The 133448-nt window shown below is 47.1% G+C and overlaps 1 pseudogene; it reads right to left on the bottom strand.

The window, feature by feature from the left end:
* Positions 1 to 31682: 31682 nt before the first annotated feature.
* LOC129470166 (ADP-ribosylation factor 2-like) lies at positions 31683 to 128219 on the bottom strand (annotated as a pseudogene).
* Between the last annotated feature and the right edge of the window lie 5229 nt (positions 128220 to 133448).

The raw sequence follows: 133448 nt of genomic DNA, 5'->3' as shown, positions 1-133448 counted from the left end.
GGCTTTAACATCAGGTGATACTCTCCCTGTCAATGATCCCGGTGGAGCTAGGAGATGAAGAGGACAGCCCTGCAGCCTCGGCTCCCTTAGAGAGCAGACCGCAAGCCCTGGCTGTCCCACTCCACCATCCCATGACTGGGCCAGCTGCTCTCAGGAGTCCCCTGGGAGTTCCCAAGCGAGCACCCGGGCCTCTTGCTTTGAGATTAGGCATTCCACTGTTTGCATTTGCTCTTAAGAAGGAAGTCACATCCAGAGACCCGTCTCTGGTGCTGAGTAACTCCCAGACTTGATGAGAGTCATTCGTTGCTCTCATTAACAGGGAGAGGCTGCCCAGTCTTATGCAGCTGCATGTGATGAACAGGGCTGGGCACAACCACCCCAAACCATGGACCGGGAGCTTCCCACAGGGCTGGAGGAGAAGCTCCAGGAGAAGTCTTGGGGTTTGAAGAGGCAAGACTTTCAGCCGGACAAGTCCCATCCAGTCCTGCTCTTAGCTAGCACCTGCTCTTAGAGGATACGTAGGGAGCCAGTGTAACTGAGGGGTTAACACTGAGCTTTGGTATCAAGTGACTTTGGGTTCAAATCCTGGCTCTGCTACTTCCTATAGGTAACCTGACTTTTCTGAGCTGCTTCATCCTTATCGGTATGGAGGTGGGAGTAAGAGCAGTTTCACAGTTTCCATGCAGATCAAGTGAGGTCAAGCTGTAAAGCCCCTGGTGCACAGGCCATCAGTGCACAAAACTGGGCATTTATTACTGAGATGTTGCACAGGGCAGAGCACAGTGTGTGGTTTTTTTTTTGTTGTTTTTTTTTTTGTTTTTTTTTTTTTTGCCTCATAAGGGTGAGAAAATTCTGGGCTGAGGCTTCTCAACAACCAGGGCAGCTTCTCCCTCCTTCATCGTCCTGGGGAAGACCCCCAGGGCATATTTGGAATTCAGAGATGCCTCATCTCCCAGCAGATAAAACACAGGACTTGCACTTGGGAACTTAGGCCCCCGACAGTAGCAGAGGCAGGCCCCTCACATGCCCAGGGCAGGACCCAGAGACACGGACAGACACTCCTTGGAGGAGCTGGAAAGTGCCGGGTTCCTCTCACACAGACTCTGCGATGACGTCTGGAGCAGATGGCAGGGGCGGGTGTTCCTGGCTTGGTTGACAGAGCCTCAATTGCCTGGAAATTCCCCCAGTTCCGGGGGATCCCTTCCAGATGTTCCCACCCACAGCCTGGCTGAGGAGGAACAGGGGGGAGCTAAGAAGCCAGGGCTGGAAAGCTGAGCCAGCCTTCTCCATAGACAGGCAGGCAGCCACCCAGGAGACCAGTCCAGAGTCCCCAGTGTCCTCAATACCCACCCACCTCCACCAACACCTCCCTAGGGTTCCATATTAGAGAGCCATTCCTTCGAACATGTCATTGCTATCTCAGCAGGGATAACACATAAAACCCCTTGCCACTCAAACTATGGCCTGGCAACATTAGGCATCATTTGTTGGAATCTCAGGCCCATCCCTGATCTCCTGAATGAGAATGTGCATTTTAACAAGATGCCCAAGTGATCCCATATGCACCTCTAGGTTGGAGAAGTGCTGCACTAAGCCGCTATCGTCCACTCACTTTCTGAAATGCAAGCTCCACAAGGATTTGGATTCTTTGTTTTGTTTACTATATCACACCCAAAGACTCCCTTAAACAGAACTCATTAAATGCTTTTTGAGGCCAGGTATGGTGGCTCATGCCTGTAATCCCAGCACTTTGGAAAACCAAGGTGGGAGGAGTGGTTGAGGCCAAAAGTTTGAGACCAGCCTGGTCAACAGTTCCTACAAAAAGTTTTTTTAAATTAGCTGGGCATGGCAACACTTGTCTGTAGTTTCAGCTACTTGGGAGGCCGAGGCAAGAGGATTGGTTGAGCTTAGGAGTTGGAGGCTGCAGTGACCTATGATGATGCCACTTCACTCCAGCCTGAGTGACTGAGACCCTGTCTCTAAGGAAAAAAAAAAAAAAAGCTTTTTGAATAAAATGAATTATTTAGATTATTTAGGGCTTAGTTTCCCATAGCACAGGCAGGTACACAGCATAGGTAAGTTTTGTTTTTTTTGTTTGTTTTGGTTTTGGATTTTTTTGGAGATGGAGTCTCACTCTGTCACCCAGGCTGGAGTGCAGTGGCACAATCTTGGCTCAGCGCAACCTCCACCTCCTGGGTTCAAGCAATTCTCCTGCCTCAGCCTCCCAAGTAGCTGGGATTACAGGTGCCTGCCACCACGCCAGGCTAATTTTTGTGTTTTTAGTAGAGACAGGGTTTTGCCATGTTGGCCAGGTTGGTCTTGAACTCCTGACCTCAGGTGATCTGCCCACCTCAGCCTCCCAAAGTGCTGGGATTACAGGTGTGAGCCACCACACCCGGCCAGCATAGGTAAGTTTTAATATGAGAGGAAGGAGAAGAAATTAGAAGGGGTCATCCCAGGGTCCAAGGCACTCCCAGGGTGAGGGGTAGGAAAGGAGGAGAAGGGCAAGGAAAGAAGAAGTGTGGTGGCCCCAAATCAGCTGTATAATGAATGACTCCCAGCACTAGAAGTGCAAGTGGCACTTGGGAAGAAATAGGACAAACCCCTTCTCTTAGATATCCTCTTCCTCTGTCTCCACCTTCATCAGGCCTCTCTGGAGCCCTGTCCCTAGTGGCCCCTCTTACAATCCCTCAGAACCCCGATGCCTGCCAAGACCCTGAGTACACTTCACGCTTCTCCTGGGAAGGCACGTTCAGCGGCTGCACCCTCTGCCTCCCCATGAGGAGCTCTGGTGGATGTGGGAGGGTCCTTGGAGGTGGCAGGCCCCAGCACTGACCCTGGCCCATTTCCGAGCACATGGGCTTCTTCCCACCCCACTCCCAGCAGAGCCTTCGGGCCAGGCAGGCCAGCTTTCTCTGAGGCTCAGGTCACCTGGAGCTACAGATTCTCCCTCCACAGCTGTGCCCCAGCCTCAGCCCAGGAGCTCAGCAGGAGAATCACCTGGTGATTGGCAAGCTGAGCCCTCCATTTGCAGTGGGGAAAGCTGAGACCCAGGGCGATGAAACCACATGGCCAAGTTCACACAGCTGGAATGGCAGGAATGCAGGCCCAGGGCCCTAAATCTTGGATGGGTGCACTCTCTGGCTCACCTTTGGATAGCTTAGGTGTTCCTCCTCTGGGTACCCTAGCATCTAGAGCCTGACAGTGAGTAGGTGCTCAGTTATTGTGGAATGAATAAGAGAGAAGCAAAGAACCCCACTGGGAGCCAAGAGAATGACAATGGCAGTAAAGGCCACTGTTTATCTGTGCTCAGCACTTTACACAGGCTGTTTCTTTGAAGACTTATAATAACCCTCTGGGAGAGCACTGTCATCATTCCCGACTACATATAAAGAAACCAAAGCTCACAGCGATTAAGACATGAACCTCGATCGTGCCTGAGCTGGGATTTCAACACGTTTCTGCCTAGAACTCTAAAACCCCGGTCCTCATCAGGATGCCACGCCGCTTTCTTGTTGGCGAACTCTTTTCTTTGAAAGAGGCCACTGCAGCCCAGATGGCTCTGGCACAGGCTCTGAGCTGGATGAGTTTGTAATTCACTTTGATGGCAAGCAGAGTGTGTCCCCACTGGCTCACCAAGGAGCCTGGGATGTCAAGGAATTCTTTCTGAATCCCACTCCTCACCTGGGATGCCCCAAATCCCCCCTATTCATTCTCAGCGGCGGCTTCCATTTAAATCGAAGCTCTTGCGTAGGATCTCACTGACCCTTCAATCTGAAATAGCACCCCACCCACCCCACTCTCTCCATCCCCCGCTCCCCCCCGCCTGCTTCATCCTTCTCAGCACAAAGCATCACAAGCATCACCTGATAATATCGTGCAGCTATGTTTGCATTTTAACTGTCTCCTCATTTGGAGGGGACCTCCATGCAGGCAGGGACATCGGCTCTTTTACTGCTCTGTCCTCAGGGCCTGGCATATAGCGAGTGCTCATTACACACCGCCCGCATGAATGAACCCTCAGAGCATAACACATAAAATAGCACCTTTCTAAATCAGCACCCCTGTGTAGTAATCCTGTGAAAGATGGGCCTCTAGGAATTTGCTAATAAAGGGCCAGTATCTGCCAGATGCTAACTTTCTTCTTCTTCTTTCTTCTTTCTTCTCTTCTTCTTCTTCTTCTCCTTCTCCTTCTTCTTTTTTTTTTTTTTTTTTTTTTTGAGACAGAGTCTCACTCTGTTGCCCAGGCAGGAGTGCAGTGATGCAATCTCAGCTCACTGCAAACTCTGCCTCCCAGGCTCAAGTGATTCTCCGGCCTCAGCCTCCCTAGTAGCTTAGATTCCAGGTGTGCACCACCACACCCGGCGAATTTTTGTATTTTTTATGGTGACAGGGTTTCACCATGTTGGCCAGGCTGGTTTCAAACTCCTGACCTCAGGTGATCCACCCACCTCGGCCTCCCAAAGTGCTAGGATTACAGTCATGAGTCACCACGCCTAGGCCAGAGGTTGACTTTCAATAAATCACAGTGGGGCCAAGCATGGTGGCTCACACCTGTAATCCCAACACTTTGGGAGGCCAAGGCAGAAGGAGCACTTGAACCCAAGAGTTCAAGACCAGCCTAGGATCCGTCTCTACAAAAAGTCAAAAATTAGCTGGGCGTGGTGGCACACACCTGTGGTCTCAGCTACCTGGGAGGCTGAGGTGGGAGGATCTCTTGAGCCCAGGAGGCTGAGGCTGCAGTGAGCCATGATTGTGCCACTGCACTTCAGCCTGGGTGGCAGAGTGAGACCCTGTCTCAAAACATAAACCAATAAATAAATTTTAAAAAATAAATAAATCACAGCAGATCCATGTGCTCACACATTGAATGTGTACTGAGCACCTCCTTGTGCCAGGAAGTGTGTTAGGCTCTGGGCATATTTCCGTGAACAAGTCATGCCCCCCCACCACCACCCAAAGAGTTTATTTTAGTGGAGGAGATGGACATTCAATAATTCCCCCAAATAGATATTGATTCTGCATTGTGCTAGTGCTGGAGCTGATCAGGGGCCTGGTAGGAAAGGGACAGGTTTGAGGCTTGCCCCCTGACAAGGACACTGGCACTGAATGGCACTCACATGTGTCTTCCTGAGTGGCAGTAAAGGGGCCAGGGCAGCAGCTGGCATGCCCAGAGCTGTGTTCACCCCAGAGTATGGGTTTGGCAGAGGAGCAACATCCCTCATGCCAGCTGCAAGGAGAGAGGCTTGGTAAGTGCTGGGGGAAAGCTTTTCTCCAGGAAAGGCTGACCCCCACAGGGTTGCAGGGTCTGAGGCTCTGCCTCATAGCATTAGGGGGTCTCACAGGTTATCTACAGGAACCTCACTCCACCCTCAGTCCGGGCTCCAAGAGCCTGCTTCTCTAGCTGGAAAACAAGATATGTAACAAGATCTGCTTCCCTACAGGCACTGAGAGTATTAGACAGATCTGAGCGGCTGAGCTGTGTGCCTGGCTGGCAGGAGTGACCTGTGTGGGTCTCTAAATGCGGGAGAGGTGGAGATTCCTGGGACAGGCAGTGGGCAGGGGTCACAGTGCAGTGAAGGGCCAATGCAAGGGCATATTAAAGGGACTGGGGTTGTTCCACCTGGAGAGCAGATGGTTCTCAATGTGCCTCAGTTTCTGAGTCTATAAAATGGGTCACCGACCTGTTGTTTTCACACAAAGGGCAGAAAAAGAAGTGGACTTTAACTAATGAGAAAGATTTGCAGTCAGATAAGAGGAGAAATTTCTTAAACCTCAGAGAAAATAAATGCCGGGTGATATGGTTTGGCTGTGTCCCCACCCAAATCTCATCTTGAATTGTAACTCCCACAATTCCCATGTGTCATGGGAGGAACCTGGTGGGAGGTGATTGAATTATGGGGGGGGGGGGGTCTTTCCTGTGCTGTTCTCATGATAGTGAATGACTCTCACGAGATCTGATGGTTTTAAAACACGGGAGTTTGCCTGCACAAGCTCACTCTGTTTGTCTGCCACCATCCACGTAAGATGTGATTTGCTCCTCCTTGCCTTCCACCATGATTGTGAGGCCTCCCCAGCCACACAGAACTGTAAGTCCAATGAAACCTTTCTTTTGTAAATTGCCCAGTCTCGGGTATTTCTTCATCAGCAGCATGAAAGCAGACTAATACACTGGGATAAGCCAATGAGAGGAACAGGTGGAATTCCTTGGAAACAGAATTATAAAGCTGGAAGGAAAGTCATACTTACCGCCTCCCTTGAATTTCAGAAGTGAGACTCTTAAGGGGACAGTGACCTGCCTTGGTAAGCAGGTGGTTAGTAGCAGAGAACCCAGGACTCCTGACTCTAGATCCATATTTACCCTCTACCTTTCCCCATTATATTATCCTAGGAAAGAAACCAAAGCTCACAGAAAGGATATCTAACATCAGCCAAGATTCTCGAACATTATGTGCCAGGAAATGTCCTCAGCTTCTCCATAGTTTTAGGGTTAATCATCCAAGCAATCCTGTGAAGAGGGCACCTTATCTCAATAAGGAAACTGAGGCACAGAGAAGCTAAGCAACAAACTCATGGTCATTCAGCTCCTCAGGGACAGAGGGAGGATTTGCACCCTGGCCTTCTGAGTTATCTGCTGGCTCTGCAGCCTCTCCAGTCCTTAGCTCCCACCCTAGAGGGGACAAATCAGAGCTTTTCAACCTGCCTGGAACTGTAAGTCATCATGACCTCCATGGTTCAGCTTGACTGCACTAAAAGATCCTGATGGCTTCCAAAATGACAGCTATTTCCCTTTGCAGAGCTTTGCACACTTTCTCCCACACCTTAACAGGACTCCCCTGGAGGATAGTTTCAGGCAGGACCAGCTTCATGGGAATGCCACCTGTGCAGTCAGGCAGAGCCACATGCTTAGAAGGAGTCTGCCTTTGGCCTAATGCATTCTTAATATTTCTTGAACAAGTGCCCTGCATTTTTATTTGCACTGGGCTCTGCAAATTATGTAGCCCATCCCGATTTCAAAGTTAGCAACCTTCACCTGAAGGCGAGTGGCGGTGGTGGTGCTACTGCACTAGAAGGATGGACAGCCAAGATCTTCTTGGCAGCAGGGCACCTTGGGATGATGGGAATGCCACCCACTTCTACCCATTCCACTTTCCCCAGACAGAGGTGCGAGGTGAGCTTGGAGCAGGGCAGCATTCTCATATTCACATTCTCTCTCTCTTTCTCTCCCTCCCTCCCTCCCTCTGTCTCCCTGTCTCCCCGTCTCCCTGTCTCCCCATCTCCCCGTCTCTCCTTCCTGCAGGCTGTAGATGAACCAAACAAAGCCAGGTGGAGGTGATGCTCCTTCTGGGCCCAGAGTTGAAGACCCACCCTTAGGTTTCCCTGACAGCCTGTTTCTTTCTGACTCTGCTGGGCTTGCAACCAAAGGCAGCCCATCTGGCTGTGCCTGGGGTAAGAAAAGACATGATTTAGCGCTATAACAATTTTAACATCAGGCAAAACAGATGACATGTGAGAGAGACTCAAGGTAGAACAGTACATGGCAGACAAAAGAAACGACCTAATTAGATCTCAAACATACAACCTTGAGTTTAAAAAAGGCGTTTTGCTGTGTGATATGTAACTGCGCCACCCTCTGTGTAAAACAAGCCACACATACACACACACATGCTGACACACAATATATATTTCCCATGAGCCCACGCATATATGTGAAAAAAAAATTTTAAGTGTGAAAGGATCACACCAAATTCATATAGTACCTGTTGCCTCTGAAACTGAGGTGGGTTGTCAGAGGGAAGATTATCTGTGACCGCCTAACAATTTATAAAAGATAATCACTCGAGTGGTTTTCTTTTAAGCACAGATGCTCCAACTGTGCGACAAGGGAGGGTTGTCCATCCATCCCTTCCTCCCTGGGGTTCTGGTAGTGTCTAGCCCCAATGGATTGCACAGCATGCTGCAGGTGATGGAGCACCGTCGCCTCCCTTGTCTTAGGTGATGCCCAGAGCAATGCCTTGTGGGGGTTGGGCAGGTATAATTATTATTCCCATCTTACAGAGGAGGCAACAGAGTCAGAAAGGTTGAGTGACGCTCACACACGCAAAGCCAGTAAGCAGCAGACGGGGACTCTTTTGTCCTCCAAGCTGAGTCAGACACAGAGGGGGTGGAATGGCCGGGGCCCAAGTGCTATTTATTCTCCATGGCTATTTAGGGTTTGCAGGATATGTTTTCCCTCTAGGCAGACATAGTTTCTCCTAGACCCACTTTGAGCCTCCAAACAGACAAGGGATGTGCTAACCCTTCTCCTGAACCACAAAGGTGATGCCCTCTCTACCTGCCTTATGGTGCTGGGAGACACACTCAAACAGCAGCAGCCAAAGTAGAGACTTCTTTTCCCCTGATACCAGTCCAGCTCACTGCCTGCCCAGACTAAAGCTTCAGTTTCCCTTGCAAGAAGAATCCCAGCCTGCCGTATCCTCTTTTCCTGATTGGTTCTCCCTCTCTGGCTCCTCTTCCTCCTTTCAGGCCACCGAGTGGCTCCTCCTCTCACCTTCCTGGCCACTGATTGGCTCCCTTTCTCAGGTTCCTCCCCCCACCTTTCTGACCACTGATTGGCTCCCCTTCTCTGGCTCCTCCCACCTTGCTGGACCTGCCTTTCTGTCTTCCACCAGAGGTTGCCCTAGGCTGCTGGACTTAGTGAACTTTTAGGTAAGTGGGTCTGGAGATGTCAGTGACACGCTAGCCATATAAAAACCGGCTGGAGCCCGTTACACAGCCAGAAGCCAGGATCCCAGGCCCACAGATGCTGATTCAATAGGTTTGTGGTGGCCCAGGGATCTGTAGTTTATAAAAACAAGTCCCAGGTAATGCTGACATTCAATGCAATTGAGAAATCACCCATCTAGTCCAAACCTTTAAGTCAAAAACAGGCAAACCCTGGCCTAAAAAGGCTAAATTACTTGTCCAAGGCCACACAGCTAATCAACTGAAACTGAATATTGGGCAGCTCCTGGTCCCCACATGACACCTCTCCCCACCCCGCAGATACACACACACACCTCATGCACCTCCTCCTGATTTGCTCGGCTTCTGTCCTGAGGCCTGACTAAAATCTGGTCCCTTTACTTCTAGGCCACAGGACCCAAAGTCCAGGCCAGAGCAGTCCCTGTGGAACAGGAGCGGGACAGCAATTTCTTGGTGAAAGGTGTTACACCGCAGGGGCTAAGGCCTGGCATTATTCTGCTGCCTGAGTGGAGCCCAGGTCACACACCAAGCAGTGATGAAACCCGAGCTGCCCCTCCCTGTTCCCAGCTGTCCCAGGAGGCCCCAGGGGCCTGGTCCCACAGCCACTCTCCCCAAGATTCAGGTGTCACATAACTGGGCCCCAAGCCAGGCCTCTGGTTCTCAGGCCACTCTCCCCCTCCCTGGGGCCCGCAGGAATCTCAGGAGGTTGCAGTTTGCTCTGTTAGAAATGGCTGGAAACCTTAGGAGGGCAGAGGGAGGGTGCTGAGGTAGCAGGACCCCCTCCTGGGCCCCAAGTGATCCTTTCCCACTACCAACAAGCCCTGAGCAGATGAAGTCTTCCAGGTCCTGCCACTGTGGACTGCTGCCACTTGGACCCTTCACTGCCAACCCTGTGCCCCCAACTACTCCTTCTGTCTTGGCCCTTGTGCTGATTCTGCTCAACACACTTGTCACACCTTCCTAAAAACTGCAGTTCTGAAGTTCATAGTGTGCAGGGGAATTACGAGAGCCAGCCCTTCTGCTTCTGGAAAATTGCTATTGTGACTATACCCACTCTTCTCTGGCACTCAGGAAGGGGAGACAGCAGAGATAGAAAGAAGGGCTCTGAAAGTCTGAGGTACAATATCAAGTACCAGCTGAACAAAGCTGGAACTCACACACATTGCTTGGTAATGCAAAATGACACACGGTTTTGAAAACAATTTGGCAGTTTCTTACAAAGTTAAACATGTACTCACCATACAATCTAGCAATGCTATTCACAGGTATTTGAGTAGCATTTTGTTTCCCAAGGGAAACGAAAACCATGTACATACAAAGACCTGTTTGTGAATGTTTATACAGACTTCATTTATAATCACCAAAATCAGGGAACTCCCCAAATGTCCTTCAGCTGGTAAATGGATAAATAAACTGGTACATCCATACAATGTATAAATGGCTGCTCAGTTTGTTTATCCATTTACCAGTTGTCCACCACATTAACATGATTATATCAATTGATGCTGAAAAGTCAACACCCATTAAACAACAATTCAATACTCATCCATTATAAAATTCAAAGAAAAATTGGAATAGAACCTCAACTTGACAAAAAGCATCAACAAGAACCTTACAGCTAACTTTATACTTAATGGTGAAAGACTGAATGCTTTCCCCTTAGATGAAAACAAGGCAAAAATGTCTGCTGTCACCACTTTTATATGACATGGTGCTGTGAAAGTTTTAGCCAGTGCAATAAGGCAAGAAATTAAAAGGTATACAGATTAAAAAGGAAGAAATAAAAACTGTTCCTATTTGAAAATAACATGATTGTTTTTGTAGAAGTTCCCAAGGGATATACAAAATATTAGTACTAATAAGTGAATTCAGCAAGGTCACAGAATACGAGATAAACATACAAAAATCTGTTGTATTCCTAGGTACTAGAAATGAACACCTGGATACCAAAATTAAAAATACAATACCATGTGCAACTACAAAAAGAAAAAGAAGAGATACTTAAGTGTAAATCTACAGGATTTGTATGCTGAAAACTACAAAAAGAAGATGAAACAAGTCAAAGAGCAGCTAAATAAATGGAGATATGTACTATGTTCATGGATTGGAAGATTCAACATAGTAAAGATGTCAATTCTCCCCAAAAGGATATATGAGTTTAATGCAATTCCTTTTAAAATCTTTCAAAAATTTTTGTAGCTATAGACAATATTACTCTACCATTTATGTGGAAAGACAAAGGAACTAAAATAGCTATCTTAGTCTGTTTTGTGTTGCTATAAGGAAATACTAGAGGCTGGGTAATTTTTAAAGAAAAATGGCTTATTTGGCTCATGATTCTCATGGCTAGAAGTTCAAGATTAGGCATCTGCATCTGATGAGGGCCTCAGGCTACTTCTGCTCATAGCAGAAGGCAAAAGGGAGCCAGAGTGTGCAGAGATGGCGTTGTGAGAGAGAGGAGGAAAAGGAGGGTGTGGCTAGGCTCTTTTAACAACCAGCTCTCACAGGAATTAATTAATAGAGTGAGAACTCACTCACTCCAGAGAAGGCCATTAATCTATTCATGAGAGATCCACCCCTATGACCCAAACACCCATTAGATCCCACCTCCAACACTGAGAATTAAATTTCAACATGAGGTTTAGATGAGACAAACATCCAAACCATAGGAATAGCGATTTTGAAAAAAAAAAAAAAAGAATAAATTGGGAGGAATCAGCCCATCTCATATCAAGCTACAGTAATCACTGTATAGCTACAATAAGACTGTATGTTATTGGCATACAAGATACAAGATAACATACAAGACTGTATGTTATTGGCAGAGAGACATACATCAATGGAACAGAATGGAGAAACCAGAAATAGACCCACACAAATATGCCCAACTAATTTTTGACAAAGGTACAAAACTAATTCAATGGAGGAAAATAGCCTTTTCAACAAATGGTGCTAAAAAAAAAAAAAGCCTCTAAGTCTTACGCCTTATACTAAAATTAACTCAAAATGGATCATTAACTTAAATGTAGAACATAAAACTATAAAAGTTCTGAAAAACCAGGAGGAAGTCTTCAGGATGTAGGTCTATGCAAAGAGTTCTTAGGTTCAACACCCAAAGCATCACCCATAAAAGGAAAAACGAATAAATTGGACTTCATCACAATATAAAGCTTCTGTTTTGTGAAGCGCCCATTAAAAAGCATTAAAAAGATGAAAAAAAGCTACATACTGGGAAAAAAATACTTGCAAACCATATATCCAACAAAGAACTAGTATGGAGAATACATAAAGAACGCTCAAAACTCAGCAGTCAGAAAACAAACAATCCAATTAGAAAATAGGTAAGAGACATAAAGAGATATTTCACCAAAGAAGACATCATATGGCAAATAGCACATAAAAAGATGCTCATTGTTCATCATTAAGGGAATGCAAGTTACAATCACAATGAGAATCACTACATACCTATCAGGATGGCTAAAATAAAACAGTGATAATACTAAATGCTGACAAGGATTCAGAGAAACTGAGTCACTCATACATTGCTGGTGGGAATGTAAAATGGTACAGGCACCATGGAAAACAGTTTGGCAGTTTCTTTCAAAAACTAAACATACAACTACTGTACAACCCAGCAATTGTACTTCTGGGCGTTTATCCCAGAGAAATAAAGACTTGTATAAAAATGTTTATAGATGCTTTATTTATTTGTATTAGCCCCAGACTGAAAATGATCCACTTGTCCTTCAACAGGGAAATGATTAAATAAACTGGGGTATATCCTACCATGATCTATTACTCAGTGATACTGTTAGGCTTTGTGTCCCCATCCAAATCTCATCTTAAATTGTAATCCCGAGGTATTGAGGAAGATAACTGGTAGGAGGTGACTGGATCACGGGGACAGTTTCCCCTATGCTTCTCTCATGATAGTGAGTGAGTTCTCACAAGATCTAATGGTTTTATAAGACAGTTTTCCCTGCACTTGCTCACTGTCTCTCACCTGCTGCCATGTAAGATGTGCCTGCTTCCCCTTCTGCCAAGATTGTAAGTTTCCTGAGGCCTCCCCAGCCATGTGGAACTGTGAGTCAATTAAACCTCATTTGTTTATAAATTACCCAGTCTCGGGTAGTAGCTTTATAGCAGTGTGAGAATGGATTAATACACTCAGAAAGAACTATTGACACACAAAACAACCTGGATGAATCTCCAGAGAATTATGCTGAGTGAGAAAAGCCAGTCCCCCAAAGTTACATATGATTCCATTTATATAACATTCTGGAAATGACAATATTATGGAAATGGATAACAGATTAGTGGTTGTCATCAGTTAAGGAGAAGATAGGGATGGGAAGGAAGTAGATATGGCTATAAAAGGGCAACATGAAGATCCTCATGGTGACAGAAACATTCTGTATCCTGACTGTGTTAACATCAATATCTTGGTTGTAATATTATAGTTTTGCAAGATGCTACCATGGGAAGCTGAATAGAGGATTCCTCAATTATCTCAAAATTTAAAATTTTAGGTAAGAAAATTTAAACTTTGAAGAGAGAAAAAAGATAAAACAGCTGCTGCTTCTTCAAGATAAAATAAGAATGGCCATGGCTTCCAGAAAATCACCTGGACTTACCTGAAACAGTCTTATTGAATCAGGAGAATTGGCTTCCACGTTCTACAGCCTCTCTTCCTCCCTCCAACACGAGTAAGCCCTCTGTAGTCTCTCCTCCTTTCCCCTACCAAAATGTAAAAAAGCTGATAAGACACTAATACTCATCATAAATAATTGTTCAGACAGTGAGTGCAGACTCACAAAGGGATGTGCATTTTAATGGGAACAAGTCCTAGTAAGCTAAACAATGAATCACCAATAGTGAAATTGCTGATACAGCAGGCAGAGGTAGGAAAACATTTAAGATGGTCGGAAAAGGAAGAACTTCCTTGAACTCTGAAAACCCATCAGGCCTGCAAGCTGGGTTGATTCATCAGGCCAGCTGTGCCCAATAGGTAGAGAGGAGAGATTTAAGCACCAGGGTAGGGGACAGGAAATGGCAGAATGAAGATATCAGTAGTGTAGTGCTCCAGGATTGGATGGGAATGATTAGAAAGAAAGAGAATTGAGATTTGAAAGGTAAAAGATATTTATTCATTTGCCTAGGACGTTTCACCACTTTAAAAATTAATTACATTTGTTAGAGATGACATCTCACTATGTTGCTGTATTAGTCTGTTTTCATACTGCTATAAAGAACTGCCCAAGACTGGGTAATTTATAAAGGAAAGAGGTTTAATTGACTCACAGTTCTGCACAGCTGGGGAAGCCTTGGCAAACTTACAATCACGGTGGAAGGTGAAGGGGAAGCAAGGCACCTTCTTCACAAGGCAGCAGGAAGGAGAAGTGCCAAGCGAAGTGGGAAGAGGCCCTTATAAAACCATCAGATCTTGTGAGAGCTCACTCACTATCACAAGAACAGCACGGGGGAACTGCCCCCATGATTCAATTATCTCCACCTGGTCTCTCCCTCGACATGTGGAGATTATGGAGATTATAATTCAAGATGAGATTTGGATAGGGACACAAAGCCTAACCATATCAGTTGCCCAGGCCGGTCATGAACTTTCACCATTGTTTTCTGCAAAGCACTGTGCATTCCCATTGTAGTTAGGTGATCTGAATGTAAAGTGGCCATTTTGGAACAATTAGTGGCCTAGGTGTGATCACCTGATCCAGCCCTGACCAATCATAGTACTTTTCTACCTCTGAGTTTCAATAATTGGTTGAGAAGGTGATGGCTAATTCAAGCCTAGCCAATTGGAGTCTTCTCCTATTGGTTGGTTGGTTGGTTGGTTGTAACTGGAATTGGAGTTTTGTCTACCGTGATGAAACTGAGAGTATTAGGCCTTGGACCAGCAGCATGGAAGAAGCTATCTAAGCAGAGCGCTGACACCCAGAGAACCAGACAGCAGGAGGGCAGCCTGGTGGCCCCAGAGTCCCTGGTTTGAGTCATTCCTGAGGCTGGCTGCATTCTTGTCCAGCCAGTGCTTTGGATGCTGGAGTCAATAAGTAATCCGCATACTCCCCTTTCCCAGAAGCCCAAGCAAAGCTGGCTCTGTACCAGGATGAGGGGAGGCTTGTGTGTGTGTGTGCACTGTGGGTTCCTGATCAGAAAGTTCTACCCCATCTGATGAGCTCTGGCAAAAAAGTCATCAGAGATGGTACTAAGGCTCTGAAAGCCTACGTGCTGGGGAAGAAGATCCTAAGGAAGCAATAAGGTTGGAACCACCTTTTCATTTATGGAGCACCTGAGCTGCACTGGATAGCACACTCCAGTGTAAATGTTATTAGTCCATTTTTCAGAGGAGAAAATTGAGGCTCCCACAAGTAAAGTCAGTTGTTCGAGGTAACATGGTAGTAAGAGGCAGGCTTGGTATGGGACCCAGTCATTTCTTACTTCCAAGCTAGTTTCTTTCTAGTTGGCCACCCTATTCTCCAGGAGCCTCCCATTCTCTTAGCAAGGCTCAGCTGCTTATTTAAAGATTACCCAAAGCTTTTGACCAGCTCAGACATCTCAGGACTCTGAATCTCATAACCACAGGGGTCCTGGGAGGCAAGTGCCAATCCAATGAGCCTTAGAGGCTACTATTTAGAGTCAGATATGAGACAGTGTCCAGGATGAATATGAGACCCTGGGAAATTACTTAACCTCCCTGAACCTCAGTTTCCCTATTTCCATCTGAGTTAGTAATAGTAACTGCCTCCTATGGTTGTTGGTGAGACAATGAATGAAAGGTGCTTAGCATATATGAGCAGCCTCTGGTCCTTATGAAAGAGAAACCCAGAGTCCCCTGTCTCCAAGTCAGCCCTCAGATGTCCCTAAACCCCCAGCCTCTGACCTTCTCCCTCTTCCCAATTTCAGCCCCGGCCAAGCCATTCCTGTCTAATCTTTTCCAAATGTCACTCTTTTTTTTTCTTTTTTATGCTTTGTGTCTTTATCTAGGTGACATTTTTCTTTCCTTCCACAGGGATTGTTATAAGAACAGGAGTGAAAATAACAACAGAGTCTCTGGCCAGGCCCCTCCTAAACAGTGGGAGGATATTTTGGCCTAGAGACAGCCATAGAGAGTCCCAAGGGGGTGGGGATCAGGGGAGGGATTGAGCTAAGGGAATGCTGGGGCAATTCTACAGCTAGGTCAAAGGGCAGGCCTCCCTCTCCAGAAAGAACTCCACTGACATAATCTCAAGTATGAAGAGTCAATAAAATCCAGCTCTGGAATTCTTGGCAAAGCTGAAGCCTTCCCTGTGCACATGAGACTGTGTTGGGCTCACTTTGGTCAGTCCTGATCATCTCCCATCTGGGTGGAGAGACCAAGAGGCAGAGCTGGCAGTGACAGACCCCCCACAGCCAGGCTTTCCCAGGGCTCCAGGCCCCTCAGCCTTGCGTGGCTGTGCTTGGTGAACTCACTCGTCTTCACAGGGGTGTGAGGACTGTCTTCATCTCAGAATCCTCCATGGAGGCCGGTACCTGTGAGACATCAATTAGAGCCTCAGTGAGGGTTGAATCAAGTGACAGAAAACCCTGCTGTCTGGAAAAAAGGAAGAGGAGGACCTTCTGAGAGGAGATATGAGTCACTGGCAGAAGACTCCATTCACAAACATGACTCCCCATTGTCTGCCCCACACACAGTGCCCTCTCCCATTCTCCAGGAACTGGCCATCCTCAACCATGGGTCCCAGCTAAAACCCCGGGGCTTAGCTCACTGGACCAAACAGCATCTGACTGAAGCTTGCCAGTCAGATTCTTTTCTCCTAAGAATGTGAACTTTTAACCTGAGAGACATAGCAGGTGAGAGGCATAAATGGTGACCCTTGGAAGGAAGGTCCATGGGCACAGGGCAAAACCACCTTTACAAAAAGTGCATCAGCGAGAGAAATCTAACCTGTCTCCAACCTCACAAGCTAACTGCCTTTGTTAACTTTAAAACAGAGATGATAACAATCCCTTCCCAAAACTAACCCCCTCCTTGCTTGATGACCAAAACTGCCTTTGTAAGGCTGGGTATGGCGGCTCACGCCTGTAATCCCAGCACTTTGGGAGGCCGAGGCAGGTGGATTACTTGAGGTCAGGAGTTCCAGACTAGCCTGGCCGACATGGTGAAACCCTGTCTCTGCTAAAAATACAAAAATTAGCTGGACATGGTGGTGCATGCCTGTAATTCTAGCTACTCCAGAGGCTGAGGCAGAAGAATCACTTGAACCCAGGAGGCAGAAGTTGCAGTGAGCCAAGATAGTGCCACTGCACTCTAGCCTGGGCAACAGAGCAAAACGTCATCTCAAAAAACAAAACAAAACAAAACTGCCTTTCTTTTTTTTTTTTTTTTTTTTTTTTTTTTTTTTTTTTTTGAGACGGAGTCTGGCTCTGTCCCCCAGGCTGGAGTGCAGTGGCGCGATCTCGGCTCACTGCAACCTCCGCCTCCCGGGTTCACGCCATTCTCTTGCCTCAGCCTCCCGAGTAGCTGGGACTACAGGCACCCGCCAACACGCCCGGCTAATTTTTTGTATTTTTAGTAGAGACGGGGTTTCACCGTGTTAGCCAGGATGGTCTCGATCTCCTGACCTCGTGATCCGCCCGCCTCGGCCTCCCAAAGTGCTGGGATTACAGGCTTGAGCCACCGCGCCCGGCCCACAAAACTGCCTTTCTAAGACTAATGAAAGTCCACAAGATTACGATCATAGGATAGGCCTGAATTCTGCTAAGATGCAGGTGTAGTTAAATGATAACCAGCCATTGTTCCCTAGCTTGAATTTCTGTAATCATTTACTGCTCCAGAGATCACAATATTTGTAAATTCCCCAATTGCTCTGATAGATGACATCACTATTGTAAAAATGAAAGATTGGTCTTTGAGATATTTTCCAGACCTTTGCATTCTGGTAACAGACTGACTTCACCTGGACCCACAACTCATACCAAGGAACTAATTCAACTGCTTCTGTGACCTCCACCCAGGAACTGACTCAACACAAGAAGACAGCTTCAACCCTCTGTAATTTCATCTCTGGCCCAACCAATCAGCATCCCCCATTCCCTAGCCCCTTGACTGCCAAACTATCTTTGAAAAACCCTAACTTTTGAGCTTTTGAGTAATAAAAGATTTGAGTAATCTTATTTGAGTAATAAACTCCCATCCTTCCACTTAACTAGCCCTGTGATTATTAAACTCTTTCTGTACTGTGGTACTGCTGTCTCAGTGGATTGGTTTAATCTGTACAGTGGGCAAAGAAGGACCCATCAGGCGATTACAAGAGCACCATGGTTTCCAGAGCTGCTTCTGTTGCTCTTCCTCCCAAGGCCTATGTTGTTAGCTAAAAGCCATAGTCTCTCCCTGATACAGTTTGAATATATGTCCCTGCCAAATCTCATGTTGAACTGTAATTCCCAGTGTTGAAGGTGGGGTCTGGTAAGAGCTATTTGGGTCATGGGGGCAGATTGCTGATGGCCTGGTATTGTCCTTGTGACAGTGAGTGAGTTCTCATTATATCTGGTTGTTTAAATGTGTGGCACACCCTACAATCCACTCTCTCTCTTGCTCCTGCTTTTGCCCTATGACGTGCCTACTTCTGCTTTGCTTTCTGCCATGAAGGAAAGCTCCCTGAGGCCTCCCCAGAAGCTGAACAGATGCTGGGGCTATGCTTGTACAGCCAGAAGAACCACAAGTCAACCAAACCTCTCTTCTTTATAAATTACTCAGCCTCAGGTATTTATGTATAGCAACACAAAGAATGGCCTAATACACTCTCCAGTTCATCCCCTCTTGTGGCTTGAGCTGGCTAAAGTTTATCTGTGTTGCTTTCAAGCAAAAGAGCCTTAACTTTCATTCCCATATACCCTTCAGGGGCCAGCCTGTAGCCCAGTGTGATACAGATGTGCCCGTCATCCAGATGTGAAAACAGGGTGGTAGCTAGAGGTAATTAGGGTCCCATGAACCACGGGCTGTGTGCTTCTTTCTACAATCTCAGGGAGCTTGAAAGAAGGGACATTCCAGCCATGGGCCTTCTGGAGGAAGTGAGCTCAGAGGAAAGAGCCCTGGATTGGAAGTTGGGAAGCCCAAGTCCTAGTCTTAATTCAACCCCTGACTTGCTGTGCGACCTGGATTCTTCTCACTGCATATCTGGGCCTCTTGTTCTTTTATCCTTTCTAACTATCCTCTCCAGTTGGTTCTTTTGCACCTCTTTTCCTGCCCCAGTCTTCCCTTCAAACTTGTCCCCCTCTTCCCTTCCATTCTGCCCCAGTGTGCACACACATATGCACACACACGTGCCCACTCACAAATTCTGAGTTGGAAAAACCAGCCTTCACTGAGAATTTGGAATCATAGAATCATAGGCTCTTCTCTGAGGGTTGGGGTTTTAAAGTACACTGCATATGTGATTTGGAAAACTCCAAACTGAGAAACTTACTTAAAGTGGGATCAGGTTGATAGCACTCAGGAGTGTTAACGTTAATCCTCTTTGGAGGTGACACTTTTTTTTTTTTTTTTTTTTTTAGACAGAGTGGCTCTGTAGCCCAGGCTGGAGTGCACTGGCATGATCTCAGCTCACTGCAACCTCCTTCTCCCAGGCTCAAGCAATCCTTCTGCCTCAGCCTCCCAAGTAGCTGGGACTACAGGCATGTGCCACCACTCCTGGCTAATTTTTTTTGTATTTCTGGTAGAGATGGGGTTTCACCATATTACCCAGGCTGGTCTCAAAGTCCTGACCTCAAGTGATCCACCCACCTCGGCCTCCTAAAGTGCTGGGATTATAGGCATGAGACACCATGCCCAGCCCTGAAGCTGACACTTTTAAGTCATACTTCACAGGATTCTCACAGAGAGGAAAGCCTGGGTGAATACGAGCTCACAACCTACAATTACAAGGTACATGATAAAATAAACCACCTTGAGTGAAAAATCAGCAGATAAAACAAACAGCAGAATTATACCTTCAGAAGACCTCAGCTATTGAAATTATAAAATTCAGACTATAGAACAAATATGGTTAAATTAAAGAAAAATACTTGAAAATATAAAAAGCTCTTGCCAAACACTATCCTGCTTCAGCCTCATAAAAACTCTTTGGGGTTTGCAGGTGAAATTGCATTTGCTCCATTTTCTCAATGAGGAGATACTAAGAGCAGAAGTGAGGAGACCTACTCAGGACCACACAATTAGTAACTGGCAGGACATGAAATCTAGGTCTCCCACCTGCAAAACCAATGCATGCTTCTTGTTTTATCTTCCACCTGTTTTTCAAATGCATGCTCAAGGGCCATTTGGGCCGAAGACGGCTTAGCACGGGTAAAGTGGTCATGGGCTAGTGCAGGCAAAGAAGGCAGGAATGTACACCGTTGTCTTTATCTATAACCCAGTCTGGTGTGTCCTGACCCATGGAACTTGGAAACTCCATCCTGTTTATCCTAGGGATTCTGTACTCAGTGAGGGAAGAGGTAAAACAGTGAGAGTGAGGGGTGTGTTGAGGGAAAGAAAGGAGGAGGGGAAAGAAGAGTGAGGGAGAGATGGTAAATAGTGGAGAAATGCTCCTAAAAAGGCAGTATCACAACAAGGGACTGGCAGGGGGAAAATACAAACTTTCGGGTTGACATAGTTTTCAAAGCTACAGAGACTGCTGGTAATCCATCAAATTATATATTCTCTTTCTTCCTCAGTAATAAAGTTGGATTTGAGCACATGCGAACCTGGCTAAGAACCACATTAGCCAGCCTCCGTGGCAGTTAGATGTGATCACAGCCCTAAGTTCTCATCAATAGAATGTGAGCAAAGAGGGTGCTCACTTCCAGTCTGGAACCCTGGCCTGAATGTTCATGTTTCCCCAGAATTGTGTTGACACCTGATCCCCAATACAATAGTATTAAGAGTTGGGGACTTTGGAAGACGATTAGGTGATGAGGGCTCCACCTTTTATAAGGAATTAGTGCCCTTATAAAAGAGGCCCAAGGGAGCTTGTTCCCTTCTTCCACCATTCCACTATGCAAAGCCAGCGAGAAGGTGCCATCTATGAGGCGGAGAGTGAGACCTTACCAGGCACCAAATCTGCTGCCACCTTGATCTTGAACTTCCCAGCTTCCAGAACTGTGAGCAATAAATTTCTGTTGTTTATAAGCTACCCAGTCTAAGGTATTTTTGTACAGCAGCATGAATGGACTAAGATAAGCCCTAAGACAGTGGGTATGCCTCCATGGACACCTAAACTAGGGGTCAACAGAGCCACACCACAGAAGGAATCTGGCTCCCTGTACTTCTGAGTGAGCGAAGTCACCCACTGACTTGAAATATCCACCTAGTTAGAGGAAAGAGAATTCAACTTCTGTCTTCTGAGTTTTTGTTAGGGGGTTTGTGACAACAGCCTGGCTTACACTAATACGCCAAGGAAAATCCCCAGCTGATTACTGACAGGGAGTCAGATGCGAAACTCTACTACACGCTGGCATGAACCAAAATCCATGCAGGATAAGGGATCTGTCACAGGTGATGTAATAGAAGTGTCATTGTCACCTGTGTTACGCTGCTGCAGGAGTCACAGTTTTTCCTAATTTGGTTTTTTCCTTTTTATTTTTTCATGAGACAGTTTTCACTCTGTCACCCAGGCTGGAGTGCAGTGGCACAATCATGGCTTACTGCAGCCTGGAACTCCCAGGCTCAAGCAATTCTCCCACTTCAACCTCCTGAGCAGCTGGGACCACAGGTGCACGCCACCACATCTGGCTAATTTTTAAATTTTGTTGTAGAGACGGGGTCTCACTATACTGCCCAGGCTGGTCTTGAACTCCTGGGTTCAAGTGATCCTCTTGCCTCCACCTCCCAAAGGGCTGGGATTACAGGTGTGAGCCACCATGTCTGGCTGGTTTTTTCTTTTTTAAATACTATTTCAACACATATAGAACGTGGACTTTTATTTCATGGCTTACATCACGGCTTTCACGTACTTCTGGCCATTCTCGTGTTTCTAACCGTCGTGACGTGTTGTATTTTTCCCTCTGAGGCACTTGGAAGGCACGTGTTTTTACTGCGGGCTCCACCACTACACGGACGATGGAGGGCAGCACTGGGGCAGGAAGAGCCCAGCTGGGCCAGCCTGGTGGTGAGGAGTGTTTTGCTTTCCCAGCTGCTTCCATCTCTGGGCTGTCTCCCCTTGCAGGACGGTGGCCTCAGGCTGGGTCCCAGAGAGACTCTCCAAAGCCACTTTCCTTCTAAAGATGAGCTGTGTGTGAAGTACCAGAAGAGTAGATTGTCAGCCCCACCCCATGATGACCTGCTGAGCAGAAGGCACAGGAGTGGCCCCCCTGGGGAGGCCTGAGAGTGCTTCATACAAATCATGCCAACTCCATCTGTGGGAAAAGACTTTGGAGGGTCTCACCCCGTCCCCACTGTGGTGCTGGGGACAGTGTCAAGGGCCTTATAGTCCTTTCACAAAAGCAAAGCAAGTCAGAGCCAGAGGGGCCTTCAGACACTCCTCAATCCAACCAACCTTCTCCATCTACAGAATGGAAATTGAGGCCAAGAGCGGGGAAGGAACTTCTAGATAGAGCTGAAGTCTCAGGTCCCCAGCAAGAACATTTTCTGCTAAAGCCGGCCAGCTCCCTACAGAGTTGTATAGGCAGCTTCATTTCCACAGCCCACTTTGTATTAAAAAAGCAAACCACAAACATTCCATCCGCTCTAACTGAAAATAAACACAGGCCCTCAAGATGCTGGCCCCTGAGCTCATTAAAAGCAAGGTTTCCTGACTCTCTGGAAGGAAGATGACCTCCACACCCTGGTGGGATGCTGAATGTGCCCTGTGGTACACAGGAGGAGACCCAGACTAGGTCACAGACCTATGGCTAGAAGCCAATGACCTGGATTCTGGTGTTAAATAAAATGTATGGGAGGGCATTGATATGGACTAAGCTCCTGCACTAGGCTCTAATAGATCAACCCAAAATGGTGTCACTCATGCTAAGGTTACATGACTTATGAGATCTGACCTTCCAAGAAATCAGGAGATAGTAGCCAAATCCCCAAACGGGCCAGTTTTAGTTGGATGAAGAAGAAAGTCTCCTCTGCATTAACTCTTACGAGGAAAGTAACCTGAAGTAACCTAATGTTAACCAATCTTCTTTTTTGTACTATGCTGTTTTCTTGTTCCTGCTCAAGTTACCATACAAAAACCAACTGTCCTTAGCCAGGTGCGGTGGCTCATGCCTGTAATCCCGGCACGTTGAGAAGCCAAGGCGGGAAGATTGCTTGAAGCCAAGAGTTTGAGACTAGCTTGGATAATGTAGTGAGACCCTGTCTCTACAAAAGAAAAAAATTTTAAATTGGCTGGGCATGGTGATGTGCGCCTATAGTCTCAGCTACTCAGGAGGCTGAGGTGGGAGGATCACTTGAGCCCAGGAGTTCGAGGCTGCTGTAGTGAGCCATAATTGTGCCACTGCATTTCATCCTGGGTGACAGAGTGAGGCCCTGTCTCAAAACAAAGCAAAACAACAACAACAACAAAAAATCTCAACCAACTGTTCTGCAATGGGGTGGAGCACCTTTCTATACATTTCCTAGACGGAATACTGCCTGATTCATAAATCCCTAATAAAAGCCAATTAGATGACAGTGTCATGGCCCTTATTATTAAACTTATTAAACTCAACTTGTTGAAATTTTGTTCTTCGACACAGGTCACATCTATAACTTCGTGCGGCTGTGGGACCCTCGGGTGCCCTTTCTGAGCTTTGATATTTCAGGGAGAAATTTCAGAGGGAATTGGATGTGGTGATATTCCATGATTCTAATTGCAGAGGAAGGAAACCTTTTTAGGCCAGTAGGCAGGCAAGCAGGATCCTGTTTCCCGGTCAGCCCAGCCCAGAAGGGAGCAGAGAGAAGTGCCAGCTTGAGCGGGGGCACAGGGAAGAGGTCATCCCAACCACCCTGTACAGGGGCTCTGAAGCCAGGCACTGCAGCAGGGAAAAACTGTGGCACAGGGTCCGTTTGCGGTGCACGTGGGCCTGCTGGTTCTGGGAGTGTCTTCCCACAGGTGTGTCTTCCTGGTGTGAGAAGTCATTTGCCAGGGGCTCTAGTTGGAAGCGAGTGAAGCTCTTGACAGAGAACCCACAGGCCCATTTTTGCCCGTGCACTCATCATCCACCCTTTCTTGCAACCCTGACAAGGCTGAATGTGGCCCAAACTCGGGCTCCTGCAGGCCTAGCTTCCTTCCATGGTGCCAGCACCTCCCCCACCGTGGGCATCCCCTGATTGTACCCACTGTTCCCAGGGCTGAGCTCCCTGTCACTTTCTTTGGTCTGGAGAATTACAGCTCCTAATGAAACACAGCTACAACACCCCTGTGCCAGGATATGCTTCTGTTGTAGCCCGGGATGTAAAACTACTTCATACACTCTCAAAATTAGCTTCCGACTCCTTTCCATGACTAAATGCACGGCAGTCTATTCAAAACCCCACACTGTGGTTTCCCAGGAGGTAGGGACCATTTGTAACCAGAAGGAACATGAGACTGCACCTGTGGTGGCCAGCCTGAGAAGACAGTTGGAGTTTCTGGCTTTCATTCCATTTCTGTCTGTCTTCCACTCAGCCAGGGCAGCTTGCTGACTGAAGTCCTATGCGCATGACTCAGAGGCGGACCGCCTCCCTCTAACCACATCTTCCATCAGTTCCAGGCCACCCCCAGCCTGCTTAGGCTCAAGCCTTCCAGCTGGCCTCCACCTCCTCGCCCACCCACTATTTTCCAATCTCCACAAGGAACCCTCCCTGCAGCCTTGATTTCTGATGCTTCATCTCACTCTGTCTCTTCTCCCCCAGAGAGTGTCTTCAGTCCTTTCTGCCAGGAAGCCTCTTCTTCCTTGCTTCAAAATTGTCTTCCACCTCTCCTTTTCCTCTTGCTTCTTCTTCCCCTGCCTTTTCCACCCCTTCTTCCTCCAGGAAGTCCTCCTTGATTAAGCAGGAGAGAAAGGAGAACATTCCTGAGCCACCCGTAACTGTGCAGCATCACATCATCCTTTCTGCTGGACTCTGCATACCAGGACCAGGGGAGGCAGGTGGCATCCCCTGCTCACCCACACCAGCTCTACCAGTTCTTCCTTTTTGGAATTAGTAAAGCCCATTCTAAAGTTTATAGAGAAAAATAACCAAGCAAGAATAGGCATATTCTAAAAAAGAATAGTGAGGGGGCCCAGACCTACCAGATATTTAAAACAGTATAAAGCAATGGCAATTAAAACAACATGAGTAGATAGATCAATGGAACAGAAAAAAAAAGTATAGAACGAAACCAGAAAGAAACACCAATCTGGTATGTGGTAAGGATTGTGTTTCAAATCACTGGGGATACGATGGATTATGTATTTTAAAAATTGAACAACTCAGTAGTTATCTGGAAAACAAAGTTGCTCTAAAAAAAGCCTCTCTTTACCCAAAAACTAGAGCAAATGCAATCTCATTTGCATGCCCCAAAGAATTTTTATGGGGCTGAATTTCATAACTAATTGGCATTAAGGAAAAAATACTTGAAAACATACAAAGCACTTGCCCAAACATTGTACCTTATCTAAATCTCAGATGCTTTAAAGTCTTAAATATATAAATGAGTCATAAAAATACTACCAAGAGATTTTAAAAATTAAATGGAGATGGAAAGACCTTTAAAAAATAGGGTGCAAAACCTAGAAGGCATAAAGAAAAAGTTGACAAATTTGACTATATAAAAGTCATATTTCCTCCAGGGGAAAAATATCATAAGCAAACAACAAACTGGCATCTCTTAGAACAGGGAAAAGGTTTAGTTTTTTTTTTATATATACAAAGATTCCTCCAGAGCCATAAGAACAGTTCACAGTGGGGTATGGTAGCTCATGCCTGTAATCCCAGCACTTTGGGAGGCCAAGGTGGGTGGATTGCTTGAGTCCAGGAGTCTGAGACCAGCCTGGGCAACATGGCAAAACCCTGTCTCTACAAAAAATACAAAAATTAGCCAGGCTTGATGGCACTGCCTGTAGTCCCAGCTACTCAGGAGGCTGAGGTGGGAGGATTGCTTGAGCCTGGGAGGAGGAGGTTGCAGTGAGCTGAGATCATGCCACTGCACTCCGGCCTGGGCAATAGAGTGAGACCCTGTCTTAAAAAAAAAAAAAGGAAAAACCTCACAAGAAGCAAAGAAGAAGAAGAAGAAAGAAGGAAGAAGAAGAAGAAGAAGAAGAAGAAGAAGAAGAAGAAGAAGAAGAAGAGGAAGAAGAAGAGGAGGAAGGCAGAGGAGGAGGAGGAGAAGGAAGAGGAGAAGGAGGAGAAGGAGAAGAGTTCACAAAGAAGAACTAGTGGTTTTTAAACAGATGAAAAACGTTCAACCTCACTCATAAAAGAAATGCAAATTATGCTACAAGGGGATAGTGTTTTTTCACCTGTCAAATCAGCAAAGTAACATACTCTCGTACATGGCTGGTGAGAGTGTAAATTAGTACAATCTCTGAAGAAGGTAAGTTGGCTCTATCAGAATTAAAAATGTATATGCCCTCTGACCCAGAAATTCTCCTCCTAGTGATTTATCCCACAGATTAAATGTAAAAGGGTGTATATGCAGGGCTGTTGTATTGAAGCATCTCTTGAAAAACAAGATAAATGGCTAAGGGAGGAATTGACTAAATGAATTATCTGTAAAATGGAAAACAAGCAACTGTTTAAAAACTGTGGCTACTAGGCTAGGCGCAGTGGCTCACGCCTGTAATCCCAGCACTTTGGGAGGCCGAGGTGGACAGACTGCTTGAGCTCAGGAGTTTGAGACCAACCTGAGCAACATGGCAAAACCCCATCTCTACAAAAAAAAAAAAAACACACACAAAAATTAGCTGGGTGCGGTGGCTCATGCCTGTAGTCCCAGCTACTCAGGAAACTGAAGCAGGAGGATCGTGTGAGCCCAGGAGGTAGAGATTGCAGTGAGCCAAGACTGCGCCAGTGCATTCCAGCCTGGGCAACAGGGTGAGACCCTGTCTCTAAATAAATAAATAAATAAATAAAAACTGATGCAACTCTGTGTGCTGAAAGATCTTCAGGATAAGGAAAGTGAAAAAAATCAAGGAGCCAAAAAAAAAAAAAAAACCCACAAAGCATATGCGTGGTGTATAACTGTGTTACCTGTTCCAGGAAAATAAAAGTAATTTTCACACGTATGCATTTATCGACATAGGCTGTCTCTGAAAGGATCTGTGAGAAAGTGGAACGGTGGCTAATGTGGGGTGGGGCTGTGTGTCTGGAAAGAAAAGCACACTTTCCACAGGATACCCTTTTGTAGGTTTTAGATTTTGTTCTAACCAATGAAATCATTTAAAAGCAACAAAACCCAGTTCTTCCTGCAGTCTCCCTGAGCTTTCCCAGCATGGTGGATCCCCGTTTCTTGTTGATTCTTCGCTGCTGGCCTCATTTCAAAGCCCACTCTGATGATCCATCCCCACCACTCTCAAAAAAAAAAAAACGGCTGGGCGCAGTGGCCTATAATTCCAGCACTTTGGGAGGCCGAGGCGGGCGGATCACTTGAGGTCAGGAGTTTGAGACCAGCCTGGCCAACATGGTAAAACCCCCTCTCTACTAAAAATACAAAAATTAGCTGGGCGTGGTGGCTCATGCCTGTAGTCTCAGCTACTTGGGAGGCTGAGGCAGGAGAATCGCTTGAACCTGGGAAGCTGAGGTTGCAGTGAGCCGAGATCAGGCCACTGCTCTCCAGCCTGGGCGACAGAGTGAGACTCCTTCTAAAAACAAACAAACAAAACAAACAAACAAACGAACAAAAAAGCATGCATTTCCCATGGGGGGAGTTCCTGGAATCCCCCTGGGCTTCACCACTGCCCTCTGGAAGAGACCCCCTCCAACATCCCCTGGCAGGTAGATGAAGCCACAGCCACTGAAACAAATGAGACAGTTAAGCTGCCCCCTCCTCCCACCCCACCCCCCAGCAACTTCCATACATCCGGCTGTTTCAAAGAGTGGACAAGACCAAGGCCAGGACAATCCCTCAGATCAGATTCCTTGGTGTGTGTGTGAATGTTAGTGTGTGTGTGTGTGTGTGTGCATGGATGTGTGTGTGTATATGCTCACACCCGTGTGTGTGGAGGCAGGTCTGGGGGCAAAAGGAGAAGGAAATCCACCCACATCAGCATGCATTTTCCCAGCTGAGAAGTGCCACATCACTAGTAGAAAATGGGAACAGGTCCCATGAAGCTTATGGTTGTCCCGAGGCAGCTGGCAAGATTCCTGTTTGGCTTGGAAAGTCATTCCTCCTTCCCATCGGCATTCCCTAATCCCTTGCTGGGACCACCTAGCTCAGGCTGGGGTGCAGGGTGGCACTCAAGGGAGGGGAGCACACAAAGGCAAGCCGCATGGTCCTCACTTGGAAGAGCAGCCTACAGGAACTGCGGCGGGGGGGCGGCTGAGAGACCAGGCTGATGGTTCCCAAACATTAAAAATACAGGTTCCCGGGCCCCATCCCATCCACTGAAGCAGAGCCTCCAGAAAGTGGGGTCAAGGATTCAGCATTTTAAATATTTTTCCAGATAATGCTGATGTAGCCTCTCCAAGAGGTGCTGTCTGGGGTCTTGAACCAGGGCAAGCCACTTATGGGCAGGTAGGGAAACTGAGTCCCATAGAGAAGAAGTGATTCACCAAGGTCACCCAGAGAACTAGAAAAGAGCTGGCAGAGTGTCACCCACAGTCAAGCCTGTGCTGCAGGACGGCCGAACACAGACCAAAGGCCCCACAGAAGTGCCCAGGATTGATGGGCTGGTGTTTCAGCAGAGTAGGAGGCAGCCTGGGTGGTGTTGGGGTGACTGAGGGACCCCCAACTCCAAAACCTTAAGGGGAGAAGAAAGAAGAGTTCACATTTCTTGAGCATCTACTATGTGTCACATATACATTGCTGCACAACGGTGCTGTGTTGCTTTGCACCCAGCGTTCACATAATCCTTACCACAGGTAGGCATCATTCATACCCATTGTACAGACAAGGGAACTGAGGGTGAGTAATGCCAAGCGGTTTTTGCAAAGGCCTAAAGTCAGTGAAGTGCAGAGCAGGTCGTCAACCCTGAGGGGTGTGGCTCTGATCCCAGTCTTTTCACAGCTTCACTGCTTTCCCCAAGGCCTCACTCCACACTCTGCCACTCACTTAAGGCAGTAGGCACGAGACGGTGATACAGGTTGAATGTTTGTTCTCTCCAAATCTCATATTGAAATGCAATCCCCACTGTTGGAGGTGGGGCCTGCTGAGAGGTGTTTGGGTCATGGGAGTGGATCCCTCATGAATGTCTTGGTGCTGTCCTTGTGATGGTGACTGAGTTCTCTCAAGATCTGGTTGTTTAAAAGTGTGTGGCATCTCCCCTGCCCCTTGCCCCTGCTCTGGCTATGTAATATGCCAGCTGCCCCTTTGCCTTCTGTCATGATTGGAAGCTTCCTGAGGCCTCCCGGAAGCTGAGCAGATGCCGGCACCATCCTTCCTGTACAGTCCGTGGAACCATGAGCCAATTAAGCCTCTTTTCTCTATAGATAAACCAGCCCCAGGTATTTCGTTTTTTACTTTTTTTTTTCCCTATTTCTTTTTCTTTTTTTAAACTTTGTTGTTTGGGGTTGTTTTTTCTTTTTCAGGTATTTCTTTATGGAAATGCAAGAATGTCCTAACACAGGGCTCCATGGGTGGACATCCAGGCAGGCATTTATCTCTTCATTTGTAGAGTGTCTTCCCATGGTCATGAGCACACAAAGAGTGGGCTCAATGCCTCTTATTTGCCATGTGACATTGGGCAAGTTACTTAACTTCCCCAGTCTGTGTTTCCTCACTTGTAACAGGGGATAAGATCAGCTATTCCACAGGGTCACTGAGAGAAGTCATCTTATCAAAATACAATGATGTCTAATATTTATTGGGTTCTTCATATGCGCCAGTCACTGCACCGATCACTCTACAAGCACTTCTTCTTTAGTCCCCATGACAGCCCTGCCAGCTGGTGCTGTGACAGCCCTGGTTTACTAATGAGTTTCCTAACTGAGACTTAGAGAGATTAGGTCATGTGTTTAGGGTCACACAGCCAGAGCCCAGACCCAAACTCAGAACTGGTATGCTTTTTTTAAAAATTTATATTTCTAATAGATAAATAAAGGGTGTATGCATTTACTTCATAAAACATGTTGTTTGAAATATGTATACAATGTGGAATGGCTAAATTGAGCTAATCAACATATGCATTACTTTACATACTTATCCTTTTTTGTGGTAAGAACACTCAAAATCTACTTTCAGCAATTTTCAAGAATACAATACATGGTTATTAACTATAATCACCGAGCAGTACAATACATCTCTTGAATTTACTCCTCGTATCTACAGAAATTTTGTATTCTCTGACAAATATCTCCCCAACCTCTCTGCACCTGGCCCCCGCCCCTGGCCAGTCCCTAGTAACCACTATTCGACTCTCTACTTCTATGAGTTTAGCTTTTTTTGATTCCACATATAAGTGTGATCATGCAGTATTTTCTTTCCATGCCTGGTTTATTTCACTTAACATAACGTTTATCCATGTTGTTGCCAATGACAGGATTCCCTTCTTTTAAAAGGCTGTATAATGTTCCAGTGTGTTTATAAGGCACATTTTCTTTATCCATTCATTCATGGATAGGCCCTTGGATTGATTCCATATCTTGGCTATTGTGAACAATGCTGCTTTAAATATGGTAGTGTAAATATCTCTGCCATACTAATTTGATTTCCTTTGGATATACCCAGTAGTGGGGTTGCTGGGTAATATGAGAGTTCTATTTTTAACTTTTTGAGGAACCTCCATACTGTTTTACATAATGGCTGTACTAATTTACATTCCCACCAACAGGTTACCTGGCTTCCCTTTTCTCCACACCCTCTCCAGCACTTATCTTTCATCTTTTTGATCACAGCCATTCTAACAGGTGTGAGGTGATCGCTCACAGTGGTTTTCATTTGCATTTCCCTGATGATTAGTGATGCTGAGCGCATTTTTGCGTGTACCTTTTGGCCATTTGTACATCTTCTATTTTTTTTAACTGGGTGTCCCTCTGTCACCCAGGCTGGAGTGCAGTGTTGCTAACAGAGCTCACTGCAGCCTTGATCTCCTGGGTTCAAGCAATCTTCCCACCTCAGACTTCCAAGTAGCTGGGACCACAGTCGAATACCACCATGTCTGGCTTTTTTTTTTTTTTTCCAGAGATGGGGTCTCACCATGTTGCCCAGACTGGTCTCAAACTCCTGAGCTCAAGCAATCCTCCAGCCTTGGCCTCCCAAAATGCTGGGATTACAAGCACGAGCTGCCACGCCTTGCCCGTCTTCTTTTCAGAACTAGTGCTCTTCACCACCACACTTAGAACTGCCTTTAAGTGCCTCACTGAGTGCTCAGCCAGTCCTAACTGTTACTCATATTACTATCCTGCCACTGTCCTCAGAGCAGAGAGCAAAGTCTGAGGCAAGAGGATACAGTCATGGGTTCAGAAGTAAGGAGTACATGTCCTGGCCCCAGGAGACTGAAGCAGGAGGTCACTGTGGCCTAGTTATTGGCATGAAAAATACAAGATTGGTGCTTGGAAAAAAAATTTTAAAAAAAGGTGTGGTCCCTGTTTTCACCAAATACTCTTCCTGCCTTGTTTTGCCCCGATTTGGTGGGATTCTATATCCAATTCCACTGTGAAGAGTAATCAAGTGGCTTAGTGAAAGCCTGGCCACATTTTAACCACCAGGTGTGGACAGGCTGGCTCGGCCTGTCTCAGGTAATACAAGCAAGTATGAAACTGGCAGAAGTCTGAGAAATCCAGGCTGTCCCTAACTGCTGCACACTCGTTACTTCAATTAAGGTGCAGGGCTGTAGGATGAAGGAGCACATGACACGGTGGAGGCAGGCGAGTAAACAGGTTCTTTAATTAATTTGCGATTTGGTCCTCTGTTACTGATATCAGCTGTTGGGTGTTTAGCTTGTGATGAATGCACTTCCGGAGAGGAGCTTTGTCCTAAAGGAGACTCCTGAGTGGAGTGGGGGTCTTGGGAAGGCTGTTTGGAGAAGCTGTGCCTTGCATGTGGCCATGGAAGACAGGAGGGGCTGGCAGAGAAGAAAGGAAGGAGAAAATTATTTCAGCACCGACTGTGCTCCAGGTGCATTCTCGTTTAGGACTCTGGGTCTCCCCTGAGATAGGTATGATGCTCCTCATTTTGCAGAGGAAGGAACTAAGGCTGAGAGTCATCTCCAAATTTGGCCCAAGGTCACAGGGCAGAATAAACCCCAGCAGAGACAAAATTAAAAAGATGTGGTTGTTGAGTATATCCCATGTCTGTCATGTGCATTACTATTCCTGTGCTTGCCTTAATACTTCAGAAAACTGTGCAGCAGAGATGTGTTTATTTTACAGAAGAAGGAACTTCAACTGCCAGATCCAGGCAGTTGAAGTGGCTGGGAAGTAAAATCTATCTCACAACAAAATTCACTCTCTTTCCGCAGTCCCCGTGAGTCTCAGATTGCAAGGAATCCATGAATCTGTGGGGTAAGCAGCAGTGAGGGAATAAACACTACCCCTTTTATGTTCATATACTGCTTTCCAAAAATTTGTAAACTGTTGTTCTGTTGGATAAAATATACATTAAAGCATAATCAATTTTAAAGGGTAACTGATTCATAGTTGCTTTTTCTCACTGTGCTCCTCCCCACACCTAGTCCCAATCGATGGCTACAAAAATATAACCACTGAACCTTAGGGGGCAGAGACAACATTTGATGCTAAAAATGGGCTTTCACAATGGAAAAAGTTGGAGAGCTTGTTCTGCTCTCCTTGCGGGAAGCATGTCTGGCAAGGAAGCAGGTACCCTTCAAAGGGCATGAATTTGACAACAAAGTGCCTGGATAAGCGGCCAGGAGATGCTTTTCCAACAGGGCATGGAGGTGGTGGGGAGGGGAAGGTGTGCTGACTTTTCTGTGACGATGCCTTATGACAAACAACTCTACATCTCAGCGTCTTACACCAATGAGCTCATGAGCCTGCAGGTTGGCTGTGGTGACTGCTCCTGGCTCTGCCCCACGGGTGTCTCATCCCAGATCCAGGTGTGAGGAACAGTGACTTCCCTGGGGCACAGCCTCTTCTCAGAGTGCAGGACTGGAGCCCAAGAGCCCCAGCTTTCCACGCGAACTCACTCAAGGCCTCTGCTTGGAGAAGCCCTTAGTCATGTGCCTGCCCTCCACATTCCATCAGCCCAAGCCGAGGTCTGTAGGATCAGGCAGTCCACTCAAGCTGCCCGGTGAGGAGGCGACAGTAAATATTTGCTGAACAATAACATAGTTGAGCACAGAGGGTGATCCTGCCTACAGCCCCTTGGGCAGAAAGGCCTGGAGGACCAGCTGCTCTAAAGGGGCAGGTCCCAAGAGGCAGAATTTAAAGACCACAATAGTCTTAGACTTCGACACCCCCGGCCATTGCCCAACAGGCATCTAGCATAAACGCCCTTTGGGATCCTTTGCGGAATGCGATTCTGCACCCACTCTGCCCAGGGCACATCCCTTTTGAGTTATGGTGGCTTCTGGCTTAAAGCCTCAGGACAGTTGACCTAGCCCCAGTCCAATACTCTCCCACCTCCCCAGCCATCCCCCTGCCCATCTCAGGGGATTGCTCCCCTGCTGGCTTGTAAAACATTCATTTCCCCTAATTCAAATATTTTCACCCTTTAGAAAACTTGTTAATATTGGATTTTAAGAAGCATTATAAAATATCACTCTCTGCTCTGGCTAAAGCAGTATTTCATCACTTATTGATTTCTGCTGGTGGGAGATGAGGGTTCTCGTTCTTGAACAGTAGCCACTGCCCTGGCTGGGATCTTAGAAGGGATGGCAAGTTGTGCAGTGGTGCAGAAAGAGCATCGTCACCCACCCCGGGCAAAGGAAGGAAGAAACAGGGCCACCAACCAATGGGGTTCCAATTCCTGGCTTTCTTTACTGTGGTTTAGGCCCCTGATATGGTGCAGTGGGAAGAGCAATAGGCCTGGCAGAATCCCTGCTCTGCCTCTGGCCGGCTGTGTGACCCTGGGCCAACTGCTTGGCCTCCCCAAGTTGCAGTCTCTGTGCCTGTAAATAGAATAGTACTGCCTGCAGCACAGTGCCATTGGGAGGTAAGGAATGAATGAGATGATCCCTGAAGAGGTCACTGTCCTCCACCAGGTACTAATCAGTGGTCATTTTCTTCCTTCTTCCTCTGGCTTCAGGTTCCATCAGAATGGTGGACCCTGCACTGCAGCCACCACATTCAGACTGAAATCAGTGCTGGTTTGGGCCTAGGGCAAGAAGAATTCCCAGCCTGGGCTCAGCAGGGAGGCCCTCTGTGCTGCCTAGAGGCCCCCACAGGGCAATCCAGCAGTGCCCCTGAGCCTGGCTTGTCCACCCAGAGGTAGGAATGACCTTGATCGGGGTCTCAGTGGTGCCAGAGCTGCAGTGCTCAGTGCTCTGGTGGGAGCTGCCTGGCACAGTCTGTCTTCCCCATGCCAGGTTCCACTCCAGCCTGCCATTCCCAGGGGATCTACTAGCATCTCAAGACTCAAGTAAGGCTTGGTAAAGCAGGCTCCGTCTGTGGCAGTATTCACTGGAGACGCAGAGAAAGGGAGGTGGAGATCTGGAGAAAGCCAGCTCAGAGATCCAGGGAAAATGGCTGGGGAGCGCTCGGAGCATGATCTGCCCAAGCCCACCGGAGGAAACAGGCATTTGACTTGCTTTCCCAGCTACCACCTGCTGGGAGAGGTGCGGCAGGTAGAGTGAGGGGCCACAGTGACCCCTGATCAGTGAGGGGCATGGAGGCTGGACACCCAGGCTTGCCCAGCTCTGCCTCCTGCCTCAGTGGATGAGACCAGACCTCAGGGTACACTCAGACGCCCAGGATCCTGGCATCTTAGCACCTCAGTGAGGAACCCAGGAAAGCTAAAGATTCTCAAGACAGTGAGGTGCCCCGTAGGTCATTCATTCCCAAACACTGAGTGCGAAAGCTTTGGAATTTGTTATGTAAATTAGAACAGAGGCAAGGGTATCCCTGCAATGCAATTCTCAGGGTTCTCTGTTCTGATGATCTTTCTGGAGAAGGAATAAGGGTTTGCATTACAGCCCCTATAGGGGTCCTGGAGGTGGCCCGGGCCCATGGAAAGGGCTAACGTGCCCACTGTGGTTAGGAAAAATGATCTGGAAGTCACTGATCTGGTCCAAAGTTCACACTCAAGTGAAGAAACCCAGAAAAGATAAAAGGTTTGGATAAAATCACACAGCAGGTTAGGGTGGAGCCTGGACCAGAGGCCCAGACCCCAATCCAATTCCTTTTCTGCTTCCTCATTCTCTCTGTACTCACTCAGTCACTGTGGGTCTCACTCTTCCCTTCAGTACAATGGGGACGATCACACATTCCTTCCCACCCTCAAGGTGGGAGCTCTTCACAGGAAGCAGATAAAGCAGGGTGAGATCAGGCAGGATCGCAGCTGTGCCCTTGCCTTGAGGCTGGGATGATCACCAGGCCCTGCAGCTCAATCCTGAGTCCTCCCTGGAGGCTGGGAAAAGCCCAGCCGCACTCAGCCTGCTATTTGTCCAGCTTAACCTGCATATCTTCCTTGTAGAGCAGCAGAACCCTGATAAAAAACATTTCATTGAGATTTGTTCTCCCCAGATCCCTGGGCTGGCTTTTATTTGGTCCACCTGCCAATCAGGAAATGCGCACCTTGGCAGTGGCCATGGTGAGGTTGCAAAGCTCCTCTGCCACCACTCCCCCTCTCCTTCCAAGGGGGACCCAGCCAGAGCTCCCTGCCAGCCTGTGCCCTTGAGCCCATCTCTTAGGGGTTTGCGTTTTAAAAGAGGAAACTGAGTGGGGAAATGGCTGTTTCCAAAGGAACAGATGGCTCCTGGCAGAATATGAGGCTCTGGGCCCCTGCAAGGAGGCAGGGGATGCGTCCACCCAGGTGGGCAGCCACTCATTCTCTGACGCATGAGACCTCCCCGACTGCCACCGGCCACCTTGGCTGTGGTGTACTTTGCAACACTATGGTACCAACTTCACAGCCAAAGCTGCTTCTCGTAGTTCTTGCCTGGGTAAACAGCCAAGAGACCTGAATTCCACGCTGACCTTGACTATGTGATTTGGGGCAAAATACTCCTCTTCTCTAGACTTCTGTTTCCTCATCTCTCAGATTTGACCTGATGGTGGTTAAGGCCTTCTTGCCCCAAAGGCAAATGGCTGTGCATGTCTACAAGGATCTTTATGTGCCCAGGAAAGACCTGAGGAGGTGTGTGATGTTTGTCCTGCTGACCAATTGGAAAGCAAGGCATGAAAAATTACCAGAAATAAGTGGCAATACAAGACGACCCTACAAAGGCCATCTGTCACCAGACAGTTTACATGAAGGGTCAGGGAAGCTGAAAATAACCTGGAAGAGACGTAAGAATGAGAGGAAGAGAGCAGGGGAGATGGAGGGGCTGGAGTGATCAAGGCAGTATCCCGGCAGGAGATGGGGCAGAGCTGAGCTTGGAAGGATGGATAGGATTTGAATCAATGGAAAGGAGTTGGCCAGGGAGAGGACATGGGCAGAAGTAGGCACTGGTGAGTGGGTGAGTTGGGCTGCAGTGAAGAGACCACAAAGATAAAGCTTATAAGACGACAGCAAGAGGGGGGGGGGAAAAGAGAAAAAGAAATTTAAAAAAATAATAAGATACAGCTTAAAGTTCAGGCAGGGTCACTGTGGAAACAGCCCTTTTATTTTTCTCCCTGAATCCACACTGGGAGCCCTGGTCTACAGGATGGTCTTAGGACTTGTGCCTAAGTCCCAGCCATTTGGCCTTCCCTGCCCAATTGCCTTCCTAGATCAATACTCCTTTCTCCTGGCACTGAAGAGGGAAGCCCTCCCCTCATGTACCATGTGACTTTGTCCCCTCTAGGCTACAGGAGATGGATGAGAGGTGGGCAAGTGACTCTCCCATCCACAGGCTGATACAAGGGCATTAGAAATGCTTTCTCTTTTGAGAACATTAAGACACATAGAAATCCATAGTCAGGAACGGAGACTGAAATCAAACAGGGGGAAAAGACAGCGGCTGCTAAGTTGGACCTTATGAAAAGTGAGTAGGCTGAGGGGACCGAAGAGAAGGGCTCCCTGTTCATCCAGCTCCAGCCTCCAAAAGCCCATTCCATGGCCTTGAGGCTGCCTGTTTGTCACCTTTGCCAATCAGCAACACCCCTTCACTCAAGGCAGCGCAGTGGGTCACAGTTCCCTGTAACAAGCACGGCTTGAGCAGACTATAGCTCACACCAGGGCAACTACCCTGAGAATTGTGGCCACAAAAGGCAGAAGCTTCCCTAGTCCCTGGTACCTCTGAATTAGCATCAGAACAATCTCCACAGAGGCCCTGCCTGTCTCCCACCCCAAACTCCTTGTTCCTCTGGACCTTTGACAGTGTGGTTCCCTGCATATCTAGAGCCCATCCCAAGATGCACTTCCTCCACAAAACCTTCTCTACTAACCCCAACCCCATCCCATCACACTGCAACTCAGGGGCAGCCCAGACACCACAGTGGAGTCAGGATGAGGGCCATGAAGGCAGCTCTTTATAATTTACAAAGTGATGATACTTCCATTACCCAGAGGATGCAGGGTGGGCTGGCTTATCTCCACTCTGCTGCTGGAGAGGGCCAGGGCTGGGGCTTGCACTCAGCTCTCCTGAACCCCAGTCTGAGCCTTTCTTTGTCCACTCCATCCTCTGCAGTGGGTAACCCCTGCCTCGGCATATAACCTTTCCTACTAGCACTCAGAATATTCTTGGTAAATTCACTAAATCTTCAACTAAGATTAATGGGAACCTTCTTTGTGCCAGGCACTGTTCTAGGGATTGGAGATACTGCAATGAACAAAACAGACCGAATGCCTATCCTCATGAAGCCTGCGTTCTAATAGGAGGAGGTATAAAATAAACATAGTAAATGAGTAACAGTATATTAGTTGGTGAGAAGGCATATGGGGAAAAAAAAATAAGGCAGGAAAGGAAGACGGAAAATGCTGTGGGTAGGGTGGCATTTTAAATACTGTGGTCAGGGAAGCCTCACCAAAAATGTGACATCTGAACAAAGACCTAAAGGAAGTGAGGGCACTGGCCATGCAGGTGTATGGGGAGGAGCCTTCCACGTCAAGGGAAGGGGGAGAGCATGTGCAAAGGCCCTGAGGCAGGTGGCTGCCAGTGCCATGAGGCTTGTGGCAGCGTTCCCCTGCTCTTCTTCCTTGCATAGCTTGGACCACTTTACTCTCCTGCTCCTAACAAGCTGCTGGCCAAAGAAGGAAGGCAGCAGCCCTTAGCATCTAGGACACTGCCCCTCTTCCCATATTCCAAAAAGAGAGACATATGCAGAGCATCACCATGTTCAGTGCCTAAGTCAGATGCTTAAGAGCCTTTCCCTCTGGCAGACTCTGTTCTGAAACTCAGATCAGGACACTGGTCCCAGCTCCATGCTCCTCTGGTGGATGCGGACCCAGCAGCTGGGACGCTGGCTGAGGATTCCTTGAGGCCTCTGTTCACCAACCTCCCTGGCAAAGAAGGACTAAAGGGATCAAGATACAAGGAGGCACCAAAGAATGCAGAAGAGACAAGCTCAGGAAGACCACCCCATACATATTGGTAACCCAGAGAGAATCTGAAGACAGCAACACCATTGGGCCAACATGGCATCAGTAAGCACCAGCTGGGCCTGCTCCAAGTCCCGAGTTTCCACATTCCCTTGGGCAGGTAAAAATTTGAAAACCCCTTGTGTTCACCCACATTGTATTCCCTTCACTGAGTCATACTCTCCCTGTCATCTGCTCCCACTCGGAGTGACTCACTCATGTCAACAGGCCCAACATACTTTCCCCACCCTTCCTGCAGGTCCCAAGACTGGCCCCTGATGCAGATGAGGCAGCAGTGGTAAATCCCAGGTTTGGCTCCTGTGTTGCTGCAGGTGGAGGGGGAGCCAGTGGGAGACTGGAAGGGGAGCTCTTGGAGGCCCTGAAGACAAATGCTTGTGGATTTCTACTAAAAGCAACTATCACATTTGGAAAGTAGGGCAGAAAATGGGACTGGAGGCAAGAGTGAGAGATGACTGGCCCTGAGTGGCTGGTGCAGTCCTGCTGCACATTCAAACGTGGCTAAACCTCCAAGAAGCATTCCAGACTCTTCTCCAGATACCCCTCCCAGCATTTCCGCTCCTGTCCCAAGTCGTGCCAGATGTGAGAGAATTTTCAGGGATGTGTGGAGCATGTGGGTCCACTGGGACAGCAATTGAGAATAACAAAATCGATGGACTGAAAAGCAAAAACATCCATTTCTCTTCCCCAACCCAATATTTGCCAAGCATGTAAGCTTCATTCTCCTTTGTCCTCGCAGGGAAGCAATCACGCAGCCTGACAGTCGCTGGAGCCTCGGCTTGAGTTACCAATGACTAGTAATGTGGACTTCATACTCTTGACCAAATTAATATAAATTTGGATCAAGCCAGAATGGCTCAAATGAAACTCCATCTCCATTGCATTTCCCATGCCTGTTCACATACTTACACAAACTTACGTCTGAGCCCTACATTCTCCCCAAGTCTGGGAGTCCTAGGACAAACACCCAACCCACAGAGATCCAGCATCAGGATCAACGTCCTTCTTGCTTCTATTGCAGAAAATAGACTCCAGCATGCAAGGCCCTCATCATTTGCCCGCCCCACAATCCTGCATCTCTCCAAATGCATCTCACTCTCTTCTTGCAGCCCGCTGGAGCCCACTGGAACTCTCCTACTCCCCAAATACAAGTGACTTGCCAATTACTGCTTCTGTCTTTACAACATATGCCTGTGTCTTCTCCCTATATCTCTACAGATCCTCAATCAATGCCTGTTCTGAAAGCTTCTCTGAGAAACCTTCTTGGGTAATCTTTATCACCCACTGAATTGAGGTTTATGTCTTTTTCCCACACCCTTCCCCCCTGTGTGCCAGCCTCCTCCTGGGATCACCCAGTTCTTTCCTGAAGCCTTTGAAGTGAGGGATTTGTCTGGAAGAGTGAAAATCGACTCCTTCTGCTCTCTCCTTGTTTATCTTCCCAAGGTGGTGAGGCTGTGGGGCAGGACGTGCCCTCTGCCCTTCCTCTTGGTAGTTAGAATTAAAGGAGAGCGCAAAAGAGAGGCTGGCTCTAGTGAAGGTCTCAGGAGAGATAAGTGAAGGGTTCCTTTAGGATGCATGTTTTCTACCCCAGTTCCATCGGTAGGAAATCAAATGGAATAGAGAGCAACAGTCCCAGATGACAGAAAAAAAAGAAGTGTTCTCATGGACAGAGAATTTCCTGAGTATTGGCTCCCAGGGAGGTAAGACTTCAGGGAGTAGGGTGGATGGATAGGGTACATATTTATCTAAGGTAAAGAAGGACTCATCCCACTCCTTCTGATTCAGAGACTGTTAGGATGAATCAGCAGAAACCCTGTTTGATCATCCAGTCAGCTCCTCTTGTTTTAAAGGAGAAACTGAGATCAATAGATGTGTGATGTGCCCCTCAGACATCAAGTTGGTCAGGGATCAGGGTATTTGTCTTATGAATATTAATTTTTCCAATTCCGAAGATAGACCTAAAGCAGTTCCTTTTGTCTGTGAATGAGAAGACCTCCACAAAGATACAGAGGCTGGATGAAGATGCACGCAAGCTCCTTCCTCCTGAGACCCAGTGGGGGAGGCAAGGGAGGCTCCCTAGCTAAAGAGGGAGCTCAAAGTTGCAGCCTTTCCTCATGCAAGGCAAGGGAGGGCACCTTCTGGGAGCACAGCAGGGAGGCCATGCGTTGTCCCTACATACTAAGATCCTCACAATGCTGAGGGCAGAGCAGCGCCTGGGGAGGGAGTGCACTCCCATCAGCAGTGGGTGTGGCAGACACGCTGCTGTGTACATGTCCCAGGGCCTCAGGCTGCCCTGGAAAGTGAGGCTTTGGAGCCTCTTGCTTATAGGGTCAGCTCTGTGTGACTACGACAAGCAAAGGTTGAGAGACCGTGGCCATATGGCCTGGAGCTGGGGCACCCAGACAAAAATGACTCACCAATCCTTTTTTAAAGACATAACTAAAAGCCAATGGTATGCTTACATTTCAAACATAGCATTAGCACCTAAATTTAAACTGCTGCACTGCTGCATTTAGATAAACTAGTTTTATATCCAAGACCTTTAGGTTTTAAATACTGCAGGGAATGGTATGGTGACTAAAGAAAGAGCATTTCATTACAAGGTGGTTTTTTCTTCAAAGGGCCTAGAGCCTAAAATGGGGTTTGCCTCAAGGTCCCCTTTATCAAGGCAGCCAGAACTCTCTTGAGTACAGTTTTCTGAGACCCATCATTATTTGGACTGTTCAGAATTATTCCTGTGTGTTCTCACGTAGGTGTTTTATTGTGTCCAACTTGCCTAAAGGACCTTTTATGGCAGGAACTGGGGTCCCATGTCCTTTGGGCTCCTCACAATGTACAGCTGAGCGCTGAGCCACAGGTGGAAGGCCAGCAAATAATCACAGTATTCCTGGGATTGTTTTTTCAGAACCATGGACAGAACCCCTTCTTCCCAGGCTGTTTTCCATTTTGCGTCTCTCCTTCCTGATTTCCTTTCAGACAAAGTCTCCAGTGCCTCACTGAGGATTCAGCTCTGCTCAAGTCTGCCTCTTTCCTGGGGATACTGGACTGGAAGCCAGAAGCCAAACTATGCCAGGTGGGAGTAAAGATGCAGAACCCTGGAAAGGAGGTGACCTAACAGCATTTCCTGCTGTTATTAGAATAAGAGGACCATCTCAGTCATGTGCCCCAGTCATAGTCACAATCCCCAACTCCTTTTAGAGCTCCAGATCCCCCCCTAAACACTACACAGTTAGTCTGAGGTCACAGGGCTTATAGGCCAGCAGAGCACCTGACCATCTGGGGCAGTGCTGAGGTAAAGCCTGGGACAGGCTGGGCTGGGGAGACCCCTGGCATGGCAGAAGACAGATGTGATGAAGAATGTGTCTGGATTATAAATGAGTGGGGAGTCAAAGGCTGAGGGCTGGGAGGGAAACATCAGTCATCAGGGTCAAGGAGAGCCTGCAAGGCCCTGGTCAGGGGGTAGGGCAAGAGGCTGACAGCTGAGGCCTCAGGGACAATTCAGAGAAGAATCAAAGAGGGTGAAGCGATTGATAGGTTCAGAACAAAGGCTGCAAATAACACCATGGAGGTAAGAGCTTTCCCTTGTTGATGGTGGCTGTGAGATGGAGACAGATCACCTCTTTAAAGGTAGGATGTGAGGACAGGTTGCCATTGGGACATAACACATGGCAGGAGCAAGACAGAATTTCCCACAGGCAATAATCCTGCACCCACTAAAGGTCAGATAGGGTCACTCCAGAGCTGGAATTAGTAATTCAGCACTCCAGGATAATTTCAGACATCTAGTTGGTCACTCCATGTGTGCACTCCAAAACACACAATGATTCCACTAAATTCATTGCCTCTCCTCCTCCTTCCACACTCTGCCCACTCTGAGGCCCACTTGGAATCCTTCCTCACCCAGCACGTCTTCTAGGGCTAGAGTTAACATAGGTGCCAAACACTCGTTTGCTGAATGGATGAACGGCTCCTGCCGATCATTGGATCTGGTGAGTCTCAATTTTTTGTGTGTGCTGCCTTGGGTTGGGTTTCCTGGGAAACAGACTCTGAAATGGATATTTTCATGCAGGAAATTTATTGAGGGTGCTTTTGGCATCAACAACTTGGGGTGGGGAGTGGGGAGGAGAGGGAAGGGGGTGTGGAGGAGAGGGAAGGAAATGGGATTAGGCAGAGAGAGAAGCTGAGCTGGGATGAAGGGTCTCAGCCAAGCCTATGGGGAGTTCCGGAGCTAGGATGGCCTTCCAGGTTGTCCTGTCCTGAAGCAAAACGAATGGGTATTTACACCCCCACATCCATAGTTTGATGCAGGCTGCCCCAAGGAAGTGACCTTGGCTCTCCTTGGCTGAGGCAATTCCTAGAGAGGGACCTAGCTGAGAGACATCATCTACCAATACTCCTAGCTGCAACTGGAGAAGCGAGGACCTCAATCCTGAAGGAGGGACCAGGTTGACATTCTACAGCATCCACTACATGTACCAAGAGACTTGGATGAAATTGGGAGAAGGGCAAATATCAGAATTCCTGTAGGGACTATATTTTTAAAAGTTGTCCAGAATGGTTCTATTGCATCCCCTTTTCCCCAATCCGCAGACTATTATGATTAGGAATTGCAGATCTACTCTAACCTCCTCCAAGATAGAGAGTTATTTGCCCAAGGGACACATAGTAGGCAAGTAGCTAGTTTGACTGGAGCCCCCACATTTGTGGGCTGATCTCCATTGCAGAGGGAGCCATATATCCCAAGCAAGCACCCATACCTCACCGGCTATCATATCCCCTGTAACAAACAAAGAGGCTAGCACACACCTAACCGCGAGAGGCTGTAAGTGTGTTGGGGGCGGGGGGGAGGTGAGCGTGTCAACAAATGCTGAATTGAATTGGTTTCTTTAAAAGCAGTTATCATGTATAGACATGCCCTTTGTGCTGTGTATACATGACTTAACCTGATGAGCAAATCCTCTGATTCTTAATTAACCTTTTCATTTGAACCTCTTGACCAAAAAGCAAATGGAGGCTGGTGAATTGGAAATGACAGCTTCGCCTCCCCCCATGTCCCGACCTGGCCCAGCCACCTAGGCTGGTAATTACCTTTGCCAAAGCTGGGAACTTTTTACAGGGTGATGAACAAATAATCTCCCACTAATAGCTGTGATAACCACAGAGCCCAGTTCTCTCCTTGTCTCTTTCCTGATTACCTTCTGTGAAGCCAGGGAGCAGGTTGTGACAATATTTCTAATATTTCCCTCCCTCTCTCTCAGCCTCTCTCCCCCTCTCCTTTAATAAAAAGGAGACTATGTAGACTGGGAATCAGGATAAAGGGCAGTGAGGAGGGAGAGGCGTTTGCCTGCAGAAGCCTCTCCCCTCAGGAAAAGCCAGGTGCTCTCACCATGCCCTTTAGCAGATCTGCTGAACAGCTGATATTCCTGGAACATGCTCCTCGGTGGATGTCAAAGCAATTTGGAAGGCTGGTTCTTGGCCCATAGTCACATGGGGGGTGGTGGGGAGTGTTAGCACAGTCTTCAGCCTCCAGGGCTCAATAGAACTGAGCAAGGAGAAGTAGGGAAGAAAGGGAAAATGGATGGAACAAAGAAAGGGAGAGGAAGAGGACGATGGGGAAGGATACAGGAGAGGAAGCAAAAGACTAGGTCCAGGGCATCTAGGGGGTCTGGGCCCAGAAAGGAGGTCCTGACAGTGGCCTGGGTCCCTGCACTTCCCCTTGAGATGGCTCATTGCTTCTGCCTAGACCACCTCCCTGTACCCACCCACCTCAAAATGTAATGGTAATGGCAGAATCCCTTTCAGAGTGCTTACTTTGGGCCAGGCCTGAACTATAGCTCATGTGAACCTCATGTGACCCTAGGAGGTGGGCACCATTCTTCACATGTTACAGGTGAAGGGGCTAAAGCATCGAGAGTTAAGAAACTCACCTACGGTTCACACACAGCGAGATGGAGACAGGCTTTGGAGCCAGACAGGTGGACTCCAGAATCCAGCCCTTAACTATTCTGCCAAATTCTACCTTCCCCTTGAGCTCTGGGTACCTTTCCTGTGTGTACTTGATGTAGCAGAAACAGCACTGGATTTGAATCCCAGCTCTGCCTTGTCCCAGCTGTAGAACCCTGAGTAAGTTAACCTGTGCTGAGTTCTCTCATTTATGAAATGAGCATAAGCATGCCTGTCCTGCTTATTTTACAGAACAGGTGCGGGGATGGAGGGAGATAGTATTTGTCAAGGCCATTTGTCAGCTCCAGAGGACTCTGTACACATGAGCTGGCATCCTCTTCCCTCTTCCCTTCCACGTTATGAGCTCTCACAAGGACCATGATGGTCCACCTTGTTTGTCCAAGCCCCTCTCACATGTGGTGGGTGCTCAGAAATTGTATGTTTCTGTTGAGCAAATGAAATAGAGGGACCAGGCTGGGCGTAGTGGCTTATGCCTGTAATCTCAGCACTTTGAGAGGCCAAGGTGGGCGGATCACCTGAGGTCAGGAATTCAAGACCAGCCTGGCCAAAATGGTGAAACCCCGTCTCTACGAAAAATACAAAAAAAAAAAAAAAAAAAAAAAAAAAAAAAAAAAAAAAAGGCTGGGTATGGGAGTGCATGCCTGTAGTCCCAGCTAGTCAGAAGGCTGAGGCCGGAGAATTGCTTGAACCCAGGAGGCAGAGGTTGCAGTGAGCCGAGATCATGCCATTGCTTTCCAGCCTGGTCGATAGAGTGAAACTCTGTCTCAAAAAAAAAAAAAAAAAAAGAAAAGAAAAGAAAAAAAGAGGAGAGGAGAGGAGAGGAGAGGAAAGAAAAGAGAGGAACCAAATCTCCTCGCTTTTTTCCTCCCCCTTCTTCTTCCCCTTTCCTTCTCTTGTCCCCTCTCCTTCCTCTCTTCTCCTGTATCTTCCTTCCTTCCTCTTCCTCCTCATTCTCTTCCCCATACCCAGTCTCCCTCCACTGCTTCCCAGGACTCACACTCTAATGGAAAGACATCTGGCCCTCTCTTTCCAATCCTTCCCATACTGTACTGGGAGATAAAGTTTCCAAAACCACAACTGAGACCACATCACATATACTTAGAATCCTTTGATGGTTCCCTGCACTTAGAGGAGAAGGTCAGAGCTTCTCAGTCCCGCACTAAAGCCTCTGCCATCTGCCTCTACCTCTCTTTCCTGGCCTCATTTCTCATGGCTTCTTTCTGGAATCGTCCGGTCCTCACCTGCCTTCCCACCATCATCAGTCTCTTTACCTGTAAAGACTTCATTGGTAGTGGGTTAGTGGTGCCTGACACATAGTTAGAAGTCAATAAATGGAATATATTTAAGAGGACACTCATCAGGCCCTTCCCCTGTTGTTTTATAATCTCATCTGAGGTCCCAAGGCTGAGAACTTCAGGTGTGAATTGCCCACACACTGTGCAGGGAGATGACAAACCATCCAGGTGGGACTTGCTGAGAATGGTCCCTCACTGGTTCTGCATCCCCTGCCCCATTACACCTTAGCCCATGCCAAAGAGAAGGCTAGAGGTTCATTGAGGTGATTAGAGGGAGGTGGGGATTTTTAGACTTCTCAGCTAGTAGTGAGGCCTGGGATGACCCAGGGCCTCCCCATCTACATATCCCCAAGCTAAGTGTGGGTATTCCACTGGCCAGATGCCGTCAAGGAGCTGGAATGAGAGATATAGGGAAGAACCTGACCTGCAACCCGCAGAGCTGGGAGAACACAGAAACTAGGGACCAACCAGTCACCTCCCAAAGAGTCTCAAGTCAAGAGAACTGGAGCAGTCTGTATCTGCAGCTGAGAGAAAGAGAGTACTGAGCAGGAAACAATCCTCACTTGTAGAGTTTAGTGCAGCAAAGATACAAGTCTCTCCAAGGACTGGGAGATGCAGGGGAAGGTGGATGCGCTTAAGCTGCATTGAGGGACCTACCCAGGAAGACCTGAGGACCACCTCCTGGGAAGTGGCAGCCCTGGCAGAAGAAGGCTGTGTGGGTGACATATTGAAGGAAGGGGAAGAGGAGGGGGAGGAAGGGAGGAGTCAAAAAGTCATCAAGGGGTGGTGCATCACCCAAGGTGGTAGGGTCCCCAACTTGTTATAGTATTATTTTAATTAGTATCTTTTCCAGAATTAATTCTGAAACCTCCTCTACAAGAGTAGTCTAGACTAGACTAGTTTGCCCGCTATCTCCCTCCAGACCTCCAACGCATTTCCCCGAACCATGCTGTCTCACTCTCTTAATAAAGCCTTCCCTGACTTTTTCCTTTCTATGAACTTGTAACCTATGATAGCCATAGCTAGTTGCTTATCCCAGGGTTCATTATCCTCCTCTTTAAAAACAGAACCTTGTAGTTTTACCTGGGCACATGGCCACCCACAATAAAGACTGGTTTTCACAGTCTCTTTTGTTGCTAAGTATAGCAAATTAGATATAAGGAGCAGTATTTGGAGCCAGCTTCCAGTACATTTTTGTGAAAGGCTCCTGGCATATGTCCTTTAGCCCTTTCTTCTTTGTTCCTTCCTCTTTTCACATGCCCGGAATGCAGATGTAATGGCTGGAGGTCAAGCAGCCATTTTGGCCTATGAGATGTCTTTGCTGAATGGGAGCTACATGCAAGGATAATGGAGCAAAGGAGAAGGAACCTGGGTTCTTGACACTGTGGGGATGCTCTCCACATTCTGGACTGCATACCTCCACTTCAAATGAGAGCATCCCTTCCCCTTCCCCCTCCCCTCCCTCCCTCTCTCTCTTTCTTTCTTTTTCTCTTTCTTTCTTTTTTGAGACAGAGTCTCACTCTGTCACCCAGGCTGGAGTGCAGTGGCACAATTATAAGCTCACTGTGGTCTTGAACTCCTGGATTCAGGCGATCTTCCTGCCTCAGCCTACTGAGTAGCTGGGACCACAGGTGTGCACTACCATGCCTGGCTATTTTTAAAATTTTTTTAAATAGTGACAAGGTCTCACTTTATTGCCCAGGCTAAGAGTTATATTTTTGTCTTGGTTAGACCATTTTTACTTTGGGCTTCCTGTAGGAAGCAGCCAAACCCAATTCTAATGGGCACCCTGCCTAAATCACTCACAGGCTAACACAGTGAGAGTACCTGGCATAGGGAGTCCTATATGACAGTGTGTCAATCTCTTTCCTCTCTTAACACCTCTGACATCCTAGCTTTATACAGTCTTTTGATTGTCAGTCAACTATTCATAGGCATGTGTAACCTCAACTCTCTAAATATAGCTCCTATTATGTAGTGCTTTTCAAAATGACTTTACTCCTGAGCTTATTTAATCAGGTAAAGAATGCATTATTTTCCCCATTTACAGATGTGGCTCTGCAGGTTCTTCAGGGACTGAGGTAGGCTTGGTATCCAAGTCTTCTGGCTCTAGGTCTGCTGCTGTTTCCCCTACATTACACCCACAGCAGCTACAGCAAAGCTTCTTCATTCATTTATCTTTGTGTTCTTTCTATTGCAACTGGTATGAAGCTATGCGTACAGTAGGTGTTCAATAGATACATTATATAATATTCCAGAAAGTTAAGCAATTCATCCAAGTTAGTTTCCAAAAGATATCTAGACCAGGAGTTGGCCAATTATGGCCAGCAGGCAAATCTGACCCACAGTCTGTTTTCTGTAGAGCCCTCCAGCTAAGAATTTTTTAAAATTTTTTTGCATTTTTAAATGGTTCTGGAAGAAGAGGAAAGAGAAGGAAATGAGGAAGGGGAAGGAGGAAGACACGAATGTGTGATGGGGACCATAGGTGTCCTGCAAAGCCTACAATTATCTGGCTCTTTATAGAAAAATGTGTTGCCCTGGTCTAGACCACCATCATGCAGCTGAATGTTTGATCTACCAGCAGAGTCTTCACCAGTTGCTATCCCCTGAGAGACGCAATGCCCTAGAGAGCTTGGTGATCCTGCTGCAGACAGCCTGTGGGATTAATTTCCACTCCTTTTGTCCCAGAACCCCCGGGAGGGGCCTCCCTCACTCTACCTTCTTGAAGAGAGATGGGTATACATTTTCCATCTTCACCTCCACCTCCTTCCTAAGACTTGGAAGACTTTCTGATTCACTGGTCAAATACTCAAGCTCAATTTGATTAAAAATTCACTGGGTTTTTTTTTTTTTTTCCTGTAAAAAGGAATAAATGAGTACACATCATGGCTCAGACTGTAAACTGAAGTGTGAAAACCCCAAACAGGCTGAAACCATTACAGGAAAAATCATTAGCTCCAAAGCATTTCTATTTCCAAAAATACCAGCCTTCCAGAGGGAAAGCTGAGCCTGGTTCCTATTTCCAGCACCCCTGACGGCACGTTCCATCATAAGCATCCCTTGGTTACTCACTCAGTAGACGTTCGAGTGGTTAAGAGAATAGGGTTTAAAGTCTGATTGAATGTTACCAACTGTATTCCTTGGCCAAAGCACTTAATATCTCTGAGCCTCAGTTTCCGGTCTATAAAATAAGAATATTAACAATGTACCTTGCAGGGTATGCAAAGCGCTCAGCACAGATCCTGCCCCTCAGAGAGGCCTGCTAAATGGAAGCTGTATATTTGTATAATTACACAGATTAGCCCTTGTTCTTTCTCCCCTCCTCCTTCTGACTCCTTTATTTTTCCCTCTTAATTGCTCCTCAGTTTCTTGCTAAACCCCATCCCTGAAAGCAGTTCCAACCTACCTCTCTAACGTGGTCCTCTTCTTCCTGGCTGTGACCCTCAGCATTGGTACCCAATCTTTCTGAAACTGGCTCAGGCCATCACCCTTCAACTCTCCTGCTGGGGGTCCCTCACCATTCTTCTTTCTCACTTCTCCTCCCAGGTCAGCTTTCTGCTCTTTTCAGGCGCAGTGTAAATCTAGAGACTAAAAATTCATCTTTCATTTGATGAGACACATTAAAAGCAATCAGTCCATTTTTGAGAGTGGGCTCTGTGCCTTCCTTAATCTAATTACAGCTCCTGAGCTCGGCACACAGTAGGCGTTCAATGAACATTGGCCGGCAGACTGGCTGGGAGAGTGAACGGTGACCAGGTGGTCAGCTTCAGGTGGGCAGACCATGGCCCGGTCCTGTAACCGATGTGAATCCTAAGAACCACTTTGGACTCAGGGACTGGGCCAGGCACAGACAAAAATCATTCAGCTGGAGGGCTGCCTGATGTAAAAGGAAAAAAAAAATGGATGTGGAAGTGAGATGTGTCTGGTTTGAATTCTGGCTTTGCCCCTGGCTATCTGAGTGTACTTGGCCAAGTTGCTTTGCCTCTTGAGCCTTAGTTTCCTCATCTATAAGGAGTGAACCTACAATGACATACCAGTTCACACCCAATAAATAGGATGGCTGTAATCAAAAGGACAGATACAGGTTAACTACCCCTTACATGAAATGTTGGGACCAAAAATTTTCAGATTTTGGAAAAATAGCATATATATAAAGAGGTATCTTGGGGATGGGACCCAAGTTTAAACATGAAATTTATTTGTTTCATACACACCTAATACAAATAGTCTGAAGGTGATTTTCCACAATATTTTAAATAATCTTGTGCATAAAACAAGGTTTTGACTGCAGGCGGTCACATGGGAGTTTCCCACTGATGGCATCATGTCAACACTCAAAAAGTTTCAGATTTTAGAGCATTTGGGATTTGGGATTTTTGGATTGGGGTGCTCAACCTGTAATAAGTATTCGCAAGAACATGGAAAAACAGGAATGCTTATGCCCTTTTGTTGAGATTATAAATGGTGCAGCCACCATGGAAATCGATCTGGTGGTTCCTCAAAGGTTTAAACATAAGAGTTACCTTATGACTCAACAATTCCACTCCTAGGTTTATACCCAAGACAAATGAAAACGTGCATCCATATAAAAACTTGTATGCGAATGTTCATAGCAGCATTATCCATAATAGCCAAAAAGTTGAAACAACCCAAATGTCCATCAACAGATGCATGGATAAACAAAATGTCATATGTCCATACAACAGAATATTACTTAACCATAAAAAGGAATAAAGTACTAAAAAGAAAAGGAACAAAAATACTGACACATGGTATGACATGTATGAACCTCGAAAACATTGTGCTGAGTGAAGGAATCCAGACACAAATGTCCACATATTGCATGAATCCATTTGTATATGAAATGTCCAGAGTGGGCAAATCCATAGAGACAGAGAAGACATTCGTGGTTGTCAAGGGCTGGAAGGAGGGGGAAATGGGAGTGATTAAAATGTTCTTTTTAGGGGGTGATGAAATGTTCTAAAATTGGCTAGAGGAGACGGCTGCACAACTCCGTGAATATACTATAAGCCATTGAATTGTATACTTCAAAAGGATGAATTTCATGGTATGTAAATTTTATCTCCAAAAAGCTGTTATTTTTATAAATGGGTGGGCAAGGCCTCCCCACCCACTTCCTGGGGTCATTGTAAGACTCTAAGGAAGGTATGTGTGCCAGGTTTTGAACACCACATTATACTCTTAGGAGGCTGGGATATGGGCCGGGTGCAGTGGCTCATGCCTATAATCCCAGCACTTTGGGAGGCCGAGGCGGGTGGGTCACTTGAGGTCAGGAGTTTGAGACCAGCCTGGACAACATGGTGAAACCCCATCTGTACTAAAAATACAAAAATTAGTCAGGCATGGTGGTGCACGCCTGTAGTCCCAGCTACTCAAGAGGCTGAGGTGAGAGAATCACTTGAACCTGGGAGGCAGAAGTTGCAGTGAGCCGAGTTCGTGCCACTGCACTCCAGCCTGGGAGACAGAGTGAGTCCCTGTCTCAAAAAAATAAATAAATATATAAAAACAAAACAAAAAACCAGAAGACTGGGGTATGGCAACTGCCGCAGACGGAGCTGTTTTCTGCTCTTCCCTCTTTCCTGCCCTGGCTCAGGCCTCCCTCTGGGAGAGACTTGCTGAGGAGTGGCACGGCCATCTGGCAGTAGCAAAAGGATGTTCTGGGCCTCCAATATGTCCATCCCAGGGCTGGGGAGGCAAGAAGTGTTTCCTCTCCCAGCCAAAGACTGGGAGGGGTCTGACGCTGCCAGGGACACTCCCTTGTTCGTCCCAACACTGCCCCTCCACTCAGAGCACCTCAGGGTCCATCTTCCTCCTGGAGAAGGGCTCAGGCAATTAAACTTCAGGTTTTGGAGGAACTGGAGGCAAGCTGAGGGGAACAGAGGAGGGCCATGGATGACAGATCACATTTTTAAGAAAGGAGACTTCAGCTTTGTTAAACCCTTAGCAAGCCTCAAATGCTAAAATAATGATGATAGTGATGACTTATATTTATGAGTGAGTGTTTACTATCTGCCAGACTCCATGCTAAGCATTTATATGTTTGACTTAATTTAATTTTCCCAAATATCTTGTGAGGTAGGGACCTTGTTAACCCCGTATTATGGATGAAAAGTTTGAGGCACAGAGATTTCAAGTGACTGGCCCAAGGTTGCACGGCTAGAAATGACAGGACCAAGATTTGCACCCTGGCAGCCTGGCACTACCACCTGTGTACTTAACTGCTCTGCTGGACCAAGTAAACCCTACAGGCTATACACAATGGAAGGCCAAGTTTATTACCAGGACTGTTCAATCACTCCCACCAACCACAAGGAAATGAGTCTCAAACTTCACAGAGCATCAGAATCAGCTGGGTGGGGGGCATGTGAAAAATACACAATAGGGTCCTGGGCCCACCCCAGGGATAGCAAGTCACTAAGCCTGGGGGGTTCAGGAATCTGCATTCTTGACCAGCAACCCCAGGCGACCCTGCTGCAGGCTGTTCAGGACATATTTGAAGAGACTTGGCCTCCCAGCATCAAGACCCAACTTATGGGCCTGGCTGGATCTGCCCCTTGGAGTAAACACTTTCTGCTGTAAGCCACACCACATTCACCCCCCAACCTCAAGTCCATCCCATCTTTAAAGGCCCTGGTCAAGTTCCATGGAGCCCCCTAGGCCCTCCACAGGAATAGTAGCCCAGCCTGGCTTCCCCTTTTCTGAATACCTAAACCCATGTAGAAGAATCTGCACTGACTGCTTCAGAACTCATTACAAACTGCCCGTTATTCTTACATCAGTGTCCCGTGGCTGCAGGCCTTTTCTGATGAACTAGATCACAAAAGCCTTAAACAGAGATGCTTTCTTTCTTATTCCTTGTGTCTCTCACACATCATTCAATAGACTGGTGGATTTGCTTTCAGACCTAATGCACCAACACTCCTGTTTCAATGATCAACATGGTTCGTGTGCAACTGGCCAGTTCATTATCTACCCGCCCATGCGCAGAGTCCAAGCATCCGGATTCTTCTTCTACAGAATCCAGGTGCTTCCTCTATGCCATCCACTGTTCTAACACTGAGACTCCAGAGGCCACACTGCCTCTGAGGCTGACACCCCCAACAACTGCTCTCGCTCGGTGTCTTTGGGTGTGATTTGAGGGATATCTGGCCACGGCTGGAGATTGATTTGGTAGTTACAACCGCGACAGTGGGGGTGCTGGCATCTAGTGGGTAGAGGAAAGGGATGCTGCTAAAGCTACAATGCATAGGACAGCCCCTCCCTGCCCTCTAACAAAGCAGTATCTGGCCCAAAATAGTAGTGCAAGGTTGAGAAATCTTGCTCTAATGAAATATGCCAAGACGTACGGCAGAGGTAGCAAGACAGGAAGCCAAAGGAAGGAATGATTACCCCCCACGGAGGAGGAGGGTTGGAAAAGAATTCCCAGAGGAGATGCTTAATACAATGAACTGATTGATGAATGATGGGTGGGAAGGATTTCCCACAGCAGAGGCAGGGGAGGAAAGAGGAGCTTCTGGCAGCGAGGTGCAAGAGCGCTTGGCAGGTTTGGGAAGCATTTACTGGGTATGATGCGGCTGGAGGGCCCAGCACTCCTTCTTTCCATTCATTCTACACATCCACCGTCATCTTATTTTCAGTACTTATTTGCTCAGCAAACCTTGTCACCAAGCAGCATGGAATGGTCAGCTCTGGCCCTGGCCGGATCATCCTCGATTCTGAATCTGTGGTCTCTGCAAAGGCAGGATGGGGTTGAGCAAAAGGCGCCCATAGAGCTGCACAGAGAGGTGTGACCACGTGAAAACACTACAACACTGTGAAAACACAACAGTACTTTAAGGTTTTCGGCGGCATCATCTGAAAAGATTACAGCACGAGGTGTGAGATCTCCCTGCCGGGAACTGTTAACGAGGAGTTCTCTGGGTGGCAAATGAGGAGAATGGATTTTTAAGAATGCCTGCACTTCTCAAAGTTGGACAGGAATGCAAACACATTAAAAAGTAATGCGGGGAAAAAGAACGTAATTCTGATAATGTTTGCTTCTTTAAAAACAAAAACAAGCCTCGGTTGTGGTGTTGGTTATTTTTAAATAGCTGTATTGCTTGCTGAGCCCGTCTTCGCCTGTCTCCCTCTCGTCCCTCTGTGTCTGTTTCTCTCACTCTAGCCTCCCCATCTCCGTCTCTCTTCCTATCAAGTGGCTGGGTTGTGATGTGTGCATGCTTCTCCTTTTTTGTCTGTATTTTTGTGTTGCTTTGCATGCGACTGTCATTCATGCCCTCTCTTTTACGGAGTTTTGATTTTTTTTTTCCTTCTTTCTAGTCACCTGTTTCTGGCTGCTTCTCTCCCCCTGCCCTACTTCTTGAGCCCCTTCCTCCTCCTTCCCCTTCAGCCTCTCTCCAGGAACTGGCCACAGCATACAACTAAAGAGCATTTTTATTACTGGTTGTATTTATTGGAGAGAGTTACACGCTCCCCATTCTTGATTTTTAAAAGCAAAGAGGCATTTTCTATTTTTCTATCCCAAAAGCTCCCTGAATGAAGCTGCATTTTACTTTCATCTTCCTCCATTGAATTATTTTTTCATTCTGTAGGTCATTCTCTTGATAGGAAAAAAGATAAGTTCTCTACTCGAATTTTACAGTAATTTACAGAATAGGTGGCCCAGGTGATGTGCGAGGTGCCACGGAGCGGGGATGAGGGGGAGGCTGCAGCGTGGCTCTGGGCTGGGGGTGCCCCAGGGCTCCACATTGAGGGCTTTTCATGTTGAATTTGATTTCAGTGGAGCCAAGACCTGCTTTGGGTTTAACAGATGCAGCTCTGGAGAAATATCTATAGATGCCTAATTCATCATCGTGGATTCCCTCACCTTCAATGCAGGCTGTAGTGGCTGAACAGAGACAGAAAATGATTGAAGATGAGTGTCAGGGAGGAAATCTTTTATATCTTAAAAGGAGAGAGATTTTCAGCCTGGCAGGAACATTAAAGTGGCTCCAGGAAACCTGGTACCTTACCGTGTCTTCTATGCAGGATACATTTTAGCTTGGTTAACAGCTCCAGCTTTCTGACTTCTGGCTGGAGTTGACTCTCCATCTTTTTGCCCTGGTCCCTATCAGAGGTCCTGAACTGGGAACTCACAGAGGAAAGGTCCAATGAAACATTAGTCCAGTTATTTCTAAGATCTCCTCTTCCAGAAAGCTTTCCTGGACTACCCCCCAAAACTGATTTGGGAGGGAGGATTGGTTCTCTGCCACTCCTGGCCCCTGCCTGGGGACATTATAAATAAAGTCATAGGACCTGGATCATCAGGGCTGGAAGGGTCCAATCAAATTGCCTTCATCTGATAGAGGAGCAAGTGAGTCTTAGAGGGTGGGCATGATTTACTAAAAGCACAGGGTGGCAGATGTCCCCAGTCCCCTGCCAGGCCTGGCCACACATCTATTAAAGGTGATGCTACCTGGCCGGGGTCTGTGAGCTAGATCTCCCGCCCTTCTGACAGCTCCAGGATCTGGGGCACGTGGCCAGCCTGGCACATAGATGGGTCCATATGGCATCCCTTGGGGACCATCCCAAAGCACATGTGACATCCACCCCCAGAGAGATCTCAGATGATCTCCTAAAGTGAGGCGCTGAAGCAATTACACCGGCGTCCACATTTGATCTCATTCAATTCAATACCACTTACTGATGGACTAGTATAAGCCAGACCCTTTGCTAGAACCTGGAGTATAGCATGAAGTATAGCGCCCTAGGGTATAATGCTGTGGTGTGTGTTTGTTGATAAAGGGTCAGAGATCCAGTTCCCCCTCCCAACTCAGCCTGGGGCGATAGCCCAGGAAGGGTTCCTGGAGGAGGTGATGTCACTAGAAATAACTGGACTAATGTTCCTTCAGGCCTTTCCGCTGTGAGTTCCCAGTCCAGGGCCTCTGACGAATATTGTGAGAATAAAAGCCATTCAGCTACATTGGGAATTCAGACCAAAGCACTTCTCGTTTCCATCGCAGCCTCAACACTCGCCAGCTGTGTGACTATATGCATGTCACGTGACCCCGTAGTCTCTGGAGTCTGGGTTGAGTATTCAGTGAGATGTGATCTGCGAACGCGTTTTGCACATTTCAAAGTGCTCCAACATCGTGGGCTGTTACAGCCCCCAGGACTCCGTTTAAATCCCCTGACCTTGGAGTGCAGTGAAATCAAAGCCGTCCCCGCTCCTTTGAGGCTACAAAGAAGCAAACTCTGTGCTCAGGCTTGACCTGGAGCCTGTCTGGGCCTCAGTTTCCTCACCTGTGGAATGAGAGTGTTGGCTTCTTTCTCTGAGCTCTGCCCCTCTCTGCAGCCCTGTAAGTTTAGGACAGCAGCCAAGAGGCTGACGCTAGGTCCTTGAAGGTCCACACTGTAGTGCATGGGTGCCGAGCTCACCCCAGGCAGGGGCTTGGCCTTAGAGGCCAAGCCCAGGCCCTTGTGCAACCTCTTACCCAGCCTCCCACCTCAAGCTAACCCCTGACTCTGACACTCTGGAGTGGCACCAGCAGGGGAGAGGACCCAGCTCTATACATAAAGAACCAGGATGCTGGAAATGAGCTCCATCCCCAAAAAGAGGGAGCTAAGGAAAAAAAAAATCTGCCATTTTCCTCAAAATAAAAACAGAGGCAGATGGCTGGGAGGGTTTCCATGGTTAATGAAATATGCTTTAGTCTCTAAGTTAATTATGAAATGAGTCCTGCAGGGGGCGCTCTGCTTTGTATGGAGCAGGTTCAGGTGAGTAGTGGGGATCTGCCTGGGGAGGCTCAGCAGCCCCCTTTCCATCTCTCCCCAGCAGGAATAAAGATTGTGTGGTCCAGGCCTTTAGGAGGCCTTAGTGGCAGGAACGCTACCCACACAGGGTAACAGGAGCCACTCCGCCTTTCTGAGCATCCATAGGAGAGAGGTAACACCCAGAAGAATTGAGACTCCATAATTTCCCTTCTTGGAATCTCTTCTAAGGAAATTATCAGAAACCCAGATAAAGATTTCCTGGACAAGAATATTTGCTGCAGCATCATTTATAATCATGAAAAATAAGAAACCGCCTAGATGCCTGCAAATAGAGAACTGGCTAAATAAATCCTGGTACAACCAGACAATGAAATATTATTTAGTCATTAAAACGGTGTTTTTGAAGAGTAGACGATGACATGGAAGAATGTTCTGGTTGTTTAAGGTGAAAAAAGCAAGATGAAAAATTATAAAGTACCATGTAATTTTATAAATTGCTGTGCACAGAAAAAGGAGTGGCACATTAAATGCTAATAATGGTTATTTCTGAGAGGTAACATCTTGGGAGATTTTATTTCTATGTACCTTTTTGTATTTTCTTAATTATTTGCAATGAGCATGTATTACTCTCACAATCAGCAAAATGATTTTTCAAAATGCCAGCACCTCTTACAATGGATTTCCAAGTGGGCTTGAACAATTTTATTGCACCTTCTTTGAAATAAATAAATTTTGCTAAGGTCTGAGCTTCCAGGATTGATGAAAGTGGGCAACAGTCTTCTTTTTCTTTCTTTCTTTTTTTTTTTTTTGAGATGGAGTCTTGCTCTGTCACCCAGGCTGGAGTGCAGTGGTGTGATCTCGGCTCACTGCAACTTTCGCCTCCCAGGTTCTAGCAATTCTCCGGCCTTAGCCTCCTGAGTAGCTAGGATTTCAGGCATGTGCTACCATGCCCAGCTAATTTTTGTATTCTTAGTAGAGACGGGGTTTCACCATGTTGGTCAGGCTGGTCTCAAACTCCTGACCTCGTGAGCCTCCCACCTCGGCCTCCCAAAGTGCTGGGATTATAGGCATAAGCCATCACGCCCAGCCTGGTTTATTTTCTAGAATTCTCCACTTAAGGTGCTTTCAAAGGGAAGCATTGCATATGTTAACTGGCCATTCCCACTGTGGAACATGATCTGCTGTCACCTCTGACAATGGCACAGGAGAAAGGAGACAGGTGTGAGTTCCTGGAACCACCTCATCTGAAAACTGCATGAGAACTTGAGGCTCATGAGAGCTGCAAGGATAGAGCTGAGGCCCCCGGAAGCAGGAGGAACCCTTGTGGTTTGGAGAAGCACACAGCACCGTGACAAAGTCAATGGTGAAATTTCAGTTCTGGCCAGGACCACAAGACTGGACTCTCCTTGGTCTCTGGGACTTCCTTAGAGTCCCCAAGATCATGTAGGGACAGTAGCAGCCAGGCTGACTGTAGAAGCTTAGAAGGCCGTGTTGGCCTCACATGCCTAGTGGCATGAAAAGATTAGGGGATAGAAATAGAAGAAACATTCAGAAATGTTTCTGTGGTTCAATGCCACTTGGACATTACCACCGGCACCATTCCCTATCAATTCAGCAAACCCCCATCACCAAAAGAACTCACATCCAGGATTAAATAGGGAGGACCATTACTAAGAGAGGGGAAGGAAGGAATTTGATGTTTTGTCTTATGAAGTTCTATCTGGTGATGGCATCCCCCGCTCCGCCCGCCGCAGGGACCATTGTGTATACGTAGCCATCTCGTCAACGTGTGAAGGCCTCGGGTGGCATCAGGGCTCTCTCGATGTTTCGGTGCCAGACATACTGCTCAGACTTACACTCGTCTTCCCCAGCTTCCAGAATGTAGCCATCAAAGAAGGGAGCATACCAAGACTGCATAAACCCTAACTGTCAGGAAAGTAAAGAACTCCACCTCTAGCTATCTAAACCCCAATCGCAAAAGGACACAACGAAATGTGGCGAAAAAGAACTGAAGGCCAGGTGCGGGGGCTCACACCTGTAATCCCAGCACTTTGGGAGGCCAAGGCGGGAGGACTGCTTGATCCCAGGAGATGGAGACCAACCTGGACAACATAAAGGGACCCTGTCTCCACAAAAATGAAAATAAAAATAAATTAGCTGGGCCTGGTGGCTCATGCCTGCAGTCCCAAGTACTTGGGAGACTGAGGCTAGAGCATCACTTGAGCCTATGAGATTACAGCTGCAATAAGCCATGATTGCACCATTGCACTCCAGCCTGGGCAACAAAACAAACCTGTCTTCAGAAAAAGAAAAGAAAAGAAAAAAAGAAATGGAGACATTAGTAAGTGTTATCAGCTATAATGTAAGACACTCTCCAGGAGAATAAAAGGGGGAGGGATCAGGCCACACTGAGGAGGTAGCCTGGAGTATCAGCTGCTCCTTGTAAACTTAGGCAGAGTCTGCCATAAATTTCACCATAATTCCATTTAAGAAGCTCCCCTTGAAGCTTCTGCTACAGGAAGGAACAGCAATTACTAAAAGTACTTTCAAATCTCTCTCACCATAATCCCAGCATGACAAAGACCTGGCCCTATCCACAAAAACTTTTCAAAGCTCTCCATTTTCCTTTAGAAGACCATCTTAGTTTTATAATGGAATTAAAAAAAATGTGACTCACACTATGAATAGTTTCTTTATAGCCAGCTCTCTTGGAATGGGTCTGTTATCAAAGTGAAGACTATCTGTCTCCTACTTCATGGTAACAAATTGCTCTTCCAACAAGATCACTGACATAAACCCAGACATACGTCCCAGCCTCAAGGATTTTTGGCTTTTGAACCATCACCACTGTTATAGGTTTGGACTTTGACATTCCTAAATTGATTTTTCTTCACCAAATCTGGACTTTTTCACATCCACTGGCAAACATGTTGGGATGTCATGAGGTGACACCACTACCAGCCAGCAGCCCCATTTTTGAAGTATCTCCATTCCACTTGGCTCATATTGTATAGCCTGTTGATGCAATTGTTTGAATATGTTGTTGTGTTTATTGATAGTAAAAATGAGCAAATGTGGGAAATTAAAAGTGTAGGTACTAGGTAATAAACAAGAAAGGGTCTCACAAAGTTAATATAATTAAAACTAAAGTGAGGCCAGGCGCAGTGGCTCATGCCTGTAATCCCAGCACTTTGGGATGCTGAGGCGGGAGGATCACCTCAGGTCAGGAGTTTGAGACCAGCCGGGCCAACATGGCAAAATCTGGCTTTTACTAAAAAATGCAAAAATTAACTGGGCATGGTGGCACACACCTGTGGTCTCAGTTACTTGGGAGGCTGAGGCAGGAGACTCTCTTGAACCTGAGAGGCAGAGGCTGCAGTGAGCTGAGATCGTGCCACTGCACTCCAGCCTGGCCAATACAGCAAGACTGTCTCAAAAAATTAATTAATTAAAAATAAAAATAAAATGAAAGTTGTTTTCATTTTAGCCCAGTATTCATTTAACTCAAGTTGGTGGACTGGATTCATTTGTGAGGGGGAAAAAAGTTGTTCTTTTTTAGGGTCTCACTGTCACCCAGGCTGGAGTGATGTGACATGATCATGGCCTATGCAGCCTTGACCTCCTGGGTTCCAGTGATCTTCTCCTCAGCCTCCCAAGTAGCTGAGACTTACAGGCTTGTGCCACCACACCTGGCTAATTTTTTAATTTTTTTTTTTTTTTTTTTGTAGAGATGGGGGTCTCACTATTTTGCCCAGGCTGGTCTCAAACTTCTGGGCTCAAGCAATCCTCCCACCTCAGCCTCCCAAAGTGCTGAGATTACAGGCTTGAGCTACTGCACTCAGCCAGAAAATAAGGCCTTAGAAATAAATTATCAGTGATCATGTTCTTAGAAGCAAAATATAATTAGGGAGTTGTCATTATTTTTAGCTGAGTATAGAATCCACCTTAAAACACAGAATAATAATTATTAACATATTCAGTGCATACGACCCTGTTCTGAGCGCTTTATATATATTACTTAATTTGCACAAGAACCCTATAAGGTGGTTTCTATAATCATTCCGTCTTTCAGAAAACTGAGGCACAGAGGGGTCTCAGCCACACACCTAGGAAGTGGCAGATTTATGCCCGTGTAGGTAGGTCACTGTCCACATTCTTAACCACCAGGCTCTACTCCTTCTTGCCCAGTGTAAGATTATTATCTAACTTTGATACATTTTATATTCTTAGACATTTTCAGGAACTTATTACACGTGAAAAAAAGTGACTGGGTACAGTGGCTCATGCCTGTAATCCCAGCACTTTGGGAGGCCGAGGTGGGCAGATCACAAGGTCAGGAGTTCGAGACCAGCGTGGCCAACATGGTGAAACCCCATCTCTACTAAAAATACAAAAAAATAGCAGGGCGTGGTGGTGGGCACCTGTAATCCCAGCTACTCGGGAGGCTGAGACAGGAGAATCACTTGACCCCGGGAGGCAGAGGTTGCAGTGAGCTGAGACTGCGCCACCGCACTCCAGCCTGGGTGACAGAGCGAGACGCCATCTAAAATAATAATAATAATAAGACAAAGTTGTACTGGGATAGGACAGTCCTTGGGGAAGCCATTTCTCTTCGCTACTTAGCTTTTGTGAACATGCTGCGGTCAGCTTTCAGACCTCAGGTTAAAGACGGATTGAGGAGGAATTTAGGTGAGATCAAGATAGAAGTCATCTTGCCATGATCAGAGTCATTAGCTTGTGAACAACCCTATTTATACTTAGGAGGCTGAGTTCTGTTCCAGGAAACACACTAAAACTCCTGCACAAGGCAGAAGCCCACGTGTTCGAAACAAAAGAAAACATCTTTGGAAAGGGGCTGCTCAGATGCAGGATGTTTGCGTGGGGTGGAGATTTACCTGTCACTGGGAACATTGCCAGTAGCCTGGAGTGTAGCTGTAACTGGACACTGATCCACTTGGATGCAGGGAAACTGAGGTCAGCCTGGGAGGAGGAGAAGGATAGAGGATGCACCCACTGTGCCGATCTGATCTCAAATCTCCCCGAAGCAGGTTAGGTGTTAGAATTTCAAAGTGAAGAGGTGAGTGCTTCATCAGGATGGATGCTGACAGCCCTTAAGCTTGGAAACCAGATTTGCTGGGAGTAAACATCCAGGTGGGCCTAGACTGGAAAGCTGGTACCCAGTTAGTTAGACCATTTTATGGGTCACAAAACCTTTGAAAAGCTGCAAACACTCCAGAAAAAAAATAAAAAAGTACTTGTGCATATAGTGCAGATTTAACACAGGCACTGTATCTCCTACCCTCAAACAAATCCATGCGCCTCCCCAGGTTAAGAGCACCTGCAGAGCGTGAGGGTATTTGGGATGTGAGCCATGAGCCAGGAAGGCTAAAAGGGCCGAGCAACATGGGTCACATGATCCATCCTCTGGTTCAATGCCAGGTCCGGAAGGTTACAAAAGGTCTCCGCACCAGGCTATGCCTGTCAGAACCCCTCACAAGCTGTTCTCATTCACACTCACAGCATCTCTGCGAGAGGCATGGGGTGGCAACCTCATTCCTCCCATGGCCATTCAGGAAAAGGGAGAGTCGGATGCCTTGTCCATCTGTCCATCCTGGGGCCTGCCCTCCCTGCCTGTCCCCACACCTTGCCCCTCAGGCTGGGCAGACACCCCAGCCATCTGCCCTTCCTCTACTTCTAGTGTGGGAGGTGGGTGGAGGGGAGTCAGGGTGTCTACAGACAGGGTTTCAGCTCGAGGACGCCTGGGGACCCAAAATTCAAACCACTTAGGAAGAAGCTGCTGTGAAAAGGGATGGTGCGGTGTAGGGCCCAGCAAAGAGCTCGGAGGGCCTTGAATAGCAGGATGCAGGATGAGGGGGCCAGGTTCCTCACAAATGGGACCAAGGAGGCTGTGGAGGTTCTTCAGGGAGAGGGTGGAGCAGGATGAGGGTGGAGCTGCAGGAGGCTCCGGGCAGCCCCTCGACTGTCCTGCAAGCACAGGCTGATGGAGGCTGTTGGCCGTGGCTATGGTGGAAGCTGTGGTTGGGAGAGAGGTGGCAGGGGAGTGTCCCATCAAAGCATGGAGCTGTGGAGAAGGAGGCATCCCAGAGTGGGCTCTGCCCCCGCCTGCAGAAGGGGGTGTGGAGGAAAGGCTTCAGATGCAAAATGCAATGCCCAGGCCCCAGGAGAGGGGCAGGAACTTCTGATGCCCTGATGCCGCTGAGCAGTAGCTTCCTGAGGCTGCCCCAGGTGCTTGTGTCCAGCCCTGTGCGCTCCTGGAGTCAACATGCATCACCCCAAGCACGTTTCTTTTCTTTTTTTTTTTTTTTTTTTTGAGACAGGGTCTCGCTCTGTTACCCAGGCTGAAGTGTGGCGGCATGATTACGGTTCATAGCAGCCTCAATCTCATCAAGTCAAGCAATCCTCCTGCCTCAGCCTCCCAGGTAGCTGGGACCATCGGCATGGCACTATGCACAGCTTTTTTTTTTTTTTTTTTAGTAGAGACAAGGACCCCCCATGTTGCCCAGGCTGGTCTTGAACTCCTGGCTTCAAGCAATCCTCCCTCCTCAGCTTCCCAAAAGCTAGGATTACAGGCATGAGCCACTGCACCTGACCTTGAGCACATGTTTCTTGGACAAGTGCCAGCTGTTGGCATCTGTGTGGCTAGAGAGTGGGAATCAGGACGGAGGTGAAGAGAGGGGCAAGGTCAAGGGCAGGGGGTGATATTGGTGTCATTGCAAACAGACCTGGGCACACATGTCTGTGAGGGAGAATCAGGAGATGATATTGCTGAAGGAAGCTACATGTTTGCACAGGGGCTCTCAAAGCCAAGCTGTCACATCCTCATCCTTGGCTTACTAGATCTTTAGCAGACAGAGCCGGCCTACCCTGGGGCACCCTATAGGGCAAAGGCTATGAGAGCAGGGTTCACACACCTTACTTAGAGAATCCAGGGCCAGAGAGCACCAGGTTCAACCTTCTCATCAATATGCATGCAGTTGGCTCAAGTTCTATGCAAGCCCCAAAAGTGGTGGGTCTTGCCCAGAAATCACTGAGATCATCAAGACAGCATCAAGAGTGGGAAAGCATGGACCACGGCAGACAGACTGGGCTCAAATCCTGGCTGTGCCACCGATGAGCTCGGCAATCTTGGTCACACAACCTGACCTATCTGAGCCCCAGTTTCCTGACATGGACAATAGGGGTAATAGCACTAACAGTAAATGGAAGGACACACATCCAAGCACTGCACTCCATCCTGACAAATGCTGGTTCTCTGTCCAGGTCTTTGGGTACCACACCTGCCTCAGTCCTCTCACCTACCCACTCAGCTTGTCGATGAAGGCTGTGGCTCCTGACTTGTGTATTAGCTTCCCATCACTGCATTTAAAAAATGACCCACAACTTAGTAGCTTAAAACAACAAATGTTTAGCATCTCACAGCTTCTGTGAATCAGAGATTCAGAAGCAGCTTGGCTGGGTGGTTCTGGCTCAGGGTCTCTAATGAGGTTGCAGACAAAACATTGGCCTGGGCTGCAGTTCTCCGAAGGCTTGACTGGGGATGGTGGGTCGGCTTCCAAGATGGCTTATTCCCACAGCTCTTGGCAAAAGGCCTCGTTTCTTTGCTAGCTATTGGCAGGAGGCTTCAGTTTCTCACCATCTCTCCACTGGGTTGCTTGAGTGTCCTCACAGCATGGCAGCTGGCTTTCCCTTGCAGTGAGTAATCCAGGAGAGAGAAGGAAGCCATGGTGCCTTTCATGACCTAGTCTCAGAAGTCACATACTCTTGTTTCTACTTTCTGCATTAGAAGGAAGTCACTGAGTCCACCCACACTCAAGGAGAGGAAAATTAGGCTCTGCCACTTCAGGAAGGAGGCTCAACGAATTTTTAGACATATTATGAAACCACCACGACTTGAAACAAATGTCCTCTCCTCTCCAGTGACTTTTGGCTTTTCTTACATAGAACAGAAACAAATGGGCTACGGACCCTTGGCAAATGGGGAGCCCTGAATGTTGGCGTGTCTGGCTGAAGTGAGGCTAAGATAGCCATAGATCTCAGGACACTGCCAAGGTCTCCATGATCCTCGGCGAACAGCCCCTGGAGGATAAGGCAGGACTGGCCAGGGGTAGGGGTGGGCGGGGGGATGCAGGCACACCACACCATCCTGCAGCCCCATTCTAATGGCCTGAGTTGGGCTCGGAGGGGAATGAGCCGCCAAACCCACATGACTCATCCAAGAGCCAGGGGGCAATTGTAACAATTTGGGGCACAGCTAAGACAGTCAGTCGGGGTTTGTACCTTAAGTTGGGGAGAGTCCTGGCACCCTTTGGGAGGTCTCTGTGTGCCAGTATTTCCCATTATCCCAGATGATGAGAGTCACCTGCAGTGCTTGTTAAAGGGCCCCAGCTCTTTTTTGTTTGTTTTTTTGAGATGGAGTGTCACTCTGTCACCCAGGCTGGAGTTGAGTGATGCAATCTGGCTCACTGCAACCTCTGCCTCCCAGGTTCAAGTGATTCTCCTGCTTCAGCCTCCCGAGTACCTGGGATTACAGGCGCCCACCACCACGCCCAGATAATTTTTGTATTTTTAGTAGAGATGGGGTTTCACCATGTTGGCCATGCTGGTCTTCAACTCCTGATCTCAGGTGATTCACCTGCCTCAGCCTCCCAAAGTGCTGAGATTACAGGCATGAGCCACTGCATCTGGTAAAGGGCCCCAGCTCTAACCGACTGCTTCCTAATTTTTTACAGCAGAGGACAGGTGATCCAGAAAGTTAGCAAGTGCCCTGGGATTCTTATGCTCATTTGATAGGAGAAATGATTTGATAGGAGAAAGGACATTTGGGAAGTATCATAGGGCTAACGGGAAGGAGGACAAGCCAGTGAGAACCACAGCTGGCTTCTATGATCTGTAAAATGGGAACAACCAGGATTACCTTGATTGCCTAAAAGCAAAAGCCTCGAACAAATGGCTTCTTGGGGTTCCTTTCAGCTTTGGACCGGGGCAGAGAAATGAAGATTTCAGCAACTGGAATTTTAGCCCCAGGAAACTCCCTTAGGGAAAGAGATGGCAGTTAAGGCAGAGGAAGCAAGCATCCCCATCTTTCCCCTGGGTGCTGAGACACATCTGAGGAGTTGGTGTCTTGGGGCCCTCTAGAGCCCCCCGGGGCTGCTCACCCACTCAGTAGCCTTGGCAGAAGAAAATGTGTCAGCTGGGCTTGGCAGCTCTCCCAGCACCAGCCCAAGATGCTCTGAACAGAAATAAAATCTGCCTTCTCACTCCAGAGGATGGGCTCTCCTGCTCCCTATGAGTCAGCCCCACACGTGCAAACCCAGAATAAGTTGGGTGGACAGATGGAGGGAAGAAGGGAGGGGAACCTGATGCAGGCCGTGGGGCAAGCTGGCAAATCCAAGGGCTTTGTTGGCAGGGAGATCTGGGTTCGAGTCCTGCCTCCACCACCTCCTGGCTCTGTGATCTTGAGCAAGTTGCATGGCCCCAGTTTCTTCATCTGTAAAATGGGAATAAAAATACCACCATGGGCCCAGGCGCAGTGGCTCACGTCTGTAATCCCTGCACTTTGGGAGGCCAAGGTGGGTGGATCACCTGAGGTCCGGAGTTCGAGACCAGCCTGACCAACACAGAGAAACCTCGTCTTTACTAAAAAAAAAAAAAAAAAAAAAAAAAAAAAAAAAAAAAAAATTAGCGAGGCATGGTGGCACGTGCCTGTAATCTCAGCTACTTGGGAGGCTAAGGCAAGAGAATCACTTGAACCCAGGAGGCAGAGGTTGTGGTGAGCCAAGATTGCACCATTGCACTGCAGGCTGGGCAACAAGAGCAAAACTCCATCTCAAAAAAAAAAAAAAAAGCCACCATTGCAGTTATGAAGAGAAGACAGCAGAGCTTAGCTCTGGAGCCAGACTTCCTGAGTTGACTCCTGGCTCAACTACTTACCACCTGTGTAACCATGTGCGGGTCACCTACCTTCTTAAAGCCTGTCTCCCCATCTGTAAAATGGAGGTCATTATAGCGCCTACCCTACGGGTTGCTGTGAGGATTTAATGCATTAATTCATATAAAGCATTTAGGATACTAAAGGACCTGAGCACCTGAGAATCCTGGTATTCATTGGGGGTCCTGGAACAAATCTCCCACAGGTACTGGGGGACAACTGTACTGCCAGGCACACTATCAACGCTAAGTGCTCACTGTATAAAGGAAGGCTTGGCAGTACGCAGGGACTGCTCTTTGTCACCCTATAGCATTCCCTTCCCTCCAGAAGGCTGTGCACCTGCCAGGTGCTGGATGGAGCTGGGGCGGAAAAAGTGGGGAAGGCAACTGGCCTTCACTGAATCTTGGTGACAGGCCACTGTGCCAGATGCTTCCACATCCAAGCCCTCCTCCTGCTCTGTCCCCTCCCTCCTTCTTCTCCTAGTTTGTTTCCATTCCATACTCCTTCACCCACACAGGTCATCCCCCAACCCCGTACTGCAACACTCCTAACCAGAGATCAGTTAGTTGACAAACTTGAACTGAGGTCCTCCCTAATCACAAAGCTCCATACAGAGTTCCCAGGAAGAAGCCAGGGTGCCAGGGGGTTGGGGGATAAGACAAAGGAAAAAACCAAAACCCAGATCTCAGGGAGCACTGGGTGCCCCACCTTGGAGAAGCAGGTGTGGTTGGAGGCCAGGTGGCAAGCCAGCTCTAACCACACCAGTGATAACGCCGCTCTAGGCCAGTGCTTTGCAATACTCTGGTATCAGCAGGCAGCTTTAAAAGTTCTAGTTCCAGCCCCAGAGAGTCCAAGGTAATGGCCCTGAGATATGGTCCAGGCAGTAGGAGTTTTTAAAACTCTCCAGGTGATGCTCAGATGCAGCCAGGGCCGAGAGGTAGGACTCAGAACAGTGATGATGCTTAAACTGCAGCATGCATATGAATCACCTGGAGGACTTGTTAAAACACACATCACTGGGTCCCAACCCCAGAGTTTCTAATTCAGTAGGGCCTTGGGACTCACCCCAAAAGCTGCACTTCTAATATGTTTCCAAATGATGCTGATAATGCTAGTTCCCTGGGACTATACTTTGAGAACCACCCTCCTAGGATGGTGATCAACAAACTACAGCCCTTGAACCAAAAATCCAGCCTGTTTTGTAAATAAAGTTTTATTAAAACACAGCCATGCCCACTGATTTACATATTGTCTATGTCTACTGTCACAATACAAGAGTTGAGTAGTCAGGACAGAGACCACGTGCCTTGCATAGTCTAAAATACAATCGAGCTCTTTACAGAAAAAGATTGCTGACCCCAGTTCCAGAAACCTGTGAAGCCACAGACAGCAGGATCCTGGGTCCCTGAGTGACTGCCTCGAGCAGAGCTTTCCTACTGACCTGGAGGTGTTTTATGAGGAAGAAATAACTGTCAACATTCTTTAAAGCACTGTATTTTGAGGCCTCTTTATTGCAGTGGCTCAGCCTCTGCTACATTCCCAATCCTGGCTCCAGCATATCCTGGCTATCCTTATAACCTCTTGAGCCTCAGTTTGCCCATGTGAAAAATGTGAATAATAATGACCCTATGGGTTATTGGAAGGATTAAATAAAATATAAAACCCTGGCAATAGATCTTAGTTTTCTTACTGCTGCTCCCTTTGAGGGTGGGGGAAGGAAATCATTTCTGTTCCCCAAGAAGTCCCAGTTGGCTGGGGGAAAGCAGGTGACCATCTTTGTCACCCTACAGCATTCACTTCTGACCCTATGACATGTCGCAATCTGACATGCCAGAGAAAGTTGCTAAACCTCTAGATGCTTGTTTTGCTCCTAAGCCAAAACACACTCCGCTTCCCCACTCCCATCCCCTGTTCCAAATTAATCCAGTTTTCTTTTATTTGGAGGCTGCCATAGCTGTTCACTTACACAAGTGTCCTTTTCAACTCCGTGAGCCAATCTTGGAGCTATTTTAAAATAACAGTTTCTCTAGGTGGGGAAGCCTCTGGCTGGGCTAGAGGGTGAGGCAACTGGCTTAAGTGGCCGCCCACGGCTGGGGAGGGAAGGAGCTACAGGAGAGCACTCTAAACCAAGGTCAGTAATTATATGGTTTCTACTTGGCTCGCTTAGGGCCAGCTGTGGAGTGAGGTTGCCACTCCCCCCTACTGGTAGAGAGTGAGGCGCTTGCTTTAAAAACATGTCCTCATCATCTGCTGAATGTCAAATACTGTGTTAAGGAGCTGGGGAGGAAGGCAGGGGAAGGGACACATAAGAAACAGACCTAGAAATGTCACCATCACCAGCACTTTACAGGACGCAGCTAGAAAGAGGCCAAGAAGGCCAGATGCGGTGGCTCATGCCTGTAATCCCAGCACTTTGGGAGGCCGAGGCGGGTTGATCACCTGAGGTCAGGAGTTCGAGACCAGCCTGGCCAACATGGTGAAACCCTGTCTCTACTAAAAATACAAAAATTAGCCAGGCATGGTGGTGCGCACCTATAATCCCAGCTACTTGGGAGGCTGAGGCAGGAGAATCGCTTGAACCCAGGAGGTGGAGGTTGTAGTGAGCCGAGATTGTGCCACTGCACTCCAGCCTGGGTGACAGAGCAAGACTCCATCAAAAAAAAAAAAAAAAAAGAAAGAAGAGGAGAGGAGAGGAGAGGCCAAGAAGCCACCAGGTCTAAAGACTCAGGGATGCCAGGGTCCCTGCATTAGAGCCCCTTCCACACCTGGCTGATCACCCAGTCACCTGGAGAGTTTATAAAATATGCAGGTTCCCAGGTCTACCCAGGCCTATAGAAGCAGATTCTCCACAGTTGTAAGCAAGCTCCTTAGGTGATTCTCATGGTGCCTGGCACCGGCCTTAGAATAGACTTTAAGGCAACACTACATGAAATGTAATAAGAAGAAGGACTTTGACATTCACAGATCTGGGTTTAGATTCCAGGTCCAGGGCACAAAAAGGACCAATCATAAAAGTAAAAATGGATAAGTTGTACTATATCAAGATAAAAAAAACTCTGCTCTTCAAGACATACCATTAAGAAAATGAAGACAGGCTATAGACTGATACAAACTATCTGCAAAAACTAGAGATCCCATTTGACCCAGCAATCCCATTACCGGGTATATGCACAAAGGATTATAAATCATGCTACTATAAAGACACATGCACACATATATTTATTGCAGCACTATTCACAATAGCAAATACTTGGAACCAACCCAAATGTCCATCAATGATAGACTGGATTAAGAAAAATGTGGCACATATACACCATGGAATACTATGCAGCCATAAAAAAGGATGAGTTCCTGTCCTTTGTAGGGACACGGATGAAGTTGGAAACCATCATTCTCAGCAAACTATTGCAAGGACAGAAAACCAAACATGGCATGTTCTCACTCATAGGTGGGAACTAAACAATGAGAACACTTGGACACAGGGTGGGGAACATCACACACCGGGGCCTGTCATGGGGTAGGGGGAGGGGGGATAGCATTAGGAGATATACCTAATGTAAATGACAAGTTAATGGGTGCAGCACACCAACATGGCACATGTATACATATGTAACAAACCTGCACGTTGTGCACATGTTCCCTAGAACTTAAAGTATAATAAAAAAAAGAATATTAAAAAAAAGAAACTATCTGCAAAACATATATCTGATAAAGGACCAGTATCCAGAAAATTAAAAAAAAAAACTCTCAAAACTCAATAGCAAGCCAATAAAAAAGAACCAACCCAATAAACAACCAATTTTTTTAATGGACAAAAAATCTGAACAAGTATGAACTAAACAAGAGCTACAGATGGCAAATAAGGACGCAGAAGATGCCCAAAAATATTAGACATTAGGAAAATATAAATTAAAGCTACAAGATACCACCTAACACCTATAAGAACGGCTTAAATCAAACCCCAGGTCTACTGATTACTATCTGCAAAACCTCAGGCAAAGTACTTGACCACCCTGTGCCTCAGTTTACACAGTTGTAAGACAGGGATAATGCCTACTCCGTGGGGTTACTGTCAAAAATTTTTAAAGTAATGTATCAAGAGTGTGCCTCACTAGGTGCCTTCGGTTTCCACCTTTCCTTTGCCCCACCTTTTCTCCTATACAAGGGACCTGAATCATTTACTCAAGTTTTTTTACTCTGTAATACTTCACAATCTAAAGCCTAATTATCTTGTTTCTATTTCATAGGAAAAGAGACTGTTGAAGGTAGGCACGGTGACGGCAGGGAGAAAGAACAGCAAAAGATACCCACAACGTACCCACTCTCTCGTTCGCTCCTTTGTTCATTCACTCATTCATTCATCATGACGTACCTGATGCCTTCAGACACTGCACTAGGATCATAGAGATGAAGGAGCCCCAATCCCTTCAGTCAGGGAGGCCTCGTTCCTGCAGGGGAGACAGAAACATCCTCTCAGCCTGGCCTCTCTCAGTTGAGTAACAGACCTAGTTCACCCCAGCTCTGGGAAAGTTAGGCCTCATGTGGCTGGGAAAGCTGGGGCTCACAGACCCAAGGAAGCAACCAGAGCCTCAGGCGCTCAAAACCCCAAGACGCTCCCCCAGTCTCTCACGTCTGCTTGTCTCTTCTTTTGCGGGGGTCTCGCCCTCTCTCTCACATCCCAGATCCCGCCGCCTCCACGTGCTGGGCCCCACCTGCAGCCTACGCAGTGCCTACACGTGAGCAGCTCGTGTTTGCCCAGGGGAGGATTCTGATTGGCCCTGCTTGGGGACACACTCTATCTTTTGGCCAATCACCTTCACGGGGACGGCAGTCACGTGCGAGCTGAGCGTGCAGCTCCCAGGAAGCTGGGCCAGAGACAACTTGTATGCAGGTGGTTAACGGGGAGGCAACCATGTGAAGCAATGAGGGAGTGAGGAGGGTGAATGAGGCGGTTCTTAAGTGGGCCTGAAGCGGTGTAGAGTACACATCAGAATCGACTCCCTGAAGACCGGGAGGCTGAAGCACCTATCCCCCTCCTCTTGCCTCCCACTTCCTTCTCCCACCATTACCATTCCAGGTTGCACCTGTGCAAGGACTCCGCAGAAAAGGCACAATGAGGAGCAGCCGCTGGAGCTGGGGTTGGAAGAGGGCCAAGGGGTGAGATGCCAGGCACAAAAGCCTCTGCTCCTGTGGCCAGGAAAGCAAAATGATGAAGAAGAGGGTGGGAAAGCTGGGCGTGGTGGCACGTGCTTGTGGTCCCAGCTACTCGAGAGGCTGAGGCAGGAGGATTGCTTGAACCCATGAGTTCGAGACCAGCCTGGGCAACATAAGAAAACCCAGTCTCAAAAAAAAAAAAAAAAAAGACAGGGACGGGAACACTTTCTGGGTACAACCCGGTTGTGGGGATGCTCCCACAATCTAGCAGCACCTCCACCAACAGTTATAATACAATGCCCTTAGGAAGCTGCCTGGCCCAGGCCAGGGTCAGCAGGGCCAAGATCAGTTTTCTTCAAACCACCCTATTCATTCCCTCCCCTACCCTCCAAGGGCTGCCTATGGTATTCTCACCTTCAGAGGTCCGGCAGGGCAAGGGGGCCACTCCACCCTGGCTCTTAGGCCCTGAGCAGTGATGGCAGAAAACCCATCCCAGTGCCACTCTTCCCATTCTCGCACAGAGAAATGTTAAAGAAACACATTCCTGCCAGATACTGAACTTTTCTCCTTTCCACTTTGCCACTGCCCCACAGCAGGGGAGATAAACTTCTCTGCCATTGCCAAGAGAAGCAGACACTCAGAACGGTGAAGCAGGGTCCCCATGGCCAAGTCTAGTTAGAGGTGAGGCCAGCTGGACTTCTGGGTAGAGTGGGGACTTGGGGAACTTTCCTGTCTGAAAGAGGATTGTAAAACCCACCAATCGGCTGGGCACGGTGGCTCACGCCTATAATCCCAGCGCTTTGGGAGGCTGAGGCGGGCGGATCACGAGGTCAGGAGATCGAGACCATCCTGGCTAACACGGTGAAACCCCGTCTCTACTAAAAATACAAAAAATTAGCCGGGCGTGGTGGCGGGTGCCTGTAGTCCCAGCTACTTGGGAGGCTGAGGCAGGAGAATGGCTTGAACCCAGTGGGCGGAGCTTGTAGTGAGCCGAGATTGTGCCACTGCACTCCAGCCTGGGCAAGAGCAAGATTCCATTTTAAAAAAAGAAAAACGCACCAATCAGCACTCTGTAAAACGTGCCAATCAACGCTCTGTAAAATGCACCAATCAGCAGGATTCTAAAAGTAGCCAATTGCAGGGAGGATTGAAAAAAGGGCACTCTGATAGGACAGAAACAGAACATGGGAGGAGACAATCAGGGAATAAAGCTAGCCACCCCCTAAGCTCCCCCAACCTCAGCCAGCAGGCAACCCCCTGGGTCCCCGTTCCGTGCTGTGGAAGCTTTGTTGAAGGTTTGTTCTTTCGCTTTTCACAATAAATCTTGCTGCTGCTGGCTCTGTGGGTCCGTGCCATCTTTAAGAGCTATAACACTCACAGGAAGGTCCGCGGCTCCATTCTTGAAGTTGGTGAGACCATGAACCCACCAGAAGGAACTAACTCCATACACACTAGGGCTGCCTTCAGCCTGGTCCAAAAAGCCAAGGTGGGCTGTGTCTGTGTGACTTGAAGCCAACCTGGCAGGGATGGACCTTAAAAGCATAGGATCCAGGAAGGAGGGGATGCTGCTTACCTACTTCTGCCCTCCTGGGCATCAGAATCTTGGCTCTCGAAGTCAGGTTCGGCCCCCTGGCTCAGGTAGCCGTAATACCTACACATGTTCTTGAACTTCGACTTTATGAAAAGTACAAATGATTGATATTTTAAATGACTTAGCCCTCCCAGACTCAAAATGAGAGCTCAATGTAATTAAACTACATGGAAAATATTTTGATTATCCTTTATCAGGCAATACTTAATAGTATCCACGATGTGCCAGACTTTCTAAGGACTTATTGAATCATTAGACCTTTTGAGGGTAGATAGAATTATCTCCGTTTTACACATGGAGAAACTAAGGTCCAGCAAGGCTAGATAACTTGCCCGAGGGAACAGAGCTAGTAAATGGCAGAGCTCGTTACCAATGCCTTAAACTTCCTCGCAACTCAGGCATCATTAACAAGCACACAGCTAGTAAAAAAACAAAAAACCTATAATCAGGAATGGCTAAGAGGATGCCCGGCTCTTTCCCTGATTGAATTAGAGTTTGTTCCTTATTTGGGGGAGCTTGGACCTCCTCAGGGGGCCCCAAGGTCTTTGTGCTGCACAGGAGGTTTGGGGTTTGGCACTGTCTCTAAGCCCTTTGTTGCTCATTCTCTGTCTGCAGTTGCTTCAAGTTCACCTGAGCACTGGTTCTTTAGCAACAGCATTCCCAAGGAGGTTTTTGCCCTCTGAGATGTAGTATGCGGGATGCCAGCTTCTGATGGATGCCAGGGCATGGCCCCCTTCCTGATGTACAGGCTCAGGGCCCTGACCCGGGCACTCTGTAATTATGCTACCCTCGTGATGCCCTGTGCCTGTCCTCCCTGTTCTCACGAGGTGAGCATGGGAGGGGACTGACCCACTTTTCTGGACAACAAGAGTAGCTTCCTGATTCAAACAGATTCTCAACTGGACAAAAAATGTGAATGTCTTGACCCCTTCTGGGGAACATCATTGATTATCCCCGGAGTTTCTGCAGCCCAGGAGTGGTCGTGTTTTTTTAGCCAAGACCCCGTGGGTTTCGTACCTGATGAGGAGTGCCATCCGGAGGATGGGGGGTGTGGGCAAATCGGAAGCCTCTGGAGCCTTCCAGACTGCATGAGCATCAGCCGGCTGGGAGCCATCCAAAGCGGGGAATCAGGAACTCGAACTGAGCAAATGCGTTGTACCTATGGAGGGGCAGTTTGGAGCTACCACCTCCAGGAGCCTTCTCTGAGCCTAGCCCCATGAAGAAGAGGGAAGGAAGTGGAGGGAGGGAAACCCAAACTCACAGCAGCAGCAGCAGCAGCAGCAGTGGCTGATATTTCCCACCCAAGGGCCTGGGATACGTTCGATGATGCCCAGATGTTACAGGGCACCTGCTGTGTCTATGTCCTTTTCCAGACAGAAGAACACCACCCAGCTGGGAAATAGGACATGTACACAACGTAAGAGCTGAGGACTCAGGACAGCATTGCCTGGAGGGGCTGCAGGGAAGAGGTAAGCTGCAAAAAAAAATGACACACCTTGACTGGCCAAGAGGAAGGTAAACATGTTCCAGACAGAGAGAACAACATTTGTTCATTCATTTGTTCATTAATTCTATAAGCATTTTTTGCTCTCCTACTCTGCTCGGGCACTGTTTCAGGCCCAAGCTCAAAGATGAATAGAAAGTGACCTCCCTCCTAAGCAGGGCTGTGTGTAGGGTGACCTAGGAAGGGGACCTGGGATGCAAAATAAGGAGGCAGTCATTATCAGGTGCCGGCATGCACTGGTACGGCTGAGAGTGAGGGTCTCCGTAAATTTTGCACCTTGCTTGTCCTGCTCCTGAGGGGGCACAGTCTATGATGAGCAAAGGCCTGGAGGTGAAAAGCCATGACCTCTCAGTGTGACATTCAAGGCCTTCAGGGTTTGGCTCCACCTCTCAGTGTGACATTCAAGGCCTTCAGGGTTTGGCTCCACCCAGCATTTGAGGACATCTCCTGCCCTTTTACCCTCAAGCCCTTGCCAGGTCAAACCATGTATATTCTTCCGAATATGGTGCCCACCTCCATCTCCTACCTGGAACTCGCTGCACTCCACCCCCTCATCTGCCTGGCAAACCCCTGCCCACCCATCAAGACTCAGGCAAAGCATCACCTGCTCCCTGGTGCACCCTGAGCCACCAGAACTATAATTGGCAACTTTGATGCCCAGGACAAGGACGACAAAGGTGTCCTCACATCAGCTGGGGAGTGCCTGGTTGTGGCTGGGGAGACAGTGAGGAGCAGGATAGTATTAAGTGCACTGCCTGGGAGCTTCGTATTGTAAATAACCATTCCTGCTAGGCACTTGCTGCATGAGAGAGCATGTCCTATCCTGTAAGTGTAACATTCCCCATCACACCATCTAATCATTTCCTGCAAATGTCATAGCCTCTGTATTTGGCTGGCCTGGGGCAAAACTCCAATTGTCTGACTTCCGGCTCTGCCAATCACTGTGCTTCTAAGAGATGAGGGTTTCCCTCTTTCAGCTCCCAAACTCTACTGTGCATTGTGCCATGAGCACAGGCATCTCATGTTAATGTCTTGCCTTCCCTCCCACCCACACAGTCAGCTACCTGAGGGTGAGTGGGTGGAGAGGGGGCTCCCTGTTCATCCCTGGAGCTCCAGGACATGGTATGAGTGAGAGTATCAGCTGAGCTGGTGGATGTGCTGGAGCTCAGAGGTCACCATTGAGGGGACCATCAGGCTTGGACAGTGCAAGAAACAAGAGGCGACCGAGGCACAGGCAGGTGCCACCCATGGCAGAGACAGCTGGAGGCCACATGTGAGTCAGCCAGAGAGGGAGGCAGAGAAGGTTGTAGAGGAGGAGGACAGAGGTACAGAAGGAGGACAGGCCCCAGATCGGCTCCTCTGATTCAGAGCAAAGCCCAGGACCTCCGGGAGGCAGAAGCAGTGATGAGGCCTTGTCACACCCGTGCAAGTGGCTCCATAGACGTGCCCTGTCTGCTCCGATGAGAATCTCCTCACAGCATGCCAACAGATGCCTCATCAAGGAGAGAAATTGCAGAGAAATTACAACCCCTTGTTGTGAGTTCTCCCACGGAACTAAAAACAGCACATCAATCCCACGCTCTCTGTCTCCAGATGGATTCTGCAGCCTCCCCACCCTGAGTGGGACTAAGGAGGAAGGGACACTGGCCTGGGGAGAGGGTCCTTGGAGGAGAAGGACAATCCTTGAAGCTAAGATAATGGGGTGCCTCCCCAGGCTGGGTTTGCAACCCTGGAGAAAAAACACCTAGTGTCCTCTCTGTGCCATTCCCCATGACAGCCCAATCTACAGGCAAGTCTTGGGGAGCCAGGAGACAGGGGCTCTTCTGTCCCCTTTATCTCAGTGGGGTCAGTCGGGCATGGTAGGCTAAGGCACATCGGCACCAGCTGAAAAATCAACCGTTTCCCCCACATGACCCGCCTGAAAAAGAGCTCTGAACCCTGAGAAAGGAAACAGAGGTTAAGAGCATGGCTTGAGAAGCTGGAGTGAGGCAAGTCACAGTAAAGCACCTGTGAACATGAAGCTGCTATGTTAGTGCAGCTGGGTGGGGTGGCATCAGGATTCTGAATGCAGTTGCAGTCACCTGGAGCCTAATTGGGTGGACCCCAAATCAACTATCCAGTCCCCTTCCAGGCCCACTGGTCTGTTCCCTTCTCCCTGGCTCCCTGGTCTATGGGAAGGCTGCCCAGGCGTCAGGTAGGGTGGCTGCGGTGGGCTCAGACACCTTGGGCCCGGCCTTAGCAGTGAGGAGGGGGAGTGGATTGCAAGTTCTGGAGGAGGGGCTGCCGCAGCCAGAGCACATGGGAGGATGTGACAGTGATGGGCAGGGAAGACTTTCTGTCCCAGCCCAGGGCCAAGGCACTGTCCTCCCAGAGCAAATGGCCCTGGGTCAGAGCAGCACTGGATCCCTTAGGGGTACGTGGGGAGCTCCAGCCAAGTACAGCTTCTCGCTTCCCATGGAGTCAAACGGAAGCTCCTTGGCCATCCTGCCACAGCTTTTCCCTGCTGTGCCTCTCTTATTTTAATGTTTATTAGAAGCTGCCTCCTTTTCAGCTTGACTGGCTATGCCTATTGTGTGCCACACAAGGTACAAGGCCCCTTGGAGGCTACCAACACACAGGGCACGCCTGCCCTCACCAGGGGCAGTTTCCCCAATCCAGCAGGGGGCAGTAAAGACCCTGACCGCAGCGGAACAGAAGCTCAGGAGTTGGGGGAGAGGAGGAGCAGGTTCCAGGTGGCAGTCTGGACACAGGCAGGTTTGGTGACATTTGAATGGGTCCCCAGAGCTGGTTCTCATCACAGCTTGCTCACCCCCACCTCATGGCCTTTCTTTGGCCATTGCCCATGCCTGGACTGCCCTCTACCTTTCAGCTGGATTCCTGCTTCTGACTTTGCTAAGTGCACCCACAGCAATGGATCTAATACCAAGATAAAATAAAAATACTTGTAAATGCTGCTGTTTATTAGCACTGGTTGTGTGCCAGGAACAATGCTGAACATTTTACATGGATAATCCCTTCTAATCCTTACAACACCCTCACAAGGCAGGCATTATGATCAGCCCTACTCTATAAATGGAGAAACAAAGTCTTGGATTAGGTAACCTGCCCATGTCACACAAAGCTAGTAAATTGAGTTGTTTCTCTCTAAGACCTACCTTTACAGAAAACTGCCCTCCATGTTCCCTCCCAAACTCTGTTCCCTGGTGGGCCCTCAGAGTGCCCCATTTTCATTTTAGTTCCCAGATCAGCCGATCTAAACTTTACATGGGAAAATCCACCTGTCAGGAGGAGAGAAAGATGACAGCCCCAAGAGGCAGCTCAGGTCACAGATCTGACCCAAATGACACTTTGCCGCTTTGGAGGAGTCCCTTAAATCAGACTGACTGTGAGAACGTAGACCTGCTTGCTCTCCCCGGGCTTCGGTTTCCTGATGTATAAAATGATGCAGTTGGATTGGGGCAGTGGCCCTTAACCCCAGACTGCATGTCAGAACCACCTCGGGAACTTGAATAAATGCCCATGCTCAGGTCTGGCCCCCAGAAAGTTGACGAAATTGACTTTCTGCATGGGGCCCAGACATGAGTAGTGTTTGAAAGTTTCTCAGGTGACTTTACTATGCAGGCAGGGCTAGAAATCACTGGTCTCTGAGGCCCTCCCAGTTCTGTCCTTCTCCAAGAGTCTACACTCACTAGGCCTGTTTTGTAAATAAGGTGTTATTAGAACACAGCCATGCCCATTCATTTACATGTTGTCTGTGGCTGCTTTTCAGTGAGGGTGGGAATGTTCCAGAGGAAGGGGGAACCTCATGTCAACATGGACCAGGGACCTATGCACTTGCTCAGATGCTGCAGGCAGTTGCCAGTTTCCTGTGAAAGCACCTTTGCTTCCTACAGACTCAAGTTCAAAGAGTCAGGAGAACAGCCTGTTATGGCCCCCTTGCCGTTAATAACCCAACTGTTTCCTGAAGATAGTTGTGAAGCTGCCCCTCATCCTGCTCTTCTCTAGCTCCTAACCCCGGTTCATTTCATCCTTCCCTGTAGGTCCCGTGCTCCAGCCCCTTCTTCGCTGTTACATGCTAACATTTTCTCCCTTTCCCACACGCCTTTGCCTCTCCAAATACACAGCAGGACAGAAGCCCTTAATGCCACTTCTGACCAAGGAGGCAGCCCTGGGCTGATGTTCCCACCTCTCATCGGGTGCCTCTACTTCCTTCTATGCACTGAGATCCCAGCTCCTGTCCGGGCCTATGGGATAGGGGGCTTGTGCTCCAGCAAAGTCAGCCACAGAGTGAATTGCTGTCAACAGAATCTTTCCCCACAACGTCCGTTATGCAACCAGTGATTATTTTCAAGGATGGCAGAGAAAACCTTAACAAGCAGGGTTGTGAATGGTCCTGCATGGTGGGGCCCCAGCAGCCTTATAGGAAATGGATGGTATCACCACCACCTAGTAATTCTTCCCTCCTCTCCTTACTCTGCAATCGTCCTCTTTTTTTCTTTTTAGCTGCTTTGTTGAGATGTAATTCACATACCATAAAATTCACCCATTTAATTCAGTGGCTTTTAGTAGATTCACAGGCCTGTGCATCTGCTCCTTTGTTACCCAAGTTAACAGTGTCTCCCATTTGTGGGCTAAAGAAATGTTTACTGTGGTATGCCACTCAGGTTTTGTGGCTATTTGTTATACAGCATTATCGTGGCAATAAATAACAATGATCTCATTTGTTTTTTAGCACAATCTTGTGAGGTTGGTAGAGTAGAAAAAAAATCTAAAGTTAAGAGATTAAAATAGAGGACAGGGAAGAAATTAGCATGTATTGAACACCTACACTAAACCAAGTTCTAGGCTTGGAATTTTTGCATATTTGTTATCTTATTTAATGCTCACAACAACCCTGTGAGATTGCTGTATTACAGGGAGGAATGCTTCAGGTGCAGGTAGTGGAATACCCAATTGCCAATGTCATATGGAATAAAGATTCTTCACTCTCAGATAAGAAGTCTGGAGACACACACGATCCCAGAGTCCATGCAGTAACTGACACTGCCCCCAGAGGGTTGACAAGGGTTGCATGCCAGGTTCTGGACAGAAATACAGTTAGAATTCAGTACTAATCAGGCTGCACTTTGGCCCATTTCCTTGTTGCTAAAGGTCGGATAGTGCTAGATCCTGACTGTTTGCATCCCCATTGCTCCTATAGACAGGGTTTCTGACATCAGAATCCTAAAGCTTTTTTTTTTTTTTTTTTTTTTCGAGACAGAGTTTCACTCTTGTCACCAGGCTGGAGTGCAGTGGCGCGAGGCACGATCTCAGTTCACTGCAATCTCCACCTCCCGAGTTCAAGCAATTCTCCTGACTCAGCGTCCCAAGTAGCTGTGATTACAGGCGCCCCCCACCACCACACCTGGCTAATTTTTGTATTTTTAGTAGAGATGGGGTTTCACCATGTTGGCCAGGCTGGTCTCGCACTCCTGACATCAAATGAGCCACCCCCCTCAGCTTCCCAAAGTGCTGTGATTACAGGTGTGAGCCACCGCGCCTGGCCGAGTCCTAAACTTTTATGTAGTGTATCCATACAATGAAATAATATTCAGCCATAAAAATGAATAAAGTTGTGATACATGCTATAACATGGATAAACCTTGAAAACATCATGCTAAGTAAAAGAAGCCAGTCGTAAATACTATATATTAGATTCCTTATGTGAAATGCCCAAAATAGGTATATCCATAGAGAGAAAAAGTGGATTAATAGTTGCTTAAAGCTGGGGGATGTAGGGGGTTGGGGAGTGATAGCAAAAGCGTAGGGAGTTTCTTTTTGAGGTGAAGAAAATATTCTAAAATTGGTTGTAGTGAAGTTTGCACAACTCTGTGAAGATACTAGGAATACTTTAAGTGGGTGAATTGTATGGTATGTGTAGTATATGTCTCAATAAAGCTGTTAACAGCCCCTCCAAAAAAAAATCATAAGGCTTTTGTTTAAGGATAACTTCGGATGTTTTTCACAGAGGAATGGGATCAGCAAGAGAATTCAGCTTCTTCATCTCCCTGTCCCATGACTTCACCCTGTACTCTTCAGCCAATCAACGATCTCCACACTTTGGCCCACTCCAAAATCCTTAAAAACACTAGCCCTAAACTCCTCAGGAAGATGAATTTGAAGTTCCTTCCCTTCTCTTCATCCAGTGCCCCTATGATTAAACTTCTGTCTCTGCTGCAACCTAGTGTCTCAGCATATTGTCTTGCCTCACACATTGAGCAATGAACCTATTACAGTTCCACAGCTCAGCAAAATGCTCAAGGACCCAGCTTCTTTCTATTTTTCTGCATCACCATCCTTGCTGTGTTTTCTTTTCTTTCTTAGGCTTATCACCTCATGGTTGCAGAATGGCTGCCACAGCTCCAAGCATCACATCCTCACCCAACCACATTATGGTAGGAAGATGACAGTAGGACTCTTTGACATAATCAGAAAGAAAAATTTCATTGTTTAAAATTAGGTCACATAGGCCGGGCGCGGTGGCTCACGCTTGTAATCCCAGCACTTTGGGAGGCCGAGGCGGGCGGATCACGAGGTCAGGAGATCGAGACCACGGTGAAACCCCGTCTCTACTAAAACTACAAAAAATTAGCCGGGCGTGGTGGCGGGCGCCTGTAGTCCCAGCTACTCGGAGAGGCTGAGACGGGAGAATGGCGTGAACCCGGGAGGCGGAGCTTGCAGTGAGCCGAGACTGCGCCACTGCACTCCAGCCTGGGCGACAGAGCGAGACTCCGTCTCAAAAAAAAAAAAAAAAAAAAAAAAAAAATTAGGTCACATGCCCTCTCCTAAACCAATCAATAGCTGAAAGAAAATGACATGATTATGCTTAGATTCTACCAATTGCAGTTTATCTTGCTGAAGCTGCAAGAGAGGCCCTTCTTCCCTAATGTTTCATCTAAACAAAATCAAAGGAGAAAGGGAGATTGGCTTGTGGATGAAAAACAAACAGGGACATCCTTGGGTATTATTCCTACTTTACAGCTAAGGAAAGAGATTTAGGAGTTTTCCAATAAGTTGCTCAAGGTCATCTAGCTGCCAATCGGTAGAGCTAGGATTCAAGCCCAAATTCTTCTGGCTGCAAAGCCCTTTCTACTCCATTGTCAGGGTCTTTGGGCAGATTTACAGAGCTAAGTGCCAGAGCACAGCTAGAACTATGGGAACTCCAGTGGGAGCTTCAACCTCACCCCAGGCGCCTGGGTACTCCCTTTACACATACAATGCCGTTGCACAGTTCCCATCTTCCTTCCTCCCTTTGAATATTTCCAATGCCTCTGGAGTAGCCACGGTGCCACAATTTATGGTGCATCCCTGGAGGAGCTCCCGCCACGTAACGTATTCCAGCCTGAGAAGCCTCCAGTCAGGGCTTCAGGGTCTGCAAAATGATTTAGAGTCCTGCCTCTCCCTCACCATAAATCCAGAAGCTTTTACATCACATTTCCCACAATAAGGATACGTGTACCTGAGCCTGATAAATATAGTCCCCCATCTACCCACCTCAGCCCTCTGCCTGCTCTTCTCCAGAAGAAACAGCCTCAGCTCTTTCAACTCAGCATATTTTACCCTCTTCCTACCACCCTTCTGGCTCCCAGAGAAGCATCCCAGGGATGCTTGCGTCTGTCCTGATGATCGGGTATTGCAGGCTCATTCATCAGGCTGACGTGTGTCAACTTCAGGCCCATGAGGTCAATTTGATAGCCAGAAAACATCCTTGTGGGCGGCTCCCACTTGACCTCCCTTCTCACCTTCCACTGGGCCTGGGAGTTCACTAGTGTTTCACACAGGACTGTCACAGGAACCGTGAAATGGGTTCCTACTCCTTCACGGGTGGCATCTTCCAAGTGGAAAACACACACACACAAACACACCGAGGAAGGCTCATAGTGACCACTCCAATCTCCTTCCCCTACTCAGCCCCACTCTACCTGGCTTGAGGTGCCCTCCTAGACTTGCCAGAGGGCAGCAGCAGTCACCACCCAGCCAGCTGGCCACTGCCCTATCCCTGTAGTGGAAGAAACACGTGTTCCTGAGCATTGAGTTCTAGAAGCTCAAAGAAAATTCAAGACTGATGTTGCATGCAGGCTGGGACTTGGAAAAGATGTAATGGTCAAAGAACTATAGAACATAGAAGATGAAACCAGAGGGGAAAATGTTCAGGATCATCTAGGCTGTTGATTTTCAAACGACTTTTTAGCAGCAGAACTTTGTCTTCCAAATGAAATGTTTACACAGAACTTTAAGATATCAAATACAAATGAGGCCACTCTAATAAAGCAGAGGTGGTGAACTCGGGGTATACCTTGGCCTTCAGCGAATCCTCCGGTTCTGTGGAACATGGTTACAAAATCGTTGCTCTCGTCGTTTCTTTAATTTGAACAATGGGGAAATTGAGGCCTACAGAAGGGAAGTGACTTGTATGCAAAATGGGGAAATCTGAGATGTTGGAAACTGCCCAAAACCAGAGGCCAAGAGTAGGCAAAGGTCTCCAAAGCTAGAGTTTGGGGGAAAGAGAAAGGGGCGGGTCAGAGGGAGCAGGAGTTGGGAGCTCTGAAGCAGAGGACTCTGTGGCTGGCTACCTTGGACAGAGCTTCAGTGGAAGGCTCTGGCGCCTGGATGAAAGGCCCTCCGCTCCAGAGGAGAGGCCAGGCTTTCATTGTTTTTCTCCCACACCAGGCTTTGGGGAGGTATTTCAGGGCAATCTTTCACCAGACTCAACGCCTGTCAGCCATTTAACACACTGAATAAAATGCCAATCCCTCACCTAGAACAGCTCCAGAGTGAAAAGTCGGTTGAAGCGGATCCAAAGCTAACTTGGAACTTTAATTCTTGTGCCACTGTTGGCCCCAGCAAAGGCCCTGACTTGTTTGCAGAGACAGAACAGGGGACACTCATATTCCAGACGGAGCAGGACAGAGAGTCCGGGAATTGAGGAAGGGAAGGAATCCCTTCCCTGTCTTCCTCCCTGGAGCCTAACAAGACCTTGAGTTGCGGGGCTTCTGTTTTATGCAAATGTGGAAGGGAAAGAACTAAGTAGAAACCTCCTAGGGCAAAATATAAAATGTGATGCCTTCAAGCCTTGGTTCTCCAGTGATCCCCAGACCAGCAGCATCAGCACCTGCTGGAAAGTTGTTAGAAACGCCGATTCCAGGGCCCCACCCCAGACCTGCTGATGTGGACCTTCATCTCAGCACCCCACTTCCTGGGCTACTGCAGCAGCAGTTGGGCTAAGGAGACTTGGGATGTGATGGGACCATTTGAGGTCGAGTTCTAAAGAGAACAGAAACCTCCTGAAGATGACCCAGTGGAGGCTGTTGCTATAAAGAGTAAGAAACCTGTTTTGGCTGGGTGCCGTGGCTCACGCCTGTAATCCCAGCACTTTGGGAGGCTGAGACAAGCAAATTACCTGAGGTTGGGAGTTCAAGACCAGCCTGACCAACATGGAGAAACCCCATCTCTAATAAAAATACAAAATTAGCCAGGCATGGTGGCGCATGCCTGTAATCCCAGCTACTCGGGAGGCTGAGGCACGAGAATCGCTTGAACTGGGGAGGCAGAGGTGGTGAGGAGCCGAGATCGTGCCATTGCACTCCAGCCTGGGCAACAAGAGCAAAACTCCTTCTCAACAGAAAAAAAAAAAAGAAAGAAAGAAAAGGAAAGAAACAATTTTCTTGTTTCAAAAATAACAAGAATTGGTCAGGATGGAGAAATCAGAACCCATACACGTTGCTGGTGAGAATGTAAAATGGTGCTCTCACTGGGGAAAGCAGTTTGGTGGTTCCTTAAAAAGCTAAACATAGAATTATCATTTGACCCAGCCATTCCACTCCTAGGTATGTACCTAAAGGAATCGAAAGCAGGAACCCAAGACTGGGCGCAGTGGCTCACGCCTGTAATCCCAGCACTTTGGGAGACCGAGGCAGGTGGATCACCTGAGGTCAGGAGTTCGAGACCAGCCTGACCAACATGGTGAAACCCCATCTCTACTAAAAATACCAAAATTAGCCAGGTGTAAGCCAGGCATAGTGGCAAATGCCCGTAATCCCAGCTACTTGGGAGGCTGAGGCAGGAGAATTGCTGGAAGCTGGGAGGCAGAGGTTGCTGTCAGCTGAGATCGTGCCACTGCACTCCAGCCTTGGTGACAAGAGCAAGACTGTGTCTCAAAAAAAAAAAAAAAAGAAAAGAAAGAAAGAAAGCAGGAACTCAAACAAGATACTTGTACACAAATATTCACAGCAGCATTATTCACGATAGTCAAAAGATGGAAACTACCCAGTGTTATCAGTAGATAAATGGATACACAAAGTGTATCTAGACAATGGAATATTATTCAGCCATAAAAAGGAATGATGTTCTGACACATGCTACAACATGGATGAACCTTGACATTGTGCTAAGTGAAAGAAGCCAGATATAGAGGGACAAATATTTCACTTATATGAGGTACCTAGAATAGGCAAATTAGTAGAGACAGAAACGTTGATTAGAGGTTACTAGGGGTTGGGTGGTGTGGGGGATGTGGAGATGTTGCTTAATGGGTTCAGAGTTTCTGTTTAGGGTAATGAAAAAGTTTTAGAAATAGATAGTGGTGATGATTGCACAACATCCTGAATGTGATTGATGCCCCTAAATTACCCCCTTAAAAATGATTAAAATGGGCCATGTGCGGTGGCTTACGCCTGTAATCCCAGCACTTTGGGAGGCCGAGGCAGGAGGATTGCTTGAGGTCAGGGTTCAAGACCAGCCTAGCCAACATGATTAAACCCTGTCTCTACTAAAAATACAAAAATTAGCTGGGTATGGTGGCGCATGCCTGTATTCCCAGCTCCTCGGGAGGCTGAGGCAGGAGAATGGCTTGAACCCAGGAGGCAGAGTTTGCAGTGAGCCAAAATTGTGCCACTGCACTCCAGCCTGGGCAGCAGGGTGAGACTCAGTCTCAAAAACAAAACAAAAAACAAAAACAAACAAAAAATGATTTAAAAGGTAAATGGTAAATTTTATGTTATGTCTATTTTCCCACACAAATTCTGCTGGTGGAAGATTGAGGCAGGGTCGACTTACAGGTGGCTGTGAAGTGAGAACAGTGGTCACGGAGGAGACCCCTGTGAAGCCAGGCAAGAGCTGAGGCTCAACTGGGAAGGGCAAGGGACCGTGATGGGGCCAGGCAGGCGTGAGGGACAGAGAAGGGGAGAAGGTATCAGTTCAGGGGCATCAGTAAGTCTATCTCAGGGTCGAAGACATGGGAATACAGTCAAGTGATTAGACAGAGGAAGACAGCTCAGGCTACTACGATTATGCTCCTGCACCCCAGCCTGGGATGGCTCTGGGTTTGAAGGATTTGGGGAAACCAGACTGCAATCCTAACTAAGCTAGTCTCGAAGATTTCGCTTCCCAGGCTGGCCACGGTACTGGCCTGGGCAGGGCCACAGCACTGCTCAGTGGCTATTTCTGGCCACCTGCACACATCTAAAGTTACTGTGCCTCTCTGAACCTCCTGAGGCCTGAGCTACAGCCCTGGAGAGGCCTGAACCCCCACCTCGGCTGCTTGACCTGAGGGAAAACGAGGTGGCCTGGGTCATCTAGGGACTTGACAGCCAGAAGAAGAGAGGAGTGCATGTGAGTACCAGGGAGGTGTGGACACCCACAGCTGAGCACTGGCTTGACTGTTACTCTGAACCTCACCCGAGATCACATGGATAGTCAATGAAGGATAACCAGGCCTCCAGGCTGGATTCACCAAGCACCTACACAGGTGCTCAGAGGCCCTTTCTCTGTACTCTAGAAAAGCAAGTCCCTTCCTTTTGTGGGCTTAATTTCCTCCTGTATAAAATGAGGAGCTGAGGCCAGGTGTGGTGGCTCATGCCTGTAATCCCAGCACTTTGGGAGGCCGTGGCGGGAGGATTACTTGAGCCCAGGAATTTGAGACCAGCCTGGGAAACATAGTGAGACCCTGTCTCTACAAAAATAAAAAAAAAAATAGCTGGGTGTGATGGCAGGCAACTGTAGTCCCAGCTACTTGGAAGGCTGAGGTGGGAGGATCACTTGGGCCGAGGAGGTCGAGGCTTCAGTGAGCTGTGATCACCCCATCACCACACTCCAGCCTGGACAGGAGAGTGAGACCCTGTCTCAAAAAAAAAAAAAAGGAACTGGACTAGGGATCTCCCAAGTCCCTTCTGGCTCTGAACTTCTAGGACTTTTAGGAGAGGATCATGACTTATGGGGAGGTAAGGGTGGGGAGGCCTGAGTAAGAATGGGAGGGGGAGGAATAAACTGAAATGAAAGGTGACAGGTGGCCCCTTGGCAAAGGGATTACCCAAGTCCCTTCCATTAGCATGACCTAATGATTCCGTGAGTTAATCCGTAAATGCTATGTGCAGCCTGGCACATAGTAAGCCCTCAATCATTTTTAGCAGCGATTATTGCTGTGATTATCAGCAGCCTAGATTTATAAACACTCTGCTTACTTAATCGCTGGTACCCACAAATCTTCAAATGACCACATCATTGAATCAAGAATTGCTGAGTCATTGAACCGGAACGCTGCTGGACCATCAAAAGTGAGTCTCTCCAAGTCACAGCATGGACCCATCGCTGAGTCAGCACAAAGTGCCCTGCCGAGCCATGCCTCTATCCATGTTGCCCTTGCTGCTTTTGGTGTCCTTGTAGATCTTTCCACAAGGCAAATTCTGCTTGAAGGTCCAATCCATGGATGCACTGTGTGGACACGACTTCATGTGACTCTCCCAACTCCATGAATAGTTGTTGCCATATGGTACTAATAAGGAAACTGAGGTCCTCAGAAGTCACACAGGCTGGTGTTTCATGCTAAGGCCCATGGGTGGCTGGTGTTTCACTCTAAGGTCCATGGGTGGCTTTCCAGCTTCCAGAATGAGCTGAGCTAACTTTTCCCTCGGTGCTGCCTGGTTATTTTACCTTCATGTGTAGCACACTCCACAGCACCCTGTAATTTCTCTGGGTGCCTGTTTCCCCAGCCCCCTAGATTAGGAGCGCCATACAGGCTGACAAGGGTCATGTCTGACCTTCTTCATGTTCCTCACAAGTGCCAGGTTCATCAGCGGTGCCAAAAAGGTGCTTTGAATGGGATCATCCGTAGAAGGGTCTTGACTACTGGCCAGGTAGCATGGGGACAAACCTCGTGAGGGAAATGACATCCTGGGGCTTGAGTCTCCATCTTCCTTTGGGTACCCAGCCCACCCCGAAACTGGAGGTGGTCTGCATTCCCCACTCTTGCAGTGGCCCTGCTGGAATCATGTGCTGGCTCACCTTTTCCTGCCTTAGCATGGTCTACCATGATGGTTTCCATGGTGGGTGCTGAACCCATCGGAGAGCAGGTAAAAGCTCAGGCCCTCTTCCCAGAAAAGAATTCTAAACCCAGCCACATGAGATTTTTTTCACACCCATAAAGTTTTGCATATAATATCAATGGATTTTCTTTCTATTCTAGAGACAGGGTCTCGCTCTGTTGCCCAGGCTGGAGTGCAGTAGCATAATCTTGGCTCACTGTAGCCTCAAATTCCTGGGCTCAATCGATCCTCCTGCCTCAGCCTCTCAAGTAGCTGGGACTACAGGCCACTATGCCTGGCTAATTTTTTTAAAAAAATTTTGTAGAGATGGGGGTCTCACTGTGTTGCCCAGGCTGGTCTTGAACTCTTAGCCTCAAGCAATCCTCCCACCTTTGCCTGCCAAAGTGCTGAGGTTACAGGTGTGAGCTACTGCACCCGGCCCAATATCAATGGATTTTAAAGTTCATCAGTGGGGCCCCTAAATTGCACCCCAAATTAGAGAAAAGCCCAGGAAGCTTGGGAAGCAACTAGTATAAATAACAGAGATAGGGCATTGAGCTCTCTGGGTGGACATAGGGGTCACAGTGAACTTCAGAGGGGAGCCCAAACTATCCCTCCCTAAACCTTCTTGGGCCATCCTCACATCTCCCCCACCTCTTCCTTGGCCCACCTTCTCTGAGAAAGCCTCTGCTCTCCCCAGTATGGCTATACCACAGAGGTTTGTCTAATATGTGAGTTGTTTTGTATTCGCTTCATTAGAAAGCCTTTTAAAATGCATTTTCAGGTCTGTGTTCAGTACAGTGTGTATCCAAATAAAAATTTTCTGGCAAATCACCTTAAGAAATTTGGCTGTTTTTATTCCTTCCCAGCCAGCATTGTCACTACAAACCATGGGAGAATGTCATAAACCATAAAGCGAATTTGGGGCATCCAAGGGCCCTGACCTGCCTGATTATCTCCACCAGTACACCTAACTGGTGGGGACCCGTGGCTATCACCTGTGCAGCTAGAACAGAAGATAGACTATGAGATATCAGTAACCCCTTCCCACACCCAGACCCAGGTTGACCTTGACCGCAGTCATAAAACTAGCCCTTCATAGGGGTTCTCGTCTCAGTTTTACAGAAGAGGAAAAAGGCTCGGGGAGATGACAGAGACCCAGTGGGTCCCTGGCAAGGCCTGGTCATCTGGCAAGGTGAAGAGGGCCTCAGAAACCACTGCTGGCATGTGCTTTTCTGCTGGTTAAACATTCCAAGAGAAAAGAAAACACTCAGAGATTGTAGACAGGACCTAGAATTGGCCTGGAGTTTTCTAGACGCTGTAGTTCAATCAGCTCAAAAAGGCCCAGACAGGGCCGGGGACAACTGTGGGGACAGGGCTGGCAGCTGGGCTCCAGACCAAGTGCAGGGCTGCTGACTCTGAGTGATGACATTTGACTCCAGTCCCACAAGAGGGGTGATGTGTCTGACAGAGGGGCGGCAGGAAAACAGCTGAGCCTTCCACTCCAACTCAGGCTTCTGAGGTCTCTGTGCAGTTTCTGCGGCAACAATTCCTTTTAGAAGTGAGACAGAGGGCAGCATGGATTTCTCCTCTGAGTACAGGGGCCTGATGTCCTCAGAAGACCACCTGTGTCCTTAGATCAGATGTGGCCCTGCTTCCCATCTGGTTTTCTGTGCCTGTCCTACTCTTCCTCTGCCTTGATGGTATCTGCACAGACTCAGGGGCATCTTGAGTCAGATGTGCTTCTCCCTGGGCAGGTGATAATCTCAGTCCTGCCACAGGCAGGTAATGAAGGGGCCCAACCCAACGCCTTGCACACAGTGGGTATTCAATAAGCTTTTGCTGAGTTAGAAATTTGGGGGCGGAGGTGGAAATCATGAGGGAGATGTAGAATCTGGAAGACCAAGTCTGTTGGGGGGAAAATGCATTGACATCTACTGGTTCCAAAGGAATACGGTTCTGTCCTAGATAGAGGAGGCTTTATTGGGAGGCTAATAAGCTTATGTTTAAGGCCCACCACTGCAGAGTTTACGAGCCCCTTCCTAGGCCCCGTATCTAATTTAGCATCCATAATTTTGTATTATTTTTCTTATACAAAGCACCCAAAATTGTATAAGCTTCAGGTTTCACAAAACCTGCATCTGTCCCTGGTCCTGACGCTCTCTAGCTTTGCAAACTCTGAGTCCCTCGACCCACTTGAGGGTAGAATCCCAGAATTAGATGGGCTCTCAAAAGAGTATCTGGTTTGTCCCTCAAGCAGGTATTAAAGATCTATCAACTCCCAGGAACTCTTTTTTTAGGGATCTGCAAGGATAGATATCACCTTGTCTTGGTCCATTTTTTGCTGTTATAACAGAATGCCAGGGGTTGGGTAATTTATAAACAATAGAAGTTTATTTGGTTCACAGTTCCAGAGGCTGGGAAGTCTGAGATTAGGGGACAGCATTTAGTGAGGGCCTTTTGGCTGCATTGTAACAGGTGGAGGATGGCCAGGCGTGGTGGCTTATGCCTGTAATCCCAGCACTTTGGGAGGCTGAGGTGGGTGGATCACTTGAGGTCAGGAGTTCGAGACCAGCCTGGCCAACATGGTGAAACCTCATCTCTACTAAAATACAAAAAATTAGTCGAGCGTGGTGGCAGGCACCTGTAATCCCAGCTACTCGGGAGGCTAAGGCAGGAGAATTGCTTGAACCTGGGAGGTGGAGGTTACAGTGAGCCAAGATTGTGCCATTGCACTCCAGCCTGGGCAACAGAGTGAGACTCTATCTGACACATACGCGCACACACACACACACAAAGATAACAGGAGACATTTCACCCATGATACCAAAACAAACAACTATACACAAAAGAATAATTTAAACTGGATTGTGGTGATGGTTACAGACCTCTGTAAATTTACTAAAAATCATTGAATTAGACACTTAAAATGAGTGAATTTTAGAGTATGTAAAGTGTACCTCCAATAAAACTCTTTTTTTAAAAAAAGAATAATCGGAAAAACAGTGCAAACTACTGAAAATTTGATCACATAAATAAAATAGTCAATAGAGCATTTGGAAGATAAAGTCAAGGAAATCTACCTGGAAGAGGAAAAAAATAAAGGTATGAAAAATCAGAGAGAAAATAGAAAAGCAGAAGTTCCATCTAGCAGGCCCAGCAAAAGAAATAGGGAGTAGAGGAAATGGAGGAGAGCCCAGTATCAAAGAAATAATACAAAATTACTTCCTAGGACTGAATGACCTGCGTCTGCAGAGTTTATGAGCCCATTATGACCCAATACAATGAATGAAAAAAGGCCCATGCTAATTTCATAGTGATGTATATGAAGGTAAAAATCTTAAAATTTAGGCCAGGCATAGTGGGTCATGCCTGTAATCCTAGCAGTTTGGGAGGCCAAGGCAAGCGGATCACTTGAGGTCAGGAGTTCAAGACCAGCCTGGCCAACATGGTGAAACCCCATCTCTGTTAAAAATACAAAAATTAGCTGGCTGTGGTGGCACATGCCTGTAATCCCAGCTACTTGAGAGGCTGAGGCACAACAATTGCTTGAACCTGAGAGGCAGAAGTTGCAGTGAGTTGAGATCGCACCACTGGACTCCAGCCTGGGTGACAGAGTGAGACTCCATCTCAAAAAAAAAAAGAAACACTTAAAATTTTCTGCAGAGAAAAATAAAAGATTATAAAAAAAGATCAAAACTAAGAATGGCATTGGACTTCTCCCTGGCAACTTCTTATTCTGGAAGTCAGAAAACAATAGAGAAATGTATTCAAATCGCTCTCTTACAGTGTAAAAACAACAAAAGACAAACTTTAATTTTACAAAGCCAGTTTTTCATAAGATTAAAATGTGTGTGTGTGTGGAGGGATGGTTCTGTGTTCATCTCTTCTCCACTCTCTCTCTTTGCGTCATCATCTCTGTGTCATACTCTCCTTCCTTCCCATCCGCCCTTCCCGTTCTATCTTTTCTGTGCTCTCTCTTCGTTTACTGGCCATCACATAGAACTGGAGGGATTTTTTCTAATTATTTCCTTCATTTGTTAAATCATTTTATGTTCTCTGTTCTCCATTTTAAAAGCAAACAAGCGGAACACTTCATTTCTGCATTAAAAAATCTAAATTAAATTGTTTTTTTGTTTGTTCCCTCTGTGGCCTTTGAGGCATCTCCCTGGGTTCTCCCTGGGAAGCCCCGTCTCACTTTCCTCCAAGTGGGTACAGTTCAGGTTTCGTGAGTGCCTTCAGTTGGGAACAAGAGGCTCCGCTACCTCTAAACTCAAACTCATCCTGTACATTTAGAGACAATTCCAAACTGGTCTCTGCTAGTTAATTAGGAAAAAAGAGTTGAGATCTTTGGTCCTCAATAGGAAAAGACCTCCTCATTCTAGATCCTTGTATCCAGCGGGCCTTCCAAACCCCAACCCCTCACTAAAGCAGGTCGGTCGCTTTAGGCCGGGCTTCCAGCAGGGGTGGGAGGCTGCTCCGTGTCAAGACTTGTGCAGAGGTGGATGGTGATGTCAGTAATGACAATCCATTTCTCAGCATGCATTTGCAGAGTGCCACTATGTGCTCAGCCCTGCAGAGCAAGCTGAGACTTGGCTGTTCTTGGCCTCAAGAACTCAAGGTCTAGGGTAAGGAGAAAAGACACCAAAACAAATAATGACCACCCAGTGCGACAGTGTGGTAGTAAAAGCATGTCCAAGGCATCAGGGCCACTAGGGGGAGGTAGGGACTTCCGCGATCCTGGAGCACTGCAGGCTCCCAGAGCTTCCTGGGGACTGAGGCTTGGGGACATGTGGGACACTCAGATGGAGAAGGCCCGATCCAGGGGAGGGCAGGCTGGGCAGAGGGAGCAGCCGTGCCAAGGCACAGAGGTGTGTAAGAACATTTCTGTGTGACTCTGGGGATGCATGGCATGATTGAGGGGTGGGCAGATAGCCTAACTTTCCCCCCGAAGCTTCCAGGCCCTCGTGATATCTATCACCCTGCCTAGGCAAAGGCAGCTATGTCTGGTTCAGCACAATCCAGGGGAGACCTGTGAGTGACATCCCTGTCATTAGCAGGGCAGAGGGGCACTGTCCACGGATAAGCTTTCGAATGTGACAGCCAAGCTGTCAGCCAGCAGACCCATTCGCTCCCAGCCAGAATCTCACCTCTGCTGCCCCCATCTTGTCTTGGGAAGGAGGATCTCCATCCAGCTGAATCACCCGGCTCTTCCTGGAGGCTGAGGCCAATAGCAGCTCTCTTTTCAGTGGGGGCTGGGCAGGCTCCGTCTTCAGGGCCTGGGTGTCTCCAGATTCTGGCTCCCCCCTGACAATGGTGAATCCTGCATCAGCATGGACTAACTGCTGTTCTGCCTAGCTGTGGGCACTCGGAGGGTCCTGTGCAGGGCTCACTGTTTATTCCATCTCTGTAGCCCCCCATCCTCCCCCTCCCCAGCGCCTGGCACAGGGCAGGCACTTCATCCGTGTTTGTTGAATAAATAATGTGCTAAGAAAGGGAAGATGAAAGGGAGAAAGATAGGGAGACAGAGAAGTGAGATTGATTTTTTAATCAGAGAAAAAGAGACCAGATATTGAGGCACCTAGGGCACCAGGCACACAGACGTGACCCCAAGACCTGGAACCCATGCACAATTGGCCACAGAGATGACAACAGCCCCAGATAACACCTGTGGGGCACTTGTTAAATGCCAGGCACTGTTGCCATCTCCTTATAAGCATGAACTTGGTGAACTCTCACTACTCCATTTTGCAGCCCAGAAAACTGAGGCAAAATGTGGCTAAGTAACTTGCCCAAGGTCACACAGCTAATGCATGAACCCAGGCAGCCTGGCCTCAGAACATGCACTTCTAACCATGCAGCGTGACAGGTAATCATAGCCATGGCAGGGAGCAGTCTTCGTGGGATCCAGAGGAGATAGTATCCCCACAAGGCAAGAGCACTGACCAGGAAGGAAGGACCGTCACTACTCCCTGGCGATTTGCTGAGTGCAGGCTCTGGGCCTCTGGCCTTGGCACTGGCTTCCTGGAGACGATCCTGCACTCACTGGCCGCTGTAGTGTGCTGGCTGGAAGATTGCTGATGAGAAGGTGATGGTCTCGAGGAGGACTTCTTTGGCCTCCAGTGCCAACTGTAGGTCAAAGGAGCCCAGCTCCCAAAGCGTTCGACACCATCTCTTTTTGTTGCAGAAACAGCCAGCCAGATGGTCAGCTCGCTTTGCCAGGTGCCCAGATCCCTGCCAGCTGCCGAAAAGGTCAGCAGAGTAAAGGTGTGTTCCCATAGCAGCTTTCGAGGGGTACCAAGAAGCCTTCCTCTGCAGAGCCCACTGTCTCTTCCCTGGCACGTCCTTCCCTCCCTAGCTTTCCTTGTTGTCTCCTCCCCGGGCTGATACCTCCTACCCCAGTGTCTCCTCCTGATCTAATAGTCACCACTATTTGGATATCCCCATGGACCAGGCACTATACCAAGCCTATGGCACGCCTCTTCTCACTGAACCATCACCACTGCATCCTAGAAAGCAGTTACCATCTCTTCTTTTTATATGCAGGGAAGGGAGCCTTGGGGCATTCCTTAACAAGCCCCTGGTCACACAAATGCTAAATGGTGGAGCTTGGATTCCAAACAGGATGTGTTGGTGCCAAAGCCTAGCTCTTTGGCTGGGTCTGTGAAGACAGGCCTTTGCCTTCTAAGCTTTACACAGGGTCTTGGGGTCTTCTTTCTTTTAGCACTGGCTTTTTCAGTCCGCCTACCTTCATCTTGGATGGGAAACTAAGTCAGAACAAGGGTATTTCCAAGAGTGGAGCTGGCAGCCTCTGTCACAGGCGGATGGGAGCCCAAAGGTGTCATCTTCATCTAATGCTAAAATGCTTCACAGGGATTAAACACACTGCCTGCTGCAGTGGTTCCCAGCGGGCCAAGTGGGGGCTGGGTGGCTTAATTTGGGGAGGTGCAAATGTGATGGGGAGGGAACTTTTGTGAGGACGTGCAGGTAAAGGAAATCCAGACTGGATCCACCTATAGTGCCAAACACGCCCACGTCTACTCTGGCTTGACTAGACTTGGACATGTTTAATCAAGCTGCCCTGATTTATTGCTGGCTCCATTCTCCAGGCCACAGCGCCATCTGCAGGGAAGCCCTGCACCAGCGGGGGCGGGGGGACGGGTCCTAGAGCCTGTCCCAAGACCCTGTGATGGTCAGCATTAAGGTAAAGGTTGTGAGCTACAAAGCCGGCACCGATTGCTGTCCTTTCAAGCCTAGGGCAGTCGTACAGGCACCACCCCTTCTCAACCAACCTCCTGAAATGATTTGGGGAGATATTATCATGCCTATTTTATAGATGAAGAAACTGGGCCTCAGAAAGCCACAGTCACCCCCCAGTGATGGAGCCAGGCAGGATTCCAACCAACTCAGGCTCTTTGACAAAAAAATCTGGGCTCTACATCTGCCTCTCCTGATGCAGAAGAAAGAGAAGAAGCGTGGAGGGTGAACGGTGAAGGATGAAGCGAAAAGCTGCTGGCTGGACAGATTGAGAGCCAGGATTCATGGCTTGGTTCTGTTCACATTGTCTCTGCTGCCAAGCCCTACTCACCCCAGCCAGGAAGAGCAAACATTCCCAGACAAAACATCCTCTCGGGTCTGTCATCGGGTTGACAGAGAGAAAATCGAGCTCCTTACAGGAGACTGTCAGGGTGGGCTGGGGTGGAGTTTTTAAATGTCTCAATAGCTGGGAAGATAATTGAAGACATTATATTTTTTACTCTTTTCAGTACCTGTCTCAGCAGCAAGCATTTGTCAGCCAGATCTTGGAGGCCGAAGGCTGTCTACCCTGACAAAAAGAAGACACTCAAGTTGTCTAAATTCATCGATTTTTCTGAAATTTGAAATCTGCAATTTCCCGAGCTGTGTTCTGTTGTTAAGTGGCTGTCCAAATTCCTGAGCTCATGTTTAAGTGTCACCGATAAAGAAACAATCCAATCAGGTTTACATTGGCGGTTCAATTAGGCACATATGAAGTAGTCACTCCAAAGCGGTTCACAGCAAATTTATTCCTGGGACAACCTTCTTTTACCACCCAACTTAAATCTCCCAGGAATTTGTTCCAAGAATAGAAGCTAACTGCTATAATATCCCGAGCTAATTGCAATATTATCCTGATTGGAGCCTAATTAGAAGGCAGATCCGCCTCACTAGCCAACACCACCTCTCCCCCTACACAGAGCCCTCAGAGATAGATTCTCTCGTCCTAGACGACTTTGTTATTTGATTATCTACACTGCAGCTCTTTCTTGCTAATTTACCACTTTTACATATTTATGCCCCCTAATTAGTCAAAAAGTATGTATTGAACACCTACTGCATGCTCATCCCATGCATCCCACGCAAACAGAAGGATGTTTGCTTCTGGTTCCAAAGAGAAATACATGCTTCTTTGGGGTGCTGGTCTCTTTTGGGGTCTTCAGTCAAATGAACAAGTAACATATATGAGCAGAAGCTCATGCCTGTAATCCCAGCACTTTGGGAGGCCAAGGTGGGCAGATTGCTAGAGCCCAGGAGTTCAAGACCAGCCTGGGCAACATAGTGAAACCCCACCTCTACTAAAAATACAAAAAATTAGCTGGGCATGGTGGCGTGCACCTGTCATCCCAGCTACTTGGGAGGCTGAGGTGGGAGGACCACCTGAGCTCAGAAAGTTAAGCCTGCAGTGAGCTGAGATGGCACCAATGCACTGGTGCATTGGACAATGCCTGGACAATGAACCTTGTCTCAAAAAGTAAAATAAAATCATATATATGCAGCAGTATTTGCACAGAAAACACATGCCTGGAAACCCACATGTATGGGATATTTGCATATGCCTTGTGGAGAATTCTTAGGGTCGGTTAAAAGGAGAAAGAAACTAAATTATATTGTTCTGGAACTCTTCTCTACATCACCCAGCCAAGGAGCATAAGGAGAGTGCTTTCATTTCATTCATTAACTCACCAAATATTTGCTGAGCATTGACCCTGTGCTTGGCCTTGGAAGAGAATTTTGCAAAAACACAGTCCCTTATTTCAGATTTGACAACACAATGGGGAGACTATATCTTTTTTTTAATGCAAATCATAGAACAGAGGCAACATTCAGGACTGATGAGGAAATTTGGCTCTTGGGAAATGGTCAGAACAGCTCATTCTGCTAAGAGCAGAGCATCTTGAAAAGTTTTACCCTGCTCATTGCCCCACTTAGCCCTCTGCAGGTCGAGTAAGCAGAGGAGGGAGCCACTCCTGTGGACTCAATTCTCACCCTCGCTGGTGAAAACAGAAATGATGGGTTCACATTGCTCACAGCTCCCCCTGGAACGACTGCCTTCTCTCCACTTCCAGACCCAAGCCCAGGCTTCCCAGGTTTCACCTTTGGACCTCTTCCCACTCCCCGCACCCGGGGCCCAGTGCTCAACCCACCTTTCCGCCCTTCACATCCTTCCGTGGTTAAATGTTGGCTTCTCTCTTCCCGTCGGTGGCTGTCTGTTACCCCAAGTCAAGGCCTTACATTATCTTGCTCGCCTCAGGGGACCCACCCCTCCTGCAGCCTCGGAAGGCTGAACTCCTCCAGTGCCCAGTTTGTCCTGACCTCAGAAGTACAACCCACTCCACTTGGAGGAAGCAAAGAGGGGTTTTTAAAGAAATACAAGCAGCTTCACTGAGAGCTCATGGCTAAGCTCAGATTTTAAGAGGACAAGAACAAGAAAAACTAAATCACAAATTGTAAGAATAGTTTCAGAAATGTTTACTAATGAGATGAATATGTGGAAGGCCTTTAGCACAGTGCCTAAAACACAGTAAGTAACCAACAAATTGTAGGTGGTATTAATACTATTATTATTAAATCCCAGAATGAGGGGATTACAAGAAAATGCACACGTAACAAAGGCAGCCTTAAAAAGCTAATTTTTTTTTTTTCAGGGCCAGAGCAACAGGAAAGAGATAGACCCATTATTCAAGACAGATGATGTAATGTGAATAAAAGAGTGAACATTTTAAAGTGTCTTTTCTCCTAATATTCTTCTATTTTCTTTAGAAAAGAGAATAATCTTCAACCTGGAAAGGATAATAAACATGATTATGGGGAAATCGGGATCTAAGACAGATGACGCAGCACTCAAGGAGAGCCCTTCTGCTTTATGGGAGCCCAACACTCTTAACTCCAACTAAATATATCCAAACTAAACTCAAGGAGAGCCCTTCTGCTTTATGGGAGCCCAACGCTCTTAACTCCAACTAAATATATCCAAACTAAACTCAAGGAGAGCCCTTCTGCTTTATGGGAGCCCAACACTCTTAACTCCAACTAAATATATCCAAGACCTTTACTGTGTGATTGCAAACTCCTACTGTAAATATTGAGAAGCCAGGAAGCTGAGAAGGGTGGAGAAAAATTAGAGATGAGCAAATGTCGCCCAGGTTTGTGAGAGAGAGAAGGTGGATTCCAGAAACTACAGATGGGTATGTCTGAGGTTGATCTGCAATCAGATAGGCTTATAAAAGATGGCAGATGTTACTAGTGATCAAAGTGGCTTACTAAGAGTAATTATCAAATTAACCTTATTTCCATTGCGGAGGGATTGGTACATGAAGGCATTGCTACGCATATTGTATACTTAATTTTAGCAAAGCACCTGATAGAATCTTTCAGGATTCCTGGTGGATAAGATGGAGAAATAAGGGCTAGATTTAAAGTATGATTAGCCAAGTTATGTAGATGGCTGAACATCCACATCTAATGAATAGAACAGTGTCCATTACAGAGCACATTATAGGTGCTTAGTAAATATCTGTTACTGTTACACAAATGAATCAAGCTGGAGGGAAGTTTCTGATGGTATGTCCCCATCTAATTTTATATATATATATATGGAGAGAGAGAGAGAGAGAGAGAGAGAGAGACTTCCTCTGTCAACCAGGCTGGAGTGCAGTGGTGCCATCTTAGCTCAGTATAACCTCCACCTTCCAAGTTCGAGCAATTTTCATGCCTCAGCCTCCCAGGCATCTGAGACTACAGGTGCATGCCACCACGCCTGGCTAATTTTTGTATTTTGGGTAGAGATGGGGTTTCACCATGTTGGCCAGGCTGGTCTCCAACTCCTAACCTCAAGAGATCACCTGCCTTGGCCTCCCAAAGTGCTGGGATTACAGGTGTAAGCCACCATGCCCAGCCTTAATCAATTTTTTTTTTATCATGACTCAGATGATGACTTATGAGTCATGGGTATCCAATTTATAGGAAGCAAAGCTTGGAGGGAGATCTGATGCATTCAATAACAAAATCCAAAATTCAAAATGAAGCCAACAGGTTAGGATGATGGGCCAAAGCCTAGATGAAATGAAAAGAGACAAATGCAAATCATTCATTATGTTCCTAAAAGCAGGTGCACAAATGCAGAAAAGGGAGCCCCGGCCCCACTGCATTTCATGCAAAAGAGATCTGCAGGTCTGAAATGATCCCAAGCCCAGTGTGCTTCATTAGTATGAGGCGGCTGCCAAACACAGCTGCAAACTTAGGCCACACAAGAGGATGGAGAAAAAGAGGCTCAATACGCATTGCCTCAGCAATAATAGCTCGTATTTATTGAGTGCTTATTATACTAGATGCTGCTACTGCGCTGTATTTACAGAAATGATCTCATTTATGTAAGTACCCGGGGGTGTAGTTTGTTTTCTTTTTTTTTTTTGTCTGAGACAAGGTCTTGCTCTGTTGCCCAGGCTGGAGTGCAGTGGTGAAATCTTGGCTCACTGTAGCCTCCGCCTCCTGGGTTCAAGTGATTCTCATTTCTTAGCCTCCCAAGTAGCTGGGACTACAGGTGCGCGCCACCATGCCTGGCTAAGTTTGTATTTTTAGTAGCGACGGGGTTTCACCATGTTGGCCAGGCTGGTCTCGAACTCCTGACCTCAAGTAATCTACCTGCCTCGGCCTCCTAAAGTGCTGGGATTACAGGCATGAGCCACCACACCCAGCCTTGGGTGTAGTATCGATCCAAAGTGATACCTGATGTACAGGAAGGGGGAAAGATCTAGTTTTGTATGTAAGAGTAAGTTAGTAGAAATACAGTGAGGAGAGTCAGTGAATGGAGGGCAACATCGAAAGAGACAATGCTGGCGGAAGGCTGCAGGATGTTTACACCCCTGGGACCCCGAAGAGGTCAGTGAGAAGAGAGTCAAGTTAGATTTCAATCAGATGGCACCATAGACCCGGCTAAGACTGAACTGGGTAGGCCTACCCTAGGCTGATCTAGTTCGGGAGCCCCCCTCCTTGGAGATCGTTTTGGGGAAAGGTTTGTGCGGTGGACAAAGGATGAGATCAAGAGGAGACTCTATTGAAAAAGAAATGCCAGCCAGGCGCGGTAGCTCATGCCTGTAATCCCAACCCTTTGGGAGGCCGAGGCGGGTGGATCCCCTGAGGTCAGGAGTTCGAGACCAGCCTGGCCAACATGACAAAACCCCATCTCTACTAAATATACAAAAATTAGCCGGGTGAGGTGGCACACGCCTGTAGTCCCAAATACTCAGGAGGCTGAGGCAGGAGAATCGCTTGAACTCAGGAGGTAGAGGTTGCAGTGAGCCAAGATCACGCCATTGCACTCAGCCAAGATCACGCCGTTGCACTCCAGCCTGGGTGACAGAGCGAGACTCTGTCTCAAACAAACAAATACAAATGTTGGGGAAAGGAAGAGAAAGCCAGCAACTTCCTGGGTATCCAAGTCAGGCACATCAGCAGGTGTTTGTGTGCTCCCCCCAGCAAGTTCCTCACCTCCTTTACCAGGGGTTACAGCTCCATGAAAGAAAAGCCTGATAGATAGAGATGGCAGAGCCCCTTCTCCTAATGGTGGCTATGTCTCTGCTTGGCTTATCAGCAGTGTGACAGTTTGCTGTTTGGATCGCTCTCCCTTGCCCAACCATTGCCAACCCAGGTTGAGCCCACCTCAAGGGACTGGGCAGGTAGAAAGTGTGGGTCAGTAAAATCCTCACAATAACTTAGATGATGACATTAGAACTCAGAAAAGTAGATGTTTTTAACCATGGGCACACAGCTGGCCTACAGTGGAGCAAGGATTTGAACCCAGAGTCCTAATGCTAGGATCCAAATTGTTAACCACACAGCACTGGGCTGGCATCTGCAGAATTTTAGGTTCCCCATGGGTCCCCACATTTTAAGAAGGATGTGGACAGATCAAAGAGGTAGCTCCTGGAGAGCTACCAGGAGAATGGGAGAATGGGAGAGGCTGGAAATCTTGTCCTGTAAAAAACACAGGGAGAGCCGAGTGCAATGGCTCACACCTGTAATTCCAGCACTTTGGGAGGCCGAGGAGGATGGATCACCTAAAACCAGGAGTTCGAGACTAGCCTGGCCAATGTGGTGAAACTCCACCTCTACTAAAAATACAAAAATTAGCCAGGTGTGGTGGCTCACACCTGTAATCCCAGCTATTTGGGAGGCTGAGGCAGGAGAATTGCTTGAATTCGGGATGTGGAGGCTGCAATGAGCCAAGATCATGCCACTGCACTCCAGCCTGGGCGACAGAGTGAGACTCCATCTCCAGAAAAAAAAAAAAAAAACCACAAAACAAAACAAAACAAAAAACCTACAGGTCATCAGGGAATTCTGTCTGAGATAAAAATGACTTGGGAAAATGCAATAACCGTCCTCAAGCTCTCAGAGAAATGTTATGTGGCAGAACAAAGACATTTATTTTTCACAGCAGTATAAGAATAATAATGATGTATTTCAACATTCTAAGGATTAGAGTTATCTTAAACCGGAGTGGGCTGCTTTGAGATACTGAGCTCCCGGGCACTGAAATTATTCAAGCAGAAGCTGGACGCCATGGACCAGGCTTTCTCTCATTAAACCCGAGGTGCCACTCTTCCTCTTCTCAAAGTGCCTACAGCACAGCTGAGACCACTTACCCAGCTCCCTTGTCACTATTGGTTTCATGACTATAAATGTCCATACAGCTTTACTGAGGGGTAACCTATGTACTGTACAATTTACCCATTGTAAGTGAACAATTTGATGGTTCCTAGTAAATCTATACAGTTCCGCAACCATTACTACCGTCCAGTTGCAGAAACTTTGTGATTATAGTTTTTTTCCCCAAAGAACATTATTAGTATCAAGGGTAGACCCAGGTCCCATGGACTGTGGTCTCTGCTGACCTAACAGCAGGCCTCTGTGCTGTGGCTCTTTCCTCACATCCTCTCCTCATTCCTTCCTGGGTGTCACCTGATGCTGCCCTGCCACATGCTGCTTGGCCTTCCTGGGCCCTGGGCACCTCCCCCCACCCAAGGTGTCTCTGCTGGGCACCTTTGCTTCCTTCCCTCCTCCTCTGCCATGGCGTGGGGACAGGGACTTGGAATCAGCAGATCCCAAGGCAGTAGGGTGTACTCAGAAGTACGTGAGCCCTGGCACCCCAGACCTGTATTTGGCTCATGGGCATGTGGCCTCCAGCAAGTCACCTTATTTTTTATTTCTGTTTTGAGACAGGGTCTCACTCTGTTGCCTAGGCTGAGTGCAATGGCTCAGTCTCATCTCACTGCAGCCTCTATCTCCTGGGCTCAAGTGATCCTTCCACATCAGCCTCCCGAAGAGCTGTGACTACAGGCACACACCACCACACCCAGCTAATTTGATTTTTTTTTTGTAGAGACAAGGTCTCACTATGTTGCCCAGGCTGGTCTTGAACTCCAGGGTTCAAGCAATCCACCTGTCTCAGCCTCTTAAAGTGCTGCGATTACACGCATGCGCCACCACGCCTGGCCACTTTATCTTCTTGAACCTTAATTTTTCCCCTTTTGTAATGCAAACATAACACACATGCCTCGCTCGGTGCAAAGATCAGAGATGATGTGTATCAAGTGACTAGCACAATATCTACTTTTTTTTTTGAGACAGTCTTGCTCTGTCATGCAGGCTGGAGTGCAGTGGTGCGATCTCAGCTCACTACAGCCTCTGCCTCCCAGGTTCAAGTGATTCTCCTGCCTCAGCCTCCTGAGTAACTGGGACTACAGGTGTGCACCACCACACCTGGCTAATTTTTGTATTTTTAGTAGATAGTTTCACCATGTTGGCCAGGCTGGTCTCGAACTCCTGACCTCAAGTGACCCACCCACCTTGGTCTCCCAAAGTGCTCAGATTACAGGTGTAAGCCACCATGTCTGGCCAATATTCACTATTTTTAGTAATGATAGCCATGATTACTGCTGCCACCTTCATTATTGACACTCAAATGTCCTCTGCTCTGAGTGCTTATTTTGCCTTTCTCTTCTAGGAATATCCCTGTTTTCTGGGTCTCTCCTGGTGTCCAGCCATTATCACAGGCACAGAGATGGATTCCTCTACACTTGGGAACCCCCAAGGCTGACCCCAGCCAGGGATGCATGTGGGTTAGCTGGGATGGAGCAGCAGCACCACCTAGTGGCAATGTGCAGCAGCACGCTAATTACTGGCCAAATGCAGGAACTGGTCTAATAGCTACTACATTAGGACATCTTGGAAGTCACCTACTCCAGCGGTTCGTCCAGCGCTTCTGTGTCCACAGCATCCTCCTAGAGAGGATGCCATGCACTAGAGCAAAAGAGGATGGGGAGAATGAAAAACAAAATAGGAGAAAACTTCTCAGTGTAATGCTCCTCAGGGACCACAGGGTAGTAAAAAAAAAGTTTAAAAAGCATCTCCACCAGATCTAGAGACAGGAAGTAGGTCAGTGGTTAGTGGTTGCCCAGTGCTGCAGGTGATGGGGGAAATGAGGAGTGATTGCTAAAGGGTACAGGGTTTCTTTTCAGGGTGACAGAAATGTTTTAAAAGTGGCCAGGCGTGGTGGTTCACGCCTGTAATCCCAGCACTTTGGGAGGCCAAGGCGGGCAGATCGCTTGAGGTCAGGAGTTCAAGACTAGCCTGGCCAACATAGTGCATCCCCATCTCTACCACTAATACAAAAATTAGCTACGTGTGTTGGTGCACGCCTGTAATCCCGGCTACTGAGGCGGCTGAGGCAGGAGAATCACTTGAACCTGGGAGGCAGAGGTTGCAGTGAGCTGAGATTGTGCCACTGCACTCCAGCCTGGGTGACGAAGTGCAACTCTGTCTCAATAATAATAATAATAATAATAATAATAATAATAATGTGTTTGTGGCTAGCACTGCTGTTCATACTTGGACAAGATATCTCCAGGGAAACACCAGAGCAAGACATTCAAAGGTAGGAGACATTTAATCCTCATAACCCTATGAGGCAGGTATCAGTATCCCCATTTAACAGTTAAGCAAACTGAGGCTCCGAGATACAGAGGCTAAGAGTCAGTGGCCTGAGGCTAGCAGCCAGTGAGGGACATGGCAAGGATGCAAACATGGTTTCAGAGACCCAAGTCTTTCCTCAAAACTACTGTACTGAAAAATGCTCCCCACTTCTACTTACTCTGACTCACCAGCTCCAGTGTTGCAGTGTGGGAAAGGTTGTAGTGGATGTGCCGTGAAACGTCCCAGCGAGGCGTACTGCCAGGGCCTAAGGCCGGGACAGCACATCTGAGTTTGTCTTCCATAAACACACCCTAGGAGTTTCAACAGAAACTCTGCTAAAATGGATGGGGAAAGAGATTTCAAGAAGTTCAAGACATTCAGAAGCACATGGCTATCCTCTCCTCCTTCTAAAGCAAGTTCTTTATTGTCTGAGCAGTCAATAAGTGTTTAACGAGGCCTGGCACTGTACTAGGTACACTGTAGCATAAATACAAAAGTGTAAGACACAGTCCTGCCCATTTGAGGCATGCAATCTAAATATTTCTCAGAGGCCAGGTGTGGTGGCTCACACCTGTAATCCCAACACTTTGGGAGACCGAGGCAGGCAGATCATGAGGTCAGGAGTCCAAGACCAGCCTGGCCAACATGGTGAAACCCCGTCTCTACTAAAAATACAAAAATTCGCCAGGCATGGTGGAGGGCACCTGTAATCCCAGCTACTCAGGAGGTTGAGGGAGGAGAATCAACTGAACCCAGGAGGCAGAGATCACACCATTGCACTCCAGCCTGGGCAACAAGAGCAAGACTCTGTTTCAAAAAAATAAAATAAAATACAAAACAAATATTTCTCAGAAATTACTACATGGTTAAAAAGCAAATCTGGACTTAGTTGCCAGTATTGCAATGAACATGCTTTAAATTCAATATTTTAAAGAAAAACATGACACCACACATTTATCATGGAATGAAATTTTTTCCTAGTAATATCAACTTCATTGTTATGAATAAATAAGGTTTGCTTCGGTTAAAATTCACCTGGCATGGCCCTCCTATATAATTTTTTATTTAATTTTATTTTTAAAATGTTATTATGTTAAAATTTGGGACAGGTTCTCGCCATGTTGCCCAGGCTGATCTCAAACTCTGGGCTCAAGCGACTCTCCCGCCTTGGCCTCCCAAAGTGCTGGGATTACAGGCATGAGCCACTGTGCCTGGCCAATCTTCTATAATTCGAATAAAGATTTCTCGAAAAAGTAGTTTTAGAAGATTAAATAGGCCAGGCGTGGTGGCTCACGCCTATAATCCCAGCACTTTGGGAGGCCGAGGCAGGTGGATCACTTGAGATCAGGAATTCAAGACCAGCCTTGAATTGATGATGAAACCGTGTCTCTACTAAAAATACAAAATTTAGCCGGGCGTGGTGGCAGGCGCCTGCAGTCCCAGCTACTCAGGACGCTGAGGCAGGAGAATCGCTTGAACCCGGGAGGCAGAGGTTGCTGTGAGCCGAGATCACGCCACTGTACTCCAGCCAGGGCAATAGAGCAAGACTCCGTCTCAAAAAGAAAAAAAAAAAGAAGGTTAAATAGAAGTGCTTAGGTACTAATATGGCCAACAGTTGTCTGGACAAACGAGCTCTAGACTACTTAGTGAACCTCCTCTCCAGGATATTTTTATTAATATTTGGAGAACAACATAAAACACATTTCCAAGTGGTTCATGAGATGCCATGGCCATCCAAAAGAGGGAGCAATGCACCGGAGCTTGGTCTTGACAAGAGATATTTTTCATAGCAAAATTTACCACTAACTCGGGGGCAATACCAGGTGGGCTGGGAATCTCACATATCCCAAATTAGCCTCTTGATTCTGTCACAAACTCTCAGAACTCACAGGCGTGTGGTTCTGGGAATGGAAACTTAACCAAACATCATCTGGACTGAGACAGCCAAACCTGCAGACAGCGCCATCCCAAAAGTGAACCGTCTGCTTCACGGGAAGAACATTTATCTTGGAGCAGGGATGTGGGAGCTGCAGTCGCAGGGGACCGAGACCCAAGACGGTCACGCCCAGAGCGCAAACATGACCCTCCAGTATTGATATGCCAGTGAAAAAGCTCACTGATGTATTTAAATAAAGCATCTTACACCAGGAACTCTGGGCTAAAATATAGCTTCAGGGAAAAGTTCCAATCCGAACCTCTTCGCACCTGCAATAAGCAAGTACCTTTTCTTTCCTGAGGATCATTTGCTTTAAAGCACTGAAGAGTGAGCTGCTAGCTCCAGCAGTGATGGTAAAGAATGACAATTTCTGGGTAGCGCAGTGGCTCAGGCCTGTAATCCTAGCACTTTGGAAGGCTGAGGTGGGTGGATCCCTTGAGCTCAGGAGTTAGAGACCAGCCTGGGCAACATGGTGAGACCCCATCCCCACAAAAAATATAAAAATTAGCCAGGTGTGGTGGTGCACACCCGTAGTCTCAGCTACTCACAAGGCTGAGGTGGGAGGATTGCTTAAGCCCGAGAGGCAGAGGTTGCAGTGAGCTAAGTTTGCACCACTGCACTCCAGCTTGGGCGACAGAGTGGGAAGCTGTTTCAAAAAAAATTTTTTTAATAAAAAATAAACAAACATGAAAAGGTGCAGTAAAAATATGGTTTAAAAAATGGCAATTCCTTCCTTTTTACGAAAGGACGCCAAAGACTAACAGGACTCCAGATGCCAGACCAGGATTGCAACAGCTGAACTCAGTCCCCGCTCCAACTCACCTCCATGAAGCCTGCTCTGGCCTTCGAGCACCAGCAAGCCCTCTGGACTTCTCCATCAATTGCAAAAGTGATCATCAAAGCTACTGAAATGGAAGGTGGTGTTTAAAACTTAACACTGGGTTTCTTAAAATGTAACACTGCTTTTCTTATGGCATGGATAAGGCACCGTGAGAAAGCTGCCTCCACTCCCAGCACACATGTACACGTGCACACAGCAGAGGCTAGCTTATGTGGCCACAAGGCACAAAGAATAGATCCTTCTGGTCAATTCTGGTTCTGGAACTGGTTGGCGAGCCAGTCCAGGCCTTCACAAAGCCCATGTCCAGTAGTGGCACAAGTAGCCTGAATGTGCCAGTTTCTGTAATGGAGGGAATGGAGGCCGAGCTTGTCCGTTATCTCTGCCACGTTCATAGTATTAGGGAGATCCTTGAAAAAGAACATTCAAAAGTCAATGTATACTGTTGTATCTATATAGCGAAATATGTTCTTCCCTGCTAAACGTGCCCAAACCCACAGTCTTCTCTGTTGATGGCAACTCCAACCTTCCAGTTGCTCAGGCCAAAAAGCTTGAAATTATCCTTACTTTTTTTCTCTCAATGTCACAGCCAATCTGTCAGGAACTCCTAATGGCTCTACTATCAAAATTTATCCAGAATCTGACCACTTACTAACTCCACAGCTGTCACCCCGATCTGACGCCACATCGCTTCTCACCTGGATGACTGAAATAACTTTCTAACTGGCCTCCCTATTTCTCTGCTCTTGCTCCCGTGAAGCCTATTCTCAACCCAGCCATCGGTGAATCAGATTGACTCATTCTTCTATCAAAACTGCAACAGCTCCCCTTCTCTCAAGATACGAGTCAGAGTCCTTAGGGTCTACAAAGCCTTCTGGACCAGAGACCTCACCGAAGCGGTCTGTTCCATCTTTTCAATATGGCACTCACCATACATTACTATATCATGACATTTATTTATTTAAGTATATTTATTATTGACTATCTATCTGTCTCCCCTAACTAGAATGCAAGCTTTACAAGGGCAGGAATCTTGGTCTGTCTCATCCTCTGATGTATCCCAAGTGCCTTGAAATGTGCTTGGCACAGAATAAGCTCAAACTAAATTTGAATAAATCAGCATTAAAGAACAAAGTAAGGCCGGGCACAGTGGCTCACACCTGTAATCCCAGCACTTTGGGAGGCCGAGGTGGGCGGATCACCTGAGGTTGGGAGTTCTACACCAGCCTGACCAACATGGAGAAACCCTGTCTCTATTAAAAATACAAAATTAGCCAGGAGTGGTGGCGCATGCCTGTCATCCCAGCTACTTGGGAGGCTGAGGCAGGAGAATTGCTTGAGCCCGGGAGGCGGAAGTTGCAGTGAGCCAAGATAGCACCATTGCACTCCAGCCTGGACAACAAGAGTGAAACTCCATCTCAATAAATAAATAAATAAAGTAGCTGTAGATGTACTGATATGGAAGGACTTCCAAGATACGCTAAGTGAAAGAACACAATCATACAACTGCTTACACAGGCAGAGAAAGTTTATCTCTGGAAAGAGAAAAAATAAATTTAACAAGGAATAGTAGCACTAGAATATTTCACTTGAATATTCTGAACTGTATGTGTATTTATACCATGAGAACATTCTGTTTTTATCATTGAAAACAACAGAGGCACCAAGCACGGTAGCTTACACCTGTGATCCCAGCACTTTGCGGGGCTGAGGTGGGAGGACAGCTTGAGCACAGGTGTCTGAGACCAGCCTGGGCAACATAGCAAGATCTCAGCTCTACAAAAAAATTAAAAAATTAGCTGGGCATGGTGGCACGTGCCTGCAGTCCCAGCTACTTGGGAGGCTGAGGAAGAAGGATCACTTGAGCCCAGGAGTTCGAGACCGCAGTGAACTGTGATCCCACCACTCCACTCCAGCCTGGGCGACAGAGTAAGACCCTGTCTCAAAACAAAACAAAACGAAAAAATCACACACATACACACACACACACCCTCCAGATTCATTTTCTTTCTTTAATAGTCATATGTTCACTAGTGCAAACTCTGGATTAACATTGAACCTGAACAGTGAGAGTAATGGTTGTACAAATGATGATCCCTCCACCGTTTAAAATCATGTCTACAAAGAGTTGGATAACAAGAGACAATGATTTTGATAAATCTAAAGTGAAAAAACAGGATGCAACATTGTCAAAACAGTATGATCACAATTACATAATGAATGCACTCATGGAAGAGAAAGCGAAGGAAGGATGTCAGAATGTGACGGTGGTCATCTCAGACTGGTACAATTCCACATGGTTCTACCTTCTTTTTCATGCTTAGTTTAGCTCAGAGTCCTGAGGCTGGATAGTTCTACGCTTGGTTTTCCTCCCATGTTTCTTTTACTGTTTTACATTTATGTACAAGCCCTTTTCCTCCTCCAAAACAGGCCCTATATGATTCAATCTCATCTCCTCTCTCTCTCCCCAGCTCATTCTGTTCCAGCTGCACTGGCTGCCATGCTGTTCCTAGAACCGTGTGGCTCCCTTCTTCCCGGGCTTCTGATCTCTGCTCAGATGTCATCTTATCAGAGAGGCATTCCCAGTCTTTCCCACACCCGCCCTGCCCCTTTACTATGCTTTTCCTTCTTCCACAACACTTAAAAACCATTTGACACGTATTATTATTTATTTTACTCTGTAACCCAGGATGGAGCATAATGGAATAATCTCGTCTCACTGCAGCCCCAAACTTCCAGGCTTAAGCGATCCTCTCACCTCAGCCTCCTGAATAGCTGGGACCACAGGTGCATGCTACCACATCCAGCTAATGTTTGTACTTTTTTGTAGAGATGGGGTTTCACTATGTTGCCCAGGCTGGTCTTGAACTCCTGGGCTCAAGCGATCCCCCCGCCTCAGCCTCCCAAAGTGTTGGGAGTACAGGCATGAGCCACCACACCTGGCACATTACATGTTATTTATTGGTTGACTCTCTTCCCACTAGCAACGTAAACTCCAAGAACACAAGGACTTTGTCTGTCTTGGTTTAAGACTAAAACCAAGTCTGGAACTTAGTAGATGCTCGGTGGCTCACACCTGTAATCCCAGCAATTTGGGAAGTCGAGGCGGGCAGATCACTTGAAGTCAGGTGTTCGAGACCAGCCTAGCCAACATGGTGAAACCCAGTCTCTATTAAAAATACAAAAAGTAGGTGGGCATGGCAGCGCATGCCTGTAATCCCAGTTACTTGGGAGGCTGAGGCAGGAGAATCACTTGAACCCAGGAGGTGGAGGTCACAGTGAGCTGAGATCACACCACTGTACTCCAGCCTCGGCAACAGAGTGAGACTCTTTCTCAATAAAAAAAAGACATTCTAGCAAGGAGATGGTGGGAGACATTATGGTTGGTACTGGAGAGAGGGAGGCAGACATCTCATTTAAATGTCTGTATTTATAAGTGAGACATTTGGCAGTAAATTTCAGTTCCAGCATTCAGAAAGCCAATAACAACATACCTGTTTATTGGCAAATACCAATAAAACTGCATTTCTGAGCTCATCATCCTCTAACAAGTAAGTTAGCACTTCCCGGGCCTCATCAATCCACTCTCTGTCATTACTGTCAACCACAAAAATCAGACCTAGAAATAAATCATGAGCGTGTTAGTGATCTGAGCCTGGAAAATGCAGCTGTTTATGTATCTTCACGACTTCTCCCTGCTTATGTGTGTGACTTCACAAAGGCAATCGATACAGAAGGATACATCATCTCTAGAGTTAGGAGGCCTGCTATACACTCAACTCACCTTTTGCAGAAGCATCACAGCCCTGCACCATATAACAAGAAGAATATATCCTGAAAAAGTTAGTCTCATTTTTTAATCACTTAATTTCCACATCAGGGAAAAAAACATGTTTTTTTTTAATTTATTTATTTATTTTGAGATGGAGTCTCACTGCAGCCCAGGCTGGAATGCAGTGGCATGATCTCAGCTAACTGCAACCTCCACCTCCTAGGTTCAAGCAATTCTCCTGTCTCAGCCTCCCGATTAGCTGGGAATATAGGCACACCATCACACCCAGCTTATTTTTGTATTTTTAGTAGAGACGGGGTTTCACCATATTGGTCAGGCTGGTCTCGAACTCCTGACCTCAGGTGATCCGCCTGCCTTAGCCTCTCAAAGTGCTAGGATTATAGGCGTGAGCCACTGCTCCTGGCCAAAACATTGTTTTTTAAAACATGTAAAGTTTAGTATAATAAATAGCATTCTAGGGCTAGCCCTCTAAAGCAAAACTTGAGACAAAAGCTTAAGTGCAGGTACTTTCTTTGGGAAGTGATCCCAGAGAGCAGGAATGAGGGGCTGAGGGAGTAAAACAGGGCAGGAGGGACAGACAGTAGAAGGACGAGTTATCAAGCTGGGCCTCCACTATGGGACCACTGCTCACTGTTGCTGGACATTCTAAGAAGCCATATCAAATGCCTGTCAGAACTGTCCACCCAGAGGACAAAAGAGGAAACAAGTATCCTTCAGTACCCATTCCCTGCTGCTCAAGAACACCTCAACAGGTGTTAGGCCACCCATACTTCTGGGTCACATTGGTATGAACACCAAGAGATTCCTATGGGCATCTGTATAGTAATGAATTTGGCTGGTCTTTGTCCCCAGTTTCTAGAAGGTAGCCTCCAAACCCTTGGACTTTTCAGAGTGATAGCAGTGTCTTTGTTATCGTGGCGGGCCCACACCTGTAAGTTTATGCTAACAAGGTGACTCAGGGTGGGCCCCTAGATAGTGGATGCGAACAAGATCACCTCTGGGGAAATGAGGGTGCTAAAGTTTGAGTCACACGGCCAATGATTCAATCAATCACGCCTACGCAAGGAAGCCCCAGTAAAAATGACAAATACTAAAGCTCAGGAGAACGTCCCTGGTTGGCAATACTCTATACATTGTCACGCATCGATGTGCTGGAAAAGTAACAGCCCCTGACTCCATGGGGAGAGAACAATGAAAGCTTTGCATTTGGTGTCCTCCCAGATCTATGTGTCTTTCCCTTTGACTGGTTCATTTGTATCCTTTTGCTTTATTGATCAATTAATAAAACTGTAATTGTACGCATAGCATGTCCCTGAATTCTGTGAATCATTCTAACAAGTGATCAAACCTGAGGGGGTAGTGGAAATCGCCAAATTTGTAGCCATCTGGCCAGAAGTGAGGGTGGGCTGAGGACCCCCAAACCTGCTGCCAGCTGGTGGCTGAAGTTGGGGATTCCTGTGGAGGATGCTGCCCTCAACCTGTGAAATAAAGTCCAACTCCAGGGGGTTGGTGCCGGAAGTCTCTGCAGCATTCCATACTATAGCATCAAATACATCCCAAGAAGTAAAAGATACCTGGGGCAGGCCAAAGAAAGGCACCACCCCATCACACCTGAGTGAAGGTGACCAAAACCTGCACAGACCCAGTCACTGCTGCATTGGCTGGAGGAAGCTGTGTAGCCAAAAGCATCTCCAGGGAGGGGCACAGGTGGGATCCAACACACCCTCCAAGCACAGGAAGGGGAGACGCCTTTGGCAGTAGTTCATGTGACATTAATGATAACAACAATCTGTCAGCCAGGTGTGGTGGCTCACGCCTGTAATCCCAGCACTTCAGGAGGCCAAGGTGGGCAGATCACTTGAGGTCAGGGGTTCGAAACCAGCCTGGCCAACTTGGCAAAACCCCATCTCTACTAAAAATACGAAAATTAGCCAGGTGTGGTGACGTGTACCTGTGGTCCCAGTTACTTGGGAGGCTGAGGTAAAAGAATTGCTTGAACCCGGGAGGCAGTGGTTGCAGTAAGCCGAGATCGTGCCACTGCACTCCAGCTTAGGTGACAGAGTGAGAGCCTGTCTTGGAAAAAAAAAAAAATTGTGTTTAGCTAACAGTAAGCCCTTAACACAAAAATGTGAAGTGGCTGCCAAAAGAACAGTTTGATCCTAGGCTGCATCACCAGTAGTGATGGTCTCAGTTCCTAGGACATGGGTGATACCAGGCTTACTCTACATCAGTCAGAACATCCTGGGAACGTTACATGGGCAGTGCTGGACCCCACACTCTGAGACATGGGCAAACTGAAGAAATTCAAAAAAATGACCAGGAGAGCAAAGGCATTAGACACTAGGCCATATGAAGAACAGCTGCTATAACTGGAGATTTTACCTGGAGAAAAGACTCATGTAGCGGCTGATGGCTATCTTCAAGTAGTTGAAACTCTATGATGTAAAGAGGATTCAAGTGTTTTATAGAGCTCTGTGAGGTGGACTGAAGATCAGTGGTGAAAACTACAGAAGTCAGCCTAGCAGAGTGTCAGCAGATGAAGATGCAATGGGCTGCCTCAGAAGGCATTCCTGTCACTGGAGATACTTGTTTGTGCACAGCTTCAGCCACAATTCATGGCGACCCTGCAGAAGAGACCCTGGAAGGAAAATAGTAGCAGGATAAGATGACTTCTTGGTTTCCTTTGACCATGAGATTTCATGACTATGTCTAGGAGAGTAAACCAGTGCCAGCCCTCTTCCCTTTCCCTCTGTGCCTCCCAGGCCCACTCAACAGCTGCCTGAACCAACGGCTCCAGAGCAGCCTACTATGGCTGATAGAGAGCTCTTGCGGCTTCAGCATGTTTGGGGCTTGCACGTGAGTCAATGTCATGTCTGCTACATCATATCAGATTAAAAAATGAAAAACATTCAAAACTCCCCCGAAGATTTCATATGCTATCGGCAAGTTCTGGTCTCTTGTCATAACTAAGCAAGCCAGATTATCCAGAAATTTGAGATCCTTAGTCACAATGCAGAACTGATAGGGAGGAAGCTGCTATATTATCCCTTTGCCATTCCTAAAAAAGCTTTGTAATATTAGGTACCATTTTATACTATCTTTATATAGGTCCTTACCTAAGAACCTAACATCAGACTGGTCCTACATCTGAACTAAGAGAATCTACAAAAAGCATATTTACGGCTGGGCGCAGTGGTTCATGCCTGTAATCCCAGCACTTTGAGACGCCGAGGTGGACGGGTCACCTGAGGTCGGGAGTTCAAGACCAGCCTGACCAACATGGAGGAACTCCATCTCTACTAAAAATACAAAATTATCCGGGTGTGGTGGCACATGCCTGTAATCCCAGCTACTCGGGAGGCTGAGGCAGGAGACTTGCTTGAACCTGGGAGGCGGAGGTTGCAGTGAGCCGAGATCACACCATTGCACTCCAGCCTGGGCAACAAGAGCAAAACTCCATCTCAAAAAAAAAAAAAAAAGTATATTTACACATGAATAGTATACTATTAATGTGTTTTTTAAATTGGAATATATGTATATAGAGCTGCCAGTATATACATAAAATATGTCTGGACAGATATACAAGAAATAAAAATGTCTGTCAGCCAGGCACGGTGGCTCATGCCTATAATCCCAGAACTTTGGGAGGCCGAAGTGGGCAAATCACCTAAGGTCAGGAGTTTGAGACCAGCCTGGCCAACATGGTGAAACCCCATCTCTACTAAAAATACAAAAATGAGCTGAGCATGGTAGCACACACCTGTAGTCCCAGCTACTCGGGAGGCTGAGGCAGGAGAATCACTTGAACCCAGGAGGCAGGGGTCACAATGAGCCGAGATCAAGCCATTGCACTCCAGCCTGGGCAACAAGAGCAAAACTCTGTCTCAAAAAAAAAAAAAAGGTTGTCTATGGGAGGGGAACTGAATGGTTAAGGGACAGGAATGAGACAGCGACTTGTTACTATACAATTGGCCCTCCACATCCATGGGTTCCATATCCATGGATTCAACCAACCACAGATAGAAATTATTCAGAAAAAAAAAAAACTACATCTGTGCTGAACATGTACAGACTTTTTTCTTGTCATTATTCCCCGAACAATAGTTTCACAACTATTTATACAGCATTTATGCTGTATTCAGCATTATAAGTAATCTAGAGGTGATTTAAAGCAGGGGTCCCCAACCCTTGGGCCACAGATCAGTACTGTTAAGAATTGGGCCTGTTAGGAACGGGGCTGCACAGCAGGAGGTGAGCAGCAGGTGAGTGAGAGAAGCCTTATTGGTATTTACAGCCGTGTCCCATCCCCATCGCTCACATTACCAACTGAGCTCCACCTCCTGTCAGATCAGCTGCAGCATTAGATTCTCATAGGAGTGTGAATCCTATTGTGAACTGCACATGCGAGGGATCTAGGCTGCGTGCTCCTATGAGAATCTAATGCCTGATGATCTGTCACTGTCTCCCATCACCCCCAGATGGAACCTTCTAGTTGCAGTAAAACAAGCTCAGGCTCCCACTGATTCTACATTATGGTGAGTTTGTATAATTATTTCATTATATATTACAATGTAATAATAATGGAAATAAAGTGCACAATAAATGCAATGTGCTGAATCATCCCAAAACTATCCCTGATCCCCCTCTCCGGTCCCTGGGTCTGTGGAAAAATTATATTTCACGAAACTAGTCCCTGGTGCCAAAAAGGTTGGGGACCACTGATTTAGAGTATACAGGAGGATGTGCATAGGTTATATGCCAATATTACACCATTTTATATCAAGGCCTTGAATATCCAAGGATTTTGGTATCTATGGGAGGTCCTGGAACTAATCCCCCACAGATACCAAAGGATGAGTATACACCTTTTCTTACTTTCGAATTTTGAACCAGACAGATATGCTGCAATTCAACAAATTAAAATAACTGAACCTAAAATCAAGGAGAAAAATATTTCTCCATAATAACTAATGGACCATCTTATGCCTTCTATAAAAATATCAATTAAGAAATCACGGCCAGGCACGGTGGCTCACGTCTGTAATCCCAGCACTTTGGGAGGCCGAGGCAGGTGAATCACTTGAGGTCAGGAGTTTAAGACTAGCCTGGCAAACATGGTGAAACCCCATCTCTACTAAAAATATAAAAAATTAGCCAGGCATGGTGGCGGGCACCTGTAATCCCAGCTACTTGGGAGGCTGAGGCAGGAGAATTGCTTGACCCAGGAGGTAGAGGTTGCAGTGAGCCGAGACCACACCATTGCACTCCGCCTGGGTGACAGAGCAAGACTCTGTCTCAAAAACAACAACAACAACAAAAAACACGGTGATGCACGCCTATAATCCCAGCACTTTGGGAGGCCAAGGCGGGCGGATCACAAGGTCAAGAGATCCAAGACCATCCTGGCCAACATGGTAAAATCCCGTCTCTACTAAAAATACAAAAATTAGCTGGGCATGGCGCACACCTGTAGTCCGAACTACTTGGGCGGCTGAAGCAGAAGAATTGCTTGAACCTGGGAGGTGGAGGTTGCAGCGAGCCGAGATCGCGCCACTGCACTCCAGCCTGGCGACAGAGGGAGACTCTATCTCAAAAACATAAAAATAAAATAAAAAGGAAATCAGAAACTGTTCAAATTCCAATCTATACAAGTGAAATCTACACAGTTAAATGTCTTAATAGAGACCTAAAAGCATTAAGTTTTGTCATACTCAACATACTGATGAAAAACATTTAAACTAAAAGACAGCCTGATCTTTAGAAACTGGCAGAAAAAATACGGGCTGCATCCAAGACCACTCACAGCAAGTCCATTCTTTCAGCAGCTCCCAATTGCTATTTTATGAAAAGTCCAAATTTCCCACCCCAAGGTCCTAGAGTACAGCCAGCTCCCTACCATCAAAAACAATAGCTACCGAAACTCAGTAAAATTAGGCTTGTTGTGAAGAGAAGATTGAAGAAATAAAGGTATTTATTTAATCTTGTTATTTGAATGTGAAAACTCCCAGTAGGGTAAGAAAAAAGAATTCTGCCAGAGAAATGATGAAGTGAAACCTCAAACAATTTGGGCTTTTGAGTGCCTACTGTCATCCAGCCACTAAATGAAGCATTTTACATAAGTAATTTAAGCCCAATGATGCAGGCAGTAGGTATTATCTCCATTTTAAGATGAGGAAATTGAGACAGACGAGATTACCTAACTCTCTCAAGGTTTCACCACAGAGCTATGGTTCAAATCCATGTGTTCTAGTTTTATTACAGTTAAGAAACTGCAAGGTTTGCCAAGTTGTCAAGTGCCAGTCCAAGATAAATGGATGCTCTGAGTATCAAAAAAATATATAATCTGCAGATCGAAACATGAAGATGCAAACATCTAAGAGTCACCATGGAAGTTGTGGGGCATCCAGTGGTTTCTCTGAAAATCCATGAAGGAAAAGAATAAAGCATTTTTCCGGCCTTTCTTGTACAAAGTATATTTCACGGAAACCAAATATTTGATGAGGGAATTCTTTGTTTAGAAGGATTTTAGCTAATAAATGCAGAAGAATAGCAAGATTTAGGAGGGGGGAAAAATCACCATTTTGTAACTTCTAATAAAATAACGTGTCTAGGCAACAGTTTTCAATGGATGCTAAAACGATTAGGTGAAAAGTTGATGGAGAATTTTAATTCAGGGGAATTAGGCTGATACCATCTGAAACCATTTGGCATCACTAAAAATGTGACAACCTGGTGACTGGTGATGGGTACATGGGGGTTCGTTATGTTATCCTCTCTGTCTTTGTATTTGTTTTAGATTATCCACTAAAAAGTTAAAAAAATAAATGCACTACTTTGAGAAAAAACATTCTAAAATCTATAGCCTGGAAAAGATAACTGCAAATAGAGTTAATTGCCAAAGGTAACAGCTAAAACAATGATATAAAATATAAAGGGACAGTCGACTTGGGTATTTGGTCTGGAAAGACTGACGAATATGTAAGTCTTTACTATGAAGTACATGCAGGAGAATCTTCAAAACAAACAGACTCCAAATAAATTCTAAAATGAGTAATTTGTAGATTCCATGTGCTTAATATTTTACATGAAAATCAGGGTGTGAAAACTATAGTCAGCCCTCTGTATCCACGGATTCAACCCACCTTGAACCAAAAATATTAAAAAGTCATAATGCAGGCCAGGCGCAGTGGCTCATGCCTGTAATCCCAGAACTTTGGGAGGCCAAGGCAGGCGGATCACCTAAGGTCAGGAGTTCGAGACCAAGGCCGGGAGCGGTGGCTCACGCTTGTAATCCCAGCACTTTGGGAGGCCGAGGCGGGCGGATCACGAGGTCAGGAGATCAAGACCACGGTGAAACCCCGTCTCTACTAAAAATACAAAAAATTAGCCGGGTGTGGTGGCAGGCACCTGTAGTCCCAGCTACTCGGAGAGGCTGAGGCAGGAGAATGGCGTGAACCCGGGAGGCGGAGCTTGCAGTGAGCCGAGATTGCGCCACTGCACTCCAGCCTGGGCGACAGAGTGAGACTCCGTCTCAAAAAAAAAAAAAAAAAAAAAAAGGAGTTCGAGACCAGCCTGACCAACATGGAGAAACCCCATCTCTACTAAAAATACAAAATTAGCCAGGCGTGGTGGTGCATGCCTGTAATCCCAGCTACTCGGGAGGCTGAGGCAGGAGAACCACTTGAACTTGGGAGGCCGACGTTGTGGTAAGCCAAGATCACGCCATTGCACTCCAGCCTGGGTAACAAGAGTGAAACTCCATCTCAAAAAATAAATAAATAAGTAAATAAATAAATAAATAAAAATAATAACGCAACAGTAAAAAAAATATACAAATAAAAAACAACACAGTCTAACTATATAGCATTTACATGCTAGTAGACAATAGAAGTAATCTAGTAGTAATTTAAAGTAGACAGCAGGGTTGGGCACGGTGGCTCACGCCTATAATCCCAGCACTTTGGGAGGCCAAGGTAAGCGGATCACCTGAGATCAGAAGTTCGAGACCAGCCTGACCAACGTGGCAAAACCCCGTCTCTACTAAAAATACAAAAATTGGCCAGGCGTGGTGGCACATGCCTGTAACCCCAGCTATTCCGGAGGCTGAGGCAGAAGAATCACTTGAACCTGGGAGGTGGAGGTTGCAGGGATCCAAGATCACACCACTGCACTCCAGCCTAGGCAACAGGGCAAGACTCTGTCTCACAAAAGAAACCTCCCCAGTAAGTGTAAGGAGACCCTAAGAGAGGAAATGGCTGACAGTGTAAATAGAGCAGAGCACCACAAGGTATCACTTCAAGCATCCGTCTTTAGAGACATTTCACAGAAACAATATCGAGGCTACAGACTGAATAATCTTTACCTTTTGTGTTCTGGAAAAAATGCCGCCACAGGGGTCTGATTTTGAAGTGACTGCCAACATCCCAGACAGTGAAGGTGATATTTTTATATTCTACTGTCTCCGTACAGAAACCTAAATGAAATATGGGGAAAACATTTAATTATGATTTGTGCTGGTTCAACAATTCAAAACAATTTCAACATGCGGATAGTACTTTTAATTTACAAAGCAGCCTGCTAGTCAAAGATCTATAGCCTTCAAAGAGAATGTGCTGGTCCCCTTGCCCATTCATCAGGACAGGTGTCTCAAACCTTCTCTACTCTCCAATCTCTAGCCACGCACCTGCCCTTTCTCTCAGCAGGAGACCATCACAGTGTACTTCAGAGCAGAGAAGCCACCAGTGGGACTGACTTCCACTTCCACCATACAGTGTAAAAGCCAGTCTACATCTGTACCCATGCTTTTCTTCCTCCCTCTTGGAACAACAGAAGAAGGTAACTCTCTTCCACCAACTCCCTCCCACTATGAGCCAGATCCACTCCACCCAGACTGTCTGGAACTTTTTACTATTCCTATTCTCCCCCATATCTGAATATCTCCAATCTGTTCACCTTGGCATGCTTAAGCCTTTTACATCTTTAAAAACAACAAAACAAACCTTTCCTTGATCCCCACATCTTCATCTGCACCCTCTTCCTTCACATCTTCAGCCTCTATTTGCTTTTTTTTTTTTTTTTTAAAGAGACAGGGCCTTGCTGTGTTGGCCAGGCTGGAGCACAGAGGTACAATCATAGCTCACTGCAGCCTCAAATTCCTGTGCTCAAGGGATCCTCCTGCCTCAGCCTCCCAAGTAGCTAGAACTATAAGCATGAGCCACCATACCTAGCTAAATTTTAAAAATTTTTTGTAGAGACAGGGTCTCACTATGTTGCTCAGATTGGTTTCAAACTCCTGAGGTCAAGCAACCTGTCCACCTCAGCCTCCCAAAGTGCTGGGATTACGGGTGTGAGCCACCACGCCTGGCCTATTTGCTTTTTTAAAGTCAAATGTCTCAAAGGAGTGTGGCTACATTCACTGAGCTTTCTTTGGTCCTCTCACGCAACAGCACCTTAGCTCTGCTCTACCATGTTGGGTGGCTGGTTTTCACTAAGGTCAGCAGTGATCACCAGGTCAATAAATCTAACACAGGCCTTTTCAGTTCTTCCATAATTTGATCTTCTATCTGACACTACTGCTCACTCCCTCCTTGACACCCTTCCCCAGCTTCCCTTTTCCTTCTATCTCTATGGCTGTACTGTCTCAGTCTCCTTAGTGAACTCAGCCACGTTTAACTGATCCTGCAATGATGGAGTCCCCCTGGCTCACTGGCCCCATACTTTCTCCTCTTTCTGCACCCTTCCCTAGGCAATCTCACTCACTCCCACGACTTCATTCCTATCTCTGTATTAACTCTGAGGTTTATATCCCCCAACCTAGCCCTCTGTCCTGAGCTTCAGGCTCATAATCTAACAGCTTTGGCAAATGTCTTCAAGGCCCCAAAACAAGGTGATCAGTCAAAAACGGAATTTAAGGTCCCTACCCCCAACCTCCTCCTCTGCTAGTTATCCCCTCATTGACTTCGTTCCACAAGCTGATAGCCTGAGAGGTGCCCTGGAAACATCCGATGCTCGCACCCCTAGAACCCTACTACCACATTGTATCAATTCAACCCCTTAAACAACTAATAGTCACCCTAACCCAACAGACCATCATTTCTAGCCTCAATTCCTGAAACCATATAACTAATTTCACCTCAGCCACTCTCCCTCTCTCCATCCGGTCACCATCTTCTAATCAAAGCAATTGCTTAAAAACACGTAGTGTGGTCACGTCATTTCTCTACACATTTATGTTTGATTGGAATATTTTCAAACTTAAAAAAGAAAGAATAATCTCCCCAATAAATAAAATTAAAAATTAAAAAAGAGAATAGGCCGAGCACAGTAGCTCACACCTGTAACCCCAGCACTTTGGGAGGCTGAGGTGGGCAGATTGCTTTGAGCTCAGGAGTTTGAGACCAGCCTGGGCAACATGGCGAAACCCTGTCTCTACAAAAAAACACAAAGATTAGACAGGCGTTGGTGCCGTGTGCCATAGTCCCAGCTACTTGGGAGGCTGAGACAAGAGAACTGCTTGAACTCGGGAAGCAGACATTGCAGTGAGCTGAGATCATGCCACCGCACTCCAGCCTGGATGACAGAATAAGATCCAAGAAAGAAAAGAGGAAGACAGAGATAGAGAGAGAGAGACAGAGATGGGAGGGGAGGGGAGGGGAGGGGAGGAAGGGAAGGACAGAAAAGGGAGGAAGGGAGGGAGGGAGGAAGGAAAGGGAAGGAGAAGGGGAAGGGAAAGGGGAAGGGGAAGGGGAAGGGAAGGGAGGAAAGATGTCCCCTTGGCGGCTTCCCACACCCAAATCCCAAACATGACTGTCAAGACCCAAGCAAGCTGGGCCTGCTCACCTTCCAAACCTCAATTCTAGTCATGCCTTATTTTAGTGAGAGACACTCATTACATTGCAACAATCTAAATTCTTCCTAAACAAATAAATACAATGCCATTCCAATCCTATAATGATGGTAGGGGCAGGGGCAGGAAACTTAGCAAAATTATCTAAAATTTAACCTGGAGAAATAAACAAGTAAGCATAACCAGGAAATCTCTGAAAATGAATAATGAATTATCTTTAAGGATATGCCAAGCCCTAGTAACACTTGAATAGAGTTCAAATATAAATGCAACAGGTGGTTGTCCAGAAAAAGACACACATACCAGCGAGAATGCAGTATGTGACAAAGAAGGCATTTCAAATCAGCATGGAAAAATTATTCAATAAATGACATTGAACAACTGTCTACCCCAGCACTGTCCGATACATAGTCACTAGCCATTTGTGACTATTTATTTATGTTTTTGTTTTGTTTTGTTTTGTTTTTGAGACAGTCTTGCTCTTGTCACCCAGGCTGGAGTGTGTGGTGTGATCTCGGGCCACCACACCCATTTTGCAATTTTAGTAGAGACGGCGTTTCACCATGTTGGCCAGGCTGGTCTCGAACTCCTGACCTTATGATCCACCTGCCTCGGTCTCCCAAAGTGCTGAGATTACAGGCATAAGCCACCACACCCGGCCTATTTATTTATTTTTTGAGACACAGTCTTGCTCTGTAACCTAGGTTGAAGTGCAATGGTGCAATATCAGCTCACTGCAACCTCTGCCTCCTGGGCTCAAGTGATTCTCCTGCCTTAACCTCCCGGGTAGCTGGGATTACAGGTGCATGCCACTACTAATTTTTGTATTTTTAGTAGATATGGGGTTTCACCATGTTGGCCAGGCTGGTCTCGAACTCCTGGTCTCAAGTGATCTTCCCACCTCAACCTCCCAAAGTGCTGGGATTGTAGGCATGAGCCACTGCGCCTGGCAATGTGGCTAAAGTTAAAATCAAAAATCAATCAATAAATAAAAAATAAACTTAAAGTTAAATACAATTAAAAGTTCAGTTCCCGGCTACGCACAGTGGCTCATGCCTGTAATCCCAACACTCTGGGGGGCCAAGGTGAACGGATCACCTGAGGTCAGGAATTCGAGACCAGCCTGGCCAACAGGGTAAAACCCCGTCTCCACTAATAATACAAAAATTAGCTGGATGTGGTGGCATGCACCTGTAATCCCAGCTTCTCAGGATGCTGAGGCAGAAGAATGACTTGAACCCAGGAGGCGGATGTTGTAGTGATCTGAGATCGCACCACTGCACTCCAGCCTGGGTGACAGAGCAAGATTCCATCTCAAAAAAAAAAAAAAAAAAAAAAAAAAAAAGTTCAGTTCCTCAGTTGCATTAGCCACATTTCAAGCACATGAACAGTCACATGGCTATTGGCTACAACACTAAACAGCACAGACACAGAACATTTCAAGCACTGCAGAAAGTGCCTCCTGGACAGCAGCACTGGCTTATCCATTTGAAAAATTTAACCAAATTACTACCTTACGCACAACCATCTCATAACTCGAACATCCTCCTCGGTTTCCCACTCCTCAATCGATGGAATCTTTGCAGCTACTGCCCAGGTTGAAAGTTGATCATTTGGAGACTGGGTGCAGTGGCTCACGCCTATAATCCCAGCACTTAGCCGGGCAGATCATTTGAGGTCAGGAGTTCCAGACCAGCCTGGCCAACATGGTGAAATCCTGTCTCTACTACAAATACAAAAATTAGCCTTGCATGGTAGTGAACGTCTGTAATTCCAGCTACTCAGGAGGCTGAGGCATGAGAATTGCTTGAACCCAGGAGGCGGAGGTTGTAGTGAGCTGAGATCACGCCACTGTACTTCAGCCTGGGGTGACAGAGTGAGACTCCATCTCAAAAAAAAAAAAAAAAAAAAAAACAAAAGAAAGTTGATCATTTGAGTCCTGTGCCTAATTCAATATTCAGAACAGTAGTAATGTTCACATGCCATCCTGTGGGGTGTATCCTCAGTCAGAAGTTTGGATCTAGAGGCAGTTAACAAGGCAAAGATTCAGTTCTATCAAAACTCGCTTTGTAAATCTCTTCATAAGCCCATAAAACACAGCGCTGGTTCACAGTAAGAGCAATGCAGCCAGCTTGTCTATTTCTCTAGTTGGACATCATCTCAAGCAGTTGGTTTGAGCCAGAGTGAAGAAAAGAAATCACACTCCATCTCTAAGCACTGGGAGTGTACTTGGTGTAGAGAGATGAGATGCTGCCACTAAGGAAGGCCAGCTGGAACAGAGGCTGACTGAGGAGGCACCAGCAGATTCCCAGCTCCCACCTCAGCCTTCTGCTGGGACACTAGCTGCGAGGAGTGGGGGACAGAACTACCCTCCCTGTTTTGCCCATTATCTTTTTCTTTTTTTGCCAAGCAGATGGGGTTAAATTTGCTTAGCCTCCGTGTGTTCACATGTCGCCCTTGTGAACCTAAGAATGTTCAAGCCACTAGAAAAGGATACATAACCTGGCCAGGCGCTGAGGCTCACGCCTGTAATCCCAGCACATTGGGAGACCATGGCGGGAGGATTGCTTGAGCCCAGGAGTTCGAGACCAGCCTAGGCAACGTGACAAAACCCCATCTCTACCAAAAATACAAAAATTAGCTGGGCATGCTGGTGCATGCCTGTAGTTCCAGCTACTCAGGAGGGAGGTGGAAGGATCACTTGAGCCCAGTAAGTTGAGACTGCGGTGAGCAGAGATGCGCCACTGCACTCCAGCCTGGGTGACAGAGTCAAAAAAAGAAAAGGATATATAATATAACCTGGTTTTTGGCCTCTAAAAATGTATGCTCTTGGAGTAGACAAGATTTTTAAAAAGAATTATTCAATAACATAAGAAGCATGTAAAAATAAAACATATTTCTCTGGTGAAACAGAACCTAAAAAATATATATAACATACTAAATCGTAAACTGGAATTGCCACAGGTCTTTCATTAACGTACCTACTGTAGGGACGGTAGGCACAGTCTCCCCAGCTTCAATTTATACAAGATGTTTGTTGGTTTTTCCAGCTGTATCCAAACCCAATATAAGAATCCTCATCTCTTTTTTCCCAAGTAGACTTTTAAAGAGCTTTTCAAAAATGTTTCCCATTGTAATTTAATGGAATTCTGTAACATGACAAGAAAAGCAAGCCAAATAATTGTTCTTTCCAAAGATATAGAAGCAACATGCAGAAAATCCTCCTCAATTAGAAATGGCTCCCAGGAAAAATTCAACAATTTTAGGTACACTGTGGCCAATGAGTAGTGAGTCTTGTCTTCAAAGGGAAACTCAATTAAACCTTTCGATGCCTTACCAGAAAATTCTATTTTCCACTGCAGCATCCAAGTGGGATATGCAACATAGCCTCAGCACTGCTACGACAGTGGCAGCCTTTAGTCATTTAGTACAGAAGTATAAGGCCAGGTGCGGTAGCTCAGGCCTGTAATCCCAGCACTTTGGGAGGCCAAGGCGGGTAGATCACCTGAGGTCATGGGTTCAAGACCAGCCTGGCCAACATGGTGAAACCCCGTCTCTACTGAAAACACAAAAATTAGCCGGGCACGGTGGCGCACACCTGTAATACCAGCTACTCAGGATGCTAAGGCATGAGAATCGCTTGAACCTGGGGAGGCAGAGGTTGCAGTGAGCCAGGACCATGCCACTGCACTCCAGTCTGGGCAACAGAGCAAGACTGTTTCAAAAAATAAATTAATTAATTAATTAAATTTTTTTAAAAAACAGAAGTACAGAAGCAATGATACAACAAATGCAACTATGCCTCATTCTAAACTCTACTGAAATGAGAATTTATGAAGCAGAGAAGCTGTTTATTTTATGCAATATAAAACAAAGTCTTTAAGGCAGGTTAAACAACAATATCCCTTGGAAATGTAGTAGTTCCCTATGGCTAGCAGACATCTTGGAAATAACCTAAGAAATTTCAGAGGCAAAGAAATTCAGCGTTGGGAAGCTTCACTGCCAAAAGAGATAACTTGGCAGAGTTGAGGAGGCACCACAGCATCCAGTTTTCATTTGAGTTTTTTGTTTTGAGACAGGGTCTCACTCTGTCACCCAGGCTGGATGGAGTGCAGTGGCGCAATCACGGCTCACTGCAACCTCAACCTCCCCATCTCGAGCAATCCTCCCACCTCAGCCTCCAGAGCAGCTGCGACCACAGGCATATGCCACCTCGCCCAGCTAATTTTTGTATTTTTTGTGGAAATGAGGTCTCACTATATTTCGAGGGCTAATCTCGAACCCCTGGGCTCAAGTGATCCTCCCACCTCAGCCTCCCAAAGTGCTGGGATTACAGGTGTGAGCTACCAGGCCCAGCCAGTATCCAGTGTTCTATTGCTGTAACTATCACCTTACTCTCAACCAGTTCTTAGAACTTTTTATTTAAGTATAATTTACATACAGATATAAACATACATGATAACTGTAAAGTTCAATAAATTTTCATGAACCAAACACACCTATGTAACCAAATCAAGAAAAGATGATTTATCACGCTGGGCACAGTGGCTCACACCTGTAATCCCAGCACTTTGGGAGACCAGGGTGGGCGGATCACCTGAGGTCAAGAGTTCGAGACCAGCCTGGCCAACATGGCGAAACCCCGTCTCTACTAAAAATACAAAAATTAGCTAGGCGTGGTGGCACACACCTGCAGTCCCAGCTACTCAGAAGGCGAACACACAAGAATCACTTGAACCTGAGAGATGGAGGTTGAAGTGAGCCAAGATTGGGCCACTGCACTCCAGCCTGGGGCAACAAAGTGAGACTCTGTCTCAAAAAAAAAAAAAAAAAAAATGATTATCAGACCAATTCTCCTTGTGCCTCCTCCCAGTCATTACTCCATAAAAGGTAATCACTATATTGACTTCTAACACCATAAATGTTCAATATTTTATTTTTCAGTAGAAATCATGGTAGGTTATATAAAGTAAGTCAATAGTAAAGTCAGACTAACTTACAGAAATTTACAGTCTCTTTGAGATCAACCTACTTGAAACGTGAGCTTGACATTCTAAGTAAAGACTTAAAAGCAGTGCTGGGTCTACACCTCTAACCAAGCTCTTGGAAGTCTATAAAGATCTTCAGACCAGGCAGGGTGGCTTACCCCTGTAATTCCAGCACTTTGGGAGGCTGAGGCAAGAGGATCACTTTATTTTTTGCTTACTGAGATAACAGAAGACAAGGGAGGATTGCTTTAGGCCAGGAGTACAAGACCAGCCTGGGCAACATAGCGAGACCCTGCCTCTATTTTTAAAAATAATAATACAAAAAAAATTCAAAAAGAAAAAGACATACATCCTTGTTCCAGAGACTGTGATTTATTTTCTTTTTAAATTGCTAACCAAAGAAAGCTTTACTCCTGGGCAGGGGAGGGGGAAGATGCAAGGAGGATAGCCCATCTCCCATTCATTCGGCCTCTGGTAACCACAGAGGGGAGGTAACCAAATTCCATAGGCCTCACCGCTGAAATTAAGCCAGCAGTAGCTTAATATCATGGATTACGCCCAAGTACATAACATTCCTTTCTAGGATGAAAGAAAGCGAGCACAGAATTTACCCTGTTCACAAACGTGGCGTAAGTGACCAAAGAATGATAAATGTTTTAACCATTCAAAGAAAGTCCATTATAGGTCTATAAAAGTCCAGTGCATGGCAGCACTCAAAATCTTGCTGGGCGACAAAACTAGAGATTCCTTTTCTTTGTTTCGAAAAAAAGCACATCTCACAGATGAGGAGACTTTTCAGGAACATGCTGGGGGAGGGAAGGTACTTCCCGCTCAGATGCCCCTTGAGGCAGTTACTCCCAATTCCCCCGGCCAACCGCACAGACACACCCCCTTGACTTCCCTCGCCTTTCTCTTTCCTCTTATTGCTACTCATGTGCCCCAGGCGCCCGTGGTCCTGACACCCCTGCGCCGCTGGAGACCCCTCTGGGGTAAGATGGCTCCGACTACAGGGCCTTTTTGGCACGCTCACTCTCCCAGCCCCAAGCGCCAAAAGTGCATTAGGGAGAAACGTCGGCACGACGTCAAGGGCGCGAACGAGCGTGGTGGCCCAGGTGAGCGTGCGCGGCAGCCAGGCACGCCCGGCTCCCAGGGAAGGACGCCGAGTGCCTCTTTTGCCCGGGCCGCCAGGCCGCTCCTTCTCAACCTGTGCGCCCCTGGAAGAGCAGAGAGAGGGCCCTGCGTGGAACCTATGAAGCCTCCTTCGGTTCCTCGCTGCCCCGGCCCTAGAGAGGGCGAAGAAGGAACAGCGGAGCCCAATCCCTTTCCGAAAGCCACCGCCGCCCTCCAGTTTCTGGCCCGCAGACGAAGTGGAGATCCAGCCAGGTCTTGAGTGCTGCCGTCCCGTCCCTGCAGCCGGAGACTCACCTGTTGCCACTCAAGGCACCGCTACCTACATCACCGCCGACTCCGCGGCCTTTAGGATTTCGGCTCAGTTCAGCTAAACCACGACTGGCGTGGGGACAGGAACAGCAACCAACCAATCACCCACCGCCTCCGGGAGCTTTTGCGCCAATGAGCTCGAAGTTTTGTGAGTGACGACATATCTGGCCAATGCAAAGAACAGTAAGGGCCTGGGAGGGAGGGAGCGCCGTAGGCGCCGCCACGAAGCTCTGACAATACCACGTTCATCTTCAAATGACAGTTCAGCGAATTCCGGCGAGACACGCCTACGTCCCCCACCCCCAGTGCCACGTGCGACCAGTTAGAAAAGCAAAAGGATGTCTGTTTGCACGGCCAATCAGCTGGGAAAATCGCCGAGGTTTGAGCTAACCCCGGAGCGTTCACACCAACCGGGAGCGGACATGTGGGCCGGGCCAAGTTAATAGTGCCATGGAAGGAAATTTACCCCGGTTGAGTTAAACGTAGACATTAGTTTGGGGCGGTGTTCCGCGTAGGAAATACCAGACGCTGACACTGAAATTAGGCATAAGGAAGGTTTCCTATTCCGCCTGAGGCTAGACTGCCCTCCCACCTCTAAACAGATTTTCAACAGTTGGGGAAAAAACTGGCCACCCGCACCTCGTTAAGACGTCGCAGAACCAGTCCTCGTTTCTGAGAAATACTTTCTATAATCAGTTCCCTAAATGCCCACCTTGTTAGCTAAAAAGATTACAAACGCCTGTAAATGGTACATAACTGAAATCATTAGAATAACAAACATCTATTAAACATATACTATGTGCCAGAAACTATATCAAGAACTTTAGCAGGCCCGGCGCGGTAGCTCACGCCTGGAAGGCCAAGGCTTTGAACTAGCAGTTCGAGACCAGCCTGAGCAACACGGCAAAACCCTATCCCTGCAAAAAATTTTTTTAAAATTAGCCGGGCGTGGTAGCAGCTGTAGCCCCAGCTATTCGGGAGGCTGAGGCAGGAGGATCACTTGAGCCCGGGAGGTCGAGGCTGCAGAGAGCCGTGATCATGCCACTGCACTCCAGCCTGGGCGACAAAGTGAGACCCTGTCTCAAAACAAACAAACAAACAAAGTTAGAAGATACTGCTAGAATTGACTAAATAAGAAAAAGAATGTTACCTGCAGGACCGTAACGCCCAGTGAATTACAAACTATTATCCCTGGCCAGTCTTGGTGGCTCACACCTGTAATCCCAGCACATTGGGAGGCCGAGGCGGGCGGATCACCTGAGGTTGGAAGTTCGAGACCAGCCGGACCAACATGGAGAAACCCCATCTCTACTAAAAATATAAAATTAGCCAGGCGTGGTGGCACACGCCTGTAATCCCAGCTACTTAGGAGGCTGAGACAGGAGAATTGCCTGAACCTGAGAGGCAGAGGTTGCAGTGAGCCAACATCGTGCTACTGCACTCCAGCCTAGGCAATAAAGCAAGACTCTGTCTCAAAAAAAAAAAAAAAAAGAAAAGAAAAGAAAAGAAACTATTATCCCTGCTGTTTTACAGAAAAATATTAAGTAGCCTGGGTCTGTCCCACTCCTACACCTTAATCTTTTTCTTTCTTTTCTTTTCTTTTTCTTTTTCCTTTTTTTTTTTTTTTTCTTTTTTTTGAGACAGGGTCTCACTCTGTCACCCAGGCTGGAGTGCAGTGGTGCGATCTCAGCTCGCTGCAACCTCTGCTTCCTGGATTCAAGTGATCCTCCTGCCTCAGCCTCACGAGTAGCTGGCATTACAGGCATGTGCCACTGCGCCTGGCTAATTTTTGTATTTTTAGTAGAGACGGGGTTTCACCATGTTGGCCAGGCTGGTCTTGAACTCCTGGCTTCAAGTGATCCACCCACCTCGGCCTCCCAAAGTACTGGGATTACAGGCATGAGCCACCTCGCCTGGCCACCTTAATCTTTTTAAGCAAATACAGAACTGAAACTCCCTCACAGGATTAAGGAGAGTTACAAGCCAGGCTTTAGGCAGTATTATATATAGTTAGCTGTTATCCAGGGTGCACAAGTGTACTTTGACCCACTTCCCTGCAGCTGCTAACTCACTGAACATCACTCCGCGTGCTAGACCACCTGCTACCTGTTTCTCCATGGTTCTTACCATGAGTAAGAATTTCTGACGCTAGACTCATAAGATCTTTTTGCTCAAGAACTGGTTGTTTTTCAGATCCTGAATTCTGACATCCCCCACCAAAGAACCCACTCAGCACAAGAATGAGGTTTCTTGGTCTCCCTGTCTCATGACTTCGCCCTTCACTTCTTGACCAATCATCGATCCCTACACTGCAGCCCCTGTCCAGAGGACTTAAAAACCCTGCCCCCCAAACCTCTCAGGGAGGTGGATTTGAGGCTTCTTCCCATCTCCTCATTCAGATGCCCTATGATTATTAAACTCTTTGCTGCAGCTGGGTGTCTCTGTATGCTGACTCACTGTGCATTGAGCAAACAAAACTATTACAATTACAGTACTGTACTTACTTTTCTAATTACATTGCTTATATGTATGAGGGTTAATATAAATACATATGACTCCTTAAAAATTAAAGTATGTTTTTTCTGACTATAAAAATTGTACATAACTGGGTGTGGTGGCTCACACCTGTAATCCCAGCACTTTGGGAGGCCGAGATGGGCGGATCACGAGGTTAGATCAAGACGATCATGGCCAACATGGTGAAACCCCATCTCTACTAAAAATACAAAAATTAGCTGGGCGTGGTGGCACATTCCTGTAATCCCAGCTACTTGGGAGGCTGAGGCAGAAGAATCGCTTGAACCCGGGAGGTGGAGGTTGCAGTGAGCCGAGATCGAGCCACTGCACTCCAGCCTGGGTGACAGAGTGAGACTCTGTCTCAAAAAACAACAACAACAACAACAAAAAAAAAAACTCATGCTAGTTTAATTTTCATTTCTTCGATGACTTGCTATTTTTCCAAATGTTTACTAGTATTTTTATTTCATCTATTAGAAATGATATATTCATGTCCTACTGACTTCCAAGGCAAAGATAGAAAGTTATTTTGCCAGCAACTATGAAGGTTGTTTGTTTGAATGGAGTCATCATAACCTAAAAAAAAGGTGAAATAATAAAGGTGAGATTTTTACTTACCATTGTTTGTTCCTACAGAAGGAATGCTGGAGCTGATAATTATGAGAATTTATCCTTCCATCCCTCATAGCCTAAGAATATTCATTATTTTCCCAAGATCTGCACTGAGCCTGTAAACCAAAATGTATCTGAGACATGTCTCAATCAATTTACAAGTTTATTTTACCAAAATTAAGGATGCTCACCTGGGAGACAGGTCTGTGCCTTTTTCCAAAGGTGATTTTGAGGGATTTAGTTTTGTTTGTTTGTTTGTTTTTGAGACAGAGTCTCACTCTGTTGCCCAGGGTGGAGTGCTGTGGTAAAATCTTGGCTCGCTGCAACCTCCCCCTCCCGGGTTCAAGCGATTCTCATGCCTCAGCCTCCCAAGTAGCTGGGATTAACAGGTGCGTGCTACCACTCCTGGCTAATTTTCGTGCTTTTAGTAGAGACGGGGTTTCACCATGTTAGCTAGGTTGGTCTCCAACTCCTGACTTCAGGTGATCCGCCCACCTCAGCCTCCCAAACTGCTGGGATTACAGGTGTGAGTCACCATGCCCGGCCAGAAGGATTTAATATTTTATTTATTTATTTATATTTATTTTTTATTTTTGAGACAGAGTCTTGCTCTGTCACCCAGGCCGGAGTGCAGTGGCACAATCTCGGCTCAGTGCAACCTCCGCCTCCAGGGTTCAAGCCATTCTCCTGGCTCAGCCGCCCCAGTAGCTGGGATTACAGGCGCACACCACCATGCCCAGCTAATTTTTGTTGTTTTTAGTAGAGACGGGGTTTCACCATGTTGGCCAGGCTAGTCTCGAACTCCTGACCTTATGATCCACCTGCCTCGGCCTCCCAAAGTGCTGGGATTACAGGCGTGAGCCATGGTGCCCGGCCAGGATTTAATATTTAAAACGGAAAAGCAGGCTGGAGGGGAAAGAAGGAGAGTATGGTCACATTACTAAATTCACATGTTGCAAGAGACAACGAGCAAGTAGGGGAATAGTCAATTATGTATTACTCTAGTGCTTACCATAAGATAAGGTGGACATAGAGTAGTTAGCTGCAGCCAGTCCTGCTTAGGAATGAAAGGAAAGGGAACTTCTTGCATGACTCAGCTTTCAGCTTAATTTTTTTTTCTTTTGGCAGAATGAATTGGGGTCCCAAGTTTTTATTTTCCTTTCACAAGTCTCTGAATAAACAAAGTTCCTGCCCACATGGCATTCAATTGCTAAACAATTATAATCACATGAATACATACACATATACATATATGTTTTATATATATTATATATATATTTAATACATATGGCCGGGTGCAGTGGCTCACACCTGTAATCCTAGCACTTTGGGAGGCTGAGTTGGGTAGATTGCTTGAGCCAAGGAGTTCAAGACCAGCCTGGTCAACATGGTGAGACCCCATCTCTACAAAAAATACAAAATACAAAAATTAGCTGGTCATGGTGATGTGCACCTGTAGCCCTAGCTACTCGGAAGACCGAGATGAGAGGACTGCTTGAGCCTGGAAGGCAGAGGTTGCAGTGAGCCAAGATAGTGCCACTGAACTCCAGCCTAGGAGACAAAGCGAGACTCTGTCTCAAAAAACAAACAAAAGACATACATATAGAGAGAGAAAAAGAGGGAGAGTTTTATAATGATATGCATGAGGAATGTATAGGGGAGAGGCTAAAAATAGGCCGAACCTACTAGTGAATATATTCAGGAGGTAGGACTGTGATTGTTTTTAAGTGATCGAGGGAAAATGGTGTACTGATTTTAAAATGGAAAACTCAACTTATTTTTTAAAAATTAAAACTCTGACAATTAAGAGGGAGGTTTAATTGATATCACAGTGGCTGCTCAGGGAAGTTTATAAATCTCGAACTGCAATGACTCAATAAGCATGAATTGCTTATGATGATATTGATTTAATAGAGTTATTTTTTCCTTAATAGAAAACACATCTTATCAATATAATGTTATTTGTAAAGCATGGAAAGGACAAAGTGCTCTTGGGAGAAGTAGAAAGAGAATTTCACTCTGAGAAACCTATTTGGAGAAAGCTCCTCATTTCTGGCTTAGACTTTAAAATTAGTTAATAGCGTAATTAGGGATAGTTGTAGTAATAGTGGTATTGGTGTGGTAGTTAGAGTTTAAATGTCACACAGAATACCCACACCAACTTCCCCCAAGTGCCACTAAAC

The sequence above is a fragment of the Symphalangus syndactylus genome, chromosome 20, assembly GCF_028878055.3.
Source record: "Symphalangus syndactylus isolate Jambi chromosome 20, NHGRI_mSymSyn1-v2.1_pri, whole genome shotgun sequence".
NCBI classification, from domain to species: Eukaryota; Metazoa; Chordata; class Mammalia; order Primates; family Hylobatidae; genus Symphalangus; species Symphalangus syndactylus.
Note: the sequence above shows the minus strand (reverse complement) of the source record. Positions and strands in the feature narration are given on the sequence as shown.